The sequence below is a fragment of the Puma concolor genome, chromosome B1 (genome assembly GCF_028749965.1).
Source record: "Puma concolor isolate L17-30 chromosome B1, mPumCon1.1.hap2, whole genome shotgun sequence".
Lineage (NCBI taxonomy): Eukaryota > Metazoa > Chordata > Mammalia > Carnivora > Felidae > Puma > Puma concolor.
In genome coordinates, this window is record NC_141670.1 from 31,998,530 (window position 1) to 32,142,708 (window position 144,179).

At 39.4% G+C, this 144,179-nt stretch overlaps 1 protein-coding gene and 2 long non-coding RNA genes across 6 annotated transcripts; 1 reads left to right on the forward strand and 2 right to left on the reverse strand.

Annotated features, from left to right (window-relative positions):
• Nucleotides 1–26,275: 26,275 nt before the first annotated feature.
• Nucleotides 26,276–112,297, reverse strand: PPP2R2A (protein phosphatase 2 regulatory subunit Balpha). 4 transcript variants are annotated; one of them, XM_086703417.1, is made up of 10 exons: nucleotides 111,983–112,297; nucleotides 110,055–110,129; nucleotides 61,573–61,667; nucleotides 43,196–43,361; nucleotides 37,211–37,323; nucleotides 36,360–36,537; nucleotides 34,359–34,523; nucleotides 33,265–33,434; nucleotides 30,555–30,646; nucleotides 26,276–27,277 (listed from the first exon to the last, which is right to left on the reverse strand). In XM_086703417.1, exons 1-10 carry the CDS (start codon nucleotides 111,987–111,989, stop codon nucleotides 26,998–27,000), a joined length of 1,341 nt encoding a protein of 446 aa, XP_086559543.1. In that variant the 5' UTR covers nucleotides 111,990–112,297; the 3' UTR covers nucleotides 26,276–26,997. The 4 variants fall into 4 exon arrangements, with proteins under 4 accessions (XP_086559543.1, XP_086559542.1, XP_086559545.1 ...); XM_086703416.1 differs by having other exon boundaries at nucleotides 61,573–61,670; nucleotides 111,983–112,296; XM_086703419.1 differs by lacking the exon at nucleotides 111,983–112,297 and adding an exon at nucleotides 75,307–75,445.
• Nucleotides 41,229–43,246, forward strand: LOC147581549 (uncharacterized). Its single transcript, XR_015250024.1, has 2 exons — nucleotides 41,229–41,609; nucleotides 42,955–43,246. It is a non-coding gene; the product is annotated as an uncharacterized LOC147581549 (long non-coding RNA).
• Nucleotides 94,220–96,614, reverse strand: LOC147581550 (uncharacterized). The gene is made up of 2 exons (XR_015250025.1): nucleotides 96,238–96,614; nucleotides 94,220–95,235 (listed from the first exon to the last, which is right to left on the reverse strand). It is a non-coding gene; the product is annotated as an uncharacterized LOC147581550 (long non-coding RNA).
• Nucleotides 112,298–144,179: the final 31,882 nt, after the last annotated feature.

Below are 144,179 nucleotides of genomic sequence, written 5' to 3' on the forward strand. Positions count from 1 at the left end.
AGGACTCCCATCATGCACAAGATGGTATTTTACGCCCTGTTCATTTTTCTTACTCTTTTTTTAATAGACTTTATACCAGATTTGGGTTCACAGCAATATCTAGCAGGGACAGAGATTTCCCATGTAACCCTGTGCTCACAGATGCATAGCCTTGCCCATTATCAGCCTTCCCCACCGGAGTGGTACCTTTGCTACAATTGAGGAACCTATACTGACACATCATTAGCACCAAAGCCCATAGCTTACATTAGGAATGAGTCTTTGTGTACATTCTATGGGTTTTGGCAAATGTAAAATGACATATATCCATCATTATGGTATCATATGGAGTATTTTTACTGTCCTAAAAAACCTCTGCGTTCTTCTTATTCAGCCTGCTCACCCCTAACCCCTGACATCACCACTGATTTTTTTTTTCTGTTTCTATAGTTTTGCCTTTCCTGAAATGTCATATAATTGGAATCAAACAGTATGTAGCCCTTCAGATTGTTTTTTTTTTTTTCACTTAGTAATATGGACTTAGTAATATGGAGGGTTCTTCCACATCATTTCATGGCTTCAAAACTCTTTTTTTTTTTTTAAATCACTGAATAATATTTCATCGTGTGGATGCACTACAGTTTATTTATCAGTTCACCTACCAAAGGACCTCTTAGTTGCTTCCAAGTTTTGGCAGTTATGAATAAAGCTGCTATAAACATCTGTGTGGATTTTGTGTGGGCGTAAGTTTTCAACTCCTTTGATTAAACGCCAAGAAGTGCAATTGCTAGATCATATGCCAAAAGTATTTAGTTTTGTGAGAAACTGCCAAACTTCCCGTGCAAAGTGGCTGTACCATCTGCATGGACATTTCCTGTTGAGTTCCACATCATTGCTACCATTTGTCAGCGTTTGAGATTTTGGCCATTCTAATACATATGTGGTGGTATCTCATTGTTGTTTTAATTTGCATTTCCCTGATGACATATGATATGGAGCATCTTTTCCTACGCTTCTTTGCCATCTGTGTATCTCTTTTGGTGAGGTATCTGTTAAGGTCTTTAGCTAATTTTTAAAAAATCAGATTGCAAGGTTAAAAAATTTTTTTTTCTTTTAATTAAAAAAAACAAGAAAGGGGCGCCTGGGTGGCTCAGTTGGTTGAGCGTCCGACTTTGGCTCAGGTCATGATCTCTCGGTCTGTGAGTTCGAGCCCCGCATCAGGCTCTGTGCTGAGAGCTCAGAGCCTGGAGCCCGTTTCAGATTCTGTGTCTCCCTCTCTCTGACCCTCCCCGTTCATGCTCTGTCTTTCTCTGTCTCAAAAAAATGAAGGTTAAAAAAATTTTTTTTAAAATCGGATTGCTTATTTTCTTACTTGAGATTTAAAAAGTTCTTTTTTATATTTGGCCAAACTGCCCTTTATTAGATATGCCTTGTGAAATATCTTTTCCCCAGTCTGTGGATTGTCTTTTCATTTCCTTGACAATGTACTTCAAAGAACAGGATTTTTTTTTTTTTTTTTTTTTTTTTTTTTTTTAATGAAGTCCAGCTTAGCAGCTAATTCTTTCATGGGTTGAGCCTTTGGTGTTGTAGCTAAGAAGTCGTTGCCAAATGCAAGGCATTTATATTTTTTCCTATGTCATTTTCTAGTTTTACAATGTTGTGTTTTAGATTTAGGTCCATGATCCAATTTGAGTTAACTCTTGTGGAGGATATAAAGTCTGTGTCTAGAATCAGTTTTTTCCACGTGGACATCCAGTTGTTCTGGAACCATTTGTTGGAAGGACTATCTTTTCTCCATTGGATTGCCTTTGTTCCTTGTCAAAGGTTAGTTAACCATACTTATATGTGTCTATTTCTAGGCTTACTATTCTGTTCCATTGATCTATCTATTCTCTCACCAATTCCACAGTCTTGATTATTTTTGGTTTTCAGTAATCTTGAAGTTGGCCGGTGACAGTCTTCCAGTTTTGGTCTCATGCTCAATGTTGTGTTGGCTCTTCTGGGGTTTTTATGGCTCCATATAAATATTAAAATGAGTTTGTCGATATTCACAAAATAACTTGCTGGGATTTTGATTAGGATTATATTTATTCTATATATTGAATGTATAGATCAAGTTGGGAAGCACTGTATTCTTGACAATACTGTCTTCCCATCCGTCAACATCGAATATCTCTTCATTTAATTTGTTCTTCTTTAGTTTCTTTCATCAGAGTTTTGCAGTTTTCTTCATATAGATCTTGCACATATTTTCCTAGATTGATACCTAAATGTTTCATTATTTTGAGGTGCTAAGAAAGGGTGTTGTGGTTTTAAATTTCAAATTCTTCTTGCTCACTGCTGGTATATAGAAAGTGATGGCCTTTTGTATATTAACCTTGTATCTCGCAATCTTGCTATAACTGCTTCTTAGTTCCAGGAATTTTTTGTGTGGTTATTTTGGATTACCTGTGTAGATGGTTATATCATCTATGAACAAAGACAATTTTATTTTTTTCTTCCCAGTTTGTATACCTCTTATTTCCTTTTCTTGCCTGATGTCATTAGCTAGAACTTTCAGTACAATATTGCCTTATACCTGATCTCAGAAGAAAAGCTGCAAGTTTCTCACCATTAAGTATGATATTGTAGGGTTTGTGCAGATATTCTTTATGGAGCTGAGGATGTTTCCCTCTTTTCTTAGTTTACTGAGTTTTTATCACGCGTCGGTGTTAGATTTGGTCAAATGCTTTTCCTACATTTATTGATATGAGCATGTTATTTTTCTTCTTTAGCTTGTTGATCTTATGGGTTACATTAATTGATTTTCTAATGTGGACAGCCTTGCATTCCTGGGATAAATCCCACTGGTTTATGGTATATAACCCTTTTTATACATTGTTGGCTTTGCTTTGCTAATTTTTTTTTAAGACTCTTGTGTCTATCTTCATAAGAATTATTGGTTTGCAATTTTTTCTAATGTTTTTGTCCAGTTTTGGTATTTGGCGTTTGGTTTTAAGTCATGCTGGCTCATAGAATGAGTTAGGAAGAATTCTCTCTGCTTTTATGTTCTTATAGAGATTCTAGAGAATTGATATGTTTTAAATGCTTCATTTAGTTTACGAGTGAACCCATCTTGGCCTGGACTTTCTCCTTTGGAAGGCTTAATTTAATTTAATTTAATTTAATTTTGTTTTGTTTTGTTTTGTTTTGTTTTTATTTACAGTTTATTTATTTACTTATTTTTTTTTCAGGAGTAGAATTTAGTGATTCATCACTTACCTATAACAGCCAGTGCTCAACACCTCCCTTCCTCCATCAACCCTCAGGTTGTTCTGTATAATAAAGAGTCTCGTATGGTTTGTTTCCCTCTCTCTCTTTTTCCCTTTACCATATGTCCATCTATTTTGTTTCTTAAATTCCACAAATGAGTGAAATCATACGGTTTTTGTCTTTCTCTGACTGACTTATTTCGCTTAGCATAATCCACTCTAGCTCCATCAACATTGTTGCAAATGGCAAGATTTCATTCCTTTTGATGGATGAGTAGTATTCCATCGCGCGCGTGTGTACGCGCGCGCGCGCGCACACACACACACACACACACACACACACACACACACCACCTCTTCTTTATCCATTCATCAGTTGATGGACATTTGGGCTCTTTCCATAACTTGGCTACTGTTGATAATGCTGCTATATACATCGGGTACATGTACCCCTTCAAATCTATATTTTTTTGTATCCTGTGGGTAAATACCTAGTAGTGCAATTGCTGGATCATGGGGTAGTTCTACTTTTAACTTTTTGAGGAACCTCCATACTGTTTTCCAAAATGGTGCACCAGTTTGCCTTCCCATCAGCAGTGCAAGAGTGTTCTGCTTTCTCTGCATCCTTGCTAACACTTATTGTTTCTTGTGTTGTTAATTTCAGCCATTCTGACAGGTATGAGGTGTTATCTCATCATGATTTTGATTTGTGTTTCCCTGGTGATGAGTGATAGACATCTTTTCATGTGTCTTGTAGCCATCTGGATGTCTTCTTTGGGAAAATGTCTATTCACGTCTTTTGCCTATTTCTTTACTGGGTTATTTGTTTTTTGGGGTGTTGAGTTTGATAAGTTCTTTATAGATTTTGGATACTAACCCTTTATCAGATATGTCATTTGCAAATATTGTCTCCCATTTTGTAGGCTGCCTTTTAGTTTTGTTGTTTCCTTTGCTGTGCAGAAGCTTTTTATCTTGATGAAGTCCCAATAGTTCATTTTTGCTTTTGTTTCCCTTGCCTCCACTTACATATCTAGTAAGAAGTTGCTGCAGCTGAGGTCAAAGAGGTAGCTAGCTGCCTGCGTTCTCTAGGATTTTAGTGGTTTCCTGTCTCACATTTAGGTCTTTCATCCATTTTGGATTTATTTTTGTATATGGTGTAATAAAGTGGTCCAGGTTCATTCTTCTGTATTTTGCTGTCCAGTTTTCCCAATACCATTTGTTGAAGGGAAGGCTATTAATTTTAGATTCAATTTCTTTAATAGACATAGGCCTATTCAGATGCTTTATCTTTTCTTGTGTGAGTTTTGGCAGATTGCATCATTCAAGAAATTCATCCATTTCATCTAGATTCTCAAATGTGGGCAGAGAATTGTTCATATTGTCCATTTGATGTCCATGGGCCCTGTGTTAATGTACTCTCTTTCATTTTTGATATTAGTAATTTGTGTCCTCTCTTGTTTTCCTTAATTATCTGGCTAGAGGCTTATTGATTTTATTGATTTTTTTCAACGAACCAGCTATTTGTTTCATTGATTTTCTCTTAATTTCCTGTTTTCAATTTCATTGATTTCTAATTTTTATTATTATTCTTTTGGTATAATTTGGGTTTAATTTGTGCTTCTTTTTCTAGTTTCCAAGGATAGAAACTTAGATTATTTTTAATCTTTCTTCTTTTCTAATATGTGCACTCAATACTATAAATTTCCCTCCAAGCTCTGCTTTCACTATATACCACAGATTTTGAGAACTTGTATTTTCATTTAGGTCAAATATTTTTAATTTTCTCTCGAGATTTCCTCTTTGACCCATGTGTCATTTAGAAGTGTGTTGTTTAACCTTCAAGTATTTTAGGATATTTCAGCTATCTTTGTTATTAAATTCTAGTTTAATTCCACTATGGTCCAAGAGCAGTCATTATATGATTTCTATTCTTTGAAATTTGTTAAAGTATGTTTTATGGCCTAGAATGTGGCCTATCTTGGTGAATGTTCCATAGGAATTTGAGAATAATGTGTATTCTGTTGTTGGATGAAGTAATCTATAGATGTCCATTATAGCCAGTTGATCAATGGTGTTGTTGATTTCTACTCTGTATTCAATGGTTTTCTGCCAACTGGATCTGTCCATTTCTGACACAGGTGTGTTGAAGTCTTCAACTATAATAATGGATATATCTGTTTCTCCCTGAAGCTCTGTTTTTGTCTGATGTTGTTTGGTGCATATATGGTAAAGATTGTTATGTCTTCTTAGAGAATCAATTCCTTTAATACTTACTGTGTAATGTCCCTCTTTATCTCTTAAAACCTCCCTTTTTATGAAGTCTTCTCCGTCTGAAATTAATGTGGCTATTCCCACTTTCTTTGATTTAGAGTTAGCATGGTATATTTTTCTCCATCCCTTTATTTATAATCTATCTTTGTTTTTATATTTAAAATAAAGTTTTAAAAATCCTTTTAAAAAAAAAGTTTATTTATTTATTTTGAGAGAGAGAGCGAGCACAAGCAGGTGAGGGGCAGAGAGAAGGAGAGACAGAATCCCAAGCAGGCTCCACGCCATCAGTGCAGAGTCCGATGTGCGATTCAAACTCACAAACTGTGAGATCGTGACCTGACTGAGATCAAGAGTCAGTCTCTTAACTGACTGAGCCACCCACATGCTCCTAAAATAAGGTTTTTATTTTTTTAGACAACATGTAGTTGGGTCTTGTTTTTTAATCTACTCTGACAGTTGGCACATTTATACCATTTATATTCAAAGTGATTATTGAGGGGTGCCTGTGTGGCTCAGTTGGTTAAGTGTCTGATTTCAACTCAGGTCATGATCTTGTGGTTCGTGAGTTCAAGCCCCGCATTGGGCTCTGTGCTGACAGCTCAGAGCCCAGAGCCTACTTCAGGTTCTGTGTCTCCCCCACTCGCATTCTGTCTCTCTCTCTCAAAAATAAATACACATCAAAGTGCTTATTAATATAGTTGGATAAATATTTACCATATCTGTTCCCTTTTTCTATTTGTTGTCTTTGTTCTTATTTTTTCTTCCAATCTTTTTCTGCCTTATGTCATTAACATTTTTTTGTTTATTTATTTATTTTGAGAGAGAGAGAGAGAGAGAGCAGGAGAGAGGCAGAAGGAGATGGAGAGAGAGAATCTCAAGCAGGCTCTGCACTGCCAGCACAGAGCCTGACACGCGGCTTGAACTCATGAACTGTGAGACCATGACCTGAGCCGAAATCAAGAGTCAGACACTTAACTGACTGAGCCACCTAGGCTCCCCTCTGCTTTATGTCATTTTAATTATGCATTTAATGCCATTCCATTTTCTCTCCTTTTTTTAGCATATCACTTATACTTTTCTCCCCTTTATTCAGTGATTGCCCTAGAGTTTGCAACGTACACATACAACTAACTTGAGCCTACTTTCAGGTAACACTATGCTATTTCCCAGGTAGTGTAAGCACCGTACAATACCAAAATAATGCTAATTCCTTCATCTCTTCCCTAATATCATTGTTATAATTCATTTTCTTTATATAGAAGCATATATATACATCGTTGCTTTTATTATTATTTCGAACAAACTTATCTGTTAGATCAATTAAACGTAAAAACAGTAACTTTTTATTTTACCTTCAATTATTCCTTCTCCAATGCTCTTTTTGTCTTTTAGTAGATCTGAATTTTTGACTCCCATCATCTTCCTTTTCTCTCAAGAGACATATTTCTTGCAAGGCAGGTCTACCGGGAACAAATGCCCTCAATTTTTGTTTGAGAAAGTTTTTATTTCCTTTTCACTTTTTTTTTTAATGTTTATTTATTTTTGAGACAGAGAGAGACAGAGAATGAACAGGGGAGGGGCAGAGAGAGAGGGAGACACAGAATCTGAAACGGGGTCCAGGCTCTGAGCTGTCAGCACAGAGCTCGACGTGGGGCTCGAACTCACGGACCATGAGATCATGACCTGAGCCGAAGTCGGACGCTTAACCGACTGAGCCACCCAGGCGCCCCTCCTTTTCACTTTTGAAGGATAGTTTCACAGGATACAGAATTCTAGGTTGCTGGGGTTTTTCTCTGAATCTTTGAAATATTTCACGTCACTCTCATGCTTGCATGTTTCTGAGGAGAAGTTTTGTGTTTAGATGTATCTTTGTTCCTCTATATGTAAGGTCCCCCCTCCTCCAGCTTTCTTCAGGATTTTCTTTTATTTACTGTTTTTTGAAAATGAGGTACCCAGGTACAGTTTTTTTTTAATTATTTATTTATTATTTGAGAGAGAGAGAGAGAGAGAGAGAGACAGAGCACGAGTGGGGGAGGGGCAGAGAGCGAGGGAGACACAGAATCCAAAGTGGGCTCTGGGCTCCAGGCTGTCAGCACAGAGCCGGTCACGGGGCTTGAACTCATAAACCGTGAAATCATGACCTGAGCTGAAGTCCAATGCTTAACTGACTGAGCCACACAGGCTCCCCACACTCAGGTATAGTTCTTTGATATTTATCATACTTGGTGTTCTCTGAACTTCTTGTATCAGTGGTTTGGTGTTTAGCATTAATTTGGAGAAACTCTCAGTCATTATTGTTTCAAATATTTCTTTTGTTCCTTTTTCTCTTCCTTCTTATTCTGTTATAATCTTGTTATAAGCTGTATGTTTTACACTTTTTATAGTTGTCCCCACAGTTCTTGGATATTGTGTTCTGCTTTTTTCAGTCTTTTGTCTGTTGGCTTTGCAGTTTTGGTGGTTTCTATTAAGATCTTCTCAAGCTCAGAGGTTTTTTTCCCTCAGCTACGTCCAGTCTATTAATAAAGCCATTGAAGGCATTCTCCATTCCTGTTACAGTGTTTTTGGTCTCAAGCATTTCTTTTTGGTTCTTTATGAGCATTTCCATCTCTCTGCTTATATTGCTTGTGTGCTGTCTACTTTATCTATGAGAGCCTTTAGCATATTAATCATAATTGTTTTAAATTCCCAGCCTGAAATTTCCAATATCCCTGCCATATCTGAGGTTGGTTCTGATGTTTGCATTAGTCTTCAAACCATGTTTTTTTGCCTTTTAGTATGTCTTGTAATTTTTCTTTTTTTAACTGAGCATGATGCACTCAGCAAAAGGATTTGCTGTAAATAAGTCTTTAGTAATGTGCTGGTAAAGTGTAGGCAAGGGGAAATATTCTATAGTCCTATGATTAGGTCTCAGTCTCAGTGAGGCTGTGCTTCCAGACTGTAAGCTTCACACGTGATTTTCAATCCCCACTCCCCGTAGGTGAGACAGGATGGCTAGAGTGGGCTGAAATTGGGTATTTTCCTTCTCTCACGTGTAAGTCCAGAAGGGGCTTGAGTAGTTCCCATCCCCCCCCCCCCCCTTCCCTCTAGCCTTCATGTAGAAGACTAGAGTCATCCGGGATTGGGTAGTTTCCTTCCCTGAGGTCAATTAGGCTCTGATTAAAAAAAAAAAAAAAAAGACAGATATAGGTTTGGTTAAATAGTTTCTCCAGAAGGCAGACCTTGTTAAGAACAGAATGGTCAGGCATATTCTAAAATGGTTCCTCCTGCCCCAGCCCCCTTGCTAGGTAGGCACAAGTGGGTTTTCCTCCCATATTCACTGTGAGAACATGGTAGAAATCCAGGAGGTAAAACTCACATGTGTGAGGACCTCCTAGTGATTGGTTTCCCTGGGGTTTAAACTCTCAGACTGGTCCACACTGAGCCTTCAGCATTTCATCAATTATGGTCAGGTTTTCCTACCCCCAGCATTGGTTCCTGGGAAAGTTTTAGCTCATCAGTTTCTACTCCAGAAAACTGTTATTCTCTGTATTTGCCTGCCAGTCTCTCCAATTTGGGGGGCAGCGGTTTGCTCAGTGTCGTCACTTCTCTTGTGGATATAAGAATTGTTGATTTTTCAATTTGTTCAGCTTTGGCTTTATGATACGTATGGAGTGATAACTTCCAAGGTTCTTATGTACTGACCACAAACCATAAGCTGTGGGTTTTTTAAAATTGTTTTTTCTTTCTGTTCCTCAGGTTGGATTTCAGTTGACCTATTTTCAAGTGTGCTGATTGTTTCTTCCACCTGCTCAAATCTGATGATTCTTTCATTTCAAGTATTGTACTCTCTAGTTCCAGGACTTTTGTTTTGTTCCTTTTTATAATTTGTGCCTCTTTATGATTATTATTATTTTAATGTTTATCCATTTTTGAGAGAGGGAGAGCGTGTGTAAATGGTAGAGGCACAGAGAAAAAGGGAGGCAGAGGATCCCAAGCAGGCTTTGCCCTGACAGCAGACAGCCTGACAAGGGGCTCGAACTCAAGAACTGCGAGATCTTGACCTGAGCCGAAGTCGGACACTGAGCCACCCAGGGGGTCCTAATTTGTGTCTTTATTGATATTCGCTATTCATTGAGATATTCTCCTTGTTCCCTTTAGCTCTTCATCTATGGTTTTCTTTAGCTCTCTAAGTATATGTAAAACAGTTTATTTAAAATCTTCACCTAATAAATTCGATGTCTGTGCTTCCTCAGACAGTTTTTGTTAATTTCTTCTGTGAATGGGCCATACATTTTCATTTCTTTATATGCTTCCTAACTTTTGTTGAAAACCGAACATTTTGAATATAATATGGCAACTCTGGAAACCAGATTTCCCTCCCATTTTAGGGTTTGTTTTGTTGTTAGTTGTGGACTATAGCTGTGTAGTTTTTTAGTGGCCTTTAAAAACTATTTCTGTCAAGTCCATATTCTCTGTCATGTGAAATTTCTGAAGGCTCTGTTCCTTTAGCTTGAGATCAGTTGGTGTTTTGACAGCGATTTCTTTGAATGTCTAGAACCAACGAAAAAGAAAAAAAGAAAAAGAAGAAATGGGAAAAACATTCTCAGTATGTGTTGGGGGACATTCCTTCAGTGCTTTGACGGGCCATTTACAACTCTGAGCCCCTACTTCTTGCTTCTGCTGGGCCTAGAGATTAGCCAGGGGTGACAGTGTAGTGTCTAAGTCTTTTCTAAAAGTGGAGAGTCATTCTCATTCTTTTATTTAAAAAAGTTTTTTTTTAAATGTTTATTTCTGAGATAGAGACAGAGTGCGAGTGGGGAGAGTTAGGGAGAGGGAGACACAGAATCTGAAGCAGGCTCCAGGCTCTGAGCTGGCAGCACAGAGCCCAACGTGGGGCTCGAACTCATGAGCTGTGAGATCATGACCTGAGCCGGAGTCAGACACTTAACCGACTGAGCCACCCAGGCGTCCCTTCATGTCTTTTCTAGGCACACATCCTGTCTTGGGCATATACATGGCTTGTTTTAGTTCCTCAGTATATGTAGTCACTTTTGAATGCCCCAATTAAAAAAAAAAAAAGCCCTCTTCCCACTTTTGGCACACCTGTTGCTTGCTGCAGCTGTAATCTTTTGTCCAGGCAGCAGCAGTTCATTTGCCTTGCAATGATTATAAGTTAATTCCCTCCGTATAGCCATCTTTCTGCCCTGAATGATTTCCAAGTCAGGGGAAACAAAGGCACTTTCAGGTAACCCCCACACAGGCTAAAACAGACAAACATATTTCTTTGAAAATACTGTGTGCTTCTCTCTCTCTGAAACCGAGGACCAGGCTCTCACAGTGGGAATGCAGGCTCTGCCATCAACAAGATCACTTCTGTGCCAGGGATGCATGGGGCCAGGGTGAGTAGAAATGCCACAAAGCTTTACTGCCATGTTTTGGTTGCCTTTTTCTAATTTGGTATTCCTTTGAATGCTGAATATTTATTATTATCCAGAGTCCTGAAAATTTTGACTCTGACAGTTTTTAGTTGGTTTTCCATTGTTTCTGAAAGCTATTTTTGCTGGGTATAGAATTGAAGGTTTACAAGTTTTTCCCCCCCTTTAGTTTCAGTATTTTTAAAATGTTGCTCTGGTGTCTTCTTGTTTGCATTATTTCCAATCAGAAATCTGATATCATCCTTTTCTTTGTTTCTCTGTATAATGTTGTCTTTTTTTTTTCACTACCTTTAATATTTTCTCTTTATTACTGATTTTCAGCCATTTGATTACGAGGCACTTTGATTTAGCTTCCTTTATATTTCCTTTATATTTCATATGTGTGGGGCTTATTAAACATTTTGGAACTCTGTATTTATAATTTTCATCAAATTTGGAAAAATTTCAGCCATGATTTCCTAAAAAAATCTTTTTTTGGTCTCCTGCTCTCCTTTCCTTGTGGATGCTATTTTTTTTTCAATATATGAAACTTATTGTCAAATTGGTTTCCATACAACACCCAGTGCTCATCCCAAAAGGTGCCCTCCTCAATACCCATCGCCCACCTTCCCCTCCCTCCCACCCCCCATCAACCCTCAGTTTGTTCTCAGTTTTTAAGAGTCTCTTATGCTTTGGCTCTCTCCCACTCTAACCTCTTTTTTTTTCCCTTCCCCTCCCCCATGGGTTTCTATTAAGTTTCTCAGGATCCCCTTGTGGATGCTATTTATCCATATATTAGGTTGTCCACATATGTCCAATATCCATATATTAATGTTGTCTTATAGCTCACTGGTGTCTTTTCATTATTTTTTTATCTTTCCTTTAGAGTAATTTCTATTGGTATTATTTCAAGTTCACTAAACTTTTCTTTTGCAATATTTAATCTACCATTAATCTCATCTGGTGTATTTTCATTTCAGACCTTGTAGTTTCTAATCCCTAGAAATATGATTTGAATCCGTGTTGTATCTTCCCTTAATTAAAAAAAATTGTTTTTAATGTTTATTTTTGAGAGAGAGAGAGAGAGTCACAGCATGAGCAGGGGAGGGGCAGAGAGAGAGGGAGACACAGAATCAGAAGCAGGCTCGAGGCTCTGAGCTGTCAGCACAGAGCCCGATGCGGGGCTCGAACCCACAAAGATCATGACCTGAGCCAAAGTTGGACCCTTAACCAGCTGAGCCACCCAGGTGCCCCTCTTTTTAACATATAAAATACAGATTCACGGGTGCCTGGCTGGTTCAGTGAAAAGAACATGTGACTCTTGATCTCGGCATCATGAGTTTGAGCTCCACATTGGGTGTAAAAATTACTTAAAAAACGAATAAAATACAGGTTTAAAAATTATTTTAATGCACTTTTATCTCCTGTGACTGTTCTTTGTTGACATCGGTTGGTTTTTCTCCTCATTATGGATTGTGTTTTTTCAACTTTGCATTCCTGGTCTTCTTTGACTGGATTTCAGACACTGTGATTTTTGCCATAGTTAGTGCTAGATATTTTTGCATTCCTATACATCTTCATGATCCTTTTTCTGTGATGCCTGTCTTTAGTATCTATCATTTTCTGATCATTTTGCTCTTTTTCTTTCTAAACATTATACTTCTTTTCCTCTGAAAATTTTATATTACAGGCAGAACCCTCCCCCCGCCCCAAAGATGTCCAGGTCCTAATCGCTTGAACCTGTGCCTGTGTTATATTACATGGCAAAAGGGACTTTGTGAATGTAATTAAGTCTCTAGATGCACAAACGGGGATATTATCCTGGATGAGCTGAGCTGGGTGGGCTCAATCTGATCACATGAGCACTCAAGAGTAGAGAATTATGTCTCTAAAAAGGGATGAATCAAAAAAGTAAGTTAGAGAGATTCCAAACATTTCAGGATTCAACTTGCTATTTTTGGTGCTAAGATCTAGGCATCCATATGGGGAGAGTCCTCGAGGAGCTTAGGAAGGCCTAAGTTGCACAAGCAAACAAGGACCTGGATTCTCCCAGTAATCTCAGTGTATTTCAAAGATTCTTCCGAGAACCTCCTGAGAAGACCCCAGCCAGCCAACACTATGATTTCATCCTTGTGAGATTTGGAGCAGAGAAATTAGCCAATGCCACGTGGATTTCTGACCTGCACAACTGTGAGATGATAAGTTTGTGTTGTTTTAACCCCCTAAGATTGTGGTGATGTGCTTGGAAGCAATAGAAAAAGAATTTATTCTACATCATGCCTTAATACGATTTATTTAAAAATGAAGAGATCAAAACTGATACATTAAAATAAGAAATGAATGAATTTGAAACTTTTGAACTAATCCCTCTTACTATATATCTTTTCCTTTATATGCTAGTGGTAACATATTACAAATTTTATTGTTATTCAGAATTTCCACTAAAATATGTGGTCATCCCCTTGATTTTCTTTATGAATAAGACTTTGTATTTAAATATCTAAATATAAAAGAATTATACAGCAAAAGTTGTGTAACTATGAAAGACACAAGTAGAAACTGCATCACTGACTGAAGGGGTGTATAAAAAACTTCTAGACAAAGTAAGAACATGGGTAGAACTATTTAAGAATAAGCTGCCAAAATTACACAACTGTATAATTTCATCATTCTGTGCAACAGTGGCAGACACACAAATTAATTTGGCTTATTCAGTTAATCAATTAAATCTGTTATATTTTGGAGTAGTCACTAGGACAGGATATAAAATTTAAAAAATTTTTATGAATCAAGGACTTCCACTCCCAGCTATCACAGAGTAGCAGGGACTAGACCTATCTTCTGACAATACACAACTAATAAACTGGATCAAATATACAGAACAATAATTTTCAGACATTGCTTAAAGTCCTATTGCACAATTGTATAGGACTTTGAAACATGAGAGAGAGGAAACAAGCAACTCCTGTTATTACCTTGGCTTCCCACTTGAAGGGAGAACTACAACAGGAAAGAGAATGGAAAGCAGAGCAAAGAAGACTTGATGAGGTGACGGTGATATTAACAGAGAGAGGTGAGTCCGGGGAGGTGAAATAACTGGCAGAGTTGGGCAGAGTTCTGAGAGAGACAGGACCAATGCATGAAAAAGAAATCTGTGCATTGATCCCTTTTATTCTTTGCCTAATCCCAAGCCATGGAAGCAGAGAGTGATACTCTATAAGCTAAGAATGTATGGGAAACTGTAAGCTGAACAATTTCCAGGAATGTAAATTACTCAGGAATAGGATGTATTTAGGTTCTGATAAGACAGACTGAAGCGTTCTCATGGAACACTCAGTAAAGACCCTAGAAAGGTCATGCCTTAGAGTAGATCTAAGTTACCTCTAGAGTAAAAATATTCCAGGCCAGCAATTTCCAGTACAGTTGCTATTAGCTATACGTGGCTGTTGAGTACTTGAAATGTGTCTAGTGGGGCTAGGGAACTGAATTTGTAGTTTTACTTAATTTTAATTCATTTAAATAATTTACATTGAAACTTAAATAGTCCCATGTGCCTAGGGACTATCCTATTGGACAGTGAAGTTCCATGGCCAACCTCATGAACCTTCATAAAGATAAGTCTTGAGGAGACGAAACTGAACTGCAAATAACTGCTTGCCAGAATAAATCCCAACACTCTTTAAGAGAAGAAAACAAAATGTGAATGTCCAACAAGTATTCAAAACGTCCAAAACCCGATGAAAACAATTAGTAGCTATGCCAAGAAGTAGAAAAAATGTGAGCCATAACTAGGAGGAAAATCAATCAATAGAAACAGATCCACAAGGGACAAAGATGATGGAATGAGTAGACACAGATGTCAAAATAATTGCTATAAATATATCCAGAGATTTTAAGGAAAACCATTAACATACTGAGGAGAAACATGAAAAACCGATAGGACCCTTAGGGATGAAAAAATAAAATTATCTTAAATAACAAATACATTGGATAGGTATTAAGGCCAATCAGATATTGCAGAAGAAACGACATAAACTTGAAGAAAGCAATAGAACCCATTTTTTTTTTTTTTTAATCCAGAGAATAAGGATGGGGAAAGGAAATGAACAGTGACCTAAGGGATTTTATCAGAAAGTCTGACATGTGCATAATTGGAGTCCTAGAAGGAGAGCAGAGGGAAGGACAGAGAAAACCATTAAAGAAATTATTTCTTTGAAGAAAAATTTCCCAACGTGACACAAACTATGGTCTCATGCTTACAAAATCCCCAACAACCCCCAGCAGGTAAAACATGAAGGAAGTCCTACCAAAGCACATCACAATCCCATGGCAAACAAAACAAAAAACACAACAACAACAACAACAACAACAAAACACTGACAAAGAGAAAATCTTAAAAGGAGCAGCAAAAAAAACAAAAAAACAAAAAAACAAACAAAAAAAAACGACACCTAACTTACAGGGAGACAAAGAGGAGGATATAACAGACTTCTCACTGTAAACTATGGAACACAGAAAACACTGGAATCTCTTCAAAGTGCTGAGAGTGTATAAAAGTCAACCTAGAAGCTATATCTGGTGAAAATTTCCCTCGATAAATATGTTACCAAACACCACTTAATCACTGGAAATGCCAACATCAATATAGCTACTGTTTAGTGCCATGGCCTATGCTGGCTACTTTACGTAGATTTACCTCAATTGATCCTCATTATTAGCATCACTTAACCAATGAGGGATCTAAAACTCACATCCGCGGGTAGCTTGGACGAGGTTATAGAGGACAAATAAAAAGGCGACGATGTATTCATTCAGCCATTCAATAAATACTCTCTGAGTGTTTGTGAACTACCAGGCAGTTGAGGTCCAGGTTACTACAGTTAAGAAGTCAGACAAGGCCTCTGTTTTGTAGCTGCCTGTCTCACCAGCGAGACAGAGAATGATCAAGGGAATGGCAATTCCAGAGAGTAACCAGTGCCGTGGAGAAAAGTGGAGGCCTGGGGATTGGTGACCAAGGCACACTGAGGGGGAGCCAACTAGGAGTTAGTCTGGAGAAAGCTCGAGAAGCAGACACTGAACTAAGCCATGCAGGAGGCATGTCCTTGCGTAACGTCCTTTACTCTTGTGGCAACGGAACCTTGGCAGGCCCACGGACAGGGACAGAGGGCCCAAGGGAAGAGTTGAGAAGGATGAAAAGGGAGCAGGAGACAATGACCTCCCATTTAGGGGTCTGTAAACAACAGCAGGCTTTCCTTGGTGGGGAGAAGCAGATTTCAGTGAAGGCCAACTGAATTACCGGGTAAAGCCTGGCTTTTTCCCAACAGACTTGGTAAATGTCCCTTTCCCGGGTTTATCTTTTTTTTTTTTTAATGTTTATTTATTTTTGAGAGAGAGAGAGAGAGAGAGGCAGAGCTCGAGAGGGAAGGGCCAGAGAGAGAGGGAGACACAGAATCCGAATCAGGCTCCAGGCTCCGAGCTGTCAGCACAGAGACCGATGCGGGGCTCGAACCCGTGAACCGCGAGATCATGACCCGAGCCGAAGTCGGACGCTTAACCGACCGAGCCACCCAGGCGCCCCTCCCAGGTTTATCCTAATGACATAAGCCACATGCAGGCGAGATCCTAGTGAGGGGCAAAACACGTGGTCTGGCTGGCCCCACTTTGGAGGAAGGCCTGAGCCGGAGTCTGTAAAGTGTGTTCTCCTGAGGGGAAATTTGCGATTTACATATTGAGTTAAACTGGGTCTGGACGTTAGAGAGTTTGTGCGTACTACATTACATGTTATTTCCCCCAGTGCCTTTATTCAAAACGAATGAGATAATAAACCAGGTAGAAGGGGGGGGGTCAGACATTTATAATAGCGGCTGAAGTCCCTGTGCCCTTAATATACGCCAGACCTTGTAAGTACTTCATACAGTTGATGTTCTATGTAATTATCTCATGAGTTAGGTGTCTCTATTATTTTATAGGGAAGAAAACTGATACACGTGCAGAGCACCGCACACAAGATGGCAGTGACAGATATGGACTTGAATCCAGACCACGTGACTGCAACGCACAGACCCACAGCTCCTGGGCTCCCCTTGCATTTTAACACAAATGTGGAAAAAGCGACTCGTGCGTTCGACTCGTAGTCTAGTTTCTCTGCTTCCAAGGCACTGTCTACAAAAATGGCTCTGATTGGGCCACACTCTTCTTTACCCAGATTCACAGAGATCCCACCTGGACCCAAGTTGAGTTCGCCATTTCACTTCCTTCATTTGTGCCGCCATGTTCACTTCCTTCAGAATCTCTCATTATCAGACTTACCACTTTATTTTGGGGCTTATGCCAAGTGCAATCTGTGAGGTTCAATTATTTAACGTTTCTCTTGTAGGAAAAAATGTTTCCTTTCAAGTGCTCAAAAAAAGAAAAAAAAAGTGCTGGCTGTTTGTGTGGTCATCCAAGGAATGCTCTCTCAAATTTCTCCTGTCAAGAGAAAGGTAAGAGCCACAATTATATCACGCAGAAAACGTTTTACCTTGATTTCTGAAATTTCATCCAGTTCTAGAACCTTGTACTTTTACTGCCCGCGGAAAAAATAAGGGCCAAACTTAACATAAATTGGAAAGGAAATGGACATTTTGATCCAAAATTTTGGGAACTGCTTTGGCACCTGAACACTGATATTTAAATTAGGACCTTAAGCTTGTTTACTTTCTGACAAAGATTTGGCTACAACTTTTCTGGCAGTTTAAAGTAGTGGCCCCAGTTTAATTGTGTGGCCCCAGGCAAGTTACTTTACGAAAATTGGATGAGTTAATTTATGTAACATCTTTAGCACGGGGCGCCTGGGTGGCTCAGTCGGTTAAGCATCTGACTTCGGCTCAGGTCATGATCTCATGGCTCGTGAATTCAAGCCCTGCATTGGGTGAGCTCAAGCCCCACTTCAGGCTCTGTGGGGACAGTGTGGAGCCTATCAAAGAGGCAGTGTGTATATTACACAAACAAAACAAAACAAAAAACACAGGGGACCGGGAGTAAGAAAAACTGGGTCTGAGCCCAAGCTGACCAGTGGTGAGATTTTGTGCAAGTCACCTCCTCTGAGCCTGATTTCAAGGGCCAAATGGGGAGAGTAATACTCTTTCGCCATTTCAGAAATGTAGTTGGGATCAAGCGAGAATTTTTAAGAGGACTTTAGGGGCGCCTGGGTGGCGCAGTCGGTTAAGCGTCCGACTTCAGCCAGGTCACGATCTCGCGGTCCGTGAGTTCGAGCCCCGCGTCGGGCTCTGGGCTGATGGCTCGGAGCCTGGAGCCTGTTTCCGATTCTGTGTCTCCCTCTCTCTCTGCCCCTCCCCCGTTCATGCTCTGTCTCTCTCTGTCCCAAAAATAAATAAACGTTGAAAAAAAAATTTTAAAAAGAGGACTAAAGAAGCCACGATATACCCTGCAAAGTATTTTATTATTATATTGAGTGTTGACTTAGTAGCATACGCAATTACAAGTAATTTTGCCCTAATTCTAACGCAGGCGAGGTGCAAACTCAAAGAATTACAGAAGGAAGGGAAGTAACTAGACGTTAGTGGAATGAATGAAAGAGTGTGTGCTGGATGCCATTCTCATCTGATGACCACATAAACTTATCCGCAAGACAGGTCAGCACTTGGCCACCAGTTGAGGGAGTGAAGAAAGGGTAAGAGGAGGAAAACACTTTATAAGGATATTTTTGTAGTCTGGGTCCCTAGTGTGGCATCCCATCACATCCTAACTACCTGTCCTTTGCTGCTTAGGATCACAATTCTATAATCTCATCAGTAGATCTTTTCAGGCATTACTAAGTGAACTGCTGGGCAAAGAGTTTGATCTAGATTAGGGCCAAGAAGCAAAACGTCACCAGCCAAAGTTCAAATTACAGTGCTCCATTCTGCCGACTGCTGGGCAATTCAGAGAACAAAGTAGGAATACATTTCAATTCCCCCACAAGGGACATATATTACAGTTGTCTTTGTAGAGTGACTCACAGCCGTGTGACTCTTGACAGAACAACTTTATATCTGGCCATTTTTCAAATGAGGAGGTTGGCTTAATGAGGTCTGAGGTCCCTTTAAGCAATAAAGTACTTCTTTTTTTTTTTTCTTTTTTTTTCAACGTTTTATTTATTTTTGGGACAGAGAGAGACAGAGCATGAACGGGGGAGGGGCAGAGAGAGAGAGGGAGACACAGAATCGGAAACAGGCTCCAGGCTCTGAGCCATCAGCCCAGAGCCCGACGCGGGGCTCGAACTCACGGACCGCGAGATCGTGACCTGGCTGAAGTCGGACGCTTAACCGACTGCGCCACCCAGGCGCCCCTAAAGTACTTCTTAATTGATGTGTAAATCAAGATTACGCTCATAAGACATATTATTTGGTAATTTGGAGCCAATTCTTTACCTATAATAATTTTAACTACTATAACCTCGATGGAGTTCAGAATTAAGATAAGAAGGACCTTTTGGAGAAGGAGTGACCACCATAGAAATATCACCTTACCTCTTGCAGCCCCACCCCCACTCCACTGGAATTACCAACAGTACTCTTGAGTAAAAGAAGCAAAACCAAGGTAAAACACTGAGAGAGATGAGACCATCTCGTTTAATTTTACAAAGCTGGCCCAATCCTGACAAAATCAGCCACACGCAAGAACAAAAGATCCATGTCCTCTGGTATACAGAAGTGAAATTCCAAAAATACTATTCATCGCTTTAGTAGGGTCAAAGGGAATAAAAATAAACTCAACAGACAGCCACAGTATTTGATGTTATTACATTAAAAAAAAAAAAAAAAAAAAAAAAAAACTTAGTAAAAATAGGACCAGGGAGATTTTCTTAGCATGGTAAAGAGTATCTCCATCAACAGCCCACATTATACTTAATAACAAACACCAAAGGTATCGCCATGCAGTCCCGAAGAAAACAAACAACTTTGTATCTTTTATTTACCATTATTTTGGAAGTTTCCGCAATTAAAGCAGAAGAGAAAGAGGTCTGAAAATAAAAGGTTTCGCTATTGGAAAATAAATGAAATTATATGGAGACAATAGAATTACACAAAACGCCAAAGAGTCAAGTGACATACAAAGTAGAATTACTTAATGCTCTAGTTAATGGCTACAGGTAAAATATAGTGAAATTAGTAGCTCTCATATGTCATCATTAATAGAAATGAAAATGCAATGAAGAAGTAAAATGATTCATAATAAAAAGCATTTTTAAGTGTAAAAGTGAACATAAAAGACCTTTTTCTCATTTTCTAACCCTAAATGAAGGGAAGGACTTTCTAACCATAAATGAAATAAACTCTTTGGTTTGATGACAAAAAAAGGGAGGAGGAGGAGAAGAGGAGGGGAAAGGGAGGACAGGGACGGGGGAAGGAGGAATAAAAGCAAAAATAAGAAAAACCACAGTGTATGGTATTTTGTTATAGCAGCCTGAGCAGAATAAGATAAACAGAATGTTATGAAAAACTATGCTCATAAATCCGATAACTTAGATGAAATGGACAATCTCCTTGAAAGCCAAAATGCTAAAACTGAAGAAATAATCTGTAGAATTCTATTTAAAAAATTGAATTCAGATAAAAATCTTCCAATAAGAGGCCCAAATGGCATCCGCGGTGAATACTACCCAACACTTAGGGAAGAAACTATATATGAATTCTACCCACATTCTTCCATAGTATGGGGGAGGAGGGAAACTTATTTTATGAGAGCAACATTACACTGACCAAAATGACATTAAAAGGTAAGGAAACTACAGATCAATATCCCTTATGAACACTGAGGCAAAAAATAACAAAATACTAGCAAAAGAATCTAACAATATTCTGGAAATGCAAGGCCGGTCCTTCAACAAAAGACATCGTTTCAGTAGATGCAAAAAAAAAAAAAAATCTGACAAAATCCAAAATCCATTCGTGATTAACAGATCTCAGAAAACCAGGAATAACACGGAATTTTCTCAGCCTGAAAAAGGCCATTTGCAAAAACCCTACAACTAACCTACTTAATGGTAAACAACACACTTAATGGTAATGGTAAATGAATGCTTGCCCCCTAACATCGGTGACAAGGCAAGGATGTGTCTGAACTGACCTCACCACTCCTTTGACCGTCAACTGGAAGGTCTAACCAGGGCAGCAGGACAAGGAAGAGAAAGAAAAGGCATCTGAAAGGAAAATTAGAAAGACTGTGGAGAAAGAAAACATTTGTTATAAATAATCTGCAGACAACATGGCTCAATAGAAAACTTCTAAAAATCTCCGTAAGTGAATTTGGTAAGATGTCGGGATTACAGGGTCTATATACAAAAATCCATTCTATTTCTAGATGTGAACAATGAACAATTAGATATTGAAAACTGTATAAGTACCAATTCCCCAGCATACATACAAAAAAAACCCATGAACCGGTAACAGTACTATTGTGCAACATCTGTACGCTAAAAACTAAAAACAGTGATAAAAGAACTCTGCAACCTACAGAAAATGGGACAATAAATATGCTGTGTTCACTCAGATTGGAGGACAAACCCTAAAACGTCCACGTTCCCTGAACTGGTCTGTGCGTGCAGTGCCGTTATCATCCAAATCCGAGAGGGTGTTTTTGTTCGCAACAGGCTGGCTCTAAAACGTGTAACGGAAAGGCAAAGGAATTCAAATTGCAACACGTTTTTGAAACAGAACAAAGTTGATTTTCTGACTTACGGAAAGCGACACGAATCAAGGCAAGGCAGTGTGGATGAGAGCAGATACACTAATGGAACAGTTTAGAAACCGGCTAACACTGTGGCTGATTGTCAGCAAAAGGGTAAAGAAAAAACTTCATCTATCTGTGGTGTATAGGTTTTATACGTACCATATGTAAAAAGTAACTCAAAGGCATCACAGACCTAAATGTAAAAACTTAAAACTGTTAGAGTTCTAAAGAAAAAAAAAAAAAAAATCTTTGTCACCTTAAGTTGGGCGGGTTTCTTGGATGACACCACAAGCATAATCCATTAAAGTTGCTAAAGTGGACTTTGTGAAAATTAAGAACTGCTGATGTTCAAAAAGCTCTGTTAAGAGAATGAAGAAAAGACTGGCTCAGAATGGGAGAAAATATTTACAGAGTACATACGTGTCTTGTGTTACAGAAATGAGTTACCTGGCTAGAAGTAGGGAAACACAAATTGGTGTACCATTTCTGACTTTTTCAAATTAATAAAACTGAAACATGAGATTTTGTAAGTGTGAAGATACGGGTAATCCCACACACTAGTGATGGAACTTCCATTTTTGGAAGGTAAATCTGACAACATGCATCGCATCTTAAATATATCCATAGCCTTTAACACAGTAACTGTGTTTCTAGGAATGTATCCTAAAACTCGGACCCATCAATACTTCTGTTTGCAAAAATAAAAACAAAATTCAGCCCTCACAACAGGGACCAGTGAAATAAATAGTGGATGATCCACAAACGTGAGGCTTTGCACACAGGGAAATCTCGTATCTGATCTGGGACACTGCTCGGCACGATGTTGAGCAGAGAAATAGGACATTAAACTGTACACATGATTCCATTCTTTATGGAAAGAAAAAAAAAAGGCAACTATGTTTTCCCTGCATGGTAAGATTACTGGTGGGGTATTTTTTCCTTCTGTACTTTCTGAAAAACGTGCATTCAGGGTCTAGAAGGTTTTTTTTTTTTTTTTTTTTTTTTTTTTAAATTTTTTTTTCAACGTTTTTATTTATTTATGGGACAGAGAGAGACAGAGCATGAACGGGGGAGGGGCAGAGAGAGAGGGAGACACAGAATCGGAAACAGGCTCCAGGCTCTGAGCCATCAGCCCAGAGCCCGATGCGGGGCTCGAACTCACGGACCGCGAGATCGTGACCTGGCTGAAGTCGGACGCTCAACCGACTGCGCCACCCAGGCGCCCCGGTTTTTGTTTTTTTAAAGAAATGGTGGCCCAGAGTTAAATCAACATAAAACTCCTGGTCTCCTTGTAAATAAGAAAGCGAACATGGCACTTAAGGATCTGATTTTGCAAAGGGGTAGCCAGACTGTGTAGGCTAGGATTGAAACAAAGGAGCGCTCGACTCTTTCGTAATTTCACTTTTGCTGCTTCCTCAGTAAGAAAGGATCACAAAAGACCTCATAAGTGACATGTGGGATCCATCCTCTATCATTGGGCCTGTTAATAAGTACTGCTAGGTCATGTTGAATACTGGTTTTATTTGGACGGAAGTATACCTTGGGCTTCCCCTTTATTTGGTTCCCAATTTAGTGTTTGATAATTAAGCTCTTCCAGTATAGGAATATAATTCTCCTGTTAATGAATTCTTAAAAATACCTGGTAAATGCTGTTCAGGACTTAACCATTGCCCCCTAGTGGGAAAGCCCTCAAATAACTTGTTGCTATTCACCTACTACTGAGCAGAAGCATAGAACTTTAAAAGAAACAAGTTTAGTTCTTTGCTAAATTTCTCCTTTTGGAGGCATCTTTGAAGTGCCTTCAGTTTGACAGTTACTGTGCCAAAGAGGAAGTTTTGGTGGGCGTGTCTTAATTCTTACATAGAGATGTAAAAAGTCTGATACCACTATGCAATAAAATGGCAAGGCGACAAAACTAAAGTTATCACCAGCTTAAAAAATTACCTTCGGCATTTGAGAACACCCCCAAGGCTTTGTAAGCTCACCAAGCATTTGATAATACTAAACAGTGAGTGAGGATGTTTTGACCTCATATGCAGTTCTACAAAATGAAGCAGGGTCAGGTTCTAAGGTTTGGGGAAAAGGTGTGTGAAAAACTTTTAGTCACGGTCACACACACACACACACACACACACACACACACACACACACCACACACCTTATCAACCAACTGAATAAATAAGACCCAAAAATAGTAATGTTCTCAAATGCTAAAGTAAATTGACTTGATTCTTGATTACCTAGCATTCATCTTTTCTCTTTTCTAGGCTTGGTTCTGTTCTTCCAGAAGTGATTATCTCCACTTGAATTTAAGTGTGATTTAAAGAAAAAAAAAAAAATGCTGAAGCAGTGTTCTCCAAGAAGGTAATGATTTGTATTTAACTAAAAACACTGATCAGTAGTGTTTAGGTTTCACATACAAATTTTCCAAGACCAAAAAGATATTACTTGAAATAGTTACACACTGCAAGAACCTGTTCTCATACTTCTCATTTTCTTTAGGAGTATCTGTAGCCAGAATCCTCACATTTAAGGTTTATAAAGATCCTCACTAAAAAACAAAAACAGAAACAAAAAAAAAAAAAACCGAACAAAAAAACAAAACTTCAATTTGAAATGAGAAAAAAGTGCATGGATGTCTTTTTGGTTTTTTAAATAGGCTCCATGCCCCGTGTGGAACCCAACGTGGGGCTTGAACGCACCCCGCTGAGATCAAGACTTGAGCCGAGATCAAGAGTTGAATGCTTCATCGACTGAGCCACCCAGGTGCCCGGCGTGGAGTCATTTATTCCAAAGGACTAAGGGCTTCACAGAAGACAGTTTAATGTCCAGTAGTTAGTTGTTACATGAACAGCTGTTCACCTAAATACAGAGATTTATAAGATGACTACTGCCCAGCCACTAAAGAGATCAAAGGAGATTAACAGAATGCAAGTTCCTTTTCAACTACTGTAATTTTAAAAACAGGTTAAGACAAAAGGGATAGAATATGAATGTTTGTAGGTGTCAATAGAATACAAGCAACTTGACAAGACTAAGTTTATTCTAAGCAAAATTTTTATTAATAAAAAGATTAACCATGACCATATGAGATGAGTGGCTGGGCTTCTAATTTGCTACATCAAATAAGTAAAAATGGATACTTGAGAATATCATTACAATTTGTAATAGCATTCCTTTATGGAGGCATTTTAACTGTAGTAATGTTTCTCTTAAACATAAAAAACTAACCCTTAGTGTCATGAGTGAGAATCATTATAGCTATTGCTGAATCCAAAGAGAATTTCCAAGAGCTGTTTGGTGGTATTAATCTCAAGATCTACACCCAAACTTTAGGGAAACGATCTTCCGCGTAGATCTGGAAAGCCGCCTGATCAGAGACGAGCATCAGTGTTTGATACTGTGGCAGGAGAACATCCCACTCCGAGTCAAGTGTAAAGAATAAATAACAAATTAGGAATGCACCCAAGATCCCCAAATAAGTTAGTAAAAGTGCCATTACTTGAAGAATTTCCAGACATAGAACGTGTTTAAATACAAATTCCAATTTGTTAAGTCCAAAAGATACAGTAATTTTATTACATAAAATTTCTCCTGTGTGCTAAAAATGTTGACTTACAAGACATAATATTCGTATAAGTATAGAGGGAATTACGGTCGAATTGCTTCATCATCTTTCATTGATGAGAATAGAACCATAGGTAGTGGACATATATATATATATATATATATATATATATATATATATATGAAGCACTCAGAGTCCTCCAAAATTCTAGGTTGTCTATTACTGCTCATCCAAAACATCCTAACCATTCTCTAATAATATACATGCCTACTCAATTTATAGTTTTAAAAATAAAGTCCATTTTCTTCTCCATTAAAGCTTCTGCAAGACTGACAAAGGTACATTCTACCCATTAAAAAATAGGAGTACTCTTCATCTTTGGAAAAGGTATCACCACTTAAGGAAAATGTAATCATTTACAGATTACTAAATTTTTATTTGAGGCAGCTGTTGGGAGTCCATTAAGCACTTTCTGAACACTGAACCTTTAAAGTTTGTCTTTAATATTAATACTTTGGAAAACCAAAAATAGAGGAAAAACATATCTATGGCAAAGTACATTTCATTCAGATCTGATAGCAGGAAAATACAAAAAAAATATTTAGTGCAGTGTCAATTTTATCTATGTAAATCACTGGAGGATAGTTTTGTCATGTCTTATGAGTGAATGACAAAAAAAGTTTTAACCTGTTAAGAAAGTTTTTTAAACCTTTAACTTTAGTAAGGCAAAAATGAAATTAAGCACTGTAAAAAGTCTTTAAAAATGAAGTTCTACAAATTTGGTTCCCATTTACAACAATTTCATTAACAGATGAGTTAAGTGTAGATACAATGTATCCAATACTTATAACCACAGTAAAAAAAAAAATCTCTAATAGCAATTTATAGATTGTGAAATCCTTAGTAATACCAATATATATTCAAAACATGTTCATACAGAACCAAGACCCCTTCTTCTCCATGTAAAAGAACACTTGTTAAAAACAGTTAACAAAAATACCAATTAAACAATGGAAACTCATTTCATTTCACTGCGCCCAAAAGTATGACACAAAATATTGGCTTAGAGAGGTAGATTAAAAAAGAAAAAGAAAACCAGATTCTCCATTCTTTGTCACTTTTATTCAGTAGTAGTATTTTTTTTTTCCTTATTTTCGGTGCCAGACACGGCAAGGAGTGATTACAGCCAACTGTTATTTAAAACATTTGTTCGCAACATATACCCCCTTTACCACTGACCCCAAACTGACTCATTTCGTGTGCTTTCGTTCTTTCTTTTTTTAATATACCACCACCAAGACTGGGTGGAGGGGCAGGGGTGAGAGAGACGGAGGGGAAGAGTCCAGGAGGCCAGAAGAGGAGGAATGCTACAAGCCACAGTAAGAATGAGCTGTGTTTAATTTAAAAAAGGGGGAGGGGTGTACCCCACAAATGATACAGTAATGAGGATACACAATTAAATCCCATAAGCATGACTGAAGGCTCTCACTGTGTTTGACGTCATCACAATGGAAGGCATAAAAAGTGGAGGAAATCAATGTTGACACAGTCCAATCTAGTCCATTAGGCAAGATGGTGCAAGAAGTCATTTAAATTAAAAGTGCCCTACCCTTACCTACATGGCTAGCAGACATGGAGAACACCGCGGTGAGAATCCACAGAGATTTCTCCATGTAGCTATAAAAAATGTGTTGTCGAATGGCACACTGTCAAACACTGGAAAGGGGCGCCACAATGGACCTCTCTCGTTTTTAGGTACGAATGCTAGATTCAACTATCTCAACTAAGCAGGAAGTGGGCTCTTCGGCTGGGAACGCCAACCCTAATTCACTTTGTCTTGAAATATATACAGATTGTTTGTAGTAGCTACAGCAATGATATTTTCCTTGGGGTGCCAGGCCGTATGAAGTATTTTCTTGTTGAAGTCTAGGCTGTCAACGCTTATTTCATCTTTCTTTCGCTTGCCACTTGCACAGACTTTGCGTGGCTTCAGAACCGTGCGAGGTTTATTGTTTTCCCGCGACGCTTCTAGGGTTATGTCTCGCTTTGTGTTCCTGTCAAACATTCTGAAGAAGTTATTGTAAGATCCGGTCATGACAACACTGCAAAAGCAAACAAGTGTGCAGTCAAATAAGTGAAAAGAGTTTATTTCCAGTACAACGCGTTGGTTCAGGGATGAAACCCAGTCCAGCGTGCTCCACAGGAAATAGGCACTTCGAGCACATCTGGATTTAGGAAGAGGGCTGCTGACACCAACCCCGAGACCATCCAAACAAACTGGTACTAGTCTGGGGCTAGGGCTAGGGAGCTTGGTTTTCTGTCATCGACTCCTTTTCATGACTACCCAAACCATCACCAACGCGGGAAGCATTCTCAAGGGCAGCTTCTGATTACTAGTACTGACGTCACCTTTGTCGAACATTTTTGCCCCTACAGGCTGTTACGTGACTGACCAAACCTGTAGCTTTCTGAAGTACCAACCGTGGGACCACAGGTTCTGAAACCCCCAAACCGCAAGGTATAAAACCGCTCATAAGAAACCAACGCTTTGTTTTGTGATTTAAATGATAAACTAGAGAACTTGTTCCCAGGATGCTGTCTGGCTGGGATCATCCTAGCTTATGAATGGTTTAAGAAATCCGCTTCTGAGAATACTGAGTAGCATATGAAGTTTTTATGAACAGAAAGTCGTTTTACCTATGACATTAAATACATCTGAAGCACTTTTTTTGACCAATATTTTTAATGGCAGCCGTTTAAAGGATGCCAAATTTTAATCCTACCCAGGGTAGCTCTTTGTCAGTTCAACCTTCCATCCATCACCACTCAACACTTACTAAGTATCCCAGTAAACAAAACCTAAGTTTGAAACCGTTTATTTGGAAAGGGTCTGATGCTATTATTACTTCCCCCATTCTTCCCACATGGTTTAAATTATTATTGTAAATAAGATCACAGGTTATCAAGGAACTGTTTACCACTTGAAAACAACTCTTAGTATTTGCACATATCGTACGTTACACAGTACTGTCAATTCCCCCAAAGGACATTTGACAACATTTTAATCAAACTTAAATAGGTGCATATACCTGAAGGTACTAAAACTGTATTTCTTTTAAAAGGATTTATGTAATTTAGACCGGCATCCTTGTATTATTTGAATCTGTGAGGTTTTAATGGATTAGGACACGTACGTCTATTTAAAAGGTTTCGTTAGGCCAGCATTTCTGTGGTACACCTGCCAAAAATGTGTCACCTGAATCAAGTCCTGAGGAAACATTAGACAACACTCCAACTGAGAAACATCCTATAAAATCACTGGCCTGTTTTTCAAAAATGCCACAGTTGCAGAAGACAAGGAAAACACGAAGAACTACTGTTCCAAATTAAAGAAGACTAAGGAGATAGGACAACTAAATGTTACATATATCTTTGGATTGGCTATTTGATCAGATTTTTTTCCTCTGCTAGGAAGGACGTGACTGAGGAAGGCTGGGGCGGGGGGGGGGGGGGGATTTTTTTTTTTTTTTTAATTTTTTTTGAAGTTTATTTTTGAGAGACAGAGAAAGAGAGAGTGCAAGAGCGAGCAGGGGAGGGGTAGAGAGAGAGGGAGCCACAAAACTCAAAGCAGGCTCCAGGCTCTAAGCTGTCAGCACAGAGCCCCACGCAGGGCTCGAACCCAAGAAGTGTGAGATCATGACCTGAGCTGCAGTCAGAGGCTCAGCTGACTGAGCCACCCATGCACCCCGAGGCTGGGGAAAGTTTAATGGGCTCTGTGGATTAGACAGGAGGACTGCACCAACGCGAGTTTCTCTGCTTTAGAGGACTGCCCTGCCATCACATGGGAGAAACTATTATGTTTTAGGAAATACTTATTAAATTTAAATACTCATTAATTTAAATTTAAGGGCAATGGGGCATGTTTGGAATTTACTCTCAATTGGTTCACAAATAATGTGCGTCTGTTTAAATGTCTTTTTTTTTTTTAGTTTATGTTTGTTTATTTCTTTTGAGAGAGAGAGAGAGAGAGAGAGAGAGAGAGAGAGATCCCAAGCAGGCTCTGCACTGTCGGCACAGAGCCCGACGCGGCACTCGAACTCACAAACCGGGGGATTGTGAACGGAGCTGAAATTCAGCATTGGACGCTCAACCAACTGAGCCACCCAGGAGCCCCTACCTGCATGTCTTTAGAGAGAGAGAGAAAAAAAGACCCAGCAAAAGAGAATGACCCAGCAAACAGTACCAGGAGAACCTGAGTAAGGGCTAAATAAGACGTGTCACCCTTACAAGTTTTCCGTAAGTTTGAAATCATTTCCAAAAAATTATTTTAAGGTTAAGGGAAATCAACAATTTAAACCGTGTGAGGAAGAACTAGTTGTAGCAGTGTGCCGTATTCTATTCTATCAGTGTCTTCTTTCTCTTCCTACTTGCTAATTTCTCCTTTCCTCTTCTTTTCTTTTTTCGAAACTTCTCGATGCCTCAGGGTTAGTGCATTCAAAGGCAAAGCTTGCTTATTCCTAGTCTAGGTGTACTCTGGTCAGCCTATTACTGGGTGTCATGTTAGAATCAGATAAAAGTACTTTTAAAAGTCATACCAAAGATAAACGATCTAAGTTCTATCATCCTCTTTAACACATTAATACCACGAGACTCAAATTTTATCAAGCTTCACCGATTAAACTACAAGTACCTCTAATTACCTTGAAGGCAAGTTTAGGTAATCCCCAAATTATGTTTTCTTGTACCATGTTCTGTTCTATTGAAACTAAAACCTGAAAGATTAAGACTTATTTATCCTTGGAAATAATGATACACACATTCATGACATGGTAAAAATGAAGCATACCATGCCAAAGTTCTGGATTATAAAAATCCTAATTACTCATGGTAATATGGTTAAAATTACAGATGATAATTACCACTTCCATGAGATATTAATGTAGTGTCTGGAAAAACTGGTGTGTAGCATTCCAAACGAAATATTCACTGACTAAATATTTCTAAAAACAGTTTCATACTTGATGAACAAACTGAAATTTCACCATTTTAACTACTGACATGTCAAAAATGTCATTGATCTGGTTCACAAAGGGAAATATTTAAAGACATTTAAGTCATAATTTAAGATCCTGAGACTTCTTTGTGCATTTTCATATTTATTAGTGAAACAGGTTTAATTTTTTCTGCTGTTACTGCTGTAAGATTACTGAATTTATTTCAAGGAAACTGAAAGAAAATGAAGTCAGGATTTATAATTTGTGTCAATCTAAAAGAAGTTGTATTTTTAGTGAATGTGGCAACCATAGAAGCGAAATAGCAAATTTCTTTCCTCTAATGAAATGCACAATTGAATGAGAAGTTCAAATTAAAATCAATTACCTGTCAGATCCGTTCCAACAACATTCAAATTTGTCAAATATGCAGTCATTTTCATACAGTGAACAAAGTTTACTTCTGAGGTATTCATGAACCTGAGTTTTAAGTACAAATGCATTATTACAGATATATTTATTTATATCTTAATATCTGCTGATTGATATTAGGAAAACAATTTAACTAAATCCTTACTTGTTTTTTTTTTTAAAAAGAAATATACAGAGATACATACACACTTTACTTAATCTTATTAAAATTCAATTCTCTTGGTAACAATAAAGGCAATAATTTTATTCTTTTACAAACAAATGAGCCCCTTTCCAAGAACACACATTTTCCCATTGTAGGACAGAGAAAAATACCCTTTGGGGCATGGCAAATGAACACTTTATAGGCCTGACTAATTATTCAGGTAGAGAACATTTGAAAATGGTACAGATAAGAGAATGATAATTAAAGACTATTATTATTATATCTGTAGTTGAATATGTTAACACTTGGTTTTCAATCCATAAATTACTGATAAAGAACTCAGTATTATGTTTTACTTCCTTTTTAAATAACTACTTCCTGGGCATAAATAACTGAAGCCCTATATTGTCATTACATACCCATACTATGCGCAGCATATGCGCCCCTGGTTTGGTGATAAATTACAACTGACCCTTGAACACCATGAGGATTAGGGGTGCTAACCCCACTGCAGTCAAAATCCATATAGAACTTTTGACTCCCCCAAATTTAACTACTAATAGCCTACTCTTGGCTGGGGAAGCCTTACTGATAATATAAAGTTAACATGTATTTTTTTTAATGTTATATGTAATATGTATTATATACTGTATTCTTATAATAAAGTAGGCTAGAGAAAAGAAAATGTTATTAAGAAAATCATAAGGAAGAGAAAATACATTTATGGCACTATACTGTTTTTATAGAAAAACAGTCCACGTGTAAGTGGACCCACGGAGTTCAAACCATGTTGTTCAAGGATCAACTTCATATAGTTACTCGAGGTATGCATCACTAAAAAAATTGGTTATTACTTGATATTCCTTATGGAGTATCAAAAACTAATGAAGAGGTACTGGTTTTCTGAAGTATAATTCTGTATTTTACTCACTAGTATCTCACAAGGGTTATAAGCCAGAAAAATCATTAAATCTGGTATTTAAAAAGTATTCTGAGAAATGATGCATTTTTCTCAGTATTAACACCGTTAAATTACAAAGGACATTCCAAAGCTTTTGTTGTGACCAGAGGGAGGGAAAAAGGGGTCTCTATCTTACTGACTTTACTTAGAGGGCCTTATAAAATAAATAATGACAGAAAAGAGCAGGTACCTTCTAAATGCTTAGAATTCTCTATTCTTTACGAAACAACCTTAAGTCATTTTAAGTGTCCATTTCAATTAAGTATAGTGGAATGATTCAGCCATGTCTATGTGACACTAAGCACAAATTTGTTAACACAGAAGAACTGTAACTCATGTAGAGTTAGAAGGCAAAAAATTAATAAGCTCAAAATACGCTTTAGTCACACAGCTCAGAAAGAGGATTATATAAATTCAGTTAAGAGTTGAATCTGCATACATTACATTTGAGTATAATGTGACTCTACTCTGAATCACTAATTCAGCATAAGCAGAAAACCTGCAAATCTGGTAAAACGAGGTAAATCCTAACCATCCAACAAAGTTTTAGAATGCACATATAAGGGTTTCTCACCAAACAATTTTAAGTGTATGAAGTTAAGGTTCAAATCAATTACTCTCTATGGCAATGGGGTGGTGGTGGTGAGGAACCCCAGGAAATAGATTACAATCTTGCAGGTCACACAAATGTAACGTGAAAACAAAGCAGTATGTATTTGCTTTTGCTTCAACATAGCATTTATTTTAAAATTTCAAATACCATTAAGAAGAGTCTTAAGTAGTTTATGTTTGTCAAAGAGGATTAAAAAGTTAGAGAAACGTTGTTCTAATTTTATGGAAGACATATAACATAAAGAAGGTACCGTTTATAAGTTCTCTATTCATACAACAGTGTTAAGTGTTTTCTACACTGTAGCCTAGGGCTTCACCCAGGTTTCTGCTTGCCCCCCACCCTGTTCCCAGCTGTGCACACCTTCATTCTCTTCTCTAGAAGAGACAGGGGATCAATGGTAGTGGCTGGCTGATGAGAAGAGAATCCAGACCTAACATCCTACAACAGATAGGCAACACTTAGAGCCGTCTGCTGGGCTTTCAAGCCCTTCTCCTTTAGCTTAAGACAACAGTTATCAGCCAAAAGGCAGAACGCCGGTCCACCTGACTGGGCACGCCCAAGTTCAGCTTCAGTTTTAAACTACTACTGTGCACACTCCAACCAGGACATCTCCTGGCCATTCTCCCCAATCCTCTTCCCCACCTAGACATTAATAGAGAGCTTGCTCTCCCCTCCTCACTTTAAATGTAGACAGGGGTGGGGAAGAAAAGTTGTTACTACTGAACCAAACTGGTAGCAAAATCACACTTTAACTGAATAGACAACACAACCTACAAAAGTATACATAAAATTAACATTAGGCGAAGCAACATACTCAATGGATGTCTGAAGGAAAAAGCCTATGGGCTGACCATGCTGTACTGGGATTAACATGTAGTACAAAATCCACTATAAAGACTTAGAAGTAAACAAGGTATATGCTCATTGAAAGAAAAAACTGCAAATACCTGGTATGTTTCCACAGGCCTGTTTTCCATATTTAAGTCCCAAATTTTGACTGACAAATAGTCTCTAGTCATCATATATCGACCACTATGGCTGAATTTTACATCAGAAATAGAGGAGATGATTTCAGAAAAAAAAGACCTGTTACTGGGATCTTCAGGTTCTTCAAACACTAAAAACAAGCAAAAAAGGGCAAATTGTATAATATTCTGGCTCGGACAAAGCACTTGCTGAGACAACCATTCACAAACTTCCTACAAGTGAGTCAGAGTGACAGGCTAGTATATAGAACTGAAAAACCTCTCTCTGGCTACACGAACATAACCTCCCTGGAGGTTTCTTAGGAGTGATTTAGTGCCGATGTCGAAGACGCCCAAGTACATAGCACACACCCAGAGCCCTACGGCTGGTTTAAGGGAGCTAAGCTCCCCCCAGGGCTTCGGGCTCCAGAGTGCACCAGGTCTGCGGGTTCCGCATCCTCCACAACTGCCTGTACTGCCACCGCAAGAAACACACCGTCCAAATTCATTCCAGAGTCTACTGTTTTAGTGGCCAGGTGAAACTGTTTTGATAAAAGGCACGTACCAAATGAATTTCACGTCTACAGTAACATGAAGACAATAATAATGTAAACCCTTAATTTTTTAACCTGGCGCTTTTTCATTTTTTTTGAAACCAAGGAAAGCTCTTCTCAGAAAAGTCTTCTGAGAAAACTCAAAACAGAAAGTGACAAAGGGAGGGCAGGGGGAAAAGAGAGAAGGGAGGGGGGAAGGGAAGGAGGAAAAAAAAAAAACCGATTACACTTAATACAGAGTTGAAGAGCCTAACCCCAGGTTCCCAAAAAATCATATTCCATTTAAAAATATATCCACTGGGACATCGATAGACATGCTCCCAGGAGGGCCTTCATGTTGTTCCAGTGGAGTAAGCTCCAGAGCCTCGTGTAGAGTCAGGCAGCTTGGCAAAGGGCACGGGAGACCCTGGGCACACAGATTCCCAGACTTATAAACCTACGTAAATGCAGTCACCACATCTGACACTAGTTTCAAAAAACCAGAAAATGTTATCATTTGAAAAAAAGACACAGTAAACTTACGTTTAGAATGCCTATCACAGAGGGCAGAGGCCCTCATGTCACATAACCGAATAGTTCCTTTACTGCTGCTGTATACAAACGTGTTGCAGCTGTTCGGATGGAATTCTGCTGCTGTGATCACCTCTGTTAGCTCTTCCATATTGGCAGGCTTGATATCCACAATATCTGAATAGCATTTTATTAAGGAATTTCCACTTAGAAAAAAGGGCAAATATAATTTTGCAGTTCTGAAATCTAAAATTCATTCATAAACTTAATTAAGCACAAGTATTAATTCTGAATTGCATTCTACTCCTTAAAGGAGTATAAATCCCAGAGGGATTCTAACGCTTGGGGAAAAATCTTCGAAGAAACCATGGGTGAATTCTATATCCTGTTAGAATGTAGCAGGGCCGGGGCGCCTGGGTGGCGCAGTCGGTTAAGCGTCCGACTTCAGCCAGGTCACGATCTCGCGGTCCGGGAGTTCGAGCCCCGCGTCAGGCTCTGGGCTGATGGCTCGGAGCCTGGAGCCTGTTTCCGATTCTGTGTCTCCCTCTCTCTCTGCCCCTCCCCCATTCATGCTTTGTCTCTCTCTGTCCCAAAAATAAATAAACGTTGAAAAAAAAAAAAAAAAAAAAAAAAAAAAAAAAGAAGGTAGCAGGGCCTTTTTTTCCTGAGTGTGACACAAATCCCAGAAGCCACAAGGAACCGATTGATAAGTTATCTTCCTAAATATTGACAGGAGTTAGTGTACATTCCAAACAAAAGTAAAAAACTTCAAGGGGAACCTATCTGCACCACAAAAATGGAGCTGATGTACCTAATGTAAAAACTAGAAAAGAACAAAAAGAAACATAAATGGTTGATAAATAGGACTTTTCACTAACGAGACTGGTAAAGGGACCAGACTGGAGGAAAAAGGCTCTTTTATACAATATGGGTAGAGTATAAATTCCAGTAAGGTATTAATTTTTCAAATGAGGTCTATTTAAAAATACATACAATGATACTTGCGGTAATAACTGCTAACATTTACAAAACCTTAAAAAATAAAAGGAAGACAAACTTAAATATATTTATATACAACCCTAGATTTGTATGCACATAGTATGCTGTGTATGCCAGGTATGTATAGTATCATACACTTGTACAGAAAAAATCTCAGAAGGATAATATGAACAATGAGAATGGCGTTGGGAAAGGTATTTCTATTGACTTTATACCACTATTGCATCATGACTTGTATGAATTTTTTTCCAACTCTAGTGAGCATATTTTTATAATTACATTTTTAAAGAATAATACTCCACAAATTTGTTTTTTACAAAAAACTCAACTATTAAAAACATTAATTTTCACAGGGACTGCAACAGTATTTAATATATAGCAAAGCACTTAGTGCTAATTACTGAACTTACTATACGTAATAGTACTTAAAATTCTAAGAATCCTATTTAAAAATTTTTTAATACTTATTTTTGAGAGAAAGAGAGAGACAGAGTGTGAGCGGGGGAGGGGCAGAGAGAGAGGGAGACACAGAATCCGACGAGGGGCTTGAACTCACGAACTGCGAGATCATGACCTGAGCTGAAGTCAGACGCTTAACTGAGCCACCCAGGCACCCCAAACAATCCTATTTTTAAATCAATACATTATGCCCTTTATCAAAGAACTTCCCCCAGTGTTTAATCACTTAAGCACAAAGAAGAAATGCTATAGGGACGCCTGGGTGGCTCAGTTGGTTGAGTGACCAACTCTTGACTTTGGCTCAGGTCATGATTTCACAGTTCATGAGTTTAAGCCCCATGTCAGGCTCTGTGCTGACAGTGCGGAGCCTGCTTAGGATTCTCTCTTCCTGTATCTCTCTCAAAATAACTAAATAAACTTAAAAAAAAAAGTGGTATAGTAAGAAGCTCCTATAAGAAGAAAAAATAAAAATACATGAAGGAGAGATGAATAAATAACTAGTGGGCACAACATGCCTTCTTTACCGAACACCAAAAAAAGAAACCAAATGGATACTAAAACTCCTGTCTGTAATCTCCAGATGCCAAAGATTAATCCGTAAATCATCTGCAGATAAATATGTTTCATAATCACTATTAATAGAAATTGAGTTGATGTGATATGTATGAGCATTGGCAAATATTCTTCGTGGACTGGCCTCAACCATTAGATCCATGGGCCTAAAGACTGGCACCTGTCAATACATGAAAAACAGTCATTACAAAATGCTCATTTATTTACAATGGCACTTAAGGTTCAGTTCTTTACTCCAGTTTTTGAGGGAACACTACAAATAGCACACAGATTTAGTTTTATACAGCAACTGATATTGATCCTTAAAGTGTTGACATGAGAAGAAAAATAATTTGGTCAATTTACCTTCTTTTATACTATTAGAATTTGATGTGCGTTCTAGTTCCAATCTTTTGCTTGAGATTTACAAAGCTAAACATTTTCCCAGTTTGAAATGGCTAAAAAGGAAATTGGCCCAGAGCACCTAATTCTTGGCATTTTTCAGCAGGAACCAGAATATCTGGTCCATTTCTGCTTTTTTGACCTCCAAAGAAAATTAATCTTGAAACTTAAGGTTGTGTTAGCTAACACTCAAACCATGAGAGCAAAAGAGTATGACATACTATAAAACAGTCTTGCATTAGGTCTTGGGTCAGCCCCCGGCACAGAGAGACCTCTATGTGGGACATGGTTGTTTAAAATGGGAGTTTTTAATGTCCTACCTGGTTACAGAATTATTGGGAGGGGGCAGATTACAGTTAATCCTATTCAAGTTCTACTCAGGATCTAGCATATGTAATATGAATACAGAACACTATTTGTCATACCATCATTTTTTCGTAAGTAGTACTTACTCGTAGTGTAGTGACTGTAGTAGGATCTCTATACCTTCCATCCTCCTCTTTCAAGTTATACCCTTCTGGTCTTTTGTCCCTTTCACTGATTTTCCATAATTTTATTGTTTTATCTGCAGAGAAAAATGAAAAAGTCCTCAAAAAAAGAGTAATACTAATGGAAGAAAAATATATAGGTACATTAAAACATGCTATTTCGGGGCACCTGAGTGGCTCAGGTGGTTGAGTGTCTGAATCTTGGTTTCGGCTCAGGTTGGGCTCTGCACTGACAGCGTGGAGCCTGCGTGGGATTCTCTATTCCTCTTTCTCTGCCCCTCCGCCCACTCAGGCCCGCTCTTTCGCTCTCTCAAAATAAATAAACGTTAAAAACAAATTTCCTATTACCTGATGAATAAAAACACATATTCATAGAAATACAATACAGAAATCACAAATTTATGTTAATGGTACTCATAAAGTACCATTTGATATTAAAATCAAGTCACAGCCAGGTCCTTTATCTTTTAAAAATTATTAAAGCTATGGGGCGCCCGGGTGGCTCAGTCGGTTAAGCATCCAACTTCAGCTCAGGTCATGATCTCACAGTTCATGGGTTCAAGCCCGGCATCGGGCTCTGTGCTCACAGCTCAGAGCCTGGAGCCTGCTTTGGATTCTGTGTCTCCCTCTCTCTGCCCCTCCCCTATCCACACACACTCTCTCTCTCAAAATAAATAAACATTAAAAACATATTTTAAAAAGTAATTAAAGCTAGAGGGGAAAAATTATACATCTATATATCTGTGCATGTAAACACATATAGGTCTGTACATATATATACAAACACATACATATATTTACTTAATATTTAATTGAGAACAGAGTTAAGAAAGCTTATTATTTAGAATAAAAATGATAAAGGAATATCTATCTCCCTTTGTCCCATACTTCCTAGCAGATCTATCAAAGACTTCCCATGGGTGCCAGGGTGGCTCAGCCAGTTAAGCCCCTGACTTGATTTCTGCTCAGGAGCCTGCTTAGGATTCTCTCTGTCCCTCTACCTCTCTCCTGTTCACGTGTGTGTGCGTGCACTCTCTCTCTCTCTCAAAAAAAGAAAGGAAAAAAGAAAAAAAAGAAAAGAAAAAGACCCCACAAATTCCTTCACAAGACTGGATGCCTTTGTTTAAATCTATCTTCTCCCTGCTGTACTAGGGATTTAAGTCAAGTTGTTAACAGGACTGAAAAAAAAACCCGACCAATTAAAAGCTATGTCCCCAAGTTCTTCAAGACAAAATTCCTAGGTTATCAAGAACATAGAAAATAGTATTTTTTAAATAAATGCTTATTTTAAGTTCAGAGTTACAGTAAAGTTGCAAAGGTAGCACAGTGTTTCCATTATACCCTTCACCCAGTTTCTTCTAATGTCAACAACTTATGCAACCATGGTATTTATGCAACATCCTATTTAACCATTTGTTACAATTAAGAAATTAACATTGTACATTACTATTAGCTAAAACTCCAGACTTTACTCAGATTTCACCAGGTTTTCTACTAAGCCCTTTCTACTCCAGGATCCAAACAACACTGTATTTAGTTGTCAACTTTCCTTGGTCTCTCTGACTTTAACAGTTTCTCAGACTTTCCTGATTTTTCATCTTCCTGACCATTCTGAGAAGTAGTAGTGAGGTACTGTAGAATGTCCCTCAGCTGGGTATGTCTGTTTTCTTTTCTCATCAGACTGGGATCACTGGTTTTCAGGAAGGTACCCGAGGTGAAGTAAGGTACACATGTATACATGATATCAACATGACTTTTCCACTGGCGATGTTAGCTTTACTCACTTGGCTGAAGCAGTATCTGCCAGGTTTCTCCACTGCAGTTACTCTTTCCCCCCTTGTCATACTCTATTCTTTGGAAATGAGTCTCTAAGTCTGGTCCACACTTAGAGAATCAAGTTACAGTTCCTGTAGGGAGGAGCATCCATCCATATATTTGAAATTCTCCTGTAAGAAGTATCCCCTCTCCCTGCTTATTTATTTGACCAATCATTTATTTAAATCATTATGGACTCAAGCACGTTTATTTAATACTTCATGTTATAATCCTAAAACTGCATTCATATAAATGTATCACATTCTTAATGGTCCTTTCATAAACAAATGGGTAAAACAACTTTAAAAAAAATAGTGTATGGGGGCACTTTATAAAATTCTGTCACATACGGGGGTAGCAGGGACTCTTCTAGCCTCACCACCTCTCTCTGCCTGGTAGGGAAGTGCGTCAGTTACCTCTGTGGATGCCCTTTGCAAAGATGAAGTGTAAACAGAAAAAAATCGCTAATTTTGCTAACTTGTAATCTAATATTGCATCTAAACCCTAGTAATGTTTAGAGTTATCTTGCAGTTAAAAATTCTCTATGTGCTGTGTGTAAAATATATATATACTGTATATAACATATAATATATACTATATATAAATCTTATGTAAAGATTTATATATTTTAGGATATTTTACTTGTTCCCAAATGCATGATATAAATAAGTCAAGCCTAAACTCTTCATTTTTTAAAATTTTATTTATTTATTTATTTTTTACCTTTATTTATTTTTGAGACAGAGAGAGACAGAGCATGAACGGGGAAGGGTCAGAGAGAGAGGGAGACACAGAATCTGAAACAGGCTCCAGGCTCTGAGCTGTCAGCACAGAGCCCGACGCGGGGCTCGAACTCACAGACTGCGAGATCATGACCTGAGCCGAAGTCGGACGCCCAACCGACTGAGCCACCCAGGCGCCCCAAGAAATAAATATTTTAAATATTTTTAAAAGCTTGTTCATTTTTGAGAGAGAAAGTATACACGCACCTGAGCAGAAATCAAGAGTCATATGCTTAACTGACTAAACCACCCAGAAGCCCCAAGAAATGAAATACTTTAGTAAGTATAACAATTAAAAAAAACCAAAAACGAAATTCCTAAGCTCTACAGTAGTGACTTTTCTAGCTGTAGTTTTTGGCCTACTGGAGGTATGAAACAATAATCAAACTCCATAGAGCTGCATGCAAAATTATTTAAATATATATGCTTTTCTAGAAAGAGGATTATTGGATTCCTCAAAGAAATCTGTCTTTTCTAAAAGGTTAAGAACCACTGCTCTTTGGTGGTTCCCTACATTGTCAGTACTAATTAGTAAAGGGTGTTCCAGAAATCCCCAAGTCCCAGTGCCCCTCTCACCATAAAAAGAGGGTTGGGAGAGGGAAGACCATGCTACCAAGTTTCCTTTGTGGGAATGCAGCTTTATTATTCAAAAGCTTCTTATTAACAAGCTGTTAAAACACTTATTTACTAGTGAACTCTGTACTACTCATATATTCAAGACTCATGGCCAACAGGTTAGAGATGGACATTTCTGCAACATGGAAGAATCGAGGAGAATTCAGAGAAAGCGAAACGAGATGAAAGAGAAAAAGAATAAAGTCACTTAAAGAAACATTAAAATGAACTGAAGTTATAAGGAGGGCACTATGAAGTGACTTAAGTAAGAACAATCTGGGGAACACTGGACAGTGTATGATGGGACCATGGCAAAGCAATGCAAAGATGAAAATGAGATTACTTTGGGTCAATCAAAGCTGCGATATTTAGTTCTATTCCCTACCATTCTCCCACAGTAGTTTCTCATCTTTTAGGAGAGTAAAGGCCCATTACAAATGGAGGAGGAGGAGGTATCATTATGCTTAATCTCACACAGACAACAATACCAAATTATATAAAGTTATTACTCAGAGTTGAGATGTTGACGTTCTCCCATGAGTACTTTCTTTTAAAAAGAATAAAGCTTTTCAGATATAGTTTAAGTTCTGCTCCTTCAATCCTTTTCCCATCCCACCACACCCAGACAAAGCAGTGTGTAAAATTCCCATACCTGTTTTATCCTTCCACAGTGAGCTCTACTTTTTAGTACAAAAAAATAATGCATCCCCAAATAACTATTAGTACTCTTTAATAATAACGACAAAAGATACCTACAATGCACTGTGCAGTGCCCTTTAAAATAATGACTTTAAAATTTACGCAGTAAACCTATTTGGGAGACACTTGATTCTACAGAAAAATACTACATAGAGTCATATTCCTAAGACCCAAACACTGGAATCCCCAGTGGTCTCCCCCTCCACTGAGCTTCTGTAAAGTTTTCTGTTTAGGAAGGCTCATCTGATTATACATTGCTTTGCTTATTTCAAATCACAGAGAGTGCATGGAAGACACATGTGGATATCAAGTGAGAACTGAAAGATATTTGAGATTTATTCCATAAATGAACTGAAATGGGATTTGCTTCTGAACAATATTGAAAAGGAGAAGCAGAAGCACCTGAAAAAACAACTGGCTATGAACTGAGAACTGCTGAAGCTGGGTGATGGGTATGCAGACTCCATTATTCTATTTCAACTTTTACTTTAAAAATCTCCCTTTATAAAAGAATAGTAATTTATCCCATAAGAAGTGAACTGCCATAATTATTAAGAACAAATATCCCAATATATGAGGTATGTATGCCCCAGCACACTTACTTGGGGCATTTACTTCCAAAAGTAGAAACCATATAAATGATATGATCAAGTATTATTTTGACGTGAAACAGCAGTATCTGAAGTGCTGTTGAAATAACTTAGTTTACATCTAAATTTAAAGTGAACCAAGATTAGAAGCCAACATACAACATGAATAAACACATTTCCTTCATCTATAATGCCCTAAGTTATAAGCTTTAAATCATTTTTATTTCTATTTATTTTTCCTTTAATAAGGAGAAGAGAGGCAAATGCAGTTTATGTGAGAAGAGATGGGGTAGAGGGTTTCAACGTGCTGGTTGGGGAGAGCTTTGACGATCCGAAAAGCGGTCACCTAAGAAGCAGCAAACATTTATGGTGTCAGCTAATGGCATCATTTTATGGAATGTATTTCTAAGAACTTGATACAGTGGGTGATAAAGCCTAAATGGGATGAAAGGGTCACTCAGTAATCTCCACCACATCACCCCAGAAGTCTCTTGACTTTATCATCTGCAAATGGGAAAGGACAGTAAGGTCTAGGTACTAAAATCTAATTTCATTAATCGTGCCTTATACAGCCTCAAGAAAGTTTTAATTTAAATTTTTACAGACAATGGCTAACTAGAACCTGGATGTACCCCCCTCAATCACTCTTAACGATTCTCTTCAGACCCAAACCCCTATGGATAAACCAAGTCACAACAACTTATATAAAAAAAATTTGGAAGAACAAAAAGAGATATTCTTAAATTCTGGTAGTCATTACATAATTCTAATTCTTAGTTAATAACTTTTCTCGAGCAAACAAAATGGTGTAAGAAGAATCTTCTTCCATCCATGAGGCTTGTTGGGAAGAAGGCAGTATGTCAATTCCAGTTCGTGTCCTTAAAGAACAAGTATCAAGTAGAAAGAGTGCTCTCCCAAAAAGTATCCTGGAATGGAGACCATCCTTTGACAGATAGTGTGTATTTATACTGAAATACTCTTTGGAGAGCTTAGGCACACTTTAATGAGCACTCACTATGCACACTAAGAGTTATCACATTTAGTACTCATCATGATACTGTAACACAGATACTCCTATCTCCAGTTTGCCCATGAGGAAAACCTGACTCAAGTATTATGATCTGCTCAAGGCTACTAAGCCAAGAAGTGGCACAGACGGTACCTGATCTAAATCTAATAGTAAAGTCTTTATTTTTCTTCCCTACAGACTGTGTGTGTACTAAAAGAAAACTGACACCTAAAGGATCTCTTTCATGGAATTTAGAGAAACTAAAAGAGAATACAAAAGGGAAGACAAAAAAGAATTTACACATTCCGTGTGGGAAAGACATATTTCCAAGTGTCTATTTGCAGAAATCTCTGAATTATTCTACTTTGTAAAGGTGAAAGTATCCTACAGAATAGGTGTACACAGTGGGCATATAAAAGGAAAAAATTTTAACACTTACCATTGGTAGACAATAAAAACTGAGCAGCATTTTTCTGGGGTAACCACCTAATTTTGTTGATCTTTTCTTCTATTTCTAAACTTTTCAAGTAGTCAAACTCTGGTTCATGGCTCTGAAAGGTGCTGTAAACATTATATTCTCCTCTGCTATGAGACTGGATTTTGTTCTAAAATGGAAACAAAAATATTTGGACGATTGTTGAGAAATATTTCAAAAAATAATCAAACATGTAATCAATTCCAACAGACCTTGCAAAATTCTGGTTAATTATCTGCATCTTAAATACAATTGCTTTTCATGTTTAAGGTCTTCAAGGAATAAATAAAACAGCTTCACCAAAAAGGAAAAGCTAAAGACTAATAATTAAGCCCAATATAATTGGAAAAGGGTACGGATCAATCTGATTACTAATTTACTGTTATTTAGCAAATAATAAAGGACTACTGGTAAAAAAAAAAAAAAAAAAAAAAAAAATCTAAGCATCCTTAATGAGGGAGCTCATCCAAAAAGGGAAAAGTAAATAAAAGCTTATCAGAATCAGCTGGCTGAGGCACACTTTCTTTCTCTGCCCACTTTAGGGTCAATCCTCAGTTATTTAATATGATGCATTATTTTCCTCCTCCTCTTCCTTTCTCATGCCTGCCTTTAGGTCATTTCACCACTAAAAAACTCATTAAGAGCTCTCATCAATGTCATGGCCACCACAACTCCCACCCCAAGACCACTGTCACATAGCTCTGTTACTAAGTCCACATTCAGCATTAACCAGCAAACCACTCCCCACAAACCCATCACCAATTGTTTACGCTCCTTAAATTAGCCTTCTTATGTTATAAGCCTAGCACACACTGATTATTTATTTCATTTAGTATCAGTGAGTGAATATGGTTTAAGCTACTGGATAAAGAGACTGCTGGTGAACTTCTTTAGTTAACACTAACACCTTAGAAAAAGTCAGAGTTATAACCATGTTCAGAATTTTATCTTTTAACCTATTATCACATGATTAAAAATCTTTCCATCAAAAACACTGAAAGTTTAGTTCAAAGAAGAACCTATGGGAAAATAGTTCACAGGAACGATATTACTGATAGTCAACTATTTTAAGGTAAAACTGAATTATCAAGTGAAATGTTTAAGATTATCTAAGAATGGCTCATTGGTTATTATTCTCCATACAGAAAGCAAACCTTATTGAATCTTTTTTTTTTTAATGAGGACATAGGTCTTCTTTAAAAAAAATTTTTTTTTAATGTTTATTTTTTTTAGAGAGAGAGAGAAAGAGAGAGAGAGAGAGAGAGAGAGAAGCAGAGAGAGAGGGAGACACAGAACCTTAAGCAGCCTCCAGGCTCTGAGCTGTCAGCACAGCAACGCAGGGCTCAAACTCACAAACCACAAGGATCATGACCTGAGCTGAAGTCGGAGTGACTGAGCCACCCAGGCACCCCTTGAATCAACATCTTTTTTTTTTTTTTTTAATTTTTTTTTTCAACATTTATTTATTTTTGGGACAGAGAGAGACAGAGCATGAACGGGGGAGGGGCAGAGAGAGAGGGAGACACAGAATCAGAAACAGGCTCCAGGCTCTGAGCCATCAGCCCAGAGCCTGACGCGGGGCTCGAACTCACAGACCGCGAGATCGTGACCTGGCTGAAGTCGGACGCTTAACCAACTGCGCCACCCAGGCGCCCCAAATCAACATCTTAAAAGCCTGTTTTGGGTTGTTTTTTTCTGGTAGCTTGATTACCTGGATCGATCATTCATGGTCACAGTTGTCTTTGTACCCTCCAGTAGCAGTATTAATTATTACTGAGTTTGCCAATATTAAGAATGCAGGGCATATGACAAAATATAATCCACATGGGGATTAGAACCTTGATCTCATTACCATAATCTTACACCAAATCAGATAACCCAATCCATTAAATAAGTATATGCTAATATCACTTCAGAAAAAAACATACATCTTCTATCTAAAATTACTGTTTCAAAAGGTTTGTCACGTTACTCTCCAAAAAAACTATCATAGCAATTCAAATTTTTTTTAAATGTTTTATTTTTATTTTTGAGACAGAGAGAGAGAGAGAGAGAGAGAGAGAGAGAGAGACAAGAGAGACAGAGCGCGTGAGCAGAGGAGGGGCAGAGAGAGGGAGATGCAGAATCTGAAGCAGGCTCCAGGCTCTGAGCTGTCAGCACAGAGCCTGATATGGGGCTCAAACTCACGGACCAGGAGATCATGACCAGAGCTGAAGTCGGACGCTTAACTGACCGAGCCACCCAGGCGCCCCATGCAATTCAATTTTTAATATGAATGTGCTTTGAACTTGAGCAAGTGAAGTGCACATGTTTCCTACTACCTACAATAGAGAGATTTAATAACACAGATTCTCTACCTTCAAGTAACTTGTGTATGTGAAACTTTAGTCAAAAGTAGAAATTAGGGCACCTGGGTCGATCAGTCATGTCCGACTTCGGCACAGGTCATGATCTCGCGGTTCTTGAGCCTGAGCCCCAATCAAAGCAGGAACCTGCTTTGGATTCTGTCTCCCCCTCTCTCTGCCCCTCCCCAACTTGTGTGTGTGTGCATGCTCTATCTCTCTCTCAAAAATAAACATTAAAAAGAGTTATAAAAAAATAATTTTTTTAAAAAGCAGAAATAAGGTCCATTTAATTCAGGTAAGCAATATAGAGAACCAAGGGCAAACACATACACTTCTATATGCAAAAACTGGGTCTCTATGGGTCACAATATATAAAATGATAAGAAAAGCACAAACATAAACATATCTTCTAAAACAGGAAAAAAAAAACCCCATCATCCTGAAGACTCAGTAATTATTACATGGGTCTAAACATGATTACATGATACAAAAACAAAATCATGGAGATGACTGGCAGTCTTAATGGATTTTAAGAAGCATTTTTTCTTTACAACAGGCAAATAAAAACTACATCACACAAGAAGAAAATTATGTCTACAAAGTTAAACATGGCAGGCTGGGCTCACGTCTTAATAACCATATTCCTGAAACTCCACTAAAATTACAGTAAAATAATTTTTTTTAATTATTTATTTTGTGTGTGTGTGTGTGTGTGTGAGAGAGAGAGAGAGAGAGAGAGAGAGAGAGAGAGAGAGAGAGAGAAAGAGGGAGCGAGTGAGAGAAAGACTATGTGGGCACGCACACGCAAGCAGTGGAGGGGCAGAAAGAGAGGGAGACAGGACTTGAAGTCACAAACCGCCAAGATCATGACCTGAGCTGAAACTGAATGTCTGATGCTTAACGTACTGAGCCACCCAGGCCCCTACATAGAAGAATTTTTAAAGACAAATCAACAAGAACAAAGAATAACAGCAGAGATGACAGCAGCAGTAACACACAGAAGAGGCCATAAAACAGATGCATGCACAGAAACTGACTTAGTGGATTCCAGAGAGCTGAATCTTTAGTGAGCAGTGAGATTTCCCCTAAAACTTGGGGGAGGGATGTTTACATTATTATAATGATCATGACTGTGAGCAAGTACGAACTAAGTACTTTGAGCAAATATAAAGAAAACGAAACATAATCCCCCTGTCCTCAACACTGTGACACTTGAACAAGAATGCATCAAAGAATGTCGTTTTAAAAATTAAAAAATTTTAAATTTAAGAATTTAAAGAGTAAAGGGGACTCTTGATTTCGGCTCCTACCCAAGTAGGAAACATGCACTTCACAAAAGATAATATCCAAATGACCAATAAACGCATTAAAAGATGATCAATCAGTGTTAAAAAAAAGTATAATATGACATACACAAAATCTCCAAAATATTTGAAAATTTAAAAAGACCGATAATAAAATATTGGCAAAGACGTGAACAACCAGAATTTTCATGTACTGTTCATGAGAATAAAATCGGCAAACCACTTTTTATTGTGCTGTCCACCTCATGACATAGTAATTTCATGCATGACTATGTGGACCAAAAAACATGATCAAGAATGTTCAGCAAAACTAAAAGGCGATAGAATGGGAGAAGATATTTGCAAACAACATATCAGATAAAGGGTTAGTATCCAAAATCTATAAAGAACTCATCAAACTCAACACCCAAAAAACCACAAATAATCCAGCAAACAAATGGGCAAAAGACGTCATGAACAGACACTTCTCCAAAGAAGACATCCAGATGGTCAACTGACACATGAAAAAATGCTCAACGTTACTCATCATCAGGGAAATACAAATCAAAACCACAATGAGGTACCACCTCACACCAGTCAGAATGGCTAACATTAACAACTCAGGCAACAACAGATGTTGGCAAGGATGTGGAGAAAGAGAAACCCTTTTGCACTATTGGTGGGAATGCAAACTGACAGAGCCACTCTGGAAAACAGTATGGAGGTTCCTCAAAAAATTAAAAATAGAACTACCCTACAACCCACCAATTGCACTACTAGGTATTTATCCAAAGGATACAGGTGTGCTGCTTCGAAGGGGCACATGCACCCCCATGTTTATAGCAGCACTATCAACAACAGCCAAAGTATGGAAAGAGCCCAAATGCCCACTGATGGATGAATGGATAAAGATGTGGTGTGTGTGTGTGCGCGCGCATGCGCGTGCACACGCACGCACGCACACACACACAAATGGAGTATTACTCGGCAATCAAAAAGAATGAAATCTTGCCATTTGCAACTACATGGTTGGAACTGGAGGGTATTATTATGCTAAGCGAAATTAGAGAAGACAAATATCATAAGACTTCACTCATATGAGGACTTTTAAGATACAAAACAGATGGATATAAGGGACGGGAAGCAAACATAACATAAAAACAGGGAGGGGGACAAAACATAAGAGACTCTTAAGTATGGAGAACAAAGAGAGGGTTACAGGAGGGGTTGTGGGAGGGTGGAAGGGCTAAATGAGTAAGGGGCATTAAGGAATCACTCCTGAAACCACTGTTGCACTATATGCTAACTAACTTGGATGTAAATTTAAAAAAATAAATTAAATGAAAATACCAAAAAATAAAAATAGTGCTTGTCAAAATAGTAAAAATCCATCCAAATTAATATTTTTAAAAAATTTTAGATACCAACATAAGTGAATATAACTTATTTATCATATAAAAGCTCATTCGTTATCATTAATCACATTGTATAGTATGGAGAACAGAAGAGAAAGTCACAAATTAGTATGAGGAATATGGTCTTTCCTATTCCAGGAATCAATCAAAATTATAAAGGAAATCCTGGTCAATGTGGGAGGTTGTAGTCAATAGTTGGATAGAGACAATTTATCCAACTGGTAAAATAGCACTGCTTTAAAAAAAAAAAAAAGAAAGAAATCTTCTACCAATCAAGCTGTTTGTGAAAAACAAGCCTTCTCTTTGTACTGCTTATAATTCTAAATACTACATCAATTAAGGACAGCAAAATTTCAATTCCTTTCTCTTGATTACTGAAGTGAAAATCAATCTCCAGTAGTGATGAAATTGTTCTGCCCACCTAACTATTCAACACCTTTCACTCTCAAAATAAAAATAAAAATGGCCTTAAATTATACTTTAAAATGTTAATTGGGTGAGTTTTAGGCATCCACCATGCACATTTTCATATTTTTAGTAACGCACTGCTTTTAAAAACCTGTATTTCTAGTAACATTTTAGTTTCTAATGTATCCCTGAGTTGCAGTTATTATGTAACTACTAATCACTCTGCTTAACTAACTTATTCAAGTCCACCTTTTCCTTCCCACCCCTTCCTTATATCACCAACGTCTTAAAACAATTATCTTTTGGAGCATTTTTATTAGTGTCTAATTCCCTCATAATTTTCAATGTGATCTTTGCTATATTTCCAATGTCATTCCTGTGACTGAATAAAATAGCCAGTTTTATTGAAATGTCTATTTTCAGACTCTCTAAGTTGTAAACATCCTCTACATTATTTTCTATAGAACAAATTTGTTCTTTATATAAAGGTGTCTCCAAAAATTTTTTAACAAATTCTGCCTTGACTGCATATAATTATGAAGAAAAAATATCAGACTCATAAGTTCAAATATATATATGGATTTGAGGTTCTTTTTACTGTATTTATGTATTTTCAATAAAGAAAATATGAAAACAAAACAAAAAACAAAAAAACCAAACAACAACAAAAAATAACGCTCATAGACGCATTATTCTTAATAGCCACAAACTGAAACAACCAAAATGTTTGCACCTACAACATACCAGATAAATTGTAGTAAAGCAACACAAAAGAACATTCATTACATAGCAATGAACATGAGCAAATTATATACACACAAACGGAGTATTGAGCAAAAAGGCCAGATACACCCTTATTATGATTCCATTTATGGAAGGTTCTAAAAGTACAGATCAAACTCAGTGTTAGAAATCAGGCTTATAAATAGACTTTTCTTTAAGGGGAGAAAGGAGAAATTAATGACTTGGAAGGGGAATGAGAAGGGTTATGTGGAAGGGTGGAAAGTTCTATTTCTTGACCTAGATGTCTGCTATGTGATAATGTACTAATGCTTTGTATGCTTTTGTGTATTATTTCAATACAGTGTAAAAAAATGTGGCACACAAAAGGTGCAGCCACTTTGAAAACAGTATGTGGGTTCCTCAAAATAGAACTACCCTGTGATTCAGCAATTGCACTTTTCAGGATATATTTGAAAGAATTAAAACAGGATCTCAAAGAGATTATTCACAATAGCTATGTGAATAGCAAACTAATAGTAGAAGCAAACTAAATGTCCAGTGATGGATACATGAATAAAGAAAAATGTGACATACAAACACACACGAATATTAGCCTTAAAAAAAGCCTATCTTATGCCACTATATGGATGAACCATGAAGAGATTAAGCTAAGTCAAACAAGCCAGTCAGAAAATGATAAATACTCCATGATTCCACTTACATGAGGTATCTAAAGTAGCCAACTTCATAGAAACAGCAAGTTAGAATGGTGGTTGCCAGGGGCTAGGAGGAGGAAGAGGGTAGGAAGTTGTTGTTCAGCGGGTATAGTGTTTCAGTTATGCAGGATTGGTGGGGGGAGGGGCCGCATGGGGGGGTTGTCTAGCAACCTGTTATACAACATTGTATGTATGGTTGGTAATGCTGTATTGCAGACTTGGAAAACGGTTGAGAAGTTCCACCTTATATGATATTTTACCACAGTTAATTAATAACATTATAAGAACACATTTAAATCGTTACCTATAGGGACAAATGAATCTACCTCTATTGTTGTCTACAGGGAAAGGTACATGAAAGCATGTGAGAAGCAGTGTATGTGCACCTGCCTGCCTATGTGCACAGGTTTGGAGCTCATGAACTCAAGTATGCCCCTGAGGTTTAAACAAACCAAAACAAAATATAAAACCATAATATTCAATGGTGTTAGAACCAACCAACCATTTGGAAAGAAGATTGGAACTTTGTTTCTTATACACAAGTAAACTCCAGAGGGAGCAATTAAATGCTCAAAAATAAACAAAAGCAACAAAAGGTAAGTACAATGGTGAATTTCTATATATTTTAAAGTGAAAAAGAACTTCTTACTATAAAGACAAAAGTAAACAGCAGAGAAAGACTGACAGCTAACAAGATGGCTAGTATAGGCCAGAAAATTATGTATTATATAAGATGTATTATAAAAGGTCCTTAAAAATCACTACGAAAGGGGAGCCTGGGTGGCTCTGTTGGTTGAGCGTCCGATTTCCGCTCAGGTCACAATCTCGTGGTTTGTGGGTTCGAGCTCCGCATCGGGCTCTGTGCTGACCACTTGCTCAGAGACTGGAGCCTGCTTCGGATTCTGTGTCTCCTTCTCTCTCTGCCCCTCCCCCACTTGTGCTCTGTCTCTAAATGTAAAAAACAAAAATTTTTTTTAAATAAAAATAAAAATCACTATAAAAAAATATCAATACCTTTCCTTGAAAGATGACAAAGGTCAAAAGTTGGCAATTTATATAAAACATGGTCAGTAAATATATGTAGAACTGCTCATTATTGTTAGTAATCAAAATTGAAGAATAATGTTTGGTCCTTAGACGAATGAAAAATGTGATAATGACCATCGTTTTAATGATGAGAATATGGTTCAAGTCATATACTGCCAGAAGAAGTATAAATATTTACACAGCTTCTCTGGAGGATAATTTGTCAATACTTATAGAAAGCCTTAAAAAAATGTAGATATTCAACAATTCCACTTCAAAAGTATAACCTCATGGAAAACCATGCCTGCAAAGATGTATGAACAACTTAATGCATAAACAACCTCAATATCCATCAAATCAAGTGAATTATGAAATACTATAGAGCCAATTACATTCAACAGCAGATCAGTGTGTCTCAACCATATTAACTTAATCAAGCACAATGCTTCCTGCTACTCGTCTTCTACAGCTCCCACAAGCTCCATGTTCATTTAACTTTTGTCACTTAAGTTATAAAAGCAGACTGGACATGTTCTTCCACACTACACATGCACTCCTTTCCACTCAATTATTGCCCAGTTTCTTCACCTCCTTGACTGAAATTAACCTGATCAACATCAACAGATACAAAACTTATGGAGTCGCATGTGCAACATGATTCTAATTCTGCAAAACAAAAACACCCAGAATGCACACAGACACAGATTGGTCTTTATTCATAAGATGAGATGATTCTGAATGTTTGCTTATTGGGGGGGGCTCCCAAGTAGTCTTTGTGTTGACAAGGGGCTCAGTTCCATCTCACAAACCATGAGATCATGACCTGAGCTGAAATCAAGAGCCGGATGCTTATCAGACTGAGCCATCCAGGTGCCCCTGAGATGGGATGATTTTGGATTTTTATCTTTTTCTTTGTGAAAATGATACAGTTTTCATACTTTTCATGATAAACCTATTAAGAATAATCAAGAATTAAAAACAATCTCTGAAAGAACATCATTTGACATTCTGTAACAGCTAATTCTAAATATAAATAACTGCACTGTGCTTTTACTAATAACTTCCTTCTTTTAAAAGAAACTTTATGAAAATGTAGGATTTACTTTGCTCCCTGAACAAAACATAACACATTTTAGAAAAAATTAAAAATGTATTTTACCGTAATCTCATATAAGTGACAATGGATATTTTTTAAGCTGCTAAATAGAACACTAATAAAATTTAGTTAGTGTTTATTAATGATTCTTTAATCTTGTAATATATTTGTAACAAGCAAACATTTGCTTTTTATTTCAAAGTGGTTTAAAAGAGTTTGACTCTTGTAGGGTGGCTGGGTGACTCGTCGGTTAAGAGTCCAACTTCGGCTCAGGTCATGATCTCACCGTTTGCAGGTTTAAGCCCTACGTGAGGCTCTGTGCTGACAGCTGAGAGCCTGGAGCCTGTTTCTGATTCTGTCTCTTCCTGCCCCTCCCCTGTTCATGCTGACTCTTGTGTTCTCCCTCTCCCTTAAAAAAGTAAACATTAAAAAAACTAAAAGAAAAAAAAAGTTTGAGTCTTGTGAAATGACAGAAATGGTAGAAAACAAAATCAATTCATATCTGATTAACAAACCACTATCAATGCAAATATATGGAACTTTCTAGAATAAAGCAAGATAAAACACAATCGATGTAAACAGAAAACAACAACAAAAAAAGAAATTTCTATCACTTTCTGATCACAATGATGGTGGTGGAATATTTCAAGATTTTTCAGCTCCTATTAAATATTAAGTTGTGCCCCTTCGCTGAATGCCTATTATATACTATACTAAGCAACACACACTTTAGACAACTTAGACTCTTACGGAGTTGGTTTCCTCTCTAAACAAGATTAACACAGAGATTGGTCTTTATTCATGAGATGAAATGATTCTGAATGTTTATTTTGAGAGAGAGAGAGAGAGAGAGAGAGAGAGAGAGAGAGAGAGAGAGAAAATGAATCCCAAGTAGGCTCTGTGATGACACGAGGCTCAGCTCAATCTCACAAACCGTGAGATCATGACCTCAGCCGAAATCAAGAGTTGGACTGCTTAACCAACAGCAGATGGACCCCACATCTTTAATGTCCAATCGATCCACATTATTTAGACACAACATGATATGGCTAAACATACAATGGCCTGCAATCCAAAAAGCCGAATGTTAGTTTCTCAAATTAGGAAACCTGCAACACCCTGTATTCTGACCAAGTTATTTATTTTGAAAAGAGCAAAAGGAGTTATTTGAGAAAGAAACCAACTTCAATAAATTCTGAAACCTGTACATACAATTCAATTACAATATGGAAAAAATAAAAAAGATTAGTTCAACACACTTAAGGTACTGAAAAAGTAAAATACAGTAAAGACTAGATATAACTCTATAAAATAATGTTCTGTCTGATACAGATGCATTTAAAATAGTCATTGTAAAAAGATTATCAGTATGTATGTTGGAATAACCTGCCTGTCAGTTTGGGGGTGGGGAGGGAAGGTAGAGGAGGGGAAGATCTCTAAATTACATAAAGCAGAGTAATAAATTTCAATCAGATATTGAATTGAAATGGGAAAATATGAAATATGGGTAAATGTCTAAATAATTTAGAGGCAGGAAATCAGCAAACACAAACAGAAAAAGTAAACGAAACTTAAAGGCAACCAATCTACAAAACTGAGAAACACAGCCTCCTGAAAGAACTTACTCTCCTCACAATACATGGCCTATAACAAATCAATTTATTAAATACACCATCAGAAAAACAGGACATAGAGGAAACAATTTTAATTACTGGAAGTATCAAAAGTTTAGGTAAAACTAAAATCCAGTAAAAATACCTTTTTTAATCACCAATTTGTCGATTTTATTTCTTCTCTGTATTTAGAAATTTTTGGTTCAAGTATAAATTCGTAAAGTTTACTGGAAGAGAATTGGCCAATACAACTTAAAAATGCTCACAACCTTAGATCCAGCTACTTAACTTCTAGAAGGTTCTAAAGAAGTAATAGGTGCTTCAAAGTTTCAACTACAAGAATGTTTTTATAGTGTTATTCATAACAGAAAAAGGAAAAAAAAAAGATCAGAAAGCAAGAAATAAACAATCTAGGTAATCTCTAACAATAGAGATTACATTAAATAAACTTCAGTACGTCTGTAATGGAGTATCATGTAATCATTAAAGATGAGGATTTAGAATCTTTAACATGAAAGGTCTTTACATACAGTATGTGAGGAAAAATAACATACCACCCTAAATATAATCTCATTTTAGAAAGACAAATCTTTAATACACACCAAAAGTGTTGGGTTTTGTTTGGTGGAGTTATAGGTACTTTCTTGCCCCCTGTCCATGTCTCCTAAATTATCTACAGTGAATATGATGTTTTTAATTAAGAAGGAGAAATTACTTGTGAGAAAAATACAATTAAGAAGTGTTGTATGTGTGAGGTTGAGAAGATGGCAGAGAGAAGAAAAAGTAACTTCTAAAATTCATGGGTATTATTAGTTTCACAGATTTGGATCTTTTTTTGTTGTTTGGATTCTGGGGGGACAATATAAGAAATATGGACAATTCAAATTTCTGGGCAACAGGTAAAGTGAAAAAATTACTTTAATATGTCAAAAACATCCTTTCAAGATCTCATCCAGTGTTATGAAAAATAACATTTAGAGGAATCCTACTTTGTCTAACAGTTGTTTAGTGACATTCATACTGGTAACGCTTAGCAATCAGAAATGGTACTTTGATACTTCACTTCTGGAAAATACAATTCTTTTGAATTTTGAATTCTTTGAGCTGGAACTTCAAAAGATTAGTAGGTAGGTGACATGTGTTTGACAGCTGGTTGGATAGAAATGTGGACAATAGACGGCTGAACAGGAGAGGTGGCTGATGAATTCATGAACAAATAGAAATGAGGTATTTAGGGGCGCCTGGGTGGCGCAGTCGGTTAAGCATCCGACTTCAGCTCAGGTCACGATCTCACGGTCCGTGAGTTCGAGCCCTGCGTCGGGCTCTGGGCTGATGGCTCAGAGCCTGGAGCCTGTTTCTGATTCTGTGTCTCCCTCTCTCTCTGCCCCTCCCCCGTTCATGCTCTGTCTCTCTCTGTCTCAAAAATAAATAAATGTTAAAAAAAAATTAAAAAAAAAAAAAAAAGAAATGAGGTATTTAAACTCTCAATCCAAACTCTAACTTTTCCCTCAAGCCTACCACAGAGAAGACATCATTCGTTAATGGCTACTATTAAAAAGTCAAGATCAAGTATTTTCCCCATTACGATAAAGTAATGAAACTGATTTTCCTGTGTGACTTGTATCACTTAGGCTCATTACTTAGAGAAGTCAGATTTTTTTTCATATGTTAAACAATATGCAGCGTTGTGGATATTCATTCCAATTTATACAGAAATTAACTATTACCAACTTCACTAGCTATGTGATCTTAGAAAAGTTATCTTCTCTAATCTCAATTCATCCATAAATTGGTAATAAATTGAAACACAGGAGGTGTGCACACATCTTCATTATTTTGCTGTGAAGATTAAATAAGATTTTGCGACTGTGGCAGAGAAACAAGACATGTGGATTCTAGAATTAAGGGTTCATCTCTTTATTAAAGTGTATGACTTTGGATGATTAAACCTATTGTCTGGGACCCCAGTCTTTTTATTGGTAAAAAGAGACTGCTTTACCAGGGGCTGTAAATTTGGGGCCCATATACTACCTATCCATGGATGAAACCCAGGGATTTTGTGAACCTGGATGTGGTGGAAATTTAAATATTTTTTCCTACTAATGTCTAGCTGAAATTCAGCATTTCTTTCATTTATGGATATAGGTGATAAAACACCATATTAGCAGCATCCATCACTTTGTCACTATAGACATGACATGTTTTTAAATCACACCCCAGTTGTTATCCACAAAAACTTTTGTTTTTAATTTTATTTACTTTTTCAATTTTTAAAATATTTTTATGTTTATTTATTTTTGAGAGACAGAGCATGAGTGGGAGAGGGGCAGAGAGAGAGGGAGACACAGAATCCGAAGCAGGCTCCAGGCTCTGAGCTGTCAGCACAGAGCCCAACGCGGGGCTCGAACTCACAAACCGTGAGATCATGACTTGAGCCGAAGTCAGAGAATTGATTGAGCCACCCAGGCACCCCACAAAAAACACTTATTACTCAGTAATAAGTGTTTTTAAAACCACTTTGAAACGTATTTTTCAATATAGTTTCCTTCCTAATCCTATGCTATTATATACAATTAAAACATTCTGAGAAGTCCACAGAACTGACCAGGCTACTGACGAAATCCATGACACCAAAGGTTGAGAACCCCTGCAAAAGCTTATAAATTTTAGCACTTAGTTTCTGTGAATGCACCATATACAAATAAAGCTCAATATGGGCAAAACAAATTTCACAGTTATCTCTGGTAGAGGAGGGTAGTAGTAACAGGAAGGACAAAGAAGGCTTCTAAAGTGCCAGTAATATCCCATTTCTTGATCCAGGGAAGAATTACACAAGTGTGTTTGTTTTGTGAAAATTTATAGAACTGTACACTTGTGATTCTGTGCATTTTTCTGTATGTATCATGTGATCTATCTTAAAGGTATTTACATTTAATGTATCTTAAATACATTTAAGATCTGTTTAAATGTATTTTTAGATATAAACTTGAAGCTGTATTATGGAGCTTTTATCCTTATCCTGGTACTGGAATGCAGAGAATTTCAATTCGACATTTTCTATCAAATGAGGTCCCCAAAGGACTTTTAAAAAAAGTAAAAGTGGGATCTCAGGCCTCCAGACATTCTGATTTAGTGGGTTTGAGACACAGTCCAGTAATCTGCATTTGAAATGCATGTTCCCAGGCAATTCTAACATTTTATTCTTTGAAAAACACAAAACTTAGATCAAAGAGTGAATGAAAAATGAAGACAGTTACGCCCGGTAGCTAAGAGAAGAAACCTTATTTTATAGATACTTTGATTTAAAATAAACCACACTGGATTTTCTTGAACTTCTCATGTATTCTTTCTATAATATTCCTGACAGATGGGCATCCAGATCTTGTGTATTTATTTCCATATACAAAAGAAACTAATCAATTCTTCCCACATAAATCCCTAAATATCAAGACTACACAGTCTCTTCTCCTGGCTATACAGACTTGGTTCCTTTGACCATTTCTCACCAACACTGCTAAATTTGCTGTTCTGATTGCTGCTCAGTAAATACTATGTAAAGCGAATGCTGCCACATCACCCTAGAAAAGTGGGTTCTCTCTTCACTTAAACATCAAAGTAAATCAACAACCCCTTTGTATGGATGATACCGAATCTGTTAAAAACAAATCTTGTTGTTTTTTTTTAAGTTTATTTATTTTGAGAGAGAGAAAGAGCAAGTGGGGGAGGGGCAGAGAGAGAGAGAGACAATCCCAAGCAGGTTCTATACTGTCAGCACAGAGCCCCACATGGGGCTCAACCTGATGAACCTCATGACCTGAGCCGAATTCAGGAGTTGGATGCTCCACTGAATGAGCCACTTGGGCGCCCTTAACAACATCTTGGTGATTTTGAGCTCCATTCTAGTCTTTCCAAATAATTTACAAAGAAAATACATATTAAACCCCTACCCATTTTTTTTTTTTTTTATTGGAGAGGGAGAGAGAGGGAGAGTTGAGAGTGCATGCACACAAAAAGGGGACGGGGAGAGGGAGAGAATTTAAAGAGCAGGCTCCATCCATGCTCAGCATGGAGCCTGACACAGGGGGCTTGATCTCACAACTGTGAGATCATGTCCTTGAGCCGACATCAAGCTTAACAACTGAATCACCCAGATGCCCTAACCCCCTACCCATCTTTTGTGATAAACATGATTTCTAAGATTTCTTCTATATCTTGTTAAGGAGTTTTGGGAATGCCACGTTAAGAACAACCAAAAAATGAGAAAAAGCCTAGAAAGTTACTAGCACTCCTAGAACACAGAAAACAAAGGCTCTATATGATAATCTAGGAAGAAATGTAAAAAAGGAACATCTCCCTTCTCACCTTTCTCCTTAATTGTCCCTTTAAAAAAAAAAATCTCCCCCCTACACACACTTTAACCTGTATCAGTCAGAAAGCCTCAGAGAAAAGTGAAGGTCTGAGCAATCCAAAGTCAAAAGAAAAATCAGCAATTTCAACAACTGCCGCCCACCTAATTTGAATACCCATAAAACGAAAGATCCTTTACAAAATACAGAACACCAACACCACCTAGTCTAACAGTTACTTGGAATCTCCCAAGAAAAACTATTAATATTTTCATTATCAACAAGAATATATCCCGCCATCTACTTTGTTGTCAAAAGCTATTACATAAAAGTTATGAAAACAGCAAGATTGTTCACCTATTTTAGGACATGCTATAAACATTGGACTGGGTATCAACACTTACTGACCACAGGACAAGTGGAATGCCTCATGGAAATCACCTTACTCTTGGGCCTTAATTTCCCTACGCGACCTGCTTCTATCACAGAGATTCTGTCAAACAGAAAACTATAGGAACGTATTAGTTATAAAAATAGTATTAAATGACAGCAAAAAATGTTTTAGCATCACCAGGGTGAAATATACTCGAACTGAATCACAGCCCTCTAAATGACTACCCAGTTTCTTTGTGGAACAGATGGACAGGCAGCAAGAGGTACCCGATAGGATGACAGGAAGGGGATCAGCCACACTTGAAGGGTAAAAGAAGTGAGACAGAACGGTGAGTTAAAGGTGTCAGTCTGCCGTGCCAGTCAAGTGAAGTTTAGAAAGGAACCCCGCCAGCCACCCAGTGAGAAGATAAAGCCACGAGAATGCAAATGCCACTGTTTTGTACACGGAGCTGGCATCATTATCAGACACTAAGAAAGGCTCACTGGACAGGCACCAGTGCTCCCTGGAATGTATGTTTAATAGCTGTAACTGTTAGAAGAAGCTGGACTGAAATTCGGAGATCTAAGTTCTAATTCTAGAGCTCTGCTATTAAACTAAGCAATACAACCTTTTGATAGAAACCTTTTCTGGGATTATCTAAAAACTAGAAAAAGATCATCTTTAAGTTCTCTCCCACTTTCCAAACTAGAACACTATTTTACAGATGTAACAGATGTGGATTCATAAAAATCTAATCTAAATATATTAGGTGCTGATATAAAGGTGCCTCTAGACGTAAGGCACAGACATTATCAGTGACGTAGGCGGTGAGTGTCCTGAAGACAGCCCTATACTACACACTCCATATAAGACAGGGCTTAAAAATGTGGAAAATAAATTAGGTAACAGGCACCAAATTAATATTAACAAGATAAAGTTTTGAAGGAAGAAGTAAATTATTACCTCATCATTATTTAATCCATCGCTTAAAACATACTGATACTTGTACTAAGTAATTCTCAAGATACACTACTAACCTGAGGTTCTAGATAATGCATCTATCTTGAATTCTTAAATGCAGTTAAGAAGGTCAGACACATGAAAAAGGAAGTCCTTTTTTGGTACCAATGATCCTTCTCAAAAAGTCATTTTGCTCATTCCTTGTTATAAGGGTATGTATCTTAAATATTAGCACTTTAGAATCTTCAATGGAATTTCAGAAAAGAATCAAAGGAAACCTATTCCTCAAATCTGGGGCCTTGTTTGCAAATACAAGTAAAACGTTCGAGCAATTGCAGTAACTCTGTGTTAGATCTTTTATTCCAATTTATCGTATTACTGACGGCCTTCGACTATTACTTTGAGTACACTTATTAAACCCCTACTAGATTTATCGAAAGCTCCAAACACCTTTCTTTAAAACAAAAGCTAAGTTGTAGACAGTCATTAACATCCAGTAAAAAACCAAAACCAAACAAACAAAAAAACCACTCAAGGGCAGAGAATGCCAGCTCTAACTTCTGAATAACAAAATTACCATTCATATTTTGGTTATCTAAGGTGAAAGGCACCGAAGAATATTAAAAGATGACGCGTCAGAAGTTTTGAGTCCTAGCTGTTAGTTCTGCCACACTAATCAAGTGGTCTGTTAATATCCTAACTTTCTCATTTGTAAATAGAAAGGGAAACTGTAATGATCTAAGGTTCCATTTCAACTCTAAGTATTTCAAGATTCCTATGGTCAAGATTTTAGTTGCTTGAAAATAGGAACAGAAAACTGATTTTGCTTCCCCCCTTCCCATAAGAACAGTCTTTGTCAAGAAAAGCTGGAGTCTTTTCATATTGTCTTCCAACCAAAAATAAATAAATAAATAAAAGGAGACATATTTAGTGTTTGTGCATCTTCTAATCAGACACTATTAATCATTTCTTTTAAAATTAAATTACCTACCTCACTGGGGTGTTGTGAGGATTAATTCATTAGTGTTTGTAAAGCACTTTGAGATCCTCAGGTCAAAGGCGCTATAGAAGTGCAAAGTAGTAGTATTATTACTAGATTCTTTGCTTATTTAAGGAACTTCACAATCCTTTAAAACCTAACTCTCTGTTATGATTTAGACATCTATTTGTAAAACCCTGCAATTTATGCACATTACTTTTAACTCTTTTTGGATATATAAACAGGGATAGGATGTTTCAAAACAGATGATTTTAAATAATGTCTAACTTTGATCTACGAATGGACAGAGAGAGTAAAGGAAAATCTAGTGTGACAAATTTTAACATAAAATCTTAAGTGAGAAATCTTGTCAATCAGATTTAGAAGTGTGCCTAAGCTGTACCCGAAACAAAACAAAACCCACTTTAATCTCAAGAGTCTGCAATGAGAAATTCCTTTCTTCAAAGAGAAAAGGAAAACAATTTTCAAATCAACTCTGCTTGAAAGGGGTACTGAGCTTATAAATTACATTACATGGGTATACATGCAATTGTCATTTAAAACAGTTTTATTTAAACCACAGTAACAGTATTAGTATGAACTGATGTCAAAATAACTCAACAGCTTTTTCTTTAAACTAGCCTCCCACCCCCAATTACACAAAGCAAACTAAGCATTGAGAAGAGATCAAAGCAATTTTGCTTTATGGGGTTTTAAGAGAAAAAAAAATGAGGGCCAAGGCTTCAAAACCAGTTAAAATCTTGAATTAACACCACTTCCCACTCCTTTCTCTAACCAAATCTAACAAAGCGCTGTGTTTTTATAGTCAAAACAACACACACACGCGCGCGCGCGCACACACACACACACACACACACACACACACACACACACAGCTAAGAGAAGCAGAGCCATCTATCCACTGGGATATTCTGCTTGATAAACATTAAGGAAAAAAAAAAAAAGTCAAAATCCTCTGATGAAATACTCCAGTGCAATACAAGTTCTAGCCCCCAAAGCAAACTGAAATTTAGATATATTAAACTTTAAACACTTACCTCCTGCTCCTGCTGAAAGATGACGACTCTACCACCTTTATCTCCTGTTGCTAGTAATTCTCCAGAATGATTAAATTCTACTGTAGAAATTATATCTGCTGTATAATTGAAACAAAAACAAAGAAGAGATGATTTTAGTTTTTCTTTCCCAACTTACACAGAACTTAGCATGTTTTCCCTAACACATTCCAGGCCTACAGATGAACCTACCATCAGAAAGAAATAAGTAAATCTAAGGTTCTTTCATGAATATTTTAGTTCTCCAAAAACACATTCTCTCTAGAATAAATCAGTATGAATCTACTGTAACAGAAATACAAATTATACTTAAATACTAGTGGTTTACTGGTATTTCACTAAAATCCTGAGTGTAATCAACGATTTGTGAAACATTTTATAATAGGACCATTAAACATTATAATAATTATCTTGATAATTTTCCTTCTTATATACTTTTGATAAGCTTCTTTATGCGAACCCAAAGGTGGCCTCTGAAACTAAAGCAGATATAACTAAAATGGGGGACATTTTTAAATGTAAAAGTAACTTTAGATGAAATTTTAACAGTCATAAATCAATAAATTCAAATTATGGCCTCTCAAACAAAAGTCTGCAAACAGAACACACACATATCAGGAACACTTTGTGCTATGCACCGTCAATATGCACAGCTCTTCTTGTGGCTCCCAAACACCACACAGGCTACTAGAAGCAGTCCTGTTACACCCGAAGTCAGTGCTAATTTCACAGTAAATTCAAATAAAATTATAGGGTATTTCACTTGCTTATTGACACCAGAGTCATTTTTCTAAGGGAAAAAATCTAAGTTACAGAATTAGGTATTAAGATAAAGCAACTACACTGGAAAAATTCACCACTGTTACTAACAAGTTCTTCACTATAAAGCATTATGCCAAATTAGGAAAGATTTCATCATATGCAATTTAAATAAACTTTTTTTTTTTTTTACAAGAGAAAGGCCATTTTCTGACCTATATTAGCTCACTGTAACAATTTAAGAATGTTGATTTGCTATAATAAAGACACTATACACCTCCAATTTTAAAAATTACTGACCAACGTATCTTTACTAATAACCTGTCCAATACTCCATTTTATAGTTTTCTTTTTAGTGATTTTTCCAAGAACAGCTTGATTTTGGAAAGCTTTCTTTGCTTCCTTCATTGTCTAGGTCCAAGGCACTTTACCTTTTTGGAATACTCTGAGAGCCTACTGAAAGTTACACGTGTCGTGCCAAAAAACTGCATGCTTAAGTGCACACAAAAATGTGCATGTAATTTCAGAAGGTGTGGACAGCACCCCACTTCCAGATTAAAAACCTTATCCCAGGGGTGCCTGGGTGGCTCAGTTGGTCGGGCGACCGACTTCGGCTCAGGTCATGATCTCGCAGTTTGTGAGTTCGAGCCCCACATCGGGGTCTGTGCTGACGGCTCAGAGCCTGGAGCCTACTTCAGATTCTGTCTCTCCCTCTCCCTACCCCTCCCATGCTCACGCTCTGTGTCTCTGTGTCTCTGAATAATAAATAAATGTTAAAAAAAAATTAAAAACAAAAAACAAAAAAAAACACCTTATCTCAGAAGCCCACTGTGGTCAGCGGTATCAGGAGGAAAAAATAAATTTAGTGTTCGTATATGTAACATAAAAGTGTGAAACAATATATCAGACTAATCTGTAAAGACAAACATTTATTATTTAAAAAGCCATTCTACTTTGCTCATCAAGATTAAGTGTACTCTTAATCCCCTTCACCTATTTCATCCATTCCCCCACCCACCTCCCCTCTGACATGCTTTAAGTGAGTACCCTCAGTTATTTTTCTTTTTCAACAACATTTTTTACTTGAAGCATACTTAAGAATACAGGGTTCTAAAATATATAAATATATACTTTAAAATATATTTATATATTTTTCTAATACATATATTCATATATAAATATGTACATATATATATACATATATATGTGTGTATATGTGTGTGTATATATATAAAACATTCCATCCAAGAAAAACAGAATACACATCTTCTTCAAATACACACAGGAGAATTCCCCAGTTAAATCACATAAAAAAGAGACCTAACGAATATGACAAACTTAAGAACCCTTGAATCATACCAAGTACATTTCCCAATCACAACGGCACAAAACTAAATATCAGCAATAAAACAAAGCTGGAAAAGCTACAATGTAATTATTAAATATTTAATATGTAAATATTAAACAACATACTGTTGCACAACCAATGAGCCAAATAAGAAATCACACATAAAAGCCATTCATTGGGTGCTCTGTATTCTGTAGTGAAGGTTTAAAAATCATAAAGAGCCCTGCACTTAAAGTACATTAGGGTACACTTTGAGAGAGAAAATAAATAGAAGCTACCAATACCAGACACAATATATGGAGTCACTTCTTACCTGAAGGTCAGGTTCTTTTTAAAATCAGGGAATAAGGTTAAAAACCATACATCATAAAAATTACCTTTAAATTCAAACCACTCAGACAAGCATCACTTTGGAGACGCAAATTCTTTCTGTTGTCAGTCCAGCTCAGCCAACTTCCCCCAGTGCATTGCTAGCTTATGGTTTCTTTGGCTAATGCACCAGATGAACTAGTTAATTTGCATACAAAGTCATGCTGCACCAAAAATACTTCTCTTTGAACTCTCAACTTGGTGAAATGCTCACACCTAACACCAACACCAGATTCACTTTCCTGTTCACACAATGGAATAACAGGCAGAGTTGGCTCAGTATTTAAATCACTTCATCTTTTTCCCAAATTGTTGCGTTCACCTAAATTAAAGAAATTACAACTCTTGTTAGTCAGATGAGCTGTTATGGCTGTAACTTACTAAAGGATAAGTCAATGATCAGTATAATTAGCCTGACTAGCTTTCCTGTTGAGCACTGGAAAGCAAGAGGGACTTGCTGAAAGATATGCTTAATTTCCAATGGGGGAGAAATCTTATCTTTCTAAAGTGACCTGGACAGGAGAAAAATCTAGAGATGATTAAGTCAACAGGGAGGTCATTATAATAGTACTGAAGAGATGTGGGATAGGAATGGTGGTGATAGGATTCTGTATCTATGTTATCCTCAGAAGACAGAACAAGAATCAAGTAATAAAACAGTAGGCTTTATTATGACACCCCAAGGTACTAAAGATAGTACTGGTTATAGCTGGTTATAATGCAGTCACTGAATATGTGACAGGGTGGGGAAGAAAAGAGGTGTGTGTCTGTGTGCACGTAAGAGAGAGAAGGGAGGAGGAAAAGAGAAAGGGAGGGAAGAAGAGAAACAGACTAGTGTTTTAGTGCAAACTGTAACAGGAATAAGATGACATCTGTTCTTACAACGGTCACTTATCCCAGGAATGGCTATTTTACAACTAGAACCCCAAAGTAAAGTGATGTCATAAATGCTTAATACTGAAGCAGCTTCACAGCAAGGGTACAAAATTTTAACAGGCACACTTGAGACAGGCCGAGGAATCCTAGAAACAAAACTAACAACCAGCCTATCAAAAAAAAAAAAAAAGGGCCAAGAACCAAAGATACTATATACCATAGAAGTCAACCCACTTTAAATCACTGAGGTAAATCACTGAGGAAGGAAAATATTGGGTGAAAGGCATACAACTTTCTCTATTTATACACACTTTATTATTATTATTTTTTAGCGTTTGTTTATTTTTGAGAGAGACAGAGTACAAGTGAGGGAGGGGCCAAGAAAGGGGGAGACACAGAATCTGAAGCAGGCTCCAGGCTCTGAACTGTGAGCACAGAGCCCAATGCAGGGCTCGAACTCATGAACTGTGAGATCATGACCTGAGCTGAGGTCAGACGCTGTATTGACTGAGGCACCCAGGCACCCCTCAATTTATAGATATTCTTTAAAAAAAATTTTTTTTTAATGTTTATTTATTTCTAAGACAGAGACAGAGCATGAGTGGGGGAGGGGCAGAGAGAGAGAGGGAGACACAGAATCCAAAGCAGGCTCCAGGCTCCGAGCTGTCAGCACAGAGCCTTTCAAAGCGGGGCTCGAACTCACAAACCATGAGATCATGACCTGAGCCGAAGTCAGTCACTCAACAGACTGAGCCACCCAGGTGCCCCCATTTATAGATATTCTTAATACATTGGTGTCTGTTATTTTTCATCTTGCTAAAAGCCAATGAACTAAGAGAAAATATGAGAAACAGCCAACCAAGCCACTGCTTAGCTGAACAGTGTAAAGCAACAAACAACAAAAATCAAAGAACAAAAACTTCCTCTTTTAAGGAAGAAAAAAAAAAAAAAAAAAGATTATTTCCTATGGCCAATAAAATGTTATTTCACAATGAAAAAACTGTCCATGTTAATCTTTTTATAAGAACATCAGTCAATTGCCCTACTATGCCCGAAGTCAACACAGAGCAATTTTAGGCATAGATCGAATTCCAGGCAACAGCACTTAAAAGGCACAAATTTTTAGTAAGAAAACTTAATATACACAATGTTTTTGACTCGTTAAATCTTATAAAATCAAGGATTAAAATGTATTCTATAAAATGGAATTCTCATTTCTTCCAACCCTTTCCTTTCTTTGTAAACCACTGGCAGCCAGGTTTCATTCTCGGAAGCTGAAATCACTGCTTTCTTCCGGGGGCAGAGTGGTGGTTGGTGGTAGTATGAGTGACAACAGTAGTATTACTGGTCTGCTTCTATTTCACCAGGCACAACATTTCTTGTTACCTGTCTTCCCTATTTCCTAAGTGGTATAATAAACAAAACAGGGTACAGCCAGAAAACTAACAGATGGTATATATCAACAGTAATTAACAAAAATTACTATATATTAGGTGAGCAAATAATTATTAGCTCTGACATGTGGGTGAGGGTGAGAATGAGGGTTAGGAGTTAGTTTCTGCTTCTGGCCATGAGGGAGAGACTAAGACAATCTGGACGCATCCTCTTGCTGGGAAGGACTAGAAAACGGAACAAAAATGTTGTCGGACTGTGAACCCTTAGACAAGAGAAAGAAGTGAGTCATATTTAACGCCCTTTACTTTCTGGACAGGGCAGTCAGACAGACAGAGCAGTCAGACAGACAGAGCAGCAATCTCAGTTGTGGAGACAGAAACTGGGGGTTATGGAAAACAGAAATCAGGAGGAATTTGAAGCAGAGCACAGAGAGAGGACACTTGGGTTCTTTAATTGAATCTGAGCATTTGTGGTGACACTCCACAAGGCCTAGAAAAGAACCACTAGAAAGCTTTTGAGGGCTCAGAACTATTAGGGGATCCCTACCAGCTGGAGTAGAGAAACCTCATAATTAATGAAGCACCAAGTAAAGTCTTCAGAAGAGCATCACCTTAGTAAGTGGAACTACATCAACACAAAAGACTGAATTTGTCCTAACAAAGCTAAAAACAGACTTTGAAAGAATCAAATGTATCTCAAGCAACTTAACTATGTGCTAGAACAAAACCCAATACTCAACAATGTAAATTCACAACGTTTGGCATCTAATCCAAAATCACCAGTTATGTAAAGCAGCAGCAATATGTGACCCATAACCAGAAGGACCCGAAATGGCAAAAATGATGATGGAATTAAGGTCCTATCAGACAAGAACCTTAAAACAACTATTGTAAATATGCTCCAGAACACAGAATGAATTATAAACATGTTGAGAAATGTAAGAGAAAAGACAAGGAACATCTAGAAATGAAAAATACACTACCTGAAATGAAAGATACACTGGGTGGCATTAACCAACTAGATACGGCAGTAGGAAAGATCAAGAACTCAAAGGGCTATTACAGGGGGGAGGAAAAAAAAAAAGCAAGAGCAAAGCAGGAAAAAAGAACAAAGACCTGACTTGTAAGATAATATCAAGTGTTCTACCATGTGGATCACTGCAGTCCCAGAAAAAAAAAAGGTGGAAAATACTGAAAAACAAAATAAAAAAGCCCCCCACCAATATGTAAATGTGAGCATGATGACACTCTATGTAGAATAATCACAATAGATCAGTTATAAGTGCAGACTTATACAGGTATACAATAGTGGTAACTCAAAAAACATCAACAGCCTTGCACTGGTGATGTGACTGGAAAATCATGAAGAATTCTTCGTAAAATTCTAGTATTTCAAAGTACAATGTTCCCTTGATTTACACAGCAAACATCAGTATATACATTAAACCCATGCAAAATAATATGTGATAAATAAAACAGATTTTAGGCTTAGAAAATATTAGTAAGTTTTTTCCAGCACCAAAAGCATTTGGCAGAATATTCTAAGTCATGCAGACCATGGGACGATTTTTTCTTGTTCAAGATTGTCCCGCAAACTGCCAAAGAGCTAGCACACTTGGCCCATGCCTAGTAAATGCCACTAATGCTTCCAACCACTGGTTAAATTAAGTGAAAAGAAATTCAGTATGACAGAGTTTATAATATGTATATAATGATAAAAAGTAAGCTAAAGACGTTAACAGCCATGAATCTTTCCACATATTTTTACTATATATATTTTAGGGTTTTAGAAATAAAGGAATTGACAAAAATTGTAACTACAGCAGAAGACTGACATCCCTCTCCATGCCTGACAGATCAAAAAAGGGAGAAGGGAAGAAGGGGGAGGGGAGGAGAAAGTATACACACTTGAAAGATCAAACTGATACACACATACAGAGAACTTTATACCAATACAGAAGAACATGTATCTTCCAAAGAGCTATGCAATTAAAAAACTCATACACTGAGCCACAGTCCCTTAAAGACTTCTAATTTCAAATTTAAAGACCACATTCTCAGGGGCGCCTGGGTGGCGCAGTCGGTTAAGCGTCCGACTTCAGCCAGGTCACGATCTCGCGGTATGTGAGTTCGAGCCCCGCGTCGGGCTCTGTGCTGACTGCTCAGAGCCTGGAGCCTGTTTCCGATTCTGTGTCTCCCTCTCTCTCTGCCCCTCCCCCGTTCATGCTCTGTCTCTCTCTGTCCCAAAAATAAATAAAAACTTTGAAAAAAAAAATTAAAAAAATAAATAAATAAATAAAGACCACATTCTCTAACCACAATAAAATTAGCTAAAGATTAAGAACCACTGATTCTAACTAACCACTTGATAATCTTACAACTCTAAGGCAAAAGATAAAAACCAGTATTGCAATAAAAATACTTAAAAAGATTTACAGGAACCTAAGTATAAAAATATTTGTTTTCTGTTTTTGTTAAAAAAAATAATATAGTGATCATTTTAACCAACTTAAAGAATAAAAAACCTGAAATCCCATCACTAAGAGATAACCGTAGATAATAACTAAACAGTCTTTCAACAAACATGTGCAAACTGTAAAACAGGTATAGATGTATTTACATGATTTGTGTAAGATCTGCAATGGGATTTAAGTCTTTTAATCACACAAACTGCTCTGTAAAAAAAGACAATCATCACTCTTAACCCCATTACTGATAGACTATGATTTTAGTATACATCCTTCCAAAGTTTGTCTATGTGTACCTTACATTCTCAGCACAAAAAAATAAAATCTATTTGTACTGAGAAAGAATGCTGCTTACATTATATCATGGAGATAAAAAAAAAGATATAAAGCATGTTTGATCCGATTTGTACACAACATAAATGAAACAATCAGAGCATTATGGAATTTGTTTCCAAAGCTCAAGACAGGGAGGGAGACCAGGTTAACATGCCTATAACCATTACCGTAAGAGTTAACATGAAAACCCTGACAACAGATGAATCTCTGTCATGAGTTATCACTACACACTATTTGAATGACTAAAATTAAAAAAAAAAAAAAAGATGACAATGCCTGATAAATAAATATCACCTTTCCTCTCTCCCCAATCCTTTACCCCTTCTGTATGTAGTCCAGCAGGGGGGAAAAATGTATATTAGATCTCTGGAAGGGTATAAATACATCAGAAGAAGCATAGGTAGATAGATAGATAGACAGATAATGAAAGAAAAATGTGACTTTTACAAAATAACTAAAGACAAGTGGCTAAGAAAAATACCTGTATTTCCAAAAACAGCTCATACAACATGGGGAAGACAATTCACAGAAGAGCAATACTGGTAAAATATAATAAAATATCCACTCAAATTAATTTTTTTATTTATTTTTGAGAGAGAGAGAAAATATGAATATGAATGAATATGAGCAGGGGAGGGGCAGAAAGAGATGGGGAGACAGAATCTGAAGCAGGCTCCAGGCTCTGAGCTGTCAGCACAGAGCCCGATGCGGGGCTCGAACCCACGAACCACTAGATCATGACTTGAGCCAAAGTCTGATGCTTAACCAACTGAGACACCCAGGTGCCCCTCAAATTAATTTTTAAATAACAAACCATTTTCTATCTCTTAAACTAGAGGAAAAATATAAATTGCTCTACCTGCACTGCAGAGAAGTATATCTTGTTATTTTGGAAAACTATTTCATAACTTATACCAACAGCCACAAAGCATTCATTCTCTTGGAACTTCATGTCAGTTCCAGAAATCATCCTACTAAAATAATCCAAAAATTTTATTTTACTTTAAATTTTTTAAATGTCTATTTACTTCTGAGAGAGAGAGAGAGAGAGAAAGAGAGAGAGAGAAAGAGAGAGAGAGAGCTGGGGAGGGGCAGAGAAAGAGGGAGACACAGAATCCAAAGCAAGTTCCAGGCTCTGAGCTGTCAGCATAGAGCCTGACGCGGGGCTCAAACTCATGGACCGTGATGTGAGATCATGACCTGAGCTGAAGTCGGACACTGAACTGACTTGAGCCACCCAGGCGCTCCAATAATCCAAAAATTAAAAAAAAAAAAAGTATAAAGATGCTCACTGATGTCTAGACCATTAAAGAATAGAAGAATAAGAATAGAAGGGAAACATCAGATGTTCTTATTTTGCCAATATCTTTTCACATTTTGCTCTAATTTTTCTTTAAATCCTCCTCCCTTTTCACACTTTCCCTTGGCCCGTCATTAACTACTAGGTAAGAACAAGAAGACACCTGGAGATGTAGTCTCAGCTCTGCTATTAATAATTCGACCTCGAGTGAGGCACCCGAGTGGCTCAGTCAGTTAAGTGTCCAACTCTTGATTTTTGGCTCAGGTTATGATCTCAAGGTTTGTGAGAGCGAGCCCCACATCGGGCTCTGCACTGACAGCCCGGAGCCTGCTTGGGGTTGTCTCTCTCTGCTCCTCCCCTGCACCTCCTCTCACTCACTCATTCCCTCAAAATAAATAAATAAACTTAAAAAAAAATAATTCAACCATAAGTTAAGTCAATTGTGAACTTCAAAATTTGCAATGAAATTTCATTTGCCAAGAAACACTGAAAGATGATTTCTCTCTTCAGAGAATTTATCTTTCACAGAGCATATATAACACGTATTCATACACTTAATACATTTAGGGGAGGAAGAAAACAGAACGATGGCTGGAGAAAAATAACGTGCTTTTATCAGGAAACTTCAAATATGGAAAATTAAAGACCTGTAAGACAACACGTCTGCAAAAACTGCGTTAACTCCACCCATGACCATGGATCTCTGTCAGGGACCTCACTCTGACAAAAATGGATCTCAGATTTATTTCTTTGTAACCTGGAATTCACAACAATAGTGACTTAATGAAAGTTACTTTCTGTAAGTCATAAGCCAATCAATGTGAAAACAGAATGGGACTGAAGCAATGAAGCATGATTCTGCTCTGCTCAACTCCTGCCACTGCTACAGCAGGAAACTATGCTGCTGGATATGCTCGTATCGTTGGAAACTACTCACTACACTTCTATGAGATAGGGTCTTTCTCACTTTTATACATAAAACTCACAAACTACTTAACTGCAAGTGATGATACATATACACATAGCAGAGAAGTTCTCCATTTTTCAAAACACCTGGGAGTTTTCAAACATCACTGAACAAAAGCTACACAGCATAAGAATTAACTGAGCTGAATCTTTATTTTCCATAAATTAATTTTAGCCTAATTTTAGATTTACATTAAGAGTTGCAAAGACGGTACGGAGAGTTCCCATACACCTTCACCTTACATTGCTATGGTTTACCTGTCACAAATGAAGAACCAACACTGGAATATTAACTGAACTCCACACTTTATTCAGATTTCAGTCATCTTTCCCTAGTACCTTTTTTTCAGTTCCAGGATCCCATGTAGGATTCCATATTGTATTTAGTCATCTTGTCTCTAGCTTCCTCCGGTCTGTGACACTTTCTCTTCGGTGGTGACCTTGACAGTTTTGAAGAGTAATGGCCAGGTGCTTTACAGCATGTCCCTAAATTTGATATTGTTTTTCTCCTGGCCACAATGCCATTATGGCTTATTGGCAGGAAGATCACAGAGACGAAATGTCATTCTTACTACATCATGCGAAGGTACATCTTATCAATATGACTTATTGATGATAACCTAGATTATCTGGCCATGATGCTGTTTGCCAGGTTTCTCCACTATAAAGTACCCGTCCCCCAGTAAGGTACTCTGGTAGGAAGTCATTAAGCGCAGCCTACATTTAAGGGATGGAGATATTAAGCACTACTGCCTTGAGGAGGAATATCTACATATTCAGAATTCTTCTCTAGGGGAAATTTGTCTTTTCTCTCCCACTTCTTTATTCAGTTATCAGTATGAACTCATATTTATTTATTTCATATTTTGGGTTATAATCATACTATGAAGTTTACTGTATTGTTCAAATTATTCCAGATTTGGCCATTGAGAGCTTTCAGGTTGGCTCCTGGGTCCCTTTGTGGGATGTTCCCATCCTTCTGGGTTTTTTTTTTTTAAGCACTTCAGGAACTTTAAAAAAATGTAACTTTCATATATTCTGAATATTACCACAAATTAAACATGACTTCTAACTTCTTCATTCTATAGTTACATACTAAAGTTTAAGAACTGAACATTCTCGGTGAGTTCTGAAGAGAAGAATAAACAATACTGGGAACAAGAGGAGTAAACACAGTAAAGGTCAGCACCATAACTAATTCTTATCCATGAAGTATCTGATCCGGAGGAAGATATCTGTGCTGAAACAGATTTCTCATTTGATCAACTGAGGTTCTAAAACTTAAATTGTATGTTAGCTTTCTTAGAAGTTTTAACATATGCCTGGCAACTTGAACCTCAGAATATTAATCTCCTGGTATTCACTGTTCTTTTCTTTTCAGATGTTGGAGAGGTAGGGATGAGAACACAGTGGGTATACTCATCACCTTTATCTCTGCTAAAGTCAAAATGTTCTGGCACACAATAGCACAGAAATTAATTCTCATTTTGATCTGATCTGCTTCAACACTCAGAGCTCCAAGCATGCTAATTTGCGGGTACCTGCGTGGCTCCGTTGGTTAAGCATCCAACTCTTGATTTTGGCTCAGGTCATGATCTCACAGTTGTGAGATCCAGCCTTGCACTGGGCTCTGCCCTGGACATGGAGCCTGCTTAAGATTCTCTCTCTCCCTCTGTCTCTGCGCCTACCCCCATCCCTTAACACACGTACCCTCTCTCTCTCAAAAAAAAAAAAAAAAAAAAAAGTAAATTAAAAGCATGCTATTTTGTCTGGACACAATCTGTTATCATGATCTTTTCTCCTTTATTAGTTCAATATACCATAACACAGCAAACACTGAATTTTAGGAATGACCCCACAAAGCTATTAAAATATGATTAACCTGGGGCGCCTGGGTGGCGCAGTCGGTTAAGCGTCCGACTTCAGCCAGGTCACGATCTCGCGGTCTGGGAGTTCGAGCCCTGCGTCAGGCTCTGGGCTGATGGCTCGGAGCCTGGAGCCTGTTTCCGATTCTGTGTCTCCCTCTCTCTCTGCCCCTCCCCCGTTCATGCTCTGTCTCTCTCTGTCCCAAAAATAAATAAACGTTGAAAAAAAAAAATATGATTAACCTAAATTTCTTCTCAAAGGCAACTAACTACTCTCCAATGTAAGAAAGTATTTTCCTGGATAACACATCTATAAAATGCTAGTTTCTTGCTGAAGGGGTAGACTAGCTTTAGGTTATTTCCCATTATGATGCTCCTTTATCACTGTTGACCTCTAGAGGGAGCTCAAAGTTTTTGTTACCTTTTCTGAAAGGTCAGGTCCACCCCTTCCACTAAAGTGCTATGTTCAAGATTTAAGAACATTTTATTTCGGCCTAAAAAGCAAGTTAAGTATGTGCCATCCTTTTAGCAATCCCTTGCTCCTATGAAGTAAGTAAGGCTTGACCTACTCACCTGCTCTTGGGGAAGTGGGCCCCAACCATTTCTTCCTCTCTCCCTTCCAGACCATCCTGAAGTTTTCTTGCCTACTTGGCACTGACTAGGGGTTATTACCGTAACCTGAGAGGCTGAAAGGAGGATGGCTATAAGAACTGGCGCCTAATGTTCCCCCTTGCTGACTTGTTACTTTCAGTGGAGCAGGCCAGTGTGTCAATCTTTCTCATGTCAGGGCACACACAGAATACACTGTTTGTAAGGCACGCTAGTGTAAAGATAAGATTAGGCTGTTCATGTCTGCTCAGGAACTCTAGTCAGCTAAGCGCCCCCCATCCAGCTCAGCATGCACCCCACAGGAACTGAGGGATCACTGTCTTAGCATACCTGTAATACATTCTTGGGGCCGTATCTATAAGAAACTTGTGCAGGAAATGAGAAGTCAGACTGGACTTTTCTTCACTTCACCTGCCTGTAAGACCCTGAAGAAGTAACTAAGGCTCTTAAAGATTCAGTTTCCTCATCTTTAAATACCTATCTCACAGAGTAGCTTTGAGGGCTAAACAAGCAACAGATGTAAAGAAATGAACCTTGAATCAGGCACGTGATAGGCAGGAGATGTTGGCTGGGCTTTGGGCTTTGCTGCACAAAGCAGAAGCAAGCATTGTAACCTTATCTGTTTCTAGGCTATTGAGGCCAATCTAGCTTAGGTAAAGTTCTCCAAATGGTCCAGCAAAGCTCCCTGGAGACTGAGGCTGAAGCCCTAAGTAGTAAAGTGTCATAACTGCCCTGCTTTGCTGCTTCTTTGCATATACAGATACTCTCGACCTAAGACGGGGTTACAGCCCAATAAACCCATCATAAATTGAAGTGCACGTAAATGCACCTAACTTACCCCACATCGTAGCTCAGCCTAGCTTACCTTAAATGTGCTCAGACCATTTACATTAGCCTATAATTGGGCAAAATTATCTAATTCCAAGTCTGTTTTGATAATGTGTTAAATAGCTCATTAAGTTATTGAATAACTATACTGAAAGTGAAAAACAAAATGATTATATGATAGATACAGAATCACTGTTAAGCATATTCGCTGTTTACCCTTGTGATCACATGGCCAACTGGGAGCAAATACCCTACCATCTATTGCTAGCCCAGGAAAAGATCAAAATTCAACATACAGTTTCTATGGAATGCATATTGCCTTCGTACCATCATAAAGCTGAAAAATCGTAGGTCAAACCATCATTAAGTCAGCGACTGTCTGTACACTCAAGAAGCCTCAGGCTGCAGGTTAAGATTCTGTACTCCTAGGTCTCTGGACTAAAATATCACTTTGATTATATTATGATTTTCAACAATAAAGTAAGTGCTGACAGCCTTTTTAAACACCTTTTTTCAACCTCTGACTCAGTGAACAGGAACATGTTATGTGATAGCCTCAAAAAGGACCACTGGCTATTGATGCTCATACAGAACCTACATTGTAATGTTGCCATGAGAGTCAGGGTCCATAGGGTAATTTCCAGAGATGTGTTCTGGAACGAGTCTCCCTTCTTTTTAACTTGTTCCTGGATAATCTGATATCATGTTTGGATAAAATGGAATGGAACCATACCCTCCTGCAACAAAGAACAGAAAGATAAACAGTTGCTAATACATTTACTCTATTAGGTGTGATCGTAACAAACAAGCCTTGGTGTATTTATGTTATATATAATGTTAGAATGAAGAACTTGAAACTGACCATTCTAAACCTAAAGTGACCATCTTTATTAGATGTTCACTAACTTTTAAGTGGCTCATAATTCAAACCACAAAGCAAATCACCTCATTAAAGTTGCCTTATCAAAATATGATGCAAATAGTTTCCATGGAGATTATACAGAGCAGTACTGCACAAAGCTTGTGCATCTATGTATGCATGCCTTAAGATATTTTTTAACTAGAATGGGCACCTGGTTATTAGTATCTGCCTAAAATATTTACAAACTAGGATTATTATGGCCATGCTAGAAGAACCAGAAAGCCCTTCACTGTCCATCTGTCTTGGCAGAGTCACACCCAACTCCACTTTGTTTTGACAGGATTCGTCCTGCTCGTCCTGCTCACCTACAAACCCGGTACAAAGGGGAAGTCTATTTACAGAAAGAAGTTAGAGATCATTAAGGTATGTTACAGAAAATTTTACAGACTTTACCCCAATGATTAAAGGGAGCTCACTGTGCCGTTTTAAATACGAGTAATCCAATTAGACGTGCCTTTAGATTACTCGGACTGAAGTGAAGAGAACTGGGAACTGGGAGAAGGGTAAGCAGAGGGAAGTCTGGAGACCAATCTGGAGTCACTCCAGAAATCCGGGTAAGCAATAACAGTGATCTGAGCCAGGACAGTACAGTAACAATATTATCATAAGTAGCAAACATCTAAAATGCACTTATTGTATGTTAGGTATTTAACCCTCACAACAAACCTATAAAGTTGGTTTTATTAATATCACCTGTTCCATTAACTAAACCATGGAGATACAAAGAGGGGACAGAAGTGTACAGATTTTAAAATACATTTATGAAGTATACGACGCAAGGCTTCTCAAGGCTTGATCATTGATAAGGTGTGGAGAGCTAAAGATGAAAGCAAGAAGAATAATGTCCAGGTTCTCATGGTGGTTGAATGTACTTAGTAACATTAATAGACTGATGTTTGCCTTATATCAACTATCCTTTAATAGCGTGTAAATGGCAGGTTTAAGGAAAGAAGTTAACTTCCATTGGTCATGAATGATTTCACCAAAATTCTCAACCAAAAGGAATACATCACATACTATTACAAAAAAAAGACATTTAGTCCAGAAAATTCTTTTTCCCCATCTTTTCCCTTTTTCATCCTTTTTCTCTCAGCTGAGGCAGGTTAGTTTGTTTAAAGTGATACTCCTGAGCAGTGCAAATTATATTTGCACTGCAATTCATGGTCTCTAGTAAACTTTTTTTTTTTTAATTTTTTTTTCAACGTTTATTTATTTTTGGGACAGAGAGAGACAGAGCATGAACGGGGGAGGGGCAGAGAGAGAGGGAGACACAGAATCGGAAACAGGCTCCAGGCCCTGAGCCATCAGCCCAGAGCCTGACGCGGGGCTCGAACTCACGGACCACGAGATCGTGACCTGGCTGAAGTCAGACGCTTAACCGACTGCGCCACCCAGGCGCCCCTCTAGTAAACTTTTTAAAATAATTGTAATCATGCTTTTCCAATGATTTGAGATTTTCACATGATTCCATTCTCAAAGACGCAATTTCTTTCATGAATCTCACTGAAAAATAAAGTTCTACATTAAAGGTTTTTCTCCATTTACTTGAACTAAAAATTTATTCCTCTAATTCTGGAAACTGGTGTTTTTTATAAATCTTGTGCACTTGTTGTTTTGCTCATTTTTAGGACGGTCATTCCTTCCACAATATTTGAGTGAGCACCTACCACATGCTAGGCACTCTAGGTCAAGCTAGCATTTCTAGCTGCTGGGGGTACAAGAGTAAATAAATATCCCTGCCTTCATGGAACATACATGCTAGTGACAGAGACGTATTATAAACAAATAAATATAAAATGTATCAGGGCAGTATAAATAGAACAGAAATAAAAATAGAAAAATACAAAGACCAACAAGAGAAGAAAAGTAATGAGGGTGGGGCATTATTTCAGGTAGAGTGGTCAGAGCTTTAAAGCCTCTCTGAGGAGGTAACTTAGGCAGAGACCAAACAGGGAATTAGTCATCCAAACTTGTAAAGGAAAGTATTTCAAGCAGGCAGCCTAAGTAGAAATGTTGCTATATTTGACAAGACTAATTACATAATAAGGTGGTAGAGGAGATGGAGCATTTGGCCGAGGCCAGATATACATACAGCCTCAGAGGCCATGGGAGAAGGACTGTGGCTTTGTTTTAAGAATGAGAAGTCCTCGCAGAATTTCTATCTTGTTTTAAAGTGATTATCTGTTGTGCGACTACAGCACAAAATGGGGGGTGGGGGTGGGGAAGGAGAATGGTTCCTAAATTACTGCAGTAGCATAAGCAAAGATGATGATGGTCTGAGCTAAGGTGGTGGCCACAAAGATGGACAGATTCAGAACACATTCTGAAGAGAGCACTGCCAGAATTAGCGGATGGATGGAGGTTCTCAAAGGAGGATTCCAAGGTCTTAGAACCCAACCCAATGGAGGAAAAGCAGTGTCATTTACTGGCAAGAGACACACCAGAAAACAGCAGGTTCTGGTTAAGAAAGGAGCCAAGAATTTCATTTTTATAACTTTAGTATGGATTTCAACCACACATGCAGTAGAAATGTCACACAGGCAGCTAGATAGATTTGAGAGCAGTTTAGGGAAGGAAGGAGAGACACAAATTAAGGCATCATCGGCTAACAGAAGGCATTTAAAGACTAGATATGATTTCCTGGTGAATGATTACAGAAAACAAGAGGTGTGGCCTGAGGGCTGGGCCTTGAGCTCTCCCGCACCTAGCACTAAGCTAGCTAGTAAAGGACACTGCACAGGGAACTACCAGTAAGGTAGGAAGAGCTTTTGCGGAAGCCAGGCAAAGTGTTTCTAAAAGGAGGCAGGGATGAACTGTGTCCAAAAAGTGTCCAGATCAAGTAAAGTGAGGGCTGAGAAGTAAGCTTGCATTTGGTGGCATGAAGATTCTCTGTGCGATTTCAACAAAAGCGGTTTCAGTGGATTAACTGTCCTTAAAATAAAAGCTGTTTTCTGTGGCTAGCTCTGGAGTTGAGCTGTAGGAGGCTGTAATCATTGCTCTGACACTCTGAAATTTAGCTTATGAAGGACATTGTCTTCAGATCTGCCATGAACGGAGATTTTCCCTTTTATGTATCTTGGGTTATTCTGAGAAACAGAGGGTTAAACAAACAGGACTCTGAAGCTGATTCATCATGCTTCTGAGTTGCTGACTTCCCAGCTGCCCGGATATACTAAGAGTAGAATTTTTTCAAGAAAAGTACTCGAGTGGGGCGCCTGGGTGGCGCAGTCGGTTAAGCGTCCGACTTCAGCCAGGTCACGATCTTGCAGTCCGTGAGTTCGAGCCCCGCGTCAGGCTCTGGGCTGATGGCTCAGAGCCTGAAGCCTGTTTCCGATTCTGTGTCTTCCTCTCTCTCTGCCCCTCCCCCGTTCATGCTCTGTCTCTCTCTGTCCCAAAAATAAATAAACGTTGAAAAAAAAAAATTAAAAAAAAAAAAAAAAAGAAAGAAAAGTACTCGAGTGACACACTTTCAATCATTACAAGCCTGAAAATTGCCATTCTGTTATCCTGCCTATGTGAAGTTTTAGCAATTTAAGATTCTTAGGTTGTAACAGCTTTCTCCTCAGGGTTTTCTAAATGCCACTCCACTATCTTTTAGCACCGTGCTATCCAACAAAACTTTCTACTGTAACAGAAATGTTCTATTTTGCACTGTCCAACATGGTAGCCACTTGCCACGCATAGCTATTGAGCACTTAAACTGAGGAAATGAATTTACTGTATTTTACCTAACGGATTTAACAGCCACACATAGTGCTAGAATACAGAAGACAAATGAAATGCTCATCTGATACCTTTGCAGGTAACTTGTTTCTTGTCAGGATACTTGTACTATTTATTTCTATACCTTAAAGTTTTGAAATCTTTGAAATCCATTAGGCTATTCCTAGGTATGGATCTCATTTATTTTGCTTGGTATGCACTTTAATTATTTGTAGAAGAATATTAAAAGACCCTATCTCATGGGGGTTGTAGAGAATTTCAAGTGAGTTTCAATGTGAAAAATACTTGGTACATAATAAGTGTTCAATAAATGTTAGCTATATATTCCCTGAGCCCTTTTGACCTGTTCTCTCTAGGAAAATTTTTACTGTTTCTCTGACTTTATCTTTTATATGTTTGCTCTGATCTCTCACTCTGAACCTTTATTATACATTGGATCTACTCTTTGTGTTTCTTATACTTATGCCTATATAATTTTCATCTCATTTTCTCCTCTGAACTGTGGGACTATTTCTAAAGCCCTCTGCTACCACTCCAAAAAGTTAACAGTTAAGAAGCACAAATTTCAGTTAAGAACTCTTTCCTGCTCTCTTTTTTTTTTCTTTTTTTTTTTGTTCAAGTGTTCAGGAGTCTCCTTGAGAACAGTAATTAGTTGTTTTTTAAATTGCAACATTTTCTCTTGTTTTTTGAAATAAGTCCCTATCACAGGAAATCACCTGCTCACACTGGTCACCTTCTTTTAGACTGAGCCTGTATGTGTCCACCTTTTCATGTGTTCATCTTTATAGAGAAAGGTCTATGTTTATGTAACATTTGGGAATTGTCTTAGGTTAATCAGAAAACATTTAGAACCAAGTTCAATCCTCTAGGGTGGGGGTGTGTGTGTTCACATGGTTACTTCCTGTAGTAGTTTCTCAACTGCTGCCTAACAAATTACCCCAAATTTAGCAGCTTAAAACAACAAACATGTACTCTACTCCCTCTGTTTCTGTGGATCAGGAATCTGAGTGTGGCTTAGCTGGGGGCATCCAGCTCAGGATCTTTCACAAGTCTGCAGTCAATGTGTCAGCCAGGGCCTCTATCATCTTCAAACTGGATGGTGGAAGGATCTGCTTGCAGTTCAAGTTCAAACACGTGACTGCTGGCAATCATCAGGTCTTCACTGACTGTTGGCCAGAAACACCAGCTCCTTGCCTCATAAGCTCCACAGAGAAGCTTACAAAATGGTAGATTGTTTCCCTCAGAGCAAATGAAAGAGGACAGCCCCACATGAAAGCCAAAGCCTTTCTGTAACCTAACCTCAAAAGTTTTGCCATCAAGTTAATCCATTCACTTTTGTCATACTTGGAGAAACCACCAGGTCCAGCCACACTCAAGGTCAGGGGATTAGATAAAAGACATTAATACCAGGAGGCAAGGATCATTGGGGGCAATCTTAGAGGCTGCCCGCCACACTTCCTTGGTCACCATATAGATTCAGCAATAAGTGGTCAAGTCACAGCCCTGCATGCCAAATAAGGTCACTTCAGAGCAGGAAGTTTCAACTCTGTGCTTCACAGTTAGTCCCTCTCCTGCAACCATGTGTAGCTAGCCCCTCTTTACGGATATTCTCCTTGGTGAGAAGCATTGAGTCACTTAGTTTTCAATCCTTGCTTCAAAGTACAAAATCTCATACCAATCAACTACCCTATGGACCACCCTTAAATTCTAGCTCAAAATAGGTCTTTCTTCATACCCCAGGATGGCTTCTCAACCACAAAAATGAACACCAAGCTAACCAGAAAGAACTTCCCTCACTATATTTCTTTCTCATTTGTACCTTTTCCTGCCAAAATTGTTTTTAGTTTAGTTATGGCATGCTTCCAGGGTTTCCAAGGAGACTGAACTCTCCCATTATCTTGTTGGTCATTTCGGTGTGTGTCTGTCTGTTTTAACACATGGACTTAGATCATCATCTTCCACCGGAAGTCAACACAGCGGATTTGTTTAAGTAAAGCACTTTACACATTCTTTAAAAGACTCTGTTTTGATAAATAGGACAGGAAATGCCTGTTGGTTTTCCTACCCATGTAATTCAGTTCTATTGTTGGATAAAACAAAGATGTTTTAATCTACATCATCAATCCCCAGGAAACATCCTACTATGGTAATTTAACTAAATTTTGATGATTTCCAAAAAATGCAATGTCACCAAGCCTAGCACAGGAACACTTTAACAATATACCCATATAATCTTAAAAGGAATCAGACACACAGCTGCTCAGCAGCACAAACTACCACATCACACATGGTTGTAAAGAAGCCCCTACAACTACATGCCAGCAGTAGATACCTTGCACTGCGAAAAGAACCTTACATTAATCAAACACAAACCTTAAGTCAGAACACCAACAGCATTCTAACTCACAAACCAAAATATCCATTTTTTATTTAACAATGTAAAAAGTTTCGGGGCGCCTGGGTGGCGCAGTCGGTTAAGCGTCCGACTTCAGCCAGGTCACAATCTCGCGGTCCGTGGGTTCGAGCCCCGCGTCAGGTTCTGGGCTGATGGCTCAGAGCCTGGAGCCTGTTTCCGATTCTGTGTCTCCCTCTCTCTTTGCCCCTCCCCCGTTCATGCTCTGTCTCTCTCTGTCCCAAAAAAATAAACGTTGAAAAAAAAAATTTTTTTAAAAACAAAAAAAAAAACAATGTAAAAGGTTTCCCTACCACATTACTCCTTTACCCCATCCACACTCCCCTGGAAATAATTTATTTGCCCTATTTTCTTAGAATCCTAATAAACAGGTTAGGAGAACCAACAAAAACTAAATCAGATGGCAACAAATTTTCTCATCCGATGATACACTGGTATAGGGTGTACTCTCTCCAGGATAATCAGACTTCAGGTTTCTTGTCCTCTGCTGATGAATATGCAAGAAACAGAATTAAGAAGGGACTTAACACAATGACATTAAGCACAAAAACATACTACTGCACGAGACCTAACCTACACAAGCAGCCAACCTGTACAGACAGGTAGGGCAGAGTGTCCGAGGGATAAACCCTGTATCTGAGCTCTCATCAGATTTCTAGGTGATACATTCTTAGTCAAAGAAAAGGGATTTTCAAACATCTTAGCACTCTACTTAAGGAATACAATTACTTATAATCTCAGCAAAGTTGCAGAACACAAAATCAACACACACAACTCAACTGTGCTTCTAAACACTAACAATGAACAACCCCAAAAGGAAATCATGTAAACAATTCACTTTATGATAGCATCAAAAAGAATAAAACATTTATGAATAAATTTAGTCAATAAGGTGAAAGACGTATACTGAAAATTATAAAACATTGCTAAAAGAAAATTTAAAAATAAATGGAAAGACATCCCTTGTTCACGAACTAGAAGATTTACTACTGTCAAGATATCAATACTACCCAAAGTGATCCACAGATTTAATGCAATCCCTATCAATGTCTAGGTCCATTTATTGCAGAAATAGGAAAATCAATCCTAACATTTGGAATCTGAAGGGACCTGAATAGCCAAAACAATCTTGGGCAGGGGGAGGGGGGAGTTGGAGGTTTCACTCTTCCTTATTTCAAAAAACACTACAGAGCTACCACAATCAAAATAGTGTGATACTGACATAAACGCAGATACACAGACCAATGAACAGCACCCAGAGATAATCACTATTCTATTCTGCCTATGGTCACATGGGCCCCCACATATGGTCAAATGCTTACTGACAACGTCTTTTCAACACCTGGTGCTAGGAAAACTAGATAACCACATGCAAAAGAATGAAGGTTGACCTCTTATCTTACACCATTTACAAAAATTAACGTAAAATGGATCAAAGACCTAAACATTAGACATAAAATTTTAAGAAAACAGGGAAAAAGGCCTCAGGACATTGGATTTGGCAATGCTTTCTTGACTATGATGCTGAAAAAAGGGTAAATTGAACATCGTCAAAATAAAAGCTTTTCGTGCATCAAAGGACACAAAAGTGAAAAGGCAACCCATGGAATGAGAGAAAATATGTGCAAATCATATACCTGACAAGGAATTATATCCAGAATATATATAGAACTCCTGAAACTCATCAATTAAAAAAAAAAATTAAAAATAGGCAAGGGAATTGGAAAAACATTTCTCTTAAAGGAGATATACAAACAGACAAAAATACATAAAAAGATGTGCAACATAACCAGTCATCAGGAAAATATAAATCAAAACCACATCGAGACACCACTTCATATCCGTTAGAATGGCTATTATCAAAAACAAATACCAAAAATAGTGTTGGGGAGAACGTGGAGAAATTAAAACCCATGTACACTGCTGGTGAAAATGTAAAGCAGAACAGCCACTGTGGAACAGTATGGTGCTTCTCAAAAAGTTAAACACAGAATTAGCTTATGATTCAGCAATTGCACTTCTGGCTACAGACCCAAATACTCTAAGGGACTTGAATAGATATTGGAACACCAATGTTGAATAGCAGCATTATTCATGATAGCCAAAAAGTGGGAACAATCCAAATGTGTATCAACAGATGATTGGATAAACAAAGTGGTATTAAATACAATGGAGGAAGGAAACTGACACAATCTCTAACATGGATAAGCTCTGAGCACTGTTATGGACTGAATGCTGAGTTTTTTTACCTCCTCCATTCTATATTTGTATCTTTTTTCTCCTGCAGTGAGAACCCTAGTTCCCTAATCTGTAGCTATCTTTTGTCAGAATATGAAGGTGAAAACAATCTGGATCTTTGATGAAATAAGCCCAGAATTCATGTTGAAATCCTAACCTTCAGTGATATGAGGATGTGGGGCCTTTGTGAGGTGATTAGGTCATAAGGGTAGAGCCCTCATGAATGGGATTAGTGTCATTACATAAGACATCCCAAAAAGCTCTCTCACCCCTTCTGCCATATGAGGACACAGTGAGAGGACAGCCATCTGTGAACCAAGAAAGCCAGCCCTGATCAGATACAGAATCAGCTGGCGCCCTGATTTTGGACTTTCCACAACTGTGAGAAATAAATTGTTTAAGCGACCCAGTCTATGGTAGTTTGTTATGGCAGACGGAACAGATTAAGGTAAGGACATTATGCCATGTGAAATAAACCAGTCAAACACTGGTATATTGAAGACAAACACTGTATAATTGCCCTTTTATGAGGTACCTAGAGCAATCAAATTCACAGAGACCGAAGTAGAATGGGAGTTGCCAGGAATTGGGAAACAGGAGAATGGAAGTTACTGTTTAATGGGAATGAGTTTCAGTTTGGTAAGATGAAAAAAGTTCTCAGGCACCTGGCTGGCTCAGGTGGAGAAGCATGCAACTCTTGATCTCGCAGTTCTAAATTCGAGCCCCATGTTGGGTGTAGGGATTACTTGACAATAGAATCTTAAAAAAAATTCTGGAGATGGACGAAGGTGATGGTTGCACAATGTGCACATACTTAATGCCAATAAACTGTACACTGAAAATGATTAAAAAACAGTAAGTCTAATATATATTTTATCACAATAAAAAAAGTATTTGTTATCCCTCACAAGAAATCCCAGTATAGAGCAATTAAATGCAGGGTTAATCCACTGGTTTATCTCATCAAAGATCCAAATTCTTATCATCTTCATATTCTGACAAAAGATAGCTACAGATTTGGGAATTGAGGTTCTCACTGTAAGAGGAAAAAGATACAAATATAGGCTGGGGGAGGTAAAAAAGAACTCTCCGGTATTCAATCTAAATTGGCAGATCTGTAGAAATTAATATTTTCCTAATTCCATCACAAACTATTTTAGTCATCTGCAACAGTAGGTAGAAAACTCAGGGTCACTCTTGTTTTATCCATAAAGCCATCCCATATTATTTTGTGCATATTCCAGATACCTAATTATTTCATCCATATTTCAAAGGTATCTCTAAAAGATAAAGGCACCATTTTTAATATAACCAAACACTATCATACCTGGGGGAAAAAAGGCAAACAGTACTTCCTTAATATCAAATATCCACGATACTGTATATGTTCAAATTTCTAATTCGTATGTAAGATAATTTTTTAAAACTTTTTTAGCTGTCTGAATTACAATACAGTAAGTTTTACAAACTACAATTGACTGATATATTTTGTAAGTCCCTTTTGAAAAAACAAGGTATTATAGTTCATCCTGTACAAACTCAAAAATTAAAAACTGCAAAATCCTTTTAATTTCCTAGCTGTCTAGAAAAAAATGACATTCCAGTAGTAAAGAAAACACTTAGCACCTAAAATGGCTTCTAAATACCATTCCCTATTAAAAGAACCCAAAACTTCTTAGAAAAATATTGATTCCAAGTCTGAGGCAGAAAAGTTACACTCTTGAAACATCTTGTGTCAGAAAAATAGGGAGTGATCAAAGACTAACTTGGGCGTGCAATGGGGGCACAGGAGGGACTTGATTGGTCTCTCTCACAGACCAAATTTAGGACCATTTAAGCATCAAAAGGAACAGTGGCACTGACAGATTAGGGGACATTAACAGATTAATACACAGAATAACAAAAGAACCTGTAAATCCACAATGGTACTAAAAAAGGGAGAGAGTTGGGAGATTAGGAAATTCTGAGGCACCAATGTAATTACTACCTACCTCAGGTAAGGACCATCAATGAATGCTTATTAATTACAAAAAAAAAAAAAAGTTTTTGCTTTGTTTTTTTGAGAGATCTGGCAACCACTACATGATCAAGTGATCAAATTAACAATTGTCAATAATGGGACAAATTTACATGATTTGATGTTCTGCCAAGAATGTTTAACCTGGATTTTATATGAGGAAACAGCAAAATCCAGAAAGTATGGTATTTTAGAAAACAAGCTTTGACTCTTCAAATTTAACAGAATGCTTTGACTGGATCCTGGACTAAAAAAAAAAAAAAAAATTTTTTAAGGACAGTTTTTGAGCCACTTGCGGAGGTTTAAATATGGACTATATAACAGAGAGCATTTATGTTAAATTTCTTGGGTATGATAATGTTATTGTTTAAGAGAAAGTCTTCTTAAGAGATTAATGCTAAGTTATTTAAGGGTAAAGCATATGCTGCTTCCAACATGTTTTCAAAAGATTTGGGGACAAGAATGCAGGTGTAAGTATGAGAGAAGAGATAAAGCAAACGTGCCAACATGCTTGTAATTGGTGAATATGATTAAATAATAGTTATAGTAGTATTTTTCAACTTCTTTGCGGGCTTAAAAATTTTCAGAATAGAGGTGGCCTAGGTGGCTCAGTCGATCAAGCGTCTGACTTCGGCTCAGGTCATGATCTCATGGTTTGTGAGTTTGAGCCCTGTGTCAGGCTCTGTGCTGACAGCTCAGAGCCTGGAATCTGCTTCAGATTCTGTGTCTCCTTCACTCTCTGCCCCTCCCCTGCTTGTGCTCTCTCTCTCTCTGTCTCTCAAAAATAAACAAATGTTAAAAAAAAATTATATTTTTTTCAAAATAAAAAGTTGGGACAAGGGAGAGACAGACTATAGCAGCTCTAGATATATTCTCATACATTACAGCAAAAAAAGAAAGAGAGAGAGAGAGAGAGAGAAAGAAAGAAAGAAAAAAAGAAAAAGAAAAAACAGCAGCTCTCTCTTCCTTGGGTTTCTTTTTAAAGGGCTGTGAAGCCTTTCCAAGAACCCTACCACCCCTCCACCCGCCCCCCCGCCCCGCTCCTACCCCCAGCAAAGAGCTCTTCCTATATCATTGTATAGATCTAATATTATCTGTCTGACCTCATTTTATATTTAGCTTAGCTATAAAACCATGAATCCACCTACAATGACAAAAAATGTCAGAATGAACTTCTCCCACCTAGGCAGCATGAAAACCAAGATCTAAGCTGGCAAGTTCCTGCCAAACCATCACTGAGACAGATCATCTTCCCTATTGTTCTCCCATTTTGTTCTCTACAGTTATGAGTTTCTTGCTTTCTCTTTCCCTGTTTTGATGTGCTCATTTGTTTCCTAAATCCCACATATGAGTGAAATCATAATGTATTTGTCTTTCTCAAACTGACATTTCACTTAGCATTATACTTCCCAGCTCTACCCATCTTGTTGCAAATGGCAACATATATAACAGGCTATATAATGGCACTCAAAATGGGGGAGGAGGATTCTTGCCTCCTAAAAAGGAGATGTAGGCCTATCCCGTCCCGCATCAAACAAGACACAAGAAAACTAAATTTGAAGCCATTAGTTGTTATCATTCTGTTACTACTCTAGAACCTATGTCATTATGGGTTAACCAACATTTTATCTGACAATGAAAGGTGCAGTAACATTTTTATTCTTGAACTTCCTGAAGAAAATGTCTAATATTATGTACAGATGAAGTAGGAAGGAAAGAGCAATGCACTAAGGAGTAAACAGGCCTGAGTAAAAGTTCTAACAATTACTAGCTATAACAGAGACTATCCCTGCAACTGGCCATGCCCCCTTTTCTCCTTTTAGTAAAAAAAAAAAGAAAGGGTCTCCAGGTACCCCTGTCCCTCAGCAAAACCACATAGTGTTTTAAAGAAAATGAGAGGTTAAAGAAAATTAGAAAATTCCTTATTTTAAAAAATTAGAAAATTTCCTAATTCTGACCATGCAGACAAGAGCATACTACAACACCAAGACAGAAGAAACCTGGGATCCTGGAAAATCACTGGCAAAGGCAGCTTATCCACTCTGGACTACTCTCTACCACTGTAGGATTACAGGAGAGAAATTAGCTAATTTGGGGAACCACTGTATGGGTCTTTTATAGCAGCTTGGCCTATAATAAATAATAGCTTGTAGGACTCTGGGTACTTCTCTGGGCCTCATTTTACTGGTTTACAAAACTGGAGAGAATGATTATGAGCGCTATAAATTCTTTAGCATACAGTATTTTCTATTTTAAATAAAAGTGTGTACATTTAGTAAAATTAAAGTCTCAAATATTTAAAAATGGGATGACATGTGAAAACACCTTGTTCAATTTACCTGCCCATTCAAAATATAATTACAAAATGCCCACTAAGTGCCAAATACTGTTATGTACCTCCAACTATTCAAAATGCTAAGAATAAAGTGATAAAACAAAAGTTTATTCCCTTGTGCATGAAACTGAAAATGTGAGAGGAAGCCTACAATATGCAAGTCAACAATAAACAAACAAGATTATTCCAAATAATGGCAAGAGTATTTGAAAAAGAAAAAAAAGGGCAGAGAACACAGAGTTATCTAGGGTTAGGAGGGGAATCAGTTAATTTACACAGGGCCACACAAAAGTCTAGGTAAAGTTTATTCCAGATTTAAAAGGGCAAGTCTGAAGCCCTCAGCAAGAACAAGACGGTGTTTGTTCATGGACCACCAAGAAAGCCCAGGTGACTGGAGCTACTAGTGAGCAAGGAAAGAAAGAAAACATCTAAGGCAGGCAGAGGCAGCATGGTACTGGGCCAGCATTTGACTAGATCTCAGGGTCGTTAAGTTGAAACCACAATGGGTGTAGAGATCACTTAAAAATAAAATCTGTAAAACAGAAAAAGTATAAAACTGTTTTATTACTAATATCAGAGGATGAGAGCTCCCCCTGAAAAACAGAGAAAAATTATTACTCCCTCTATATCTGGGCTTCAGGAACAATGATAATTCCCAACAGAAAATTATGATCTTAGCTGCCCTGCAATCAGTAAGTGACTATAATCTTACATTCTACTTATAAATGTCTTTACTCATAAACATTTTAATTAATTAAAACCAATTTTAGGAGTAGAAATAAAACTTAAACTCATCTGCATCTAATAAAGCTAACACCTCTGATATTTTAAATACATGAATAAATTTCACATATGCACTCACTCAACAAATATTTCATGAGCACCTAGTATGTATGCCACACATGGTGGCAAGTGCTTTATTAACAGTAAATAAAGATCCACCCTTTACAGAGCTTAACAGAATATATGTCAAAGTTTTAAAATGATAGTAAAAAATTTTTAAAAATCTCACTGCTTTTGGCTGATTCCTTAATGCCTAAAATTTAGGTTTGAAAGAGCAAGTTAGTGTCTTTTAACTTGTCATCCTTTGCTGTACTTGAGGGAAAGAATTACACAATATTTTAAACTTTAGTATATTAAAAACAAATAGTACACAACCTTAGAATTTAGATCTAAGAAAAAATCGTCTGCTTTTATATAGAAAAAAACAAATACAAATTCTGTGAATTCTACTGTTTCATGGTAGACGAAGTGATTACCAAGTGTTCTGGGACATGAAGGAAAATCGTACTATAAACATTTTATTGATACACTTGTTAAACACAGAAATTCAAAACTCCTTTCTCTCTCCCCTCTAGATCCCACTAAAATGACAATACATGAATAAAAACAGTTTAAGAGAGTAAGAACAAAGGAACGTTCAGGGAAACAGCTGAAGGAAGACAACAACAAATGTGATGGAAAATGGAAAGCAGGTAACTCACAGAATAAAATAAACTGAAACCTAAGAACGTATGGAAGGAGTTGCCAAGAGAGGCAAGCAGAATCACCCTGCAGACCCTGCAAAGGGTCAAGAAAGGACAACAGTGAGGAATAAGGCTCCAAACAGGACTACCAGTTAAAACATCTGTTTAAGATGCAAGAAGCCCCATTCTCAAAGAACCACTTTAACTTTCTGAACTGGCTGGATCAAAGACGGTAGGTGGGAGCTAAGGCTTATGGTGAAGTACCACACTGAAAACAAGATTAAGTTAGAGGGCACGTAAAACAACGAGCTGCTCAGTCATGTTCTTGGCTCCCAAAATATCCGCAGCCAGGCTTGAATATAAGTACCCCCCCACACACACACCTAACCCCATACAAGCTTCCTTCTGAGACAGGACACTGGAAGTTCCCTCTCACTGAAACAGTGAGAGTCCCAGGTTTAACACCTTACTGTGAAGCTCACAGCTGACTAGATCTGTCAGTGCTCACGGCGTTTCCAGTCTATTTCTCAGCTCCTCATTCTTAAATGCTATGGACAACCAAGGATTACCAGATAGTGCAATCTGCTGACATAAATAAGAAAAAAGGAACGTGAAAGAAATGGAATGCCAAGATTAGAAAAAATTTAAAACATTAGTCTTCTCAGAGCGCCTCAGTGGCTCAGTCAGTTGGGCCTCTGACTTCGGCTCAGGTCCCAATCTCATGTTTTGTGAGTTCGAGCCCCACATCGGGCTCTGTGCTGACATCTCGAAGCCTGTAGTCAGTTTCGGATTGTGACTCCCTCTCTCTCTGTCCCTCCCCTGCTCGTGTGCTCACTCTCTCTCTCTTAAAAATAAACGACCATTAAAAAAAAAAAAATCAATCTTCTCTAAAAGAAAGGTTGCTGAAAAAGGAACAAAGGAGCTCTTAAAACATAACTGAAAACGTAAAACATCTGTGAAAGAGTTGAAAACAAAATTGACGATTTCTGGAACACAGAACAAAACATAAAGAGAAGAAAAAAATTGGAGGATCGGTGTAAAAAGCCCAAGATCCATATAATAGGAGTTACAGAAAGAACAAATAAAATAGAGAAGGAAAAACCTAAAGGAAAAGAATCCACAAGTTGAAACGGCCCAATGACGACTAGCCCAGTATCAAGGCACATCATCCAAACAGGAAAAAAGAAGAGTAAACAGCATGGCATCAGGCTTCTCAAATGCAGTGACAGACACTAGCAGACAAAAGAAATGCCTTTCAGGGTGTCTGGGTGGCTCAGTCGGTTAAGCATCTGACTCTCGATTTCAGTTCAGGTCACGAGCTCATGGTTCATGAGTCCGGTTCATGAGTTCAAGCTCCACATTAGGCTCCGTGCTGTAAGCTTGGGATTCTCTCTCCCTCTCTTCCGCTCGTGTGCACACACACTCTCAAGATACGTTAAAAAAAAGAAGAAAAAACTCCTTCCGAATTCTGAGGAAAAATTATTTCCAATAACCAGCCCAACTTTGAAGTGGGAAAGTAATGTAAAGACAACTTCTCCAGGCAAGCGAAATCTCCAAGCGTGTACCACCCATGAAATCTTTCTTGTGAAATACTGGATGGTACACACCACTAAAATGAGGGAGCAAACCAAAAAAGGAAGTTATGGAATCCAGGAATAAGGAGATCCAACACAGAAGAAGCAAAAGGAATTCCCATGATGGTGAAGTAAAAATAAGAACGAAGGAAAGGACAAGGACAACAGCTGTGCAATAAACTTAGAAAAAAGCCAGGCCATATCAAAGGATAGATAGAGCTCAAGGCAAAAGTAAAAGTGATAGAACATCTGATGTCCTTCAATATACTGACAGGAGATTTAGTCACCTGTCAGAAAATCTAAGGTGGTTTCGTGATAGATTCACAGAAAACAAAGCAAATCACTCGAGACTGAAACAACAAAATGGAGAAAACACCAGAAGGTGGGGTATGTATGTACGTTATCTGATTCTTTTGACAATGAAGAAAATCATATTGAAAGGTGCAGAAAGAAAATAGCAGCGACAGACTAAAAACAACAACAAACTAAAATCAAGGTAATTATTAACTCTGGAGAAAAGAGCATAGCAGCACAGGGTATATGGACACAATCATGTCCACTCTTATATGAGGTTCCTATGGCTACTGTAACAAATTAGCACAAATTTGGTGGCTTAACAGCACACTGAAGTTCTGGAACCCAGAAGCCCAAAACTCAGTTGCACTGGATTCAAGGTACGAGCCTGGCTAGGCTTCTTTCTAGAGACTCAAGGAAGAATTTGGTTTCTCTGCTTTTTAAACTCTGGAGACCACCTGCATTCCTCGGCTTAAGACCCTTCCCCTGTATCTCCAACCTCTTGCTTCTGGTATCACATCTACTACTTCCTCCTTAGATCTTATCTCCCTCTTTTCCTTGCAAGCTTCCTTGTGATTACATTTAGGGCCAGGATAATCTCAAATAACCTCCTTAGATCAAAATCATTAATTTAATCCCATCTCTGCTCCCTCTCCGGTGAAGTAAATTCACTTGTTCTGGGGATTAGGATGTGGGTTTCTTTGAGGGGCAGGGGAGAGCATTAGTCAGCCTACCACAACACTGAACACTGGTTTAAACAACAATAATAATGGTATAGCAATATTGAGAAAACAGGAGCAGTAAGAGAGGCAGAACAGAACTCTTAACTACCATTTACTTCTGAGGACATCTAAAATGGATAAACAGCTGCTATGTACTTAGAAATAGGAAAATAAACCAGTTGAAAAGTGTGGGGAAGGGGACTCAAGGTGATTACAGGTTAAAGGGACAGGAAACTGGTTTCTTTTCCTCATAAGCATTTTGAATTTACCAGCTTGTTCAACTATGTACCTGAGCTACACAGATAAAATAAAAATCAACTTAAAATAAAACTAAGATTGGGTGGTTAGGAAGAGAGAAATCCTGATAGGAGACTGAAAAGGTACCTCCAATGTTAACAAAGCAAACAGAAAATCATAAAGAATTCAAAACTTAATCATTTATATCTATTAGAATTTATACTTATTAGAAATCTGTTAGCAGTTATAAAATAACCAATTAAGGCGTTAAAATTTTATTTCCTAAATTCATCTTTTTCACAGCACTAGGGGGCCAATCTATTTAAAAAAGCAAATTACTAGCAAAAGCAAACCTTTATGTATACTAAGATACTGGCCTGAGCTAAACTTGAAATACAAACAAATTCAATCTAACAATTAGGGATGGCTAATGTGCAGTACACTGTGATGCAAGCTGCTCTTTTAACAGCTAGTACAAAGCTCCCCAGGAGGTGTTTATTCATTTATTGAGCAAATGTTAAATGATGTGAGAACAGCACAATGAATCTATTCAGTCTGTCAGAAATGCTGAGTAAAATAATTAAGATACTACCGTACCTGTTCTCCCTTCCCCTACAAAAGGCTATAAACCAGCTGCCTTTCCCCTGGAAGTGTAGATTGTACACCAACACACCAGCAACAGCAGCAACATGGCCCTCACTGGAGTGGGTGAGAAATGAAAAATCACAGGCTCCACCCCAGATGTACATGCAGAATCATAATCTGCATTTTAACAAGATTTCGGGGAAATCCATAAGCACAGAAAGCTTGAGAAGTACTAGTATCCGCTAATAAAATTCTTTTGACAAAATAAAACACAGCACAATTTCTGAATAAGGAATCAAAGACAGAAATAAGGGTGTTCACCGGTACAATAAAATGTGCTTTCTCTTCAGACTCCTGTAAAATTTTTTATGGGCTCTACACCTACTCATCAGTCTGCTCAAGGTCTGGTAAAGGATTCAGATCATCATATAACACAACAGAAATAGAGAACATCGCCAAAGAGAGGCGGAAGAAAGGGCTTTTTTTTAAGAGCCTCAGCAGTTAAGGGTCAACACTTTTAATGGGATTTTCCTGAGATCACACTTTCAGGTGCTCCCAAACTCCCATTTCGTACCTGCTAGAGGAAAATGAAACCAGCAGCGAAGGCTGCTTTGGCTCTAGTGCATTCAAAGCCCCACCCCTCAAGTAGAGTATCCAATCACAGGAAAGAAAGAAAGAAAAAAAAAAAAAAAAACAATGGAGAGACTTGAGAACAACAGGAAAATGGAACAAAAAAAAAACCCCTAAAGAATGAGCTTGAACTTCTATAAATTTCTCAAACAGTCAAAGTGCCAGACCCCTGCCTAACCCAAATTCTGATAAAACTAATCTTCCTACTTCTGTCTTTGGATTCCCCAAACTCCTAACTCAACCAAGCTAAAGCTGTATTCATTAATGCAACATATACTTACTGAAAGTGCCTGTATAACCTGCCCCAAATCTCAAAAACAACTAGTTTATCTTGATTTGTGGGCTTGAATAGGCATTTACTCCATTAATTTTTAATGTGTTATTTCTGTTAATCATGCAATAAATAACTGCATCAACTAAATTTTCCAAGCAGTAAGTATATGCCAAAACTAAGCACTCCTATACGTTTAATCCTCCAAATAACAAAGCCAGTACTACTAATCATCCCCATTTGCAGATAAGAAAACTAACAAGTAATAGTTCTCAAATGTTTTTTTCTTACCCTCTGCCTTCCATTGCCTGGCAAGAACAAACAAAAAACCACTTAATTTAGAAAAGACTTTCCCATCTACTCTAGACCCAAATTACTTCTTTGAGCTTCCATACAACTTTCACTAGCTATGATGATGGAAGGTGGGGGCGGGGTGGGGGGAAAGTTTACCTATTACAGATGAATACGAAAAGTACCCCCAAAGAACAATAAAGGACATGAACAGAACCTACATAGTTAAACATGCTCAAACAAATAAGTGGAAAAGATTTTATTGAATGGTATTATTGTGCTAGACGTTGTCAACAGGTTAGGAAATGGGTACTCCTATTCACTGCTGGAGGAAGAGAAAACCAACACCAACTTTCTAGGGCAATTTGGTAATACATTACATAAGCCATAAAAAGCTCGTATCTTTTGACCGGCAGCTCCATTTCTAGAAACATACCCTAAAGCATTAAGATTCTCACAAAGATGTTCATCATAAATTTACAACAGCAAAAACTGTAGAAAACTAAAATGCCCAAATTAAGTACAAGAGCCATTTATCTTTCTAGATGTTAAATAGAAAAAAAGCATTATACAAAACTACACATGTAAAACAAGTTTTTAAAATATATATATTCACAGCAGTAAAAGGACAGATCTACACCAAAATGTTGAGATGTTATCTAAAAATGGTGAGATTATGTGTGATCTTATTTTTTTTGTTTACTTTATGGTAGTTCTAAAGTGAGAAGAACCAAGGCTCAACCACTGGCTTCCCCACTTACCACTGTGGCCTTGATCAAGTTACTTTGTCTAATCCTTGATTTCCTCATCTATAAAATAAAAATACCTATCCTCAGAGGCTGGCTGAGAAGATTAAATGATAATGCATGCAAAACAACACTGATAGGCAGTTAGCTAAGTTTCTCGAGCGCTTACTTAAAATACATCAGACAGTTTATGTTTACATTCAGAGAATTATTTTTCCTTAAATAAAAATCCTTATTAATGTTAATAAATTACCACATAACAAGAATTTAATGAAACTGTATTCTCACCAAACTGAGCAGTGTAAAAACCGTCACATTTTGGCATTTGTACAATGTTAACAAAATTTCCAAGAAATCTGGTTGAGAATTAGAGATGGTAGACATAACAAGGAGCTAATGTATTTACCAAATAGTCAAAAAGACACATAAGGAGGGGGGAAAAAAAGACACATTTGGTCTTTAGGATCTAGCCTACTAATGTCTAGTTTAGTCCTAATTAAATAATCACCAAAAAAGGACCTAGTCACTACAGACATCATTAGGAACGGTAAGATCTAGATGGAAAAATACTCAAGGTCTAATTTAATGAGGGATAAGACACAGACTTCAGGTATCAATGAACCCAAATTGTTATTTAAAAAAAAATTTTAGTGTTTATCTTATTTTTGAGAGAGAGAGAGAGAGACAGAGTATGAGAAGCAGAGGGGCAGAGACAGAGAGGGAGACACAGAATCTGAGGCAGGCTCCAGGCTCTGAGCTGTCAGCACAGATCCCAACATGGGGCTCAAACTCACAAACAATGAGATCATGACCTGGGTCAAAGTTAGCGCTCAACCGACTAAGCCACCCAGGTGCCCCCCCCCCATTGTTACTTTTAAAGATTTGGATATGTGAGACATTATTACTTTATTATTAGACATTGTTATTTCACAAATTTTACTCAGCTTTAGAATCTACTGATTGCACATCTAGATGCACATCCCAAATATGTACAATCTTCTCAGCAACTCTTCAGTCTGAAGCTACAGAAACCACATAGGACAGTTAAAAGAAAATGGTAGCTACCTGGCAATTTTTTTGATCCTAAGACAAGGCCTATAAACCTTGCATATCATGGATTTCTGGAACGTATTTTCCCACTTTCAAATCTGAAATGATGAACATGCTCTGTTAAAGTTAACAATTCGCAACTGCGAAACACTTCTGAAACACATAAAAAATTCTGACAGTGTCTCTAGAGACACAGAACCTGGGAGAAGGGGGTTAAGAGGGAGACATACTTTCACTCTGTATCTCTTGCACTGTTTGGATTTACCATTTGTATGTGTAAACTAAAAAGTTTATTTACTATTATTCATTTGTCAGATTCAGTGCACAATTCAGCTTTTTTACTCTATTTACAAAACTGTGCAACCATCATCACTATCTAATTTCAGAACATTTTCTTTTTTTTTTTTAATTTTTTTTTCAACATTTATTTTTATTTTTGGGACAGAGAGAGACAGAGCATGAATGGGGGAGGGGCAGAGAGAGAGGGAGGCACAGAATCGGAAACAGGCTCCAGGCTCTGAGCCATCAGCCCAGAGCCCGACGCGGGGCTCGAACTCACGGACCGCGAGATCGTGACCTGGCTGAAGTTGGACGCTTAACCGACTGCGCCACCCAGGCGCCCCTCAGAACATTTTCATTACCCCCTTAGAGAAATGCTGTACCCACTGGCGGTCACATCATCCACCAGCCCTACCAACCACTCATCTACTTTCTGTCTCTATAGATTTGCCTCTTCTGGATATTTCATACAAATAGAATCATATAATATGTAGTCTTTTGTGACCAACTTCTTCATCTTAGCATAATGTTTTCAAAGTTCATCCAAGCTGCAGCACCTAACAGCATTTCGTTCCTTTCTATGGCTGCATAATACTCCACTGTATAGATACACCACCTTTGCTTTATGCATAGTCAGTAGATCGACATTTGGTTTGTTTCCACTTTTCTGCTATTATGACTAACGTTGCTATAGACATTGATGTAAAAGTTTTTGTGCACACATGTTTTCAATTCTCTTAAGTATATACCTAGGAACAGAATTACTGGGTTCTATGGTTAAATCTATGTTTAACGTTTTAAGGAATGGCCAAACTGTTAAAATGAAGGTCTTGAAACACACAGGAAAGATGGAAGAAAGAAAAGGCTTATACACTACCATGGACATTTAACTTGGAGAGATCTTCAAAGATACTCATGAGTAAATTCGATTCACAGCTATTTGAAATCACTGAAAGACATATTTATGTCTTAGACTTGAGACAAAGATGATTCTTTCATTTAATTCCAAGAACAACTAAGTATTTGTACTACATCACCATCTCAACGTCAAAAAGCATGTCAACTGAGGGGTGTCTGGGTGGCTCAGTGTCCGACTCAACTCAGGTCATGATCTCACGGTTTTTTAGTCCAAGCCCTGCGTTGGCCTCTGTGCTAACAAGGTTGGAGCCTGAAGCCTGCTTCAGATTCTGCTTCTCCGGCCCTCCCCCTGCCCCTCCCCCTGCTGGCCTGCATGTGCGCTCACGTGCTGTCTCTCTCTCAAAAATAAACTTTAAAAACAATGCCAACTTAGAAAAGGGAAAATAATTTCTTACATCCCAACATTACCTGTAAATTTTTTACATAGGATTTGCAAAGGACCTCCCAGTAACGTCAACAGGTTAATAATACCAAAAGCCACAAAGTTATGGAAAAGGCTTATTTTAATAATTTTGACCCTCCTAATACACCTGAAGTGATGGACCTGTTCTATTTCCTACACATTCTCTACAGCACTGGGCACTCAATATTACATATTCTTGTTCACTTGTGGATACTAATTAAAGTCTCACCTTAGCTCTCTACCCTTTCCCTATGAGAACAAAATATTTAAATTTGTAATCAAATAGTTATTTTTAAAAACTGAACCACACAGAAGAAACATGGAAGCCTAAAAAGCAGAACAGTTTTACTGACTCAATCTTAGATTAACGACGCTCAACTCTGAGCTTCAGTGTCCTTGTGTACAAAATGGCAGTGTCTACCTCAAAGGTTGTTGTAAAAAATACAATCTTGATCATTCCTTGTCTACAACCCCAACCTCCAATCATTTAAAGAAAGCATTTCTGGAGCGCCTGGGTGGCTCGGTCAGTTGAGCGACCGACTTCGGCTCAGGCCATGATCTCAAGGTTTGTGAGTCCGAGCCCTGCATAGGGCTCTGTGCTGACAGCTCAGTGCCTGGAGCCTGTTTCGGATTCTGTCTCCCTCTCTTCTCTACCCCTCCCCCACTCATGCTCTGTTTCAGAAACAAACATAAAAAACAATTTTAAAGAAAGTATTTCTGTTGTTCCTTCCCACAGAACCCGAGCCATGTATAAAAAGACATCTATAAAAAAAGCACACACTAGCTAAGAGGTGGAAGCAACCTAAATGTCCATCAAGGTATGAATGGATAAACAAAATGTGGTATTTACATACAATGGAGTATTATTAAACCTTAGAAAGGAAGGAAATCTTGTCACGTGCTACAACATGGATGAACTCTGAGGACATGAAGTTAAGCCAGTCACAAAAAGACAAATACTTTTTTGTCTTAGGATGCATTTGTAGGTTATCTAAGGTAGTCAAATTCATAGAAACAGAAAGTAAAATGGTGGATACCAGGGGCAGACAGGAGAATAGGGAAGTGTTAACAGGTCCAGTTTCAGTTTTGCAAGATGAAAAAGATCTAGAGGTAGTTTCACAATGATGTGAATAGTTAACACTACTCAAGTGTATGTTTAAAAATCGTTAGTAAGGTAAGCTTTGTTATGTGGTTTTTGTTATCTATTTTTAACAATAAAAATGCATTAAAATTAAAAGTAGCTTTTTATTTTATAGGCTAAAAAATATTCCGTTTGAAGAACTGGTTCTGCTGCTAGAAAAAAATTAATTCTCCTTTTATGTTAAGGGGAAAAAGCCTACCAGTTCCTATAATAACCATTTTTGCATGTTGCATCCCTAGATAAGGAATTATTTATTGCCTACAATAGCCTTTCTCTCTTGAAATAGAGCCTTCCCAATGAACGAGTCAATAAAAATGTACTAACTATTCCCCTTATGTTATCTTAGAAACACATCTATTCCAGACCCACAGAACTCTTACTTTGTGGTAAGCTGGAAAAAAGGAGACGAAAAGGTTCCACTTTCACACAAAGGAGACCTAAAGCTCTACAATGTCAGGTTCTAGAAGTTAAAATTTTTCTGTATCTTTAGAAAATTTAAAAATATTTCTTACCAATCCCTTTTATCTACTTTGGTATCTCTCTTAATACAGGCTAATGAAGAATTTAGATTCCTTCTGAATGAAGTATAGAACAAGCAGCTGGTTCAAAACTCAATATAGTCCTCTAACAGTTTTACCCATGGTTATAGAGACAAGTTTTTGATTAAAAAAAAAAAAGAAATTAAGATGGAAACACACTAAAGTTGTCAAGTCCAGTACCTTAGAGAAGAGTCATCCCTCTAATATCATAGAAGAAACAGTAAGCACTGAAAGGATTCCTAAGAAAGAACACCCTCTTAACAGTCTAAAAGTTATCATTTCCATATAAAATATCCTCAACTCCTCCAAATTTCAGTAGGCATATAACCATAGGCAAAACCTGAATTAAAGCAAAGGTTCTTAAACACAGTCATTGGTCCATGAACCCCCACCCCCGAACTGTATAAAAGATATTATTCAAAGATTTCAGAAGAGAAAATCCCAGTTTTCTCAGAGGAAGTCAACCAAAAGAAACTAAAATTACAAAACTACAACTCCTGGTATAGTGGCTTATAGAAAAGCATTCAATCATGATTTGCCAAGGATTCTACATATGACATTGGCAAAGACCTAGATGACATTTCAATCAACTACTGCTAATATTAACTAAAAAATATATTATAAAAAATTAGTTTTCCTTTTTAATAAACCCAGCATTTGAACATGGAAGAGAAACTGGTGTAGCTAGTTTTAAAAGTCCTAAAGTTCTTTGACAAATGTTCTTTAAAGGGTAGAAAAAGAACTACATAAGTACTGAAAATACTAAGCAATCAAGAGTTGATACTGAATTCTTAGAATGGGAAATTCAGCATCTATTTTAAAATAGACTTATGTTGTGCTTTCAAGTAAAATTTAAAGAAAACACCATTCCCTCTCTTTAGTAATAGAGTTGGTAAGTAGAAAGTTACCAAGGCAATTTTATGCCTTTCTTCCAAGAAAAAACAATACATCAAACTCCTACATGTTGGGCTCAGAATAAAACACAATGCCAAGGGCACCAACTCATTTCTAATAACCAGGCAGCAACCCAGAAATGGCACCATGCCAGGTTCTGAGGAACTCAGTAATCCTTCATTAAGTATTAATATTAACAGGACCTGAACAGATAGTGGGAAAAGACCTCAAAAACTTTTAAAGCTGAAGTATTTTGGCAAATATGCACTAGGATGTAATCTCTGTAAGGGAGGTTAAGTTTAAAAATACATAATTTTAGGGGCGCCTGGGTGGCGCAGTCGGTTAAGCGTCCGACTTCAGCCAGGTCACGATCTTGCGGTCCGTGAGTTCGAGCCCCGCATCGGGCTCTGGGCTGATGGCTCAGAGCCTGGAGCCTGTTTCTGATTCTGTGTCTCCCTCTCTCTCTGCCCCTCCCCCGTTCATGCTCTGTCTCTCTCTGTCCCAAAAAAATAAATAAACGTTAAAAAAAAAAAAAATTAAAAAAAAAAAAAAAATACATAATTTTAAAGTCCTAAAGGTATCCTTCCTTCACCAAGATCACCAGATTGAAAGAGCTTAAGCAGATCTAATTTGGTATCCAAAGAACAGCAAGGGAGTAGGCTGAAACAATATCAAGTCACAAGAAAGCTTTTATGGGAAAGCTTTGGACATTTATGCACAAAAGCAGCATATTACTCTGATTACTTACCTAGTGGTCTGTGAGACTCTCTTAAAGCATCAATACAGTGAAATCTACTAACAGACTAAACCAACAACCGTCAGGTATTTCTGGGTGGCAGGATTTCCTTACAATTGAAATCTGAGGGTCCCCAAAGGCCTTTCAAATTTTAAAATATTTATCAATTTAAAAATATTAATGATAAGCCCTACACATTAACAAAAAAACAAAAACAAAAACAAAAAAAAAAAGAAAGAGATTTTACTTCCCCTGCTCCCCGAAAAATTAGTGAGAAGAATGGCACTGTTTTTACACTGCTGCAAATCTGGCTTAACAGAAGATGCCTGTTGTCTCTTGATTGTTTCTGCATTCAACACACCACAGTGTGTTGTGTTAGATATATGAAGAAAATCCACGTTCATTCAAGTACGTAGTTGAAAAAGGAGTATTTTAATAGGCTTTTCAGGTAATTATGGTTATCCCTTTGATACTACACCAAAACTGGACAAGCAGTAGTTTCTTAAAGGTTTGTGGAATCTGAAATCATATCAGCTGTCTGTTCCATTAAAATCCAATGCTGTGTCTTGCATTTTCACTCATGCATCATTTTTTAACCTCACAAGCATTGGATATTTGCAAAACACTGATTCAGAGTTATACAGAGCTTCCAAATGTTGACACCTTTCATTACATAACATCGAAAAATTGCAGTCACTAATATTACTACTGATCTTATCTGAAAATTCTTTGAGTATTGGGAAGTTATCCAACTCAGGATGGCAGATACATGTCTTCCAATATTCTCATTTGTGCTTGAAAGCTCAAATTTTATCATGGGCAACAGATACTGTCCACTGAGGCAACAAATTCACTGTCCATTTGAGAAAATTTCTGCTGAATATCCAAGTCTGAATAATCATCACTTATTTGTCCATAGTTATTTCTAACAAAAATAATGTTCCATGAAAGCAGCAGCTAGTTCACCTTAAAACCCAAGTGACTGCACCAATGCTTTTCCTACAGACAACCGCTGTGCTCTGGTCTGCAGCAGAAGTGCTTTGGTGTACCTTTCATTTTCTCACAAAGAATGTTTAACAGACATGTACTCAAGACTCAGATTTAATAAAATTAGTTTTTACTGCATCATCAAAGACATTCATATGTAAAATTGGCATTTTTAAACTACTGGTACATGGTGAAGATCACCATGACTACTGGTACCATTTGGTGTCACGGCCTTGATTACGCCAAGGCACCGGCAGATTTACCCACATTGCTTTTGTACCACTGCTGCAAATGTCAACACAGTCAAAAAGGCAAGCATCATATTATTATGAAAATAGTTTCCACTTCATAGACCTTCTGAAAGAGTTGAGAAGTCATCAGACCACACTCTAAAATAGCTGCTTTGACAATGGTGTGGACCTCTCTGATCAGAAAAATGCACGTATGTACAAGTATACACACTATGTGACATATGACCTCAGAAGATTTAAAAAGCCCTTATAGCCCACTTATAGAACATCCTAGCTTAAAAATTCCATTAGAAAATCCAGAAAATCTCCAAATTGGATTTAATTACTTCAAAACGTCTACTGGACATTACAAACAACTCTGTTAAACAAGTCACATTCCAACAACCTCAAAACACCCTCATTTAAACTAAGAGAAATAGCAAGCTTTTAAATTAAAAAATTACATTACGGACATTAGAAGGGAAATTAAATTTGAAGTTAAGAATCCCAGTTCCATCACCTGCTCAAGGATACACAATTAATCTTCCTAGCCTAGTTTCCTCATCTATAATCTGGAAAAACAACATCTACTTATTTCAGTTTTGGTGAAGATTAATGAAATATATAAAGCAGCTAACATAGTACTTGGCACATAGTGAAGCACCCAATAAATGCTGACCGCTGTGATTAAGATCACCAGGCCATCTCTTCCTCATGCTGATTATGTAGTGATAATAATCAAATTCAATTATTTATAAGAAATGTAATTTAAGTATCACCAAGACTTTCTCTTTACTACTACTAAAAAGGCACTTGTGGACCCTTGGTTACTAAATTGTATTTTCCATTATCACCTAAGGTAAAGAGATTATAGTTGAGGAGATTAGCTAAAACATCTATGTCCAGGGCACTCACTTCCAAATGTCCCCTCTCTGTAAAGAGAGCTTTCCTACTATTCTTCCTTTCTAATCTTACATTCTAATAAACTTTTGCAAAAAAATAACAAAATAAAAAATAAATAAAACATCTATGTCCAACCATTCAATTTTCCTATTAACGACAAAAGAAACTTAAAATATAGCTTATCTTTCCTCTTGCAACTCAACTAAGAAAATACGGATGTGCAAATACATAATATATGGGAATCTTTTTACTGACTTAATAACAAATTCTTTGCTTCAAACAACCTCTCATCATGCTGCTTATTCCACGATTTTCTAGAATTTTAAAATTTAGTTCACTAAGAGTATCAGAACATACCTAAAGTTCAGCTCAGGTCATGATCTCACGGTTTACAAGTTCCAGCCCCACACTGGGCTCTCTGCTGTCAGCTCAGAGCCTGCTTCAGATCCTCTGTCTACCTCTTTCTCTGCCCGCCACCACCCCACCCCCCAAAAATTAAAAACAAAACAAAACAAAAAACAAGGATACTGCCTAATGCTAGGTAAATACAATCATTCACATTATTTAATGGGCAAATTTACGCTAAGTGATTTACTGCATGAGCACAAGACTTCCATCGGTAGTGATGTGTGTTAAGGGCAAGGAGGAGTATCACATGTGATACAAGAATGTTAAATAAGGCCTTTCCTACGGGTCATTAGGTTTTGGAATATAGCTTATGTGCCACTATTTTGAAATCCACACATTTCAGGGTTCTACTATTTTTTCCTACTAATGGCCTTAGTGCCTAAATCTAACATGCATACTACTTTAAGAAACACATAACACAAATGATCGTAAATTGTTTACACTGTATGTAGCATTAGATATATGGAATGGATTTAAAAACATTAAATTTCATGTGGTATCTCAAAAATTGTTTTTCACAATTTTAGTTATATCTTTATTTGGGGAATATTTAGGCTCTACTATTGAATGTTTTCCCCCCAAGAACCACTCTGTAAGTCTAAGTCCTACCAAAAGTAAACAGGAAGCCAAGCGTTGAAAAGATGCTATGCCTGTGGATCCAAGTTTCATAAAAACAGGCATCGTGTAATAAACTCATATCCTAAAACAATTTCCTATAAAAAATTAAGAATGTCAAATACGGAAATGAGGAAAATTATACTCGCATTAAAATGATGTATATTTGGGGCGCCTGGGTGGCGCAGTCGGTTAAGCGTCCGACTTCAGCCAGGTCACGATCTCGCAGTCCGTGAGTTCGAGCCCCGCGTCAGGCTCTGGGCTGATGGCTCGGAGCCTGGAGCCTGTTTCCGATTCTGTGTCTCCCTCTCTCTCTGCCCCTCCCCCGGTTCATGCTCTGTCTCTCTCTGTCCCAAAAATAAATAAACGTTGAAAAAAAAAAAAATTAAAAAAAAAATGATGTATATTTAAAATTACTATTTAATAGTTAACAGTATTAACTATTAAATAATGAAAATTTACATTAAATTAAAGTAACCATCTTGAATGGTTAACAATAGTCCCATATCTTTAACCAAAAATTACAGACTTCAGATTATCCACATGTATTTGAATGTTTAATATTTCCACAAGTAAAATTTAAGCAAATAACAGATTACCGGGTATTGCTACTGCAAAAAAAAATTAGGAAAAATTCCTTACTGTTTCACTTTAAATGATGATCTTGGTTTTTCTAATTTGTTTAACCAGATTTTAAAAATACAATCAGTGTTTCTATTACTAAATACAGAGGACTAGGAATGGATCAAGTGATGTATACATAGGACAGCATGAGCCATAGGTTGATGATGCCAGGTGATGGGGGTTCAATATATATCTGAATGGTCGTAACAATGTGAACACTAACTTCTTTTTTTTTTAAATGTTTACTTTTGAGAGTGAGACAGGCAGAGCATGAGCAGAAGAGGGGCAGAGAGACAGAGGCAGGCACAGAATCCCAAGCAGGCTCCAGGCTCCAAGCTGTCAGCACAGAGCCAGACGTGGGGCTGGAACCCAGGAGCCGCAAAATCATGACCTGGGCTGAAGTTGGACTCTCAACCAACTGAGCCACCCAGGTGCCCCTGTGAGCACTGACTTCTTAACCCATAATATGTGCTATAACGTTGGGGTATGGGGGTGATAATGACAACAGCTTAATCTTCATCTACTAGAAAGTCAACTGGAAATGTCTAAAACTGATGAGAAATAGAAATATCATTTTATTCACAAAAATTAAGCACTAAGGAATACAACTAGAGGAGTTCAATTTAATTGCCTTCAGAAGGACGAGGGAGGATTAGAGAGTGGGTGAAGGTGGGGATGGCCAGTGTTCGCTCTAAACCCTTTTTAGAGTACAGTATTGATTTAAACACACACACACACACACACACACACACACACACACACAAACATACATACACCTTTTTGGGTGAAATCTAACAAACACACACAAATCACAAATCAACAGAAAAATGACCAGGATAATCAGTCAGTACAATCACCACCCAGGTCAAGACACTGTCACCATGAGGCCCCCCCAGACCCTTTCAAGAACGACTCCTGTCCATCACTTAAAGGTAACCACCACATACTGGCTTTTACAGCAATTATTTTGTAGCTATTCTTCAAAGTTTTACCAGTTTAATATGTGTCTCTAACGCTATGGTTTAGTGCTGAATGTTTTTTGAGCTTTATATTAGTGGAACCAAAGAATATGTATAAATCTCTTCACTTTGGCTGAGGAGAAATTCTTAGTAACCTTTAAGGACAATTCCCCAGTTTTCACATTCTCCAACTCTTCCTTACTTACTGTAAGTATTCAAATAATAACAGCTAAATCCTTTATAACACGCTTACTATGGGCCAGGTTTCTGTTTCTTGGATATTAACTCATTTAATCAACAAAACAACAGCCTAAGACAGATTTTACTGTGATCTTCATTTTAGAGAGAGGAAAACAGGCACAAAGAAGTGAGTTACCTTGCCCAAGATTACACAGCTAGTAAAGGACTGAGTAGGATTCGAACTATGTAGCCTAGAACTGGTGTCTATGTTACCTATAGTCTCTTGAGAGAAAGTTGTCAGTGAAAGAAAAATTTCAAGTATAGATAAAATGTTACTACTACTACCACAAAGATTAAAATGAAAACTGCAGGACAGGAGACCATCTGAATGATAGAGATTTTAGTACCTCACCCTTCTCTCTGACAAGAAGCTACACCAAAGGTAAACCACTTAAAGTGCCCAAAAAGACCTATGCACAGAAGAAGTATCCCAAAAAGTGTCTACGTGGGCCAAAGGTCTATAAGAGTATCTGGTCAAACATTAAAATTCTTAGTTCTGCAAAGTACATAATGAAAAATTCTAAGCCTTGATTAAGTAGAGACTTCTTTCTAAATTAAGGCCCCCAAAGAGCCCAACATCTCACACAATTTAACTTCGCACTAATAATGTCGAGCTGCTTCTTTTCTAAAACATCTTTCAGAATTAACTAGACTACAGTATAAAGAACAACAGAAATCATCTAATCCAGTCCTGTCACCTTAAGGCTAAGCTTACTGGAACGCAGAGAAGCACTTATCCCAAGTGACATACACTAGTTTGTCACCAGGATAAAAGCCCAAGGTCTCCTGACTTCTTTCCATTACACAGCTGTAGAACATCAATCCAGTTACAAAGCCTGCTGAGTAAATACCTCTACGATTTCCAGAAGCATGTCTCAATCATCTTTTCACCCCATCTCTTTCCCCTTCAAAGCCTCCTAACACTCACATTCCCTCATTCAACAAATACTCAACACCTACTGTGTGCCAGGCATTGTTCTAAGCACAGAAGTTTGTATAGGACGTTCTGCACAGAGCACAAAGATGCATTAGTCCTGCACTAAGCTTACAGTATAACCGCAGAGGTTTAGGGTAAATTATAAATACAAAGTGCTATAAAGAAAGACTGTAAAAAATATTCCCAAAAAAGGAAGAGAAGTAAAAGAGTTACAAATGTGACTTGAAGGATTCTGATAAGCGATGAAGTATGGGAGGAGTGTCAGGCATTCCAAGGTGGGAAGAGCAAAAACAAAGACCCTAGATAGAGTAAGAGCGCACAAAATTTTTTTGAAGAACAGCATCCACTGGATCATGAACTGTATCAGCAATGAACTGAGAGAAATAGGGGTCATACTGGTGACAGGTCTGGTACTCCAGGCTGAAATATGTGAATGTAACCCTGCAGATGCAGTGACCACTGAAGATTTCTGAGGAACATAAAACTGGGATAGCATTTAAGATCAACTGAGAAGCAAAACAAAGGACGAGAAGCAGGAAATTTTAGGAAGTTTAGGAAATTTAGGAAGTTACTGCAACCTGAAAAGAAAGATACTGAGAACCTGAACTAAGCTGAAAGTGGGTATGGAAAGAAGATTAAAGCATTACAGAAGTAAAAATGGTATGCCATGACAGCTAACTGCATGTAGGAGGAAAGACAATTTGGAGCTTTTGATGGTAAAGAACTTCCAATGCATCATTAACAGAAAACAGGCAAGCTGAACTAAAGATTTAGCTAGATGTAACCTGTTTACAGATTACGGTCTAAACCAAAGGAGAAAACATATTAATCTTATTTTGGAAAAGCAAATCTTCCCTTAGTAACATAAACATGATACACTATGACATGTAAGCTGCCGTATGCAAAAATCCCCAAATTGACGGAGTATCATTTGAAAACTGGGTGCTTGTTATGCTTAATACACTAGCATACACATACGTGCTAGAGTAAGTCATATTTTTATTAAAATGTACATACTAAGCCTCAACATGGTAAGATGATGGGGTTGTATGTTAAAGTATTATTTAACAACCTCAAAAGAAAATTATTTGATGAATCAATAGCAAAATACAGCTCCTAAGCATTAGGAGGAGAATTACAACTGATCCCATGATACATATCACAAACTAGCATTTGATTCAGTTAGGTTAAGTTTGGAACCATCAATTTCTTCTAATTAAATAAAACTCATGTGGTCTTTCTGCCTACCATTTAACAAGAAAACTGCAAGCTCCTTCAGGGCAGGGTTTATGTTCCAGACACCTCGCAGCCCCAGTGCTCAACATTTAGGAAGCCCCCCAACAGATCTTTCATACAAAAATCAATGGCAATCAACAAAAGAAGTTTTCTAGTATACACCACTCTCATAACTTGGTGCATATTACACAACAGCACAGAATGAATGGTCCAATATCCGCTACTATTCAACAGGTAATGGAATCACAAAATGAGTCACATATGGCTCCTCCCTTGAACTTAGGATCTCTCAAGTCAAACACCATAGGCTTCACCAGAAAACCTTGATTTGTACCATTTGTGTGACCATCAGTAACTCTCTTAACTAAAGCGTCTAATTTCTCATCTGAAAAACAGATGAGGACTCATCAGAAATGTGACAGGGCTCTGTAAAGTATCACAAATATAATGGATACCAGTTGGCTCCCCAAAGGACCCACCAAACTGATCAGACACTTCTTTGAGAAAGACATGGGCACATGCAAATCCAAACCCTTCACTGGCTCAATACAAAGTCATCATCCTATCATCAAAGAAATCCTCAAAACAAACTGCACTGTAGGCAGTAGGTGAGAAACAGAATCTTAATAGGACAATACTGTTTCGAGAAAGATGATTTATAAACTTTCACTAGACAAACTTTTTTAAGTTTATTTTGAGAGTGAGAGAGTGTGTGTGCGTGTGTGAGCATGAAAGGGGCGGGGGGGGGATCCCAAGCAGGCTCCATGCTCTCAGCGCAGAGCCCCAACACAGGGCTCCATCACACAAACTGTGAGATCACAACCTGAGCCAAAACCAAGAGTCGGACGCTTAAATGAGCCACCCAGGTGCCCCTAGACATTTTTTTTTTTAATTAAAAGTACATTTTAATTCGTTTGAATTTTGTTCAAAAATTCCTACTGTAATTCAAGACAGGATACCATTAAAATTCAAACTTTAAGTAATATTTCTGAACAATGAAATAACACAAATACTTTATGGGAAATTATGCCTCCAGCACCTAAGACCACCTCAAACGAGTGCAAAACCCTAAAGTTTCAAAATGTTAAGCTTTTGAAATACACTAAGAAATTTGGGAGAAGACTTAAATACTTCAACCGATCAAACCCAGCTTCTAACTGCACCAGAATAAGCTCCCAGGAAGCCATGCTATATATCCACAACACTGTTGTTTTCTTATCCACCTAAATTAATCCTTACAAGACAATAAAATTTATCATTTGAGTCAGCATTTCTTCACAGAATGTCAACCACCATCACCCTCTCAAAGTACACAAGTTAAAAAACAAAACAAAACAAAACTAAAAATCTTCCTTCAAAAAAGATATTCATTTTTGAAAAATGTTTCCGAGCTAAATGCTGATACGTATTTCAACACAATTATCTAAAAATGATTTACAAACATGAAAATGCATCATCGTTTATTTGTACGAGAAATTTATACAGCCAGGAAACCTTTATGATACAAGCCTTAGATTTTTCCTGTGACGGTTTTAAATACATCATCATCCAGTGCTCCTTTCATTTAATAGAAATAAAAAATAATGATACAAGGCATTAATAAAAAAAAAAAACCTGAAGACTATTTTCCAGAAAGATGACTTTAAAACTGTTCCTCCATTGCTTATGCAATAAACACAGTATGTTCTTAACCTGGAACAGACTCAGCTGCAAAGAAATCCTTCAGTAATCAAGATTTTGAAGATTCCATATTCAAACTCTGCATTATTAAATGCTTTCTTACCTTCTGCTACGTCATCATCTACTGCTCCTTTCACCTGAGAAAAACACCACTGGATGTCATTCCCTCCTCCAGCTCCTGGAAAAAGAAAACATACCAATTAAAACTCAGTTCTGTTCATGTTTACTCTCGTAAACACAGAGATGGTATCCATGGTTGGCATGATACTAATAGCCTAGTACTGCCCACACATACAACCACCAGCCCAGAGCGTTAATTCGGAAGGTTAGTCTCCAATAGCTGGCACTGCATTTAAGGACAGACAGAGATCCCAGGTAAGAGATAATCTAAAGGCCATGTACTACCATTAACATTGCACATGTGTTCAAAACTTCCATTTTCCCTTCCCCTCAAAGACAGTGAAAGCCTTACAGTCATGCAAGACCTACCAGAGAAAAGTAAATACCACCAATTAGACAGTTTTCCTTTAAGCCTACAGAAGGGTTAATAAGGTTAAGCTACCATAAAACACGGAACGAAGAGAAAACTTCAGAAACATTACTGCCCGGGTGAGGAGTAATGATTCGTGTGAACCCAATCACCAGAGCACACACACAGCAAACACAACACTCACCACCCATTTCTTTGCATTTCATTACCAGCACATCACGGGCTCCAGACAGGAAAAGAAACCGAAATAAATGCTCAAGAGCCTGTCAGAGGAAGCTTGTCTTGCCTCCCTCCACCTTATCCCTCAGAGTCCAAAGGACCTTGCAAACAATTTTGCTCGTTTGTCATCATCTTGTGCAAAACAATTTTAATTTCACTTACTCGACAAGGCCAAAGGAGCAACTTGTTTACAGCAAACCCTAAGTCAATCCAACATGTTAACTTTTTTAAAGGTTTGATTATTTAAAGATTATCTAAATATTAGAAAACGCATGGAGAATTGGTTTAGTTCCTCAATGTTTCTATTTCACTTCCAAGCACTAAGAAGGAAATGCCCTGGCTCTATGAAGGAAGAAATTGAATCAAGAACTAGAACTGGTTCTACTAGAAGCAGGAAGATACTCAGCAACATCAAAATGTATAGAGATAATCCTCAAAGCAATCACCTTTTCCTTCCTTCACCATCATTCCTTGCTAAATATTCCAAGCCGGTTTTCTCCATGCATCCTTCCCACCCCCCCTCCCAAGCTTTTACCTAAATCAATCCCCTTGGCTATTTATATCGCTGAACTCCACAACTATTTTAACTAACTCCACGAAACCCTTTTGGGAAAAGGACATCTGCACAAAAACTAACATACAAAACGGAAAGTTTAAATCACATTTTTCATGCAACTTGGTGGATTAACAAGGCCTTGCACTCTTTGGACACGAAGGGTAAGAAACGAAAGGGAGCTGGTTCGAGACAAAAAATAAAGGTTCATGGTCTCAAAAATACATGTATCCACAGTGGGGAAAAAATACACATAGGTCCCCATTGTATTTTAACTTGTAAGGCACTCTTCCCTCTCAGTACAAAATACATTAGTATAAACACCCAAGAAGGCTTGCAGCAGGAAAAAAAAAATTGGAATTATATGGAGAAAGATCCGTATAAAAAGCTCGGGGCGGGGGGGGGGGGAAGGACGGGGAGGAGACGGTGGGGGGAGCAGAGGTTACACCGGGTCCAAAGGAGTAGGAACAAATCTGCACTCGCCCCCACCCCGCCCCACCCACGCCTTACCCCTCGGCTCGCCAGCACACACCCCACCCCCACCCATGCCAAGGTTCCAGCCCTCATTTAAAAAGCCATTTAGGTATCACTGCCGCCCCTCGCCTCAACAAACCCTCCCCACCCCCACCCCACCCCACTTGACCAATTCCCTGAAATCCAAGGGGCGCCCCGTGGCTCTACGCGAGGCACAGACGGTCGCTAGGGGGTGATGGAGGGAGGAGGAAGGAAGCGGTGCCTTGTCAGTGGACGAGGCTGATTTCTCCTTTACCTGCCATGTTGCGCTGCAAATGGTGACCCTGCTGGGTTCCTCGGGGTCGCCGCTTCCTGAACTCACCCCCCTCACCTGGGGATGGGGGGGTAGGGAGGGCGGATGGCGGCGGATGGCACCTGTGGGGGGAGAGGGCGGGGGTCGGGGAAGAAGGAAGGAGGGGCGGGCAGACCAGTCAGGAGGATGGTGGATTTCACTCTGGGGCTTCCCCGCTCTCTCTCCTTCTCCAGCAGTGGCGGCGGCAGCTACGACAGGGACGGCGGCGGCGGCGGCAGGGGCAGGCGACTCTACTTTCAAAATGGCGCCGGCTGGCCTGGCCAGTGACGTCACCCAGGGGCGGAGCGGCCGGGCCGGGCCCGAGGGGCGGGGCGGGGCGGGGCGGGGCGAGGGCCGGGGCGGAGACCAGAGGGGGCGGGGCGGGGAGCGGCCGGCCCGGCTCCTGGCTCCCGCCTCTTCCTTCTCCGCCCCGCGCTGCGCTGGGGCGGCCTGGCCTTCGCCGCGCCCTGGTGCTGCCGCGCTCGTTCTGCCCTCTGTCCCTGGCCCAGTCCGCGGTCCCGCGCACATCAGTGGCCCAAACCTTCGCGTCTGTGCATGGATTCCCGGGCTGGCTCAGCCGTGCGGTTACCGTGCTCGCTCGCGGTGGATTCGCGGGATCCTGTGTCTTTGAGCATACTGTGTTTCTACTCAAAATAGTGACACTATGGCCGATGAAATAAAAGACCGGGGGGGGGGGGGGGGGGTGCAGACTTGCGGCTCGGCCAGGGGAACAGTTCCTGGGTCTGAGAAAGACGCAGCTGGGCTGGTTCCATCTGGGTGAAATAAATTACCTTCTGATGGGCTCCGGCAACTGAGGCAAGAGCCCTTGGCGACTGAAAGCGGTTCAGTGTTTTCTGAACAGAAAACTGAGTTTGCTAGTAGCAGAACATGGCCGAAAAAAGCGGCCCAGGTCTGTCCTGCCGAAAAAGTGGAAGCGGTGGTTGAGGAAAGAACTGGGCCCCGAAGCCAGGCTGCCACATGGTGAGGCCGTGATGAGATGCGGGTAACAATCCTACCTCATAGGATTGTTTCTAAGATTAAGTGATTTAGAATACGTGATAAATGTTTGCTGCTGTTATTATTAGATTTGTATTGAAAGCATCTTCAGTAGTTAAGAGGTATAAGGAAAACGACCAGGAAACACTTGTCATCAGCCAAAAGGAGATGTATATGTACGTCATTGAAAGATGCATTAATGATGCACTCACTATAAACTGGACGCTTTGCAGATCTCCCTTAATCCCCACGATGCTCCAAGGAGACAGATTTCTACTTTGCACGTGAAAAATATCTGTAAAAATATCCAGAATTTGACCTTAAGGCTGAAAGGAGTGGTCAGGCATTGAGAGACCAAGGGGAAGTTTCTAATTATTTACACCTTCTCTCCATTATCTCCACTCTCTACCTTGTTCTTGATTTCCAGAACAGTTCAGTTGTAAAATAAGTCTCAAAATGTCTCCACTCAAAAAAGCTGTACCATTGTATTATTATTCCTCCATTGCTATGTTAGTATTTCTCACTTAACCGAAGAACAAACCCAAACTAAAAACCCACCCTGTATTTTCATCTTTCAGCTACCTGTACAAACAGGTACAAAACTTTAATGCACTGTGCTGTATGTACTTCTATTTTGGCTGATTTTGTAAATGCATTTCTCTGCATCTGCCTTTTATTACTTGTTTTCCTTTTTACGTTCTCTGCCCTTGTTTAATAATTCAATCCTAGGCTCTCCAGTGAGCCTCAATCAGAACTAAGAGGGAGAGACAAAGAGAGAATGAGGGACTAGACCAATAAACCAGAGGATTGGAACCCCTATACATAAGCCATTTTCTTCAGTTTTTGTCACGTGTAAGATTGGTATATTCACACTTCCTGAAAAATGATTTGGTCTACATAAATGATCTGTTCTTCTGGGAAGCCGGTAAGGCTTGCCTAGAAACTGAGATAATTACAACAAGTTCATATAGGACTATGTGCTGGGTACTGTTCTAAGAACATTGTATGGAATCTTGGGACAAGCTGAGATGGGTCCAGTAATCAAGGATCAGTGACCCTAAGCAGTAATTTCAGCAGGCCACAAGCTGCCTCCCTTTCTTCTGAATAGCTCTTGGGAAGAGAGGCCCAAATACCTATTAGCCCAAAGACAAGGGTTGCTACTGTAGTAGGGCTCTGTCCCTACCATTTCATGAAAAGGCACCAAGGTCACTAATGATCTTCCAATGGTTCACTTTGGTTTTCTCTTTCTCTGCTTCCCAGCAGCATTTGGAACCACTAACCATCCCATGCTTTTTTGAGACCCTTTTTTGCGTGTGACAGGATTGGTTTACCTCCAGTCTCTCTATACACCCCTTTCAGGGCGCTAGCTCCTTCTCCCAGACCAGCCTCTAAATGTTAGGATGATATGTCTTCCTGGTCTCTGCCCTGCATATGCTTCTCTGTCCCAGGCAACTTCATCGAGTATTTATAGGTGTAAATACCATGTATATACCAGTCCCTGCCAAATCTACATCTCCAGCGCTGTCCCCACCCTGAAACTGCAGACACACACTTCTACCTGCCTGCTTGACATTTCTACAGATGTCTAATAAGCACTTCAAATAAGCACTGGCAGAACATAAGTCTTGATTCCATGTCTTCTTCATATCTAGGATGATGCTAGTTTTCCCCTGGAATGTCACCATCTACTCACCACACCCCTGCCTCAACAGTCCCACTTACCCATCTCTCTTTCCTTCCTCAGCCAGCAAAACTCATTCTGATTCTTTAAAAACCAATTCAGATGTAAGTGCCTTCAGAAAGCTTTCTCTGATATGTTCCCTCATTCCCTACCTTCTGAAACAGTTTCTTTTTTTTTTTTTTTTAATTTTTTTTTTCAACGTTTATTTATTTTTGGGACAGAGAGAGACAGAGCATGAACGGGGGAGGGGCAGAGAGAGAGGGAGACACAGAATCAGAAACAGGCTCCAGGCTCTGAGCCATCCGCCCAGAGCCCGACGCGGGGCTCGAACTCACGGACCGCGAGATCGTGACCTGGCTGAAGTCGGACGCTTAACCGACTGCGCCACCCAGGCGCCCCTGAAACAGTTTCATAAAATCGAATGTACTTCTCTCTTACGAGATCATGTTAAAATTATCTAAATATGTGTCTGTTACTAGACTGAGTTCTTTGAGGTAGGAAATATGTCTTATTCATCTCCATATCACCAACCACCTAATTTACTGGATTAACCAATGAATGAATAAATCTCCCTGGCTTGGGAAGGAAACCACTGAAGTGTCGCCTCCTTAAAGCTTACTATGTCGTGGGGTGCCTGGGTGGCTTGGTCGGTTAAGCATCCGACTTTGGCTCAGGTCATGATCTCGCAGTCCGTGAGTTCGAGCCCCGCATCAGGCTCTGTGCTGACAGCTCAGAGCCTGGAGCCTGTTTCAGATTCTGTGTCTCCCTCTCTCTGTGACCCTCCCCCGTCCATGCTCTGTCTCTCTGTCTCAAAAATAAATAAGCGTTTAAAAAAAAAAAAAAAAAAAGCTTACTATGTCGTGAATGTTTTCACTCACCCTTCCTGACCCAGGAAATAAAAGGCATTTTACACATTATCTTGGTCATTCGGATCTATATCTGTTAAGCATGGTTGGTTAAATATGTAAGTTGTTTATAGATAGATTCATCCCAACTACTTCGAACTGGTCCTTTGTCCCTGAATACATATCATCCAAGAGAATCCCATAGGACATCATTCCCTCATCCACATGATCCACACACATTCACGTAAACATTTTTTCATGTAAGCCCCTCGCCAGAACTTCAACACCTAACCGTGTGTAAGATGCACAAAATAATAGTTCCCTGCAAAACTGAGTTCAGCCTAGGAACACCAAGAGGAAAACTCTTCCTGGTAAGGTCCCGGAGAATCTATGAGTCTCGGAGGTGTTTTGTTTCAAATCTAAGCTGAGAGGTACTAAGGACACCCACAATCTCAACAAAGAATGGAGCTAATGGGATCTTGCAAGCTGGCTTTTTAAAGAATTTTATAGAATGAGGGGAGAATCACTTGAAAGTTGTGTGTTTCCTTGGAGTTAAGATGAATACAAAGTCTCCTCCACACTAAATGAGAAGTTCAGATGCTTCTCTCCTCTAGGCAGTTAGAATTAGGGGTGTCTACACCTGGGTGGCTCAGTTGGTTAAGCATCCGGCTCTTGATTGCGAGTCAGGTCATGGTCTCACAGTTTGTGGGTTTGAGCCTCACACTGGGCTCCACGCTAACGGTGTGCAGAGCCTGCCTGGGATTCTCTTCCTCCCTCTGTCTCTGCCCCTCCCCTGGTGGCATGCCCTCGAATGCTCTCTCACTCTAAAAGTAAATAACTTAAAAAAACTTTAAAAAAGGAGATTATCTCTCTGCCCCTCCCCCTTTCTCTCTTTCTCTCAAAAACAAACAAACAAACAAAAAATTAGAGGTATCTAGGAAGGACCATGAACTCAAGGGTAAAAGGAGAGTGATACAATTTAAAATTTTGACAAACTACTTACAGCCATGCTTTCTAACATGGAATATGCTCAAAGGCTTTATAGGGAAAATTATAAGCAGATGTCAGCTTTTTACGTACGTCCTTAATATCTACAAATTTGGCCTACAAGGCAGTTTTCCAAAACCCTGCATAGTCTAGACTGTATTGACAATTCAGGCCACAATGTTCAAGGTATAGTATGCACTATCAAATCATGAAAATATCCTACACTAGCAGGTGTTCAAAAATAACAATAGTGAAGCCACCAGGAGGATTATTATGTAGCCAAATGTTTGTAAAACCAGAGGAAGTTGCTTATGCTTTAGGAACAGGATACAAAATACAGATACAATATGATCACATTTGTACAACAAACATACACAAAATACATAGAGCTGAAAAAGACAGGAAGGAAATGTACTAAGGTGTTCACCAGAAATGTCTCCAGGCAGCGGCAAACTGGCAATTTTTTTTTTTCTTCTTTGACATTCGTGTTTCTCCAAATTGTCTATAATCAGTATATATTAAGGGAAAGAATAAACGGAATTTAAAAAGTCCTTTAAAAGTCCACTCTACTGCTGGTATAAGAGCCTGATGATAAAATCTATGTTATAGGTTTTCCACATTAAAGGAAAAGTTGCAGTCCATTATAGCTGTGTTCACAGATATGATTTAATTCATGGTTCAACCATAAAACAGAGAAATAGTTTCTTTTCGTCTCTTAATAGTGTGAATATTTAAAGATGAAAAAAAGATCTTCATGAGTAAACTCGTGTCACTAACCTTGAGTTTGTAAATTGCAACCGAAAATGTTGTTTTATGCTTTTGTTGGAGATAGTCTATAGATACATAGCTGAATATCTCTTCGATATGAGATGCAAACTCTGTGAAATTAAACATTATCTCTGAAATCTATTTTCAGTATTGCTTATTAGATGATCATAAATGCTCTGCAATGTTGACAAACTATTATCCAAATGGCCTGTTTGTTTGAAGTATAAGTCTACTTCTGTGCTGCCAACTTTTTTTTTTTTTTTCAACGTTTATTTATTTTTGGGACAGAGAGAGACAGAGCATGAATGGGGGAGGGGCAGAGAGAGAGGGAGACACAGAATCGGAAACAGGCTCCAGGCTCTGAGCCATCAGCCCAGAGCCCGACGCGGGGCTCGAACTCACGGACCGCGAGATCGTGACCTGGCTGAAGTCGGAGGCTTAACCGACTGCGCCACCCAGGCGCCCCTATGCTGCCAACTTTTTAGGTGGCATTTGAGTTTAGCTATGACACTAGTATGTGTTTTATGCCCAAATAACAGAAACATATGGACCCAACACGGGAAGGAACTTTAGGGATTAACTAGTTCAATCCTCACAATGGATGAACTCCCTATTCAACAGGCCCTCCAGTGTTCGTTCAGCCTTTGCTTAAAAATGTCCAATTAATCAAGAACTAAGATCTATTCTGATTTTAGACAGCTATACCCACTAAGTAATTCACCCCTATATTGTATAGAAATGCACTTCATGGCAACTTTATTCTATAGACCCAGGTTCTCCCATCTGGGACATCTTTAACATGAATATGAAGGTCATCTGGATATTGGAACATAACTATGTCTCCCAAATGTTCTCTTCTCTACAATAATCACTCTAGCTTCCTTAAAGCTTCCTTCCTTGACCCAGCTTTGATCTATGTATCAATACATTATCTCATTCAATATCCTATTCAATATCCTAGACTATTCATATAGTCATGTTTTCCATTTTTTTCCCAAAGGGGGTCATATTTTAAATTTTAAATAAAATACGCAAACAAACTTCCAGGTGAATCTGATAGGTAGTCAAGTTTGAGAATCACTGATTTAGTATATCCACAGGTTGGACTGACATGCCATAAATTGTCTGATTGAAGTCATCAATAACACATGTTGAGAGACGGGATACTTAAGCGTACCCACAAGGCAGTGTTTTTCAATCTATTTTCCATGAAATATTAAGTACTCTGTGGGGAAAAAATGATTCTACCAGTCAAAAAAGTTGGGGAACACTAGGTACAAAAGGGTTCTTTACTATGTAATGTTTAAATGTACATTGTGAATACGCAGCAAACGAGACCTAACATGAAACATTCCCCAAGCTTATGGGACAAAAATCATTGAGCCACAAACCAGCATTATCATTCTACAGTTAAGTATTCACTTGAATGGAGAAGGACCTAAACCCACATTTCTCCATATTTTTTTTCATAAATAAAAAAATATTTCACTGCTCTTCCTTTCTCTTTTTATCTTTCCCTAAAGATGCTCTGATGTTCTTTCGCTCATTGGCAATGGTGTGTTGGAGCCTCTCATATTGTCTCTCAAGAGCTAGTTGTTAAATTTTTAGGAATTTTGTGAGCCGGTTGTTAAAAACCAGACATTATTAAAAAGGAAAAATTGTAAACTGACAATCAAATTATTCATATTATAAACAAAGATAATAAAACACTCATCACTTCCTAATCATCTTGTCATTTTACTATTTTCCATGCTTTGGAGGTTATTTACATCTATTGTACCTGTGGGATAGAAATTGGGCATGATGAAACTATACCTCAGAAAGCAGCAAATGCTAGAAAGTAGCTCACCTCCCCATACTCCTTAAACCCCTCCCCCCCCCACCCCGCCAGAAGGCTGGTGATGAGATGTTTATTAGCACATCACCACTCATAGATTCAGTGACTTCCACATAAGTAAATGTCTTTTTCTGTTGTTGAGATGGCAAAACAATGATGTTAGAATAAGTGTAGTCATGACTGATGGCCAACCAACATCAAAAGAAATCTATGCTCACACATAAAGGCTGTTTTTGAGTTGCGATAAAGATCGATCTGGACATGCTAGAAGCTGTTCCATATTCATTTCTCACCACACTGTCAGTTAGGGATCGCTCCTGTATTTCTTTCCAGAAGTCAGCGAACAACTCTGCCCCGATGTTTGGTAATACACTTTCGGGCTTAGGCCGTTGTTTCTGTGCTTTAACCTCATATGTCCAGTATATGAGGTGTATTGTATCTTGCCATCACCCACTGCCTGCTCATTTCTAGCTCAAGGCATTCTGCACCAAGTCATGAGAACCCCTTCGGTGCGAATACTTCTTCCAGGCCTCCTGGCTGGACATCCTGCATTGTCCTTCATTATTCCTCGGGACTCATTGACAACAGTGATGAAACAGTACTCCACGAGTCCTTATCACACACCTTTCCTCCTTCACATACATTCTTAGCCTGGAACATTCGACCTGAAATATCAAATCCTTTGATGTGCCTCCACCAGACCTTCTCTTCATCAGTTTTGCATTAGCTATTCAGATAAACTATTGGGTCTGAGTATATCCAAGAACCTAGGATTCCTCTCATATTGATGACTGGACCCTGCTCTGCTATATCCAAGTCTGGTCCATGTTGTTTCCAGGCCCCTCCGAACGAGAAAGAGTTTGTGACTCAGCCATTCAGAAAATAGCCTTCGGTATTGACACACACCTTACTGCACTTCTGAATTCGAAGCCTGGTCCAACATTGAGTCTGCCTGGGAACCCTGGAAGTCCCTGAAGAGTATGGGGGAAAGTGTATGCGGGTCTTCCTGTGTTCACCTCCCAAATTTTTGAGTGAGTCAAAGGTCTGTTCGTTTCAGTTTTTACCATAATTCAGGCTTCATACCTCATGTTATTATTCATGACAATGAGCTCAACAATAGATTTCTGCATTTGGACAGTACGTTAGCTTTATTTATAACGTCGTGTACGTTATCTCAAAGACCTTTACAACATAAATGAGGACACTGGGTTTCTAAGAGGTTAAGGTGTTCGTTATTAAATGCCGGTCGCTTCCTTGAGGTCACCCGGGCTAGTTAGTGGAGAGTCTGGGAGCTAGAAACTGGTTTCTGGCTCTCAATCCACTCAATATAGTGCTCCTTCCATTTTCCCACGAAACTACTGTTTATCTTGGTCATGTACCTTGACCCAGAGCACTTAGAGGACATAAGTCCTCAAACACACCCATTAAAAAAAAATTTTTTTTAAGTTTATTTATTTTTAACAGGGACAGAAAGCGAGCATGAGCTGGGGAGGGGCAGAGAGAGAGAGGGAGACACAGACTCCGAAGCAGGCTCCAGGCTCCAAGCTCCAAGCTATCAGCACAGAGCCTGATGCAGGGCTCGAACTCACAAACCGTGAGATCATGACCTGGGCTGAAGTCGGATGCTTAACCGACTGAGCCACCCAGGCGCCCCCTCAAACACACACATTTTAAAAACAATCAAACTACAGCTGGCTGGGTAAAAATTCCTTGGGGATGAAACATAGAAACCCATCTATGAAGCCCCCTAAATGTGGCCCGGTATGACCGTATCGCTCCTCCTTAGATAGACTCCTACCCCCGAGAAAGGTTATGTATGCTTCTGCAAACACTTGAAGACAGCTTTGGAGAAAATTGAAAGCTTAATGAATCAAATCCAGCTCATATTTAATAGACCTGCAAAAACCTCTCTGACATGGTATGTTGGTAGCTTTGCAATAAAAATTTAAATTTAATAACTTCTTAATTTGGAAGGCAATAAAGCTACAACAGAAGTTAAACTTCAAAATTGCTTTCAGCGAGGGAAACAAGATAAGACGCCACTCGGCAAATGCTATTTGAGGCACCCACCTCCATGATTTTTAAAAAAAATTTTTTTTAACGTTTATTTATTTTTGAGACAGAGAGAGACAGAGCACGAATGGGGGAGGGTCAGAGAGAGAGAGGGAGACACGGAATCTGAAACAGGCTCCAGGCTCTGAGCTGTCAGCACAGAGCCCATCGTGGGGCTCGAACTCACAGACCACGAGATCACGACCTGAGCCAAAGTCAGACGCTCAACCGACTGAGCCACCCAGGCGCCCCTCCGTGATTTAACCTCCTTCACCTCAGCCATCCCCGTCAAGGTGCAGAAGGAAAAATGTGTGATTCTTTAGAAGGTCACGTGAGAATGCTATTCAGTGTCCCGCCTATGTTCCCTGCCAGAGTCCTTTCCAACCTAAGACTTCTCTCCAACACAGGTATCTACCTCCACAAATAAGCCTGTCTAATCACTGGAGGCTTCATGGTCCCAAACAAATCATCCGAGGGAAAATACAGCTTGTATTTGAAGAAGGAGGCTCCTAAAAATCAAGACAACATGAGCAGGTAGTGACAGTGCCATCAAAGTTGGGAGACAGGTCCTCAGCTAAAATCCTGTTATATCCAGGAATAAATGGGCTTAAGCTGCATCCACATAGCAAAAGTCTACAGTAACAGCAAACTGAGGGGTACCAGTGGTTGGCAAGCCACTAAGAATTAAGATCATTGTGGGCTCCTTGGTGACTCAGTTGAGCGTCTGACTCTTGATTTCAGCTCAGATCATGAGCCCAGGGTGGCGGGATCAAGCCCAGATCCAGCCCAGGTCCATGCTGAGCGTGGAGCCTGCTTGAGATTCTCTCTCCCTCTCTCTCTCTGCTCCTTTCTCCTGCTTGTGCTATATCCCTCTCTCAAATTAAAATAATGATAATAATTAAGATAATTGAATCAATCAGCTGCTATGTTAAGAAATCGGAAAATGAGGCTACCTCAGCTGAGTGGACATTGGAGTATTGATCACTGAAATCTATGTATTTTATAGGGATTGTATTAACTTGACTGAGTCCTGCTCGTTATTGGTCCCAATGTTGATTAGAAATGGAGTCCTAAAATTTAGCCAACGTCAAGTTTTATAACAGGAATTCACTCTATATCAGTCCAGAGCAATTAAAAAGGAGTTTACCAAGTATCTCAGAGTCTGGTAACTACCTTGGACACTTTTAGAAAAAAAAAAAAAAGCAGAAGGTCCAGAAGACATTCGTAGTTAGCCATTTGGAAACCGCATTACTGTCACATAAGGAAATGTACTCTGTTCTTGGAAGGTCCCAACAGTAAATTTTTAACAGGCTAATACAAAAGCAGCACTTACAGAAAACTCACTAGAAATGCCGTTGTCATCACTGACCAATCTGTGGCAGATATTTAAACCCAGCCCTAAGTAAACAGGGCCTAATCGGGAAAGAGGGCCGGCCTGTCTTTCAACAAGCAAAAAGGCACAGAAATCAGAGCATTGCTTTCTCAAAAAGGAAAACCACTGGCGGAAGGAGAAATAGCACTCACCTGAGGGACAACACTGTATCTCTGGGAGAGAAGTCAACTCAGAGGCTCCCCTACAAAGGCCAGTTTTCATACAAAGAAACTCTATAAGGAAAGAGGTGGAGAGTGAGGCATAGGACACACATCTGGGGCCTTATTACCTTTGTAGGAGTGTTCTCTCAAGCGTCCATGTGTTACCCTCCAGGGATGCTAGAATCCAGATGAAAGGATGGAAAGATATAAGGAACAGGATTCAGAACCAGCAAACTTTTCTCTTTTTGAAATGTTTATTTATTTTTGAGAGAGAGAGAGAGAATGAGTGTGAATGGGGGTAGGGGGTCAGAATGGGAGGGGCAGAGAGCGAGGGAGAGAGAGAACCCCAAGCGGTCAGGCTCCATGCTGTCAACACAGAGCCCGACGCGGGGCTCGAACCCACAAACCATGAGATCATGACCTGAGCCGAAATCAAGAGTCAGACGCTTAACCGACTGGGCCACCCGGGAGCCCCAACAAATGAGTTTTAGAGAGGAAAAAAAAAAAATTTAGGTTTGCCTGTTGTCCTCTTTTACTCTCAAAAGTGTCTAGGTTTAGATGACAAAGTGGGCGGTCACCGTATTAATGAGCTCTAGCCATTGAAGATGAGAGAGGCCTGGCCATTCAGGAGGCCTGGGCCCATGCCTACCCCACCACGACCAGCTGAGAGACTTCAGGCAGAGACATCACCAACCCGGGTTGCTTTCTCACCTATAAAATGAAAGAAATAACTCTTGAGTATCTCAGTGATCTCTTCTAGCTCTAAAATCATGACTTTGTAGGAACTTTTTTTTTGGCCTACTCAATCCCACCTCCTGGTATTCACCTTATTCCTCACCTCTGCCGATGAAAGGAACGTCACTTTTGAGATGTTTCTGCCTTTTCTCTGGACCTCTTCACTCTTGCAGATTTAACTGAGTCATCTACCTCTTCAAAATCAGCTTGAGGAATTTTTTGGGGCCACCACCTCCTCTCTGTCTTCTGTTCTTTCAGTAAAGCAGACCCATGAGGTTGGATGGAGTTTAACGATTCGGGGTAGCTTTTGTTTTCTTCTGCTTCTTGTTCTCCCCCCATCATAACCTCTGAGTCAAACGAAATCTTTCTTAAGTGGTAGCTGAACAATACATTTCTCAGTGACATTCTAGATAACGAGGTGAAAGGCAATTATTAGCTTAAAGAGGAAATTGTTATACCCCACACAGAAAAGACACTGGATGTGTCACAGAAAGACACAGAAGATACAGGGGGTTGCAAGCGGCTGGAATACCCAGATTGACAGAATTATTCTCTCAAGTACGGAGGGGCAGAAAAGCAGGATTTCTCAACTTCGGTTTAACATCCAAATTATCTGGGAGCTTTAAATAGTATTGATGCCTTGCTCCTACCCTCCAGAAATTCTGATTTGATTGATCTGGGGTATGGCTTTGGGCACACACTGCGATTCTTAAAAATTCTACATATGATTCCAACATATGGCCAAGGCAGAGAAGCGTTGCAAGAAGAGAAGTTAAAAATAATGATAAAAATAGCTGGATCTCAAGTTTCACCTTATAAAGGTATGGCCCTAGAACTTGGAATCTAAAACGGTCACCATGGAGATGGGCCCCAAAGAATTGTGGAAAGAAGATCCATTCCAGATCTTTCTTTTTCTATCTATCCTATGTCTATAGCAGGGGAATTCTAACTTGGGGTGAATGAGCCCCGTGATACAGCCTGGAAAATATTCTATGCATATGTGAATGTGCCCTCTTCCAAGTGGAGGGCCCACAGTTTTCCTCAGGTTTTTAAAGGGGTCTGTGGCCTAAAATATTAAGAACCACTGCTTTATTGATGGGGGGGAGGTCATATGAGATGCTTCAAAGTAAATAGTAAACATCCTTATATTGGTAGAATCGAGGCCCTTTAAGATTATTTCCCATGAATCAGCGCTCCTGGTGCAAAAAAGGTATCACTCCCAATCAAGTGTTGTATTTTTATTAGACCCGACACCCTGATGAAATGGGGTGAATACCACCTGTTCCGTCCCACAACTAGCAACAAATGTGTTGAAAAGATATCACTGCTGCAAAGCAAGTGCTGCTTGTCACCCTCATTCGCATTATTACAGCCCTACGGATGCAAGGTCACAATAGTACAATCGGATACGTTAGGATGACCGTACTATAGTTGAGGGAACTGGAGTATGATGCCATAGAATGTGATCAATTTCCATTTATTTACAAAGAGTTTCCAGTCACTTAAAAGCTGCTGCTGAGAACACGACTGCTTCTCCCAACTGCTCACAGGAGACATATCTTTGAAGAAAGGGTGATGGTTACTCCCGACCTTGCAAATGACACGCAGGCTACTTTTGTTTCACGTGCAAGAGTCACCCCCGGTTTTCCTCATCCCTCTGCAGAAAGTCTGAGAGTACAGTCATGAAGCACATGCCATTTTATGCCACCCCCATCAGCTGGCGCCTCTTGAATGATTGTGTGCTCAATACAAGTCCTGCTGGTTACCAAAGGAGCCACGTCTTCCAGGTCGTGCTTGGAGGTGTGCTTTGCAGCCTTGGATCTCAAAGAAGGAAGGGCTTGGATGTCCTGCAGCGTGAGCTTCTGGTCCTTCCAGAGAAATCAGCTCTGTGGCCAAATCCAAAATGTCTGTGACTTCCGTTTTGTCACTCCAGCTCCTAAAAATTCCTGAAAAGTGCTATGGGATTTGTGCACTGTCTCTTTCAATTTTTTTCGTCAGCCAGAACCTTGCAGTTTGGCATTTCCCTGTTAAATCCTGAACTTTCTCGTGCAGCTCAATGGCAAGCACTCGTTTTGCCAGTGACTCATTAGAAGCCCTCTCCCTAGCACCCCTGTGGGCAGTGGTGTTGAGGGATATCCCTTCCTCTGTCACCACACAGAACATCCCGGGGGACTGTGCGACCAGGTCACTGATCTTGTCTGGCTGTGTTGGTACCAGAAGTCACATAGTGATATAGACAAAGCACAGGGGAACAGAAAGGCAGACATGTGACACCCTTACCATCCCGGAGGGGTTGAACACGTTTCTGCGCCAGAAAAGTTGACTGAATGGCCTAAATGTTGTCAAATGTCACAGGTGGTTTTTTTTTTTTTTCAGTGAGAGTGTCAAAGCCACAAAATTTTTCATCAACATAGGAAAGAAAAACAATGAAAAGCTGGTGTAGTTCAACAGATGACTGCCGTGCCTTCATTGACCCATCCTTATTTGGCTGCTAAGAGATGCTAAGGTCTCTGCAGGTCTCCCTTGGACTCTTCCCTCCAGTATGTGGCTTCTTCGCGGATGCCCTGACTACTGAGTGGGGGGGGAACTTGATCCAGTTAAAATAGACCTACTTCCCTCCTTCGCCCCAGCCTCCTCATCCCCAATTTGCACCGTTATATAACAGATGAGGACACTCTTTGACTTGGGAGAGAGAGAAAAAATATTTGTGGGGGTATAGAAGTGACCTTTGTCATTTGATTAGCATGTCCCAAATGTTAAGAGGACTATTGGGCCAGCCGGTCAGCATCAGTCTAAAAGGTGCAGTCAACCATCGCTGGAGTATAGTACAGTACTAGAGTTGAACGACCCCAGCCAGGTGAAAATACCAACTCGGTGAAATATTAAATGGGTTCTGCCACCACCAAAGTAGAGTGTGTCCTTGAAGAAATGCAAAACCCTTCCTGGTTTCTGTACCCCTGGTAACTTGAGGATTTTGTGGCACATGCAAAGGTCCAGGGGCAACTACTCAGGTCCTGTCTGAACCCCGAAAGCAGCCAGCTGATGGTGGTCTGAATAATGGACGTTTACCTGAAACAACTTATCTGAAGTTTGAAACTATGCTCTCTGCCTCCAAAGATGTTGTCTGGTTCAGAAAATCAGAAAAAAAAATACATGTCATAAATTGCTTATTTTAAACAGAAAGACATATGCAATATGTATTTATTTCTTTAAAAAAAAATGTGTCTCAGGGCACCTGGGTGGCTCAGTGGGTTAAGCGTCCAACTCCAGCTCAGGTCATGATCTCGCAGTTGGTGGGTTCGAGCCCCGCATTGGGCTCTGTGCTGACGGCTCAGAGCCTGGAGCCTGCTTCAGATTCTGTGTCTCCCTCACTCTCTACCCCTCCCTCACTTGCTTGCATGCGCGCACGCGCTCTCTCTCTCTCTCTCTCTCTCTCTCTGTCAAAAATAAACATCAAAAAAAAAACCCCAAAAGCGTTCCTCTCTAACTCCTCTGAACACAAAATCAAGCTCTATATATTCTCCTTATATCAGCCCAGCAAACTCCTCTGATGATCTGCATGCAGTCTTTTGAAACAGTCAAAATGATGTACCAAATCATACTACATGAGAACTGTTAGAAATATCTAACATAGTGAGGCCTGGGTTTTGTCCAGAATCATCTGGAAAGATTTCTTCTTCCTTTTTTTTTTTTTTTTTTTTAACGCTACAAATGTATAGATCTTATCTCAGACCTACTGAATCGTTCAGCAGGGGAGTCCAGGCATCTGTGTCTTTTAAAATCCCAGTGCAATTCTGCTGTGGCCCATTGGAGAACCAGGATTTGAGAACTGCTAATTTAGTCCACTGACCCCCCCCTTGAACCAGCCTCATACAGATGAAGAAAGTGCAACCCAGGAAGGTCCCAGGGCAATCACTCAACACACGTTTAGGAGAGCCTGCTATGTGCCAGGCACGATTCCACGTGCAGAGGCTACATCAGTGAACAGAACAGGAAAAAAATCTACTAGTTAAATGGCTTATTCAAAGTAATTGATTAAAGTTATTATGCACCCACAACGTAGTTTGTTAAGCTATGTTCTGGAAATACAAAGATACAAGAAGCATTGTCCCTGCCTTCAAGAAGCTTATAGACTTCTTGAGAGACAAGTATGGAGCCAGGTGATTATAACATAATAAGAACAAACCTAGGGGCGCCTGGGTGGCTCAGTCGGTTAGGCGTCCCACTTCGGCTCAGGTCGTGATCTCACAGTTTGTGAGTTCAAGCCCTGCATCGGGCTCTGTGCTAACAGCTCAGAGCCTGGAGCCTGCTTCGGATTCTGTGTCTCCCTCTCTCTCTCTGCCCCTCCCCTGCTTGTGCTCTGTCTCTCTCTCTCTCTCTCAAAATAAAATAAAATAAAATAAACATTAAAAAAATTAAAAAAAGAAAAAAAAGGAAAATCCTACAAAGTGGAGATACATACCAGGCAGGACAAAACCCTATGGGAATAGGGAGGTCTAGAGGTTATTTTTGCCTGTGATGCTTTTAACTTCACTCTCTATTCTTATGTAGTTTTATTGTTTAGTCAGTACAGCATTTAGTTAGTCATTTGGGAGCCGCTAATAAGATGTTCGCCTGGAATGCTGATTTATGTTTTCGGTGTGACTGACAAAATGAGGCCTACATGATTAAACTACACTATAACTGCATAAAATTAAGTGTTATGCTGGTAAGGTACTGATAAAAAGTGCTATTAAAGGGTAAGCAAATAGTACTGTGGGTTGGACCGTGAGGGGGGGGTGTCTAAGATGGGTGGGGTAGGGAAATGAACTTTGCATATTTACAACACTCCAAGCCCTTCACACCTGCTACCTTATTAAATCCTCACAAGAACCTTCAAGGCAGTTATTATTACCAGCCCTTCCTCCTTTTATAGAGGAAGATACAGAGGTTCAGAGAGGCCGCATAACTTGCCCAAGGTCACACAGCTGGCACTCAAATTCAGTCCTCAATACCAACCTCAGGATTCTCCCACTTCACCGCCCAAGGGCCCCACACTTGGCCGGGTGCAGGGTCCAGACTCAGACCCGTTTTTGGAAACGCTAAGTGCTACCCTCTGCACTTGATTATTCGTGGGGTGGTGCCCTGGAAAGGAACACGAACCATGCACGGTTGTCCCGAACCTCTCAGCACGGAGCTTGCCTGGGTGTTCTGGTCATCACCCGGGGTTCATTCAGCCAGAGGAAAGCATTGTTTGAGGAGCCAGGCGCCCACGATGGATGGATGGCCGGGGGGAGATAAGATTGCTGACGATGGCTGCGAGGCTGCAGCAGGGGCCTGCTCCATTCAAGCAGGAAAATGTGTCACTTCCTCCTGGCTCCTATATCATTTCTCCGCGGGGGAGGAGGGGGGGGAGGGACCCGCGCCTTGAAAGAATTTAGAATGGGTCCGGGCGGGGTGAGGGGAAGGCCAGTCGGAGTGGAAGGGTAGGATTTAACCGGCTCTGGCTACACCCTATTTAAAAGCCCCAGCATATTTTTACTTCTTGGCTCATTTTCAGCCTACCCTTCTGTGTCCTCATTCTTTTTTTAATTCAGTGCTGGAATCTCAGCGCATTTGCTCCTCCCCCACCTCCTCATATGCAAAATCTCACTCCTCAATCTTCGCTGCATCTATTTTCCTGCAAAGCTGAAACATTTAGAGCAGGCTGAATGCTCTTCCCCTCTACAGAGCCCCACCCAATAGAAATGTACACACACAATAGAAATGTACACACACACACACACACACACACCGCACCTAGCGCCTGATTCCCACAGGCGACTTATTTTAAAGAGTCCTGGCTTAGCTCACGGCCGCACTCAGCCACTTCTCTCTCCCCGTCCCATTGGAAAAGTCATGAAAGGAAGGAGAAAGTGGGGTTAATGCTACACCAGTCTTAGTTGGTGAGGAAGCAGCAGTACAGCCGGTCCCGGACTTGCCATGGTTCGACTTCGCATCTTCCCACTGTACGTATTCCACACGTAGAAACCATACTTCGAATTTTGAATTTGGATCTTTTCCCGGGCTAGCAACGTGCCACACGATCGTGTCTCGTGATGCGGAGCCGTGGCAGCGAGCCCCAGCTCGCAGTCAGCCTCGCCATCGCGAGGGCCAACTACCCGGGTACTCGGAACCCTTCTGCACCCATAGAGCCGTTCTGTTGTTCACTTCCGGTACGGTGTTCAATCCATCCCACGAGCCGATCAACAGTCTGTTACCAAACGGGCTTGGCGTGAGCCGCTTTTGCCCGGCTGCAGGCTCGTGTCCGTGTTCTGAGCACGTGTCAGGTCAGCTCGGCTGGGCGGTGCCGGTCAGTAGGTTGGGAGCGTTAAATGCATTTCGACCTCGCGGTGTTTTCAACTTAACGACGGGGTTTCCCCGGGACGTAACTGCATCCCAGGTCGAGAAAGATTTGCGATTTAGAAATGGAAGAGCTTATTGTGCTCTTAAGCACTTCCTTTCTGCAGCTGAGAAAACTGGGCCCCCACACAGTTGGAAGACTTACTCCAAGTGCCCCACAGCTGGTTAGGCGCAGAACCCAGGCTGTGACCTGAGCGCCCTCGGTGGACAGGGCAGTGTCATGCAGACGGGGGCCAGAGGTGGCGGCCTCACACAGGCGTCTCCAGCGCCCGCAGCTCTTCTTCGCTGTTTTGTAATCCACCACGTGTGCATAATTGCACCACTAGGGCTTCCATGGCATTTAAGGACCTTCTCGGGGACCCCCCCCCCCCCCCCCCCCCTTAACTCACTTCTTCCCTCAAACATCCCAGAAAGCTGGCCTTGCCGCTCAGATGCACGGCGAGTGTCACGGGCAGCAACTCCGCTCACCTCTCCGGCTCTAAAGCCACCTAGACTTTCGCAACCACCGGCTTCCCTATTTGCCTTGTTCCTTATTTGGAAACAGCTGAGCTTTCCCCAAAACATGTCGGGACAGTCCTAATTGGCAAGGTGTGTGTAACACTTCGAAACTCACCGGCCAACTCACATTGTTCGCCTTTCAAAGTGGTTCCAGGGGAGAAGCCGGTTCCCTTCCCAGCCCTCGCTCTCGATGCCACACACGCCCAACCCACGGGATCAGAAGGGCTTGTGCGGGGAGAATTTCCTGTTCTGCTGACTCATCTCCTGCAATGACATGGAAGGCAAGCTTAGATTTTTTTTTTTTAATTTTTTTTTTTTCAACGTTTATTTATTTTTGGAACAGAGAGAGACAGAGCATGAACGGGGGAGGGGCAGAGAGAGAGGAAGACACAGAATCGGAAACAGGCTCCAGGCTCCGAGCCATCAGCCCAGAGCCTGACGCGGGGCTCGAACTCCTGCACCGCGAGATCGTGACCTGGCTGAAGTCGGACGCTTAACCGACTGCGCCACCCAGGCGCCCCGCAAGCTTAGATTTTCTTTTCCAGCTTTTAAAGGGAAATGGGAGTCTTGCAAGGTCAGGTCTCTTGGAGATGAGATGATGCGCCAGCAACGCCTGGCACGTAAGACTACATGAGCTGCGAGTGTATTTCTGATGGCCCGAGAGCCCACGCAGAGCGGTGCGGATGGGGTGCAAGGCTGGGTGGGGGTGGAGCACAGCCAAGGGGCTCTGAGCTTGGTCTTGGAGGGAGGCTATTGGCCAGGAGGGCAGTTTGAAGGGGGCAGGCCCCGATTTCACTTGCCGAGTGGGTAACAATGCAGCAGTCAGACTTAGAATCCCATATGCTTTCTGACTGAGAACAAAGGCATTCCGTTTCTGGCCAAACCTAAATCGAGGGAAGGATGATTCAACTCAGTGTAGGAAACAGCCGGAAATCCGTCAATAGCATTTACATTTGGGAGGTGATAGAGCCAGATTTCTGCCACACGAGATTGGAATTAAGGGAAAAAAGGGACCTGGGTAAGATTTGTGCATTTCAATGTATGTACATTTTACTTAAAAAAGTATACGTATAGGGGCGCCTGGGTGGCGCAGTCCGTTAAGCGTCCGACTTCAGCCAGGTCACGATCTCGCAGTCCGTGATCGAGCCCCGCGTCGGGCTCTGGGCGGATGGCTCGGAGCCTGGAGCCTGCTTCCGATTCTGTGTCTCCCTCTCTCTCTGCCCCTCCCCCGTTCATGCTCTGTCTCTCTCTGTCCCAAAAATAAATAAATGTTGAAAAAAAAATTAAAAAAAAAATAAAAAAAAGTATACGTATAAATAATGGAATAGGGGGTGGGAATGATAGAACATGGGAGTCCATTATGATATTCTGTTTACTTTATAAATGTCTGCATTTTTCATAATAAAAACATGTTAAACACTTGGATCCCATGTTTGGCTCTGATTTTCAGTGTTTCCTTATGCTCTTTATTTCTGTACTTCAGAATCTTCCTTTGTAGTATAGGGGTACCCGAATGTGTCACTTCTTGGTTCATGGGTGTTTGGAGTATTTGTGCAATCACGAAAGTCCTTTGTAAATTATAATGTCCTACTGAAATGTGGTGGTTAGAGACAGCTCATGATCACTTAATCATAATAAAGAAAATATAGACACCTAAGGGGCACCTGGGTGGCTCAGTCGGTTGATTTCGGCTCAGGTCACCATCCCACAGTTCGTGGGTTCAAGCCGTGGAGACTGCTTAGGATTCTCTCTCCCTCTCTTCCCCTCCTGCACTCATGCTCGCACTCTCTCTCTCAAAGAAATAAACGTAAAAAAGATAATATAGACACATAAAAAAAAATTCAAGCCATACAAAGGGTATGACATTGAAAGGGTCCCTCTCCCAGTACTCTCCTCCACAAGCAATTCACTGTTGTCACAGGAATTCTATGGGTATGAAATTTCACGGTAAGTAACTTGAAACTTCTAGGCCAAGGAGTCTCAGACTTTAGAAAAGATTCACTGAGGTGGAACGCAGAACTCCAGGTTTCTCTTTTCCTTTTAAAATTTTATTTTGAAAAAGAGAGAGCATGCGCCAGCAGGGGAGGAGCAGAGAGAGGGGGGGACAAAGGACCCGAGCAGGCTCCCTGCCTACAGCAGACAACCTGGTACAGGGCTCGAACTCCACAAGCCACGAGATCGTGACGTGAGCTTACGTCAGAGGCTTAACCAACTGAGCCACCCAAGCCTACCTGGAACTCCATGTTTCTAACCAGCCTTTTAAGGGCACAAGAATCCCCTAAAGAGATTCTTTAGAGATGCAGATTCTAGTCAGTACATCTGGGGTGGGACCCAAGATTCTGCATTCTAACTGGCTCCCACATGCTGCTGTTCCAGGATCACACTCTGTAGGTTTCTACTCTGCCTAGAAAACTCCTTAGGTTTATTTCCAGCACTTGCTGCAAAGCAGTAAAGCATATAGAATTTTAAGAATGAAAGCAATATTGAAAAATACCCATACATAGACAGACAAACATGCCTTCTAAAAAAAAAGCAACTCAAACCTGTATCTCTTTGGTCCCGAGCACCAATGAACATCCCCTCAAAGAGGGCATGTTATAATTTCATTTCTTCTGGGCTCTAGAATCTGGAGCAAAAATAAAATCCTCTGTGCCACCCAGCGGGTGCCTCCCAGGGGTAAAATCATAGCTTTGTACTGAATGACAGCCCCCCATTTTATCACTTCGCTGCCCTTTGCTGATGACGACTGATCTCAGAGGATCTTTTGAGCTTTTACTCTCAGCTTTTTGTGGACTGAAACTGAACTACAGCGTGAGGTTTATAATTTTGGGCCCCTTGCAAGGAGAGAAGAGGTTCGTTTGGCAGACATGGTAACTAACGTTTTGGGAAATATTACGAACTGCACCTTTTTAAATATTTGGAATAACGCTTACGAAGTAGTCTAGATCGGACGGCAGTGGCATAAAAATTACTCTGAGCTGAAGACATCTGACCATCAACAGATCCAGAAAGAAGCTTTGTCTGACTGCCCGCCCTCCCACCTTCACACATGTATCTGACTAAAAGCAGAAACTCCTGGGAATGAGATTGTCATAATTTCCCTCTCCTGGGCAGTTTGACTCCCAGGAAGCATATCTAGAATGAAATGATCATAAATCCCCTCTCCAGGGAAGATTCAGGCCCCAAAGAACGTAAAGAAGACCGCTCTCACACTTGCATAAATAAACATTATCGCAGACTATCTTATCTCCCTTTTTTTTTTTTTTTCTACTAAGAGCCCATTTGTTTTTCCTAAAGAAACCATTCGTTTTTCCCCTAGGAGCTTTCTTCGACCCATTCCTTTCCCCTTGTTAAGTTAGGTACATAAACCCTCAGTTTAGTTTGGTTTCTTTGTGAGCTCTCAAATACCTATGTAAAGAAACATCATCTTTTCTCCTGCCAATCTGGCTTTTGGCCATTTAATTCACAGGCCCCTCACACAACCCCTAAGAGGGTAGAGGAAAAGTTTTTCCTCTGTGACACCTATATCACTGACACATGATAGAAAATTCTTGATGGAGAACATGTATTACTTCATTTCTATTTCAAAATTTTCTTAAATTAAGGTAAAATGCATGTAACGTAAAAGTTACCGTCACAATCAATTTTAAGAGTGTAACGCAGTATTATTAAGTATATTCACATTGTTGTGCAGCCAATCTCCAGAGCATTTTCATCTTGCAAAACTGAAACTCTGTATCCATTAAACAACAACCTCCCATCCTCCCCTCCCCGCCAGCCTCTGGGATCTCCCGTTCCACTTTCTGTGTCCATGAATTTGACTACTCTGGATTTTGCCTTTTTTTTTTTGTGAGTGGTTTCTTTCACTTTGCGTAATGTTCTCAAGGTTCATCCATCTATTTGAATTTTTTAAACAAAACGGATATCCATTCACAGAGATGTACCAAAGTGACACTTCCAAGAAGTTTCCTATTGTCAGATTTTATTTTCGTAGGGATAAGTCTTAACTTCTGTGTGTGTGCGTGTGTGTGTGTGTGTGTGTGTGTGTGTGTGTGTGTGTGTGCGTGTGTGCCTTGTGCCTGTATGGCTTGTTTTATATTTCCAGCCAAGACTGGTACTTCACCATCTGAAAGGCTTTAAGTGATTCATGTCATTTTACCTCACACTATTTCTGTTAAGTCATGAAGCCAAAATAAATAGACATTTCAGGAACAGTAAGTCGTTGGTTGAAAGTCAGACTCGAGGGCTGTTCTGTTTATGGCCCGATTGGCTGTAGTACCGTTCTAGGGAGATAAGTCTCGGTTGTAATCTCCGAGTGGGTCAGCTTTCTGGTGGCGTGTGTGTTCTAGGGTGACAGCACCCATCTAGCCCCCACGACCCTCTTGATTCACAAGGGGACGCATAACCATAGGAGGGCTACCTATAAAATTAGTCAAGGCCATGTCCTGTGGGATTTGGGACAGTGGCATCATCTCCACAAATAAGGACACATTCGTGTCCCTGGCTTTCTCCCAAATATCCTTCAATTTCTGCCAGAAGGGACTGAGAGAAATGAGGCTCCACCCTCCTGGAAATTGCTTTATTTTTATCATTCTGAATGCTGATCCTCTGAGGAGGCAAGGCCAGCGGTCCCCCAGAGGGGACTGTAATGGAGAATGGTGGGAGAGGACGGAACTAAATCCTGGCCCTGGGGCTGCCGCTCATGCCCCTGATGGAAACCCACTGGGGGCTGTACCCCCGTGCCTGGGACATGTTGGGCACACGGTAGACACCCAACAACTACATAGTAAGAGTGAATTTTCCCACGTGACCTTGGACAAACCAGTTAACCTTCCTCGTCTTCAGTTTTCTTTCTGTCAAATGAAATAACGGGGTGGAATGCATTCTGTTTTTCCTCTCAGCGTGAGTATTCTCTTATTTGAGGAAGAACTTTCCAAATTTCACTGTTATCACTTCTATGTCAGCATGTTCAGGGTAGGGATAAATTCCAAGAGAACGGTTTTAAACATTTCTCTTCCCAGGGAAATAACATTGGTTTTCTCCTTAGGGTAGCACTTAAGAGTTGAGCACTTAACAGTTGGGTGGGGAAGAGGAGCAGAAGTTTGGACACTAGTTATCAACCTAGCCTGAGTCTATAGATGATTGCTTGTCACTGCCGGAGGTCATCTTTTGGGACATCGAGAATATTGTGTTAAGAAAGACACTTAGGAGGTCCTGTGTGGCTCAGTTGGTTGAGCCTCTGACTCTTGATTTTGGCTTAAGTCATGATCCCAGGGTCATGAGATCGAGCCTGGCATCAGGCTCTGCAATGAGCACAGAGCCTGCTTAAGATGATCTCTCCCTCTCCCCCTGCCCCTCTCCTGCGCACGCTCTCTCTCGCGCTCTCGCTCTCTCTCTCTGAAAAAAAAAAAAAAGAAAAAAGAGAGATGGATGTTCTCTTTTTCCTTTGAAAGGTTCTAATTTAAAACTCTCATCATGAATGAGAGGAATCAATAATCCAACTATCCAAGTAATCCAAATTACCCAACAAGCATGACATACGATTATATGCATTTGGAAAAACACCATGACTTTTTACAGTTTATTAAATCTATCAGTTATTCAGGACTTTGATGTGTGCTTAAAGCAATTTGCTTTCAAAGGAAGAAAAAAAAAAGAGGAAGTCTGTGATAGGCAAAGTTTTCTAGATTGTTCTGTGAAATGCTGGGTAACTTACCATCCTGCTGCCATCTAATGGGACAATGAGACAGCCTGTTGTGATCGTAGTTTACAGGGATATTTTCAGTATGGGCAGGTTCGGTATAAAATGAAAGTGTAAGAGTGGCTTTGCTCAAAGTGATGCTATTTTCACTCCTGGTGAAGAGTGTGTACTTCTTACCAGACCCTGAGGAAGATATAATGAAGCTGGGAGTAAAACCACTTGGGAGCCCTGATTTGAACACTATCGTTCTCTGTTTAATTATCAAGCGATTTCATTATTTAAGAGCCACCGAAGGAGGCACACAATTTTGTCAGAAACATAGTCAAGACGCTTGGCACAGAGCCCACGCCTGGGGGAGGAAGTCAGTGACTGGGATACTGGAGTCGGGGTTGAGAAATAGAAACTTCGTTTTTATAATAGACGTTTTATATTTGAAAAATTTAAAAACCATGTGCATATAGCACATTTTCCACTCTCACAAAGGGCGGTACCTCCTTACTCAAGCTGTCAGGATAAAGTGTGGTATAAACACATGGGCCAAATTGTCCACAGGCTAACATGTTATAAAAGCATAACAAAATGGTACAGAAAAGTTGAAAAAAACATCATGGCACGGTGAAACAAAAGGTTCAAATAGCCCTCAAGAGGGACTCTACTCCTGTCTAGTTTGCTCATCACAACAGGTTATTTCTCTTTTTCGGTCCCCAAATGCCCCATGGGATAAGAGGGGGGTTCGTCTAGGTCACTGGTGCTCAATCTCGGCTGTATAGTCGAAAACTAGTTTTGAAAAATTGTGCTGTTTTGGGGCACTTGGGTGGCTTAGTCGGTTGAGCGTCCCACGTAGGCTGGCTCAGGTCATGATCTCACGGTTTGTGAGTTCGAGCCCCATATCCGGCTTGCTGCTGTCAGCGCACAGCCCACTTCGAATCCTCTGCCCCCCCCCTCTGCCCCTCCCCAGCTCATGCTCTCTCTCTCAAAAAATCAATAAAAAACGTTAAAAAAAAAAAGCGCTGTTTGGATCCCACTCCTGATGGATTCTGAGGTAATTGGCCTCAAGACACTGGCCCATCAGTGTTTCTCAACTTTGTGTTTTCGTTATTTCTCCCCTAAGATCCTTTTTTTTTTTTTTTTAATTTTTTTTTTCAACGTTTATTTATTTTTGGGACAGAGAGAGACAGAGCATGAACGGGGGAGGGGCAGAGAGAGAGGGAGACACAGAATCGGAAACAGGCTCCAGGCTCTGAGCCATCAGCCCAGAGCCCGATGCGGGCCCGAACCCACGGACCGCGAGATCGTGACCTGGCTGAAGTCGGACGCTTAACCGACTGTGCCACCCAGGCGCCCCCGCTAAGATCCTTTTTAAAGATGGATTTTCCTCGTTACCCTCTGCCATAAAAATGTACCACCACCTGATATGCCGTGTGTATGTTTATGCGCTGTATGCGCATCTGTACTCTGTGCATAAAAGAGTCAGGTGGGTTTTTTTGCTCATGTTGTGAATTTACGTCCTACGTGAACTTTGAGTCCCCTTATAAATTTGAGAATTATATAACTCTCTAAACTGAACTTATCTGAAGTAACAGAAACGAGAAAGGGGCTACGCACTCCACGCATATTCCGACACCGTCTCTGATATTCAGGCGTACAAAACCCACATGGGTGTCCGTGCCCTGGTGGGTTGGACAAGACTTAGTAGGTCAAGACGTTCCATTCAGTGAAGGGAGCAGACGGGGAGGCAAGTGCAGACAAATACCAAGAAGATTCCCACCCTCCCCCCGTGGGAAATTTCTTGACCGCCATAGCTAGGCATGGGGGGTGGGACTGCCTCCCACAGGGGTGATCTGCCAACGCTCGGAGTGGTTGAACGCAGGTCAGGTATGAAAGCAAATCCCAGAATTTGCTGGGAATTTGAGCCAAATAACCTTGAAGGGCCCCTTTAAACACGACTCGATGGCCGAAACAAGAGTGAGTAACTGGAATAAATGATAAAGCAGTCTCCCCTCCCAGGACTTCCCCAGTAGATGGATGTGTGTTAGGTCGTACTAACCACCTCCATTGGCACTGGTGTTATTTGTAAACTCTCTGGGGTCCTCCCACTCGTAAAAGGGGTTTAAGAGACAAATACCAGTGATAGTACTTAGTGAATGTGGAATGACTTGCAGAAAAATGTTTTACATTAAGCCCTTTCATTCTGAGGGAATCATTTACATGCAGGCTGGACCCCCCTGCAACAGCATTTGTTTCCTTTAACCACAACAACAAAAGGCTCAGATGAGCCTAAAACTTCCGTGGATGTGTAGATACAGAGAGTCCTTATTTTATTTTATTTATTTTATTTTATTTTATTTTATTTTATTTTATTTTATTTTATTTTATTTTATTTTATTATTTTTTAATGTTTTTATTTATTTTTGAGAGAGACAGAGACAGAATGCAAGTGGGTTAGGGGCAGAGAGAGGGAGACACAGAATCCGAAGCAGGCTCCAGGCTCTGAGCCATCAGCACAGAGCCCAATGTGGGGCTCGAACCCACAGAGCTGTGAGATCATGACCTGAGCCAAAGTCAGGTGCTCAACCGACTGAGCCACCTAGGCTCCCCGAGAGTCCTAATTTTAAATATCAGCCTTGGGGCCCCTGGTGGCTCAGTTGGTTGGGTGTCTGATTCTTGATTTCGGCTCAGGTCATGATCCCAGGGTCGTGGGATCGAGCCCAGTGTTGGGCTCCATGTTGAGCATGGAGCCTGCTTAGGATTCTCTCTCTCTCTCTCTCTCTCTCTCTCTGTCCCTCCCCCTCTTTCTCTTTCTTTCTTTCTTTCTTTCTTTCTTTCTTTCTTTCTTTCTTGAGAGAGAGTTCAAGCAGGGGAGGGAGGGAGAGAGAATCTAAAGCAGGCTCCATGCCATCAGCACAGAGCCTGATGCGGGGCTCGAACCCACGAACCGCGAGATCACGACTGAGCCACCAGGTGCCCCCCTCCTCTCAAAAAAAAAAAAATCAGGCTTGATCTGAGGTGCTTACGATGCCATCATTTGAGGACATTGATCCTGAATGCTGGGGCTACCTTTCCCTCTGGCCAGAGGGCAGTTCCAAATTCCTCACCTCACTTTCATTTGAATGCACCTGCGAGAACTCTTTTGGTCTAAATTTGAAGATTCAGGGTCAAAGGAGAGAGTGGGAAGTAGAGGGAGATGTCAACCTCAAAAATAAAAAAAATAGCAAATAAAAAAAGTAATGATAACACTGGAAACTCAGGTTGGCCCGGGTGCCATCGAGGGTCTCACAACACAGTTGGTAAATCCGAGCATTTTGAGGAAAAGCTAAGTGATAATACAAGGTGTTATCAAAGAGGAAGTACAGATAATAAGGAATTTAGAGGTGGGAGTGCTCCCTGAGATCTGGTGTCAGAGACACCGAGGGATGTTGGGGGTGGAAATATCTGCATATATAAAAGGCAGGAATAAAAGCCAGCTGGAGATTGAAAAGGAACAAAGTAAGTTGGGTTAAACTATTCAAGAGAAAGTTGGAAGTTTCTACTCTTAAGTCTGGTTCTTCAAGCCCCTGCCTCTGGAGCTGTTCCTCTGCCTGGTGGTACAAGTCCAGAAGAAGATGATGTGGTATAAAGGCACCTGGGCACCTTTTATGGCCTCCAGATGGAGATGGAAAGAACTCCCGTGCTCAAAATGAGTCATTAGCGACTTGCTGGTGGACATAACCCAGGACACGCAGCAGTTCTTGGGGCTAAATGTGACGGGGCAACCGGGTGCATCTCCTCTGGCAATGATGTAAACACCTCACTGCGGAGGACCCCATGTTCACTGGTCCGGCACAATGATGGGGAAGCCCGTCTGGGCAGAACATATGTAACCTACGGAATCAAGAATTGCATTCCTGACGTGGCGTGGAAAGATATGGACTATGCCATCCAGGAGGCTTTTCAAGTATGGAGTGACGTGACCCCCTGCAATTCAGACAGATTAGCCCCGGTGAGGCCGACGTTAGGATACATTTCACACAAGGAGCTCACACAAGGGGCTCCAATCCTTTGATGGCAGAGGTGGACCCATCAAGCTTATGGAGCCCGAGCTGGCATTCGAGAAGCCTTGCGTTTCGGTGAGGCTGAAATCTAGGTTAAACACACCAAAGGCATAAACATGTTTACTGCTGTTGTTCATGAGCTTGGCCATTCCAAAGATCCAAAGGCTATCGTGTTCTCCCTCTACAGTTACGTTGACTTTAACATATTTTCTCCTCCCTACAGATGACATCTGTGACGTCCAGTCTTTGTAAGGAGACTCAGAAAAGCACCAAGCTATGTCGCATCCTTACACTAGGGGACCAACCACCTGTGGCCCCCATTTCAATGTTGATCCTATCACTGCAGTTGGAGGAAAAAATTTTTTCTTTAAGGATGGGCCCTTTAGTGGAAGTTTCCTGAGCTATAAAGCCACTTATGAAATTGGAACCAGGAGTCAAGTTTTTCTTTTTAAAGATGACAAGTACTGGTTAATCAGTGGTTTAGAACCACAGCCAAACTATGCCAAGAGCACATCCACTTCCTTCCTTCCACTTCAGCCCTTCCTCCTTGTGCAGAAACAACACGGGAGGTGAGACGAGAGGAGACAATTTGGGGACCTTGGTTACTCCATCTTGATTACTGAGGCATTTCTGGGAATTGGATCTATTCCAAAGGATACAACTGTTTCTTCCTAGGATATAATCACCTTGAATATGACAGGCTGTCCAAGCATGTCACCCAAAGGCTGGGAAGTGATTGCGGGTTTGGTTGTTGGGAATGGTGTAACTAATAGTGTGTCAACTGACTTCAGCTTATGACATATTTACTGCACGTAAGAGCTTTGTGCCTAACATGCCTTTATATTGTGGTATCTTCAAATAATAAGGTAATATTTATAGAGAGATCACGGATTACTGGTTATGAAAATATAAACTGAAATATCTGTAACATTTTTCAATTTTGGACACCCCCCCCCCTTAGGATATAGTCTCTTCATTTTCAATTTTTCCTGTTCAGTTTGAAAATAGAGACCATCAAAGGCCAAGAGGATACCTTTTGGAGAATACTTAGTAAGCTGATTTTTAAAAACCTTTGGACAGAGAAATTACAACTATTCCTCTCTTGCTTGCCCAAAATTAAGAAATGGCATTTCAATGACCATTACATTTTCAGCAGGGGCATCATTTTATTTATTTGTTTGTTTATTTATTTTGGAACGTTAAAAAAAAGTGTTTTATTTATTTATTTTCAGAGAGAGACAGAGCATGAATGGAGGAGGGACAGAGAGAGACACACACAGAATCTGAGGCAGGCTCCAGGCTCTGAGCCATCAGCACAGAGTCTGACGTGGGGTTCGATCCCACGGACCGCGAGATCATGACCTGAGCCGAAACCAAGAGTCTGATGCTTAACCGACTAAGCCACCCAGGCATCCCATTCTGGATTTTCTGAATATTACATATACAGTATACATAAATTAAAACTTTGAGAGAAAGCAAAAACCCCACTGGATCAGCGTTCTGTTTGGATCCCCTAATCCTGTCAACATCCCCTTGACTTTGGCCCATTTGGATTCCCAGTTCATCCCTGGGCCTATTGTAGTCTCAGCCCCCCAATGATCGGCTTTGACCTTTGCCGGCAGACGGCTCCCGGTGAGGTACTCCCAGGATACACTTCCACAACTATGTCACCGGTGAGGCAGTGGCAGGATGCGACTGGATTTTGGCCTTGTGGGTAGGTTAAGGCTTAGGCAAGTGTGATGATCAGAGTAGGGCATTTCATGCAGGGGTAGTGATCTGAAGAACGATGAAGAATGGAAAATGTGAAAGGCATGGGGGGGAGGGGCTGTGTGTTGGTCAGCTCCCCTGGAACAGATGGTTTGCAGCAGGGAACATGGAAGAAAGGCTGCCAAGGGAGCTCAGAGTTCTACAGATGGAAACTTCTAGATGCCAAGCCGAGGATTGAACTCAAAGACCTTAAGGCCCCCAAAGTTCAACAGAATTGACTCTCAAGCTCTGGCTACTGTAAAGAAAGTTCCTTGTCTTGGCTGCGGGATCTTTTTGCCCAGTTTTGTAGTTGGATGCTTTGGGAAGGAAAGGAACACAAACCTGGTCTGCTTTCTCCCTTCTCTGCTAATGTGTGAGGCAAGGCCACATTTCACCAAGTTTAGAGAATCATAGACTTAGGGAGAGAAAGGGCCTTCAAGTCTTTATACACCACACCCTCATCCAATGTTTAAAGACCTACGACATCAACAGCAGGGCATCGGGCCCACGCCCAGTGCTGGGTGGCTCCCGACTTCTCAGAGCAAAGTAGACATTCATCCATCTCAGTGAGTTCAACCTCCCCTGGGTTACACAGATCACCTCGCATCCCTTTCCCCCACGGAGTACCCCCAGGGCTCCTCTCTTCCCTTCCCCTCGCCTTTCTAGCTTGACCATCCCCAAGTCTTTACGTTTCTGACGTGACATGACTTTGGGTGTCCTCTCATTCTCGTTCTCTGTCCTTGCAATTTCTTTCTGGGTAAGGAATAATGTTTTGGGGTGCCTGGGTGACTCTGTCGGTTAAGCTGGCTCTTGATTTCAGCTCAGGTCATGATCTCTTGGCTTCGTGAGTTTGAGCCTTGAATTGGGCTCCTTGCACTGACAGCACATAGTCTGCTTGGGATTCTCTCTCTTTCTCTCTCTTTCTGCCCATCCTTGTTTGTGCTCTATCTCTGTCTCTCTCTTTCAAAATAAATAAACTTCTAAAAAAACTTAAAAAAAGAATAATGTTTTATGGTTAAGGACTGAAGGAAGCATTTATATAGGTCTTTTATTTTAAATCTTGTGAGTTGTAATATACACAACATAAAATCCACCCATTGTAATTTCCAGCACTTCCATCCTCCAAAGGTTCCTTTGTGCCAATGTGATCAATTTGCACAATCAATCCAATCCCCATTCCCAGCCCCAGCCCTAGGCAACTGATCTGCTGTTCATCTCTACAGTTTGGGTTTTTTTTTTTTAAGGGTTGCTTTTTATATAAAAAATTTTTTTTTTCTATCAGCCATCCAAGAGCCTATGAAACAGCTTTGTATCATAGAACATTCCTTGAAGATAGTTTTGTGTGTGTGTGTGAGTTTTTGCCTATAGATGAAGACAGGGTTAATAAAAAGTCATGAATGATTGTTCCAGAGTAGGTTCTTATATAATTTATCTTCCCAATCACTAAAGACTCATCCAAAGAGTATCACCAGAAGCTCTCCCAAAATATCCCCTGGAGCTATGGTCCAAATATAGAGTACTGAATGGACTATGGATCCACCCAGGGTGGCCCTTCATACGGTTTTGATGCTTCGCCTGGGGTCATGGGATGAGGCCTGAATAGAGCACCACGAGCCCTGGCTCTGCTCTCCTCGATCCTTAGTCTCCCAGACTCTCCAAGCTCTAGCCTGCCATTATTTGTATCCTCTGTCCAGCAAGGACAACCTGAATCCAACCTGTCCCCCAACCTGAATCCAACCCATTCTTTGAGATCCAGCCCAGGTCTCTGTGGCCTTCACTGACCACACCCTGGAAGATCCTGCTGTGTTCAAATACCACACAGTTCAGTTGCTTATGACACTGCCCATGACCATAAATGGCTTCGGAGTGTGACCTTGCCGTTCAACCTCCCTCACAGATCCCACAGCCTTAGACAAATGGGCTTTCCTGACCCCTGACTCCTGATTTCTCCCTCCTGCGAGCCCCTCTAGGTCTTTGAACTTCTGCCTTATTTCATAGGCCTTTGAGTGCTTCATTATGTGGCCAGTGTCCCGTGGACAGTAGTTTACTCATCTTCAAGTCCCCCTTCGGGGCCTGACAGAGTGCCTTGTGCCTAGTAATAACAGTAAAATAACAACCACCGACACGTGCATATCACCTTGCAATGTCAGAAGAGCTTTTGTATCTATTCTGCGACCTGACCCCAGGGCAATCCTGTGATGAAAGTATGATTATCACACTCCTCTCACAGACCAGACATCTGTGCCCAGGGTCCTCGCTTCCGAGATACTCTGAAGCAAAGTGCCAGCGCTCTGCGACACCTCCCTACGGCGCAATAAATCTTTGTTGAATTGATTCAGTGCTACTTGGTTGGCCGCGTCGATAAAGATT

What these genes read in the sequence shown, in the direction of transcription:
- PPP2R2A (XM_086703416.1), bottom strand. An exon ending in AGATGATGACGTAGCAGAAG is followed by an intron (nt 61,671 to 110,054) that starts GTAAGAAAGCAT and finishes TCAATTATACAG; the next exon opens with CAGATATAATTTCTACAGTA. An exon ending in TGTTGGAACGGATCTGACAG is followed by an intron (nt 27,278 to 30,554) that starts GTAATTGATTTT and finishes TTGCTTTTGCAG; the next exon opens with TGTTGTCATGACCGGATCTT.